The sequence below is a fragment of the Hydra vulgaris genome, chromosome 04, assembly GCF_038396675.1.
Source record: "Hydra vulgaris chromosome 04, alternate assembly HydraT2T_AEP".
In the NCBI taxonomy this organism is placed as follows: Eukaryota; Metazoa; Cnidaria; class Hydrozoa; order Anthoathecata; family Hydridae; genus Hydra; species Hydra vulgaris.
The window spans coordinates 29,331,674-29,475,852 of NC_088923.1; the positions used below are offsets into that span (position 1 = coordinate 29,331,674).

Here is a 144,179-nt window from a genome sequence, read left to right on the forward strand (position 1 = left end):
ACCTACTCAGAAAAGAAAACTACTAACAAATAATGTGGTCTTGCAAAAAAGTTATTATTTTATGTTTTTTTAACAGCTAGCACTGTTTTATATAAATAATGCAAATGTATGCAATCCAAATAATAAAATATTTTTAACAATGTTTTATGCTGCAGTATAAAATACTTAACAAGTTTTATGAAAAATGTTGTTACAGTTTTTACAAGTCTTATTACTTACATTTTTGTTGTATTACTTGAATTTTAAAATTCTTTGTTAACATTTTTCTAAAGTATCATTTATCTTTAGGTACACCGAATGATTGTATATATTTGACTAATATAGCAACTTTTTCATCGCTTGACTAGTCCATGCCAAATCTAATGTTTGCATTGTTATTAATTCTTGAAAGAAGGTCCTTTTCACAATACTTCAGCATGAACGATTGTAAACTTGACTCGCTCATCAAATTTCTTAATCTGTTCAAAATATTTTGAGAACGAACTTTCACAAGCAATTTGTGATCAGGATAATGTCAACACAAATTTTAAGCGAAAAACACATTTGAATACGAAAGCTTATGCAAATTGAACTTTTGAAGAATAAAGTAAAAACAAACGATATATTTTTTGCAAGATTTGCATTTATTTTTGTAGCTGTTCCTGTTGTCTACTGTTGGGATTTGTAAAGACCGTTTCAAGTTCTACAGATTTAGATTGTCAAAATATCTGGATCTGGAAAGTTTTTTGGATCTAAACAAGATAAATCAGCATACAGACTACTACACTCAGAGAATCTCTGTTTTAAACAACTAATTACTTGATCCATTACCGTGTTGTGAACATTGACACGAAATTTATCTTTTGCACTTTCAAGTAGGTGGTTGGCTCTACTTTGCTTAATTCATTGATACTGTTTTGAATCATCTTGTAGGCTTGCAGAATATCCATTCCAGTAGTTTGCAAATAATCAGAAAATGGCGTTGTATACTTAAACACTTTCAAAATTAATTTAGCCGTCAAAATAAATTTAAAACTTGTCAAGGAAACTAAAAGAGCGTTCGCCCTGTAACGGACTTCATTAAATTTGATTGATGTTGAAAAATTATGAAATGTTTGTACTGATTAATCCCGTTAATTCGGACTCAGAAGGAGTTGTTTATTTTCCGACTTAAGAAAAGTCCGAACTAGCAAAAGCTAATAAAATAAAAAATAAGCAAAGCTCTAATAAAAAATAAGCAAAGCTCTTGTTAAGCCGAACTTTTTGAAAATGTTCGACTTATTGAGGTTATTATGTTCGACTTATTGAGATCGATTTATCGAATGTTTGATATATAAATGAATGAATGATTTGATATATAAACATTATGTAAATAAATATAAAACAATATAATCTTATGTGAAATATATATTTTTGTACATATAATTTGTACTGAAACTGATGTTTGTTTCAGTTACTCGCACAATTATTTTTCAAACAGTTTTAGAACATTGAAAACTACTCTTCCAATTTCACCACTACTTCTTCAGTCGTTGGCTTTGTCACCGTTTTATCCGATGTTTCGTTTCCTTCTTCTTCTTGCATATCTTCTTTACCTACCTCAATGATATCTTGAACAATAACTTTATCTGTCATCACTCCTCCCGTAACCGAAACGTCATCATCAGTTGTTAACATATCTTCGTAAATATAAATATTCCGGAACAAGATCCTCATGACGCTGACGTAACTGATCAATTGAATTTTTCAATGCAGGGAAGTATTCTTTATCTTTGTTTGATACTCCTACTCCTTCCTTAAATCCTGCTTTGCGGAAGCAGTTAATAATAGTGGTTTCTGAAACATCATTCCAAGAATGAACAAGCATTTTCATAGCATCAAGTATGGAGATTGAAGGACATTTGTTTTCCGTTATCAATAACATTTATGATCTTGTTAACTAAATTAGTTTGGTACTTAAACTTCAACGATCAAATGACTCCTTGATCCATTGGCTGCAAATATGAAGTTGCGTTTGGGGGGAAAAAGTTGAGTGTGACCGATTTAAGATTTTCAATATTCGGATATTATCAATTACCAATGCTACGTTATCAATCAATTACCAATGCTGCAATTATCAATAACCAATGCTACGTTACGGCTTTCTAATGCAAACTTTCTATCATTTTCTGTAACCCACTCCTCAAATAGTTCATGTTCCAAATTTTTTTACATTCGCATGTATGACGAAAAGATTCTTGACAAAAAAAATTACTGTGACAGGAGAATGGCAACAAGAAACTCTAAAATCTTAGCTCCCCTGTCCATCAGTCCTTAAATAGTTTAGAGGTCATCCAGCTCTTTTTTTGCGCACGGTAACGATTGCTTAACGAAGTTAAGATTAATTAACGAAGTTATTGCTTCTAATTCCATTAAAGCTACGGAGTTTGTTTGGAAGTTTTCTGCACACATGTTAGCTGCAGCAAGCCCAGTTAGCTGTATCCTAAAATTCTAACCTCTACTACATTTCTCACCTTTCAAATGCATACTTTTTTTCGGAAACGCTTTATAAAACAAACCGAACTCATCTCTATTGAATATACCACGCGATTTATAACGAGACAATATTGTCGGCAAAGTTGTTTCCCTCCAAGGAGCGATCATTTCATTAGTAACATCTTGACTCTCAACTATGAAAATTAAGAAAAGCAACTTTAAAATCAGCATAAATTTTATTAGCTATGGTTTAGTACTTTATTGACTTTTCATACAGTGCGTGGTAATAAGCCAAAACGTGGTGTTGACTTTAAACAAATTAAAACAAAAGAATTGGATTGATAATTTATTGGTTTATGGGCGATAGAACAGAAATGAGAGTTCCATGCTTATTATTATTATTTTTTAAACAAACGGCTGAAAAAAAATGTAAATATCAGTGAAAAAATAAAATGATAAAGTACCTGATATTGTTTTAAACGATACTCTGTTTCTTTTATTCCATCTATCTAATGCTATCGGATGCTAGAAAGTTGTCACAGCGAAGTTCTTTTGCAAAATGAAAAGCTTTGACTTTGAAAATGGTTCCAGACACAGAAATGTTTTGGTGTCGGGTGTTTAAAAGCCACATATAACATGCCTTATCCAAATCCTCATTTAAGGAGACACGCATCCGCACTCTTTTCGCAGAAGTTTTATTTTTTTCGACTTCTGAATATACTGTGTTTTTTTTCTTTTAACCATCCAGACAATGTTTGCTTTGAAATGCCATATTTCTTTTATATAGGTACAAATGATTGTCCTTTGTCGAGTTCTTTTACTATTTTGTACTTTTCTGTTATAGTTCTACTTGATAGCTTTCTTTTATTTTTTTTATTTTTTTTTTCTTGAAGTTTTAGCAACCTTCGACATATTTAGTAAATAAAACTTGATCGAAGTATAACCGAATCAACGATATCAGTGAAAATGTTTAGTTCGTTAAATTATGTTTGACGCAAGGGTAACTATTTTAAGTTTTGAATTTTAATTGATATTTTTGAACTTTTAAGGTAATAGTTATTAAAATATAGAATTTAATGGAAGCTTAACTAAATCGTAAGATCTCCGTGAAAATGTTTAGCTATGTTTAATTATATTTGACGCCAAAGTATTTTATTTTTGAACGTTTAAAGTTTGGAATTTTTATTGAAGTTTTAGTTACGAGTTAGCGAATGATCCGACTTAACCAGGGTACGATTTAAGCGGATGATTTCACAGTAAGTTGATAGAGAATATTCAAGGGAAATTGAAATTCCGTCCAACTTAGTTAAAGTCTGACTAATCCAGGGTCCGAGTTAACGATATTCAACTGCAACATGTTAATGTACAAAAAGTCAAAATTTTGTGTTTCTTGATTGAAGGTTTTAATGAAAAGTTTCCGAAAATCTTTGTAAGAGCTCAATATTTCAATTTTCTAAATTCACGCAAAACATTGCAGCGTAGGAGAGAGTGGGGAGGAGTGGGACAGCCTGAAATTTCTAATTTAAAGTGGTGCCTAAATACTGTTATTTAATGTAAACAATTATGTATAATAATAATGTAAACAGCTTCCCTTCAATTTAGCAGAAATTGGTTTGTTTCCCTGCGTGCGCTAAAAGCCCTAATTTTGAAATGTGCCTTAAAAAAGTGTTTACAATGGGGTGGGGACAGAAAAAAAATGTTTATGCTTCGCTTCTTCTCGTTACCATTTGATTATTTTGATTGGTGAAAGTAGGGAGCGAAAACCCGACCCGACTACCCGCGGGTACCCGTAAACGGGTAATTTTAATAACATCAGTCAAGCCTTCGGGTCGGGTATTACCCAATTTAAACTATCCGAATATTACCCGTAGAAGTACTCGAAAATCGGGTAATAAAATTACCCGTAGAAGTACCCAAAAATCGGATATATCGGGTAATGAAATTACCCAATAGTTCGGGTAGAGTAGGGTGGGGTAATATGGGTCTACGGGATAATCTGGGTTTCGTTCATATTTATCTGTTATATTGATAATGGCTTTAGGTATATTATTCTAATTTTTACCACTTAGTTATAACATATTAGGCTAATTAATTTTAAAATGTAACCTAGCTATGCTGTTAGAAACGACACTTTTTTTCAGCTAAAATGCTAGACATCCGTTCTTAAACTTCAGAGAAAATATATTCAAATAAGGCATAAGCGTATGAAAAAAGGTTATTTTGAAAGTTAAATTACTATATTTTAAGGATAGTATACCTTTAAGACACTAACGCACATGGTTTGTTTAAAATTTGAAATATAATCAGGTGGGGTAAAGTGGGTCTATGTATGTAAAATATTATGATATGTAATTATATTATCGATGTTGTTGTTAGTAACATTATAAACCTATTAGTTTCATTAGACCTAAATATTTTCGTGTTAATAATTCTTTAGAACTATTAAACTCTTATGTTTGAATTTTATATCTTTGAATTTTATATTAAGAAACATGTGTATTTATTTGTATGAAACAATACGTTCACCTAGGTCAAGTAAAATATTATATAAGACCTATTTGGTGTTAAAACTTTTTTTTTGTCATATGTTATGATTTATGCTAATTTATTTCACTAATAATTTAACAGATTTTTCATAAATATTACTTTAGAAAGTATTTAAAAAATGCCAATATGTTACAATAAAAAAATAAAACCCAAGTACAATGCTGATAATTTGGAAAGAGCAATTATGTTAGTATGCGAGGAAAAAAAGACAATTTATCATACCGCTAAAAAATGTTCTGTTCGTAAAGAAACCATGAGACGAAGAATAAAACAACAAGAATTTAATGCAAACAAACGCGAAAGTCCAAAAAGTGGAAAAATGGAATTCCTGGGAAAGATTGGATAATTTCTTTTAGGAAGCGTTATGTTGATAAACTTCGATTACGTTAACATGAAATACTTACATTTTCAAGAGCTAAAAGTTTAACACGTAAAATTGTAGATAAATTTTTTACTACTTTATCTGATGTAATTCATATTAATAACATTGTACCAAGTAGTATATACAACCTTGACGAGACTGGGCTCTCCACAAATCACTTAACGAAGAGAGTATTTGTACATCCAAAAAGCAAAAATGCTTATGAACTGGCTGCTTCTTCTGATAAAGCTATGTCCTCTGTGCTGTTCTGTGTGCCTGCAGATGGAAGATATCTTCCACCATTTGTTATTTTTAAGGGAGAAGGCTATCTGTATTCTAAATGGATAGAAAATGAACCATTAGGATGTGCTTTTGGGGCAACAGCAAGTGAATGGATGCAAGACTTTCTATTTGAAAACTAGTATTTTACTTGAATTCTATAATTTTAATTTTTTTCTTTCAACTTTTTTTTTTTCTTCCCCTTTTTTTATTAATGTATTTACACTGAATAGCCTTTGTTGTTCTTGAAGACGGTACAAATGATTCAATAGAAGTAAATACATTCTTCGTTTAGGTATATTGAGCACTTATTACCATTTTTTGACCAAGATCAAAAACCAATACTCTTGCTTTATGATGGTCATGGCAGTTATTTAACATATGGTACCATAAAAGCGGCCATGGACAACCATATTCAAATTATTTGTCTTCCGCCAAATTGCTCACACGCATTACAACCCTTAAATGTGGCTGTCTTCGGACCATTAAAGAATGAGTGGAGAAAAATTTTAAAGCGGTTTGCAAGAGAAACACAACACAAAAATATTAATAAGACAGCTTTTACAGGATTGTTGAAGCAATTGTGTCAGAGGCTCTCTCCAGCAAATGCTATAGCAGGATTTCGTGGTACAGGTATCTCACCAAGTAAAGACAAGATGGAAAGAAGAACAAAAGGTATTGACATTGACATTCTCAATCAACCACCTGAACGTTATAGCCCTAAATCTCCAAGATTACAAACACCAAGATCAGCTATGCAAGAAGCTTTAAGGTCAATCATATGTCCTAATGTAATGTAAAATGTGGAGAACTCCTTACAAATGAGAAAGTCAAACGACGGTTACTTGAGGAACAAAAAGTTAGAGAGGAAAAAAACTAAGTTAAAAAAAAAATGTACAAAAAAAACTATTATCTCTACTGAAGTATCAAAGAAATACCCAAAAAGATCTAAAAACTACTCAAAATAGCATGAATGTTACCATAAAAATTCAGAGATTAGTTACTTTTAATATAACACATTATTAAAACATTATTATTTTTGTTTTAGATTACCATTTTTTACTTTTATTTCTCCGAGGTTTTAATTTTTATATTTGTGCTCTGTATGTATGCACTTTCTTTTTCAATAAATATATTTTATTTATATTTTATTGAAAAAGAATAATAAAATATATGTATGTATGCACTTTCTTTTTCAACAAACTATAAAAAAGGGACGTGCATATAGAATGTATGTCAGGACGTGCATATAGAATGTATGTCAGGACGTGCATATAGAATGTATGTCAGGACGTGCATATAGAATGTCAGGTTTTTAATAAGCAGCAGTATTTTAAACCAGAACTACGAACATTTTATGTTGACCACATTAACCCACTACGTAGGGTAATGTGAGTCTATATAGGCATCTCCAAATAAAGGCTTCCCAGACCTATTGATAGCATTTTAAGTAATAGTTTTTTGTTAAATTTGTTTAGTACGATGTCCAATCATGATTTTAAGACATCTTTTGTCAGAAAGCCGATACCTAAACATTGTTTTTTTTTTAACTCAAAATCAGAAATAGGTAAAAATAGGCTCAGATTACCCCACCCTACCCTAATAAAATTACCCGATAATTCGGGTAATAAAATAACCCGATAATTCGGGTAATAAAATTACCCGATCCTCGAACCGAAATTTTCGCTTAATCGGATATTTTCGTTCATTTTTTTTTTATATTTTTTTATTGCGCTTTTTTAAATTTAACTTTATTTCAATTCTTTTAATACTTTTCTGTTTATTAGTTGCACCCACTTCATGTAAGTAATAATTTTTAGCTAATTAAAAGTTAATACTTACATGGAGTGGGTAGAACTTAGTTTCTCCGCGCAGCGGCCTTGCTCGGCAAGGTTCGTGTTTCGGAGTTAAAGAGTTGAGAGAGGGTTGCACCACGAATAATGACTAAAAAAATAAAAATAAAAATATTAAAAAAAAAAAAAAAATGAGTATCCTCCTCGACTGTAGTGGCCCCCCTCGGGCCTTGGGGAGGTGAATAATCAAAAAAAAAAAAAAAAAAAAAAAAAAAAAAAAAAAAAAAATACTCCATTTGAGTATTAATTCCACCTACTCCATGTAAGTATTAATTCCACCTACTCCATGTAAGTAATAATTTTTAATTAGCTAAAAATTGATACATGAAATAGCTGGAATTAATACTTAATTCTTAACAGTTTTTTTTAAACATTGTGCTATCACCTCTTAAATATAAAAATTTGTAAAAATTTATTTTTTTAAAATTATTTACTGTTTTATTTAATACGCTACTCGCATTTGTTAACCGGTCATCGGAACTACTCGTTCTTCGGAACTACTCGCTAGTCGGAATTTCTCACTAAGGCCAATGACGACAAAGTCACATGCAAAGAGTGTCATAAAGAATTTACAGCAACGCAGGGATGCACAAGTGTTTTGCGCAAACACCTAGAAGGAAAACATGCAGATCTGTTCACAGAATTGGAAAGAAAAGATGCAGATAGAATGAGAGCTAATGACTCTTTTGAGATTAGTTCTGACAATTCTGAATCGCAATCACTAATTGAACCATCTGAACTTCAGCAAACACCCACCAAAAAGCCAAGAGAAGAACCGGAGAAGAGGAAAGCCCAGATTAAAAAGATCTTGGATGAGGATAATATTCATCAAGTAAGGCTGATCACAGACATCACTAGGTTGATGGTAGAAGAGATGAAACCATTTTCAGTAGTGGAAGCTAAAGCATTCATTCGCATGCTCAAAAGTGCTATCTTAGGCCAATACAATGAAATATCAGCACATAGACTGAGTTTTGGACTTTCGGAGGGTCAATGTAGGCAAATGCCCTATGCTTGGATTGCTTACTATGCAGATTCTGGCTATCCCAGCCTCATCTGCTTCTTCTGAAAGAGTGTTTTTAAGAGCAGGGAACATTTGCATTGTAAGGAGAATAAATTTAAGTGCTAGCAAAATGGAGCAGCTAGTGTTCATGAAAGAGAACAGTAAATTACTGGATGAAATTTTAGATTTAAAATGTCCAGGCTACTTTTAATTTTATGCTAATCCTGAAATTGAACTGCTTCAGTACAAATATTCATTTTTTTTTTTAACTTGTAATTCAATGTGATAGATGAATTGAGTTAAATTGTTTTGAATCTTTTTACTTCTTCGGGTATTTCTACGGGTATCAAGTATTGGGTATTCTACGGGTATTTTCTACGGATATTCTTCGAGTATCAAGTATCGGGTAATAAACAATTGGGTATTACCTGATTTAAAAAGAAGTGGGTATTTTATAACTTTTGGGTAATTACACGAATATTTAAATTTGGGTAATACTCAAAACAACTACCTGGATCCGAGTTCGGGTCTCGCGTCCCTAGGTGAAAGCCCATGAACATTTTTATGTCAGTTAGGTAGTTTTATGATTTTACCAGTTTATATTTGATAATTTATGTTAAAATGTTGTTTTAAATTTATTTGTCCCACTTCTACTCACACTTTTCCCACTTTACCTCAATGGCATGGTTTCTCTAAAAGCAAAAATTTATATACTTAATTTTAATCGGCTGGAAACCTAAGGGGTTTGAATCGGTGCCTAAAAAGAAGGTTTATTCGTAAAAACTTGTTTGGTTCAGTTTATACATCAAATAAAAAAGGTGTTGGAATTACCTTAAAATTTACGTGTCCCACTTTTCCCCACTCTCCCATATTTGGAGGAGATATCCTTGGAATTCGTGATTTTATACCCACTAATGAACGTTAATTGATCTGAGGCTTTGCTAAATGCCAGACAAAATGAACAAAACAATATTTGTAATAAGATAGTAATAACACCGCATCAGCGGCACAGCAAATTGGATGGAGATCAGCAATTATTTCTGTTGTTCCTACATCTGCCATATTAGTATTAACAATTAAGTTAGTATTAAAAGATATTGCAAACATGTTCGTAAACTTTTTATATTTCTGGGCATCGTTCTCTAAACGTAATTTCTTTCTTATTCGTTCTTTCTCAGCACCTCCTTTTCGTTTATTCATTTTTCTGTGGGGTAGAGTATGAATGCCGGGTATAAACTAAAATAATTTGAAAATTATACTCAAATTGGTTCACACGCATTAAAATCAATATATTATTTTAAAAGTAGGAAAAAAATAAAGTTTATTTTGTAATAATTAAAGCTAAACAACAATAAGCTTATTTAAGCCAAACCATGAAGCATTGTTAAACAATAACTATTTACCGAGTAATGATAAATAGTATTCAAATTTCGTATACGAAACATTTGCAAAACAGTTAGACAAATAAATCGGGTTGAACCGTAAAGTCAGAAGAAACTAAACTAATTATGTTTGTTTTACATAGTACAACAAACATTATAACCACTTTTCAAAGGCTTTTTTATTATTGACATTAGACAAAGACTTCTTGGGTAAAAAGATAGTATTTACAGTTACAGTATTTACAGTTGGTTTATTGCTAACCTTTTTGTGTTGTGTTTTTGGGTTGCCTAATAATAAATTTCTTAATTAGAAATGAATTAATAAATCTCTAAGTAAGAATTTGCAGTATCTTGCCGGATTTACAAAAAGATATTTAATGTTTCTATATCTAAAATATAGCAACTTGTTTTAAATTCAGAAAAAAATACTATAACACATAATAAAATCCTGGATTTAAGTTCCTTGCTGAAAATATAAACAACGTAACAAATTTTAAGTTTAAGAACGTAACAAACCAGTTAAACGGGAAAGCAAAAGATAAGATTCAAATAAGTAGTAGAGATTTAGTCTAAAAATTTAATATTTATTTCTAGTATCGAGGTATTCAAACATATCTAGTATCGAGGTATTCAAATATATCTAGTATTGAGGTATTCAAGCATATCTAGTATCGAGGTATTCAAGCATATCTAGTATCGAGGTATTCAAAAAAAAGATTACTTTACGTAGAACGAGATTTTTTTGTCATTACTACTTGATAGTTCAAACAGTTGTCAAAAACTTATTTAGCCAACTGTTAAGAGAGTAATCCATTTTGATTTCATTTTAAGGTTACAAACTGCATTTCAAAGTTTTTCTTTTTCAACGCAAACCCGCCATTTTTACTTGTCGTTGGAATAATTATACTTCTAAAACTGTATCACGATTTTAAACAAATTCGTTCTCCCTCTGACTAGTCTAATATACCTCCTTTTTAACGCAATGAGCTTAGTTAGAAGATAGTCAATAAGCCCAGATTTTATAATACACTCCTCCCACCCAGTAAACACACAAACGTCTACTAAACGTCAAAACAACGTTTCAATAAAACGTTTAAATTTAGTCGATTATCCGTTTAGAATGAAATCCAGATTAACGTTTATAACAAACGTCCATAAAACGTCTATATTCAAACGTATTTTAGACGTTTATTATAGGATTGTTATACCTATATAAAGCGTTTAGATTTTGTCTAATTTACGTTTAAATCTAGTCTAATTAACGTATATAAAACGTTTCGATTTAGTCTAAGTAAGCTTATATTAAACCTTTAGATCTTGTTCAATAGTTTCTTTGATTTAGTTAACGTTATTTCAATTTATTTAAGTTTTAAAAATAATATAAATTAAAATTACGCTTTAACTTTTTAACTTTATATAAGCAATAAGAGCTATAGGTCTTGAAATTTATAATTAAGATATAGTTATAAAAGTAAAAGTAATGAAATTGATAAATAAGATATAGTTATAAAAGGTCTTAATTTTTATATTTTTTACAACTATTATAATATGTTTATAAACTTTTATACTATACTACTTATACTATACTTTTATTTTATAAAACTATATAAAAAGTTATAAACTTTTATAAAACGTTTTCATATAGTTGGGATTTAGAGAAAAAATGTTTGTGCACTATACTTGTTTACGTTTCGATAATTAAGAAAATTAACTTTTTGGAGTTGAAATTTTATAATAACGATTTCTATCAAATATTTTTTAAATTTAATCTCATTAGCAAAAAATAAAAGTTTACATTAAGATTAAGTCAAAGATTACTAATAAAATTAGTAAGCTCATAAACAAATATTTTGGATCACTGTTTTCTCTGGTTTATGTATTATCAATAATCTTTCTAGAATACCGTCCACCGCTTGTTCATTATACACCTGTTTTGCAACGACATCTTCTACATTCGTATCCTGATCGTCTGATTTCGTAACCTGATTTGTAACCGCAAAAAACTAGGGTAAAATAGTTAACATTTTAAATATACATTCATAAACCAAAATTGGAATTACAAAGTACTACTTTACATAAAAAGTACTACTTCACATATATTTTTGGCACGACAATTTATAACACATGGTCAACAATACAATATATACTTATTTTAAAAATGCGCATTATCCAGAAACAAAGAACTCAATAACCAAAAACTCAATTAACTATTTAATTGTTACAAGCTACCACAAACTCTTACCACCACTTCTTACAACGAACCGAAGTTAATTTTGTTAATTTAGTAATCTAAGTTAAATAAACAAATTAATGTATTAATATTTCACGCAACAGTTCTTTATGAAAAGACCTAAATGTTTTCTGCCAGTTTCTACGTTTCTTTTTTTTTTATTCGTTTTTTAAAGATACTTGTTTTTGTATTACTTTTCACATTTATTGCATATTTTATCTTGGTATCTTAACGGATAAATTTATTATTGCATATTTTATCTTGGTATCTTAACGGATAAATTTATTATTGCATATTTTATCTTGGTATCTTAACGGATAAATTTATTGAAGAGAAACAAAAAACGAAACAAAACAAAACAAAAAATTTATTGAAGAAAATAAAATGAAGTCGTTGTTGAACAAAGTAAAAAGAAGGTTGAAAGTGCGCACATACACGCAGACGCATGATTTAAAATGAGACTTGATTCCTTTAATTTTTTTGCAACGAATCATTACGCTACATTAACGCGTTATTTATACTTGTATAAATTTTTTAATTTTTAAAACAGTTTTTTTTTTCACTAATGACATTAAATTTTTTTCTCCACGAGTTTGGTTTTAAAATATCTGTTGTTTGATGTCGGGAACGAACATCAAATAGCAAAATAATGGTATTGATGCGAAGAGTTGTTTAACTAGTTTCTAGTCTCAGTGACCTTGTTGGTCAAAGTTGATGTTTTGGAGTTATAGTATTAAGAGGGGGTTGTAACCACAATTAAACTAACCTCCTCGATAGTAGTGGTCTTCTCGGCCTTGGGGCACCTCCCCGAGAAGACCACTAAGTTAACATAAAATTTTAAACATTCATTTTTCAAAAAACAATTTTTGTAATAACTTAATTTTCAACTAAATGCCGCGTAACTATCATAACTTAAAGTTAACCAATCATAATCCACTTTAAAAATTTGACTTTTATATCCTTATCGACAAGAATTGCCAATCATTCAAGTACTTTAATTGATAGTATATTTTCTAATTCAATTCCTAAAGATATTTTTTCCGGTAATCTAACTTTTAGAATATCGGATCATTAGTTTATTTATATTTTAAAAAAACGAAATAAGATATTTAGGAAAGTGGAAGGGTATTAGAACTCTTTTGAATTTACTTTTAGATGATATCTCAGACTCATCTTGTATATCTTTAAACATCACCATTATAGTAATACTATAGTAATACAAGCTGCTTTAAAATTTATACTTTAACAGCCGTTAACAAATGTTTATCTAGTCTAGCTTTAAAAGAATTTACTGTCATTGCAGAAACCACTTCTTCAGGTAAACCATTCCAATGAGGTATCACTTTGTTCGTAAAAAAATTGTTTTGCAAACTCTCTTTCAAATTTCATTGAATGACCTTTTAGACTTAGGGAAGAAGCTTTATGAAGCTCTTTATACCACAATATCTTATCAATCCCAGTTGTTATTTTGAAAAACTCAATAAGATCACCTTTTGTACATCTTGTTTCTAGAGTTGTGAGACCCAACTTTGCCAGTCTTTCAGTATAACTTAGATGTTTTAGTTCAGGTGCGAGCTTTGTTGCTCATCTTTGAATTTTTTATAAGTCATTGATATCGTTTTTATTACCTGGACTCCAGACTGGAACTGCAAATTCCAGGTGTGGTCTAACCAACGATGTGTATGTTGCCTTACCATTTCAGTATTAAGATAAGTAAAGCTTTTTCTTATTAAACATAAGATTCTTTGTGCTTTACTTGTAGCTGCTTGAACCTGACGATTGCATTTCATATCGGATGAAACTATTACACCTAAGTCCAATTCTTTTGTTGTCGTTTTTAGAAGAAAACTTTGATTATTGTGTTTCATAGAGTAGTTATAGTAATTATTTTTTCCTCCAATGTGCACAACACTGCATTTGCTTATGTTAATTTCCATTAACCATACATTTGACCATTCAGTTAACAAATTAATGTTATTTTGCATATTAATTAGATTATTATGTTCTTTTATAACAGATATGATTTTAGTATCATCAGCGTATGGTTTTGTAATTGAGGAGATACATTGGGGAAAATCATTGATATGTAACAGAAAGAGAAGAGAACCCAATACAGAACCCTGTGGCACACCGCTATAAATCTCTCACCAATCTGATACAGCTTCACCCATTACCACTCTTTGTTTTCTCTTTTCTAAAAAAGAATCAATCCAATTTAAAATATTGCCTTTTATTTCATGGTTAGAAATTTTATATATAAGTCGATGGTGAGGCACCTTATCGAATGCCTTTGCAAAATCTAGGAACAATATATCAACTGGATAACCATCTTCAATTTCAGTTGTAATAATATCGAAAGTTTCTAATAGTTTTGTTAGGCACCTTTTATTTTGTACAAATCCATGTTGTTGAGGCGTTAACAGATTGTTTTCTGTTTTATAAATTATCAGCTTTTTTCTAATTATTTTCTCTATTATCTTACTTGGTATCGATGTTAAAGAGATAGGTCTGTAGTTGAGCAGATCTTTCTTGTCTCTTTTTTTAAAAAGTGGTGTAATGTTTGCAGATTTCCATTATTCTGGCAGCTCTCCTGAATGAATCGATTTCTTGAATATTAAAGACAAAGGTTTGGATAATCCTTCTGCACAATGGCTTAGCACATAGGGACTGATGTTATCACAACCAAGTGACTCGTTTTCATTAAGTTCTAATAAATATTTAAGCACAGTATCTTCTTTTAGTTCTTGGTCCCAGTCACACTCAAATAATTGCATTGTTTTATTGATAAAATGTGGTAGATCTTGATTTTCTTTGACAAATACTGATTGGAAACTACAATTTAGTAGATTAGCAATGACTTTTTAATTGGTTATTATTTTATTGTCACTAGTTTTAAGTGCTAGTAGTTTTGTACGTGTTTGATTTTTTCTTTCTGCATATGCATAGAAGAGTTTTGGGTTATGTTTTACATCTTTGGCTAAGTTTATTTCATAATCAAGAGTAGATTTTTTAATTTTTTTTTTATTCATTTTATTAACTAGTTTGTATTCATTATTTAAGTTTGTATTTTTGAAGTTTGTAGCACGCACTCTGCACCATAGACTACATTTTATTCAAATTCGATTCTTGATTTTTTTGCATGGTTTTTTGATAGAACTAGTGGGTTTGAAGTGGTGAGGAGTATATTGTTTGCAAGCTTTTTTATAAATTTTTAAAAAGTATTCATAACATTGGTTTGTATTCATTTTATCAAATATTTCATCCCAATTTACTTTATAAAACATGATATTCGTTTCTTGGTATTTTCCTTTTCGAAAATTAAATCTCTTATTGTTGAACTTTTTCTTACATAAATTGAGTATGTTAATTTCCCATTTTAAGATGGAATGGCTTTTAGTAATTTGACCAAGTGGAGCATCATATTCAATGTTGAATACTAAATCTAGATTGTCACATATTATTAAATCTAATATATTTGTTGGTTTATCAATAGCCATTTAAAAAGTTGGTTAGCTAACTATTTGATGTAAATAACTGTTTTGCAAACTATTAATAAACGCTTTGCTTGTTTGACAGTTTTTTTTTAGCTCGATAGTTCCGTCTTCAATCCAAATAATATTTGGGTAATTAAAAACACTAACGATCATTACATTTAAGTAAATTCCATTCATTAATTCCTTTTTTGCAGATTTTATCAATTCATTAATTGCATTATTTATTAATTCAGTACTGTTTGGTGGTCTGTATATACATCCAACTAATATTTTTGTTTTATGAAGTACAATGCTACACCATATTTGTTCAACTTCTTTATATAAAGTATAACTTCATAAGCAATTATATCATATTTTGTAAAAATTGCAACACCTCCATCTTGTTTATTTGTGCTATTATTATAAAAGCAGTTGTAGTTGTTAATATTAATTAATCGAGTAATTTTTGAACCATGTTTTAGTAATAAGTATGATATCTGGTGAATCGGTCATAATTTTTGTTTCAAACTCTGCTATTTTATTTACTAAAGATGTAGAATTTGTATACCAATACTTAAGATAAATATATTTTCTATTGAATGGGAAAATACTGTCAGATTTGTTTTTATTTACATTTGATAATGAGTTAATTTTTAGCTTCTCACTTTTCTTGACTTTGACAATTGACTCATTTTTAACAATATACCGAAAGGGCTGGTCATTATCACCATTATTTAAACGATCTCTATCTTTTAGAAGCAATTTTCTACTTTCACGTTGTGCAAATGTTAAGTCCCGATTTATATATACTTTATTTTTATATTCAACATTATATTTCAAATTGCTTGCTGACTTTAAAATGTCTGCAACTTTTTCTTTATTATTTAATTCTACTATTACAATACCAGGTTTATCGCTTTTCGATTTTAGGCGGTGGTGTCGTTTAATAAATGATTCATCAATCTTCAAATAATTAAAAAAATTTTTTAGTTGCTCATTTTCATGTTGTATATTTTTTTCAGTTGATTTATTTAATTCATCAAGACCGTGTAGAATCAAATTGTATTCTCTTCTAGATTTTTCTTTATTTTTAGCTGAAATCGCGGTTAGTATTCTTGTTTCTTCTGGTTCAAGAGATTTCTTATGAAATAAGCTACTAAAAAGTGGATTGTTGTTAACTTGAGTGTTTTTAGTAATAATTTGAGCTTGATTATCCTCTAAGAACTTCAATTTGAACTTCTTTGAACGTATCAAATTCTCCTTTTTGAACGTTTACCATATTGATTTACGTACTCAATATTTATTATTTATTTTATTTTCTTGATTACTATCTCTTTTTAATGTATGTAGTTAATTTTCGCTTTTGTTTACTTCTTGTTGTCAAAAACGTCGGCCATCTTTTTTCGCGGCAAGCAACTATCTATGATTAAAATCTTGGAAATTTTCAACTCGTTCCTTTTTTTCAATTCCTGAAGAACAGCAAAAAAGTATTCATTCATCCCATACTGACTTCCATACGTATTTAAAAACACCAAAACCTCAACTCTATTTTCATCCTAATGCCAAAAAATAAAATAATTTATTATTCTTAATTCCTATTCTTTTTTTTAAATAAAGGCTTCTGGTTCAAACAGCATTCCAACCTTTATACTAAAACTTCTTGCTAATAATATTTTTTCAATAATTTCTGAACTATTTAATCTCTCATTAGCTACAGGTATATCCCCTAATATTTTAAAAAATGTATCTGTTAACCCAATACATAAAAAGGACTCAAAACTTGACTGCAATAACTATAGACCAAAATCATTGTTGTCAAATATAAAAAAAATTCCTGAAAAATTAATGTATTCTCATATCTACCACTATTTTGATAGTTCTAAGTATCTCTTTGGCCGCCAGTTTGGATTTCGTTTAAAACTCTCTACTTTCCATGCTCTTATTAGCATTACTGAAATGGTTCGTGGTGCGATTGGTTGTAGTTCTTTTGCTTGTGGAGTCTTTATTGATCTTCAAAAAGCTTTTGATACAATTAAGCAGAAAGGTTTTTAGTAAAAAGTTATATCACTATGGTATACGAAGTATCGCTAATAATTGGTTTTTATTGTATATTCGAAATCGTACTCAGTTTGTTTTGATTAATGGGTTTGAATTCACAAATAAAGTTAATAAGTATGGTGTCCCACCGGGTTCCGTTCTAGGGACTTTACTGTTTTTAATATATATTAATAATTTGCCTCACTCTATAAATAATTCGATTATTCATCATTTTGTTGACGACACTAATCTTCTATTCATTAATAGATCACTCGTGCAACTTTGTAAAAAAGTTAAATCTCATCTCCATTATTTGTGTCATTAATAAAATAGTAACTGTATTTCTCCTAATATCAATAAAGTTGAATTTATTATTTTAACCCTCCAAGAAAGAATTTGATAATGTGAAAATTAGAAATAACGGTAGAAGACTTTTCCCATCTAAATAAATAGAATATCTCAGGGTACTTCTTGACAAAAACCTATCGTGGTACTATCAAGTAATTTGATTAAATAAAAAACTCTAACGTGCCAATAGTTTGTTATCATTAATACGACACTATATTAAATACATCTTTATATTTATTGCTATAAGTTTTGCAAATGTCATATTTAATTTTATTATTGTTATTATTATTTTTATTTTTATTACTATTATTATGTAAAAATACTTTATAACATTAAATACTTTAAATAAATAAAAAAAAAAGTATATATATTTTTGAATATAAAGCATAAAATAACAGCTGCGTACAAACTAAATTTATTCTTCGTAATATTTCGATCTGCTTTTGCACAGATCGTCATCAGACGTAAAATATAAATTTATATTCAAAAATATATATATATTCACGTACAACGAGATATGACATTGAAACATATATATATATATATATATATATATATATATATATATATATATATATATATATATATATATATATATATATATATATATATATATATATATATATATATATATATATATATATATATATATATATATATATATATATATATATATATATATATATATATATATATATATATATATATATATATATATACAGTATCGGACAAAACGAGTGTAACCAAATAATGCTAATTTAGTTTCTCTATATTAAAGTGCTGCATTTTTTCAATTTAGAGAAATAACTATGTAACTGTTAAGAGACTAAGTTCTTCAAGTTTTATTCATCACACTGTTCATTATTTGTACACGAAAATTAATAAATTAATCAAAAGTATTAAAAAAAAGTTGATTTCCTTCTGGACAAAACAAGTGCAACTTGACAAAATATTGACCAAGCTGTATTTCGCTATCAATATTTCGTGGCAAATCCTTTGTTGTCGATCACAGCCTTGCATCTTCGAGGCATAGATTCAATCAGGTGATCAATAAAACTTTGTGGAATCGCTGCCTAGGCCAGTTGATCCTTATTACAAACACCTTCACGATTAATTCTGCGGTTGACGATCTCCCACAGGTTCTCGATAGGGTTGAGATCCGGAGATTGAGCCGGCCAATCCATTACCGATAGGTGGTTGTCTTGAAACCACTGCTTGACTACTTTTGCAGTGTGTTTCGGACCGTTGTCTTGCTGAAAAATCCATTTTTTTGGCATATTCCATTCAGCATGAGGTAACATAACATCTTTCAGGATATTTTTATATATGAAACGGTCCATTATTCCATCGTTTCGATGTATTGGACCTAGACCGTTAGCAGAAAAATACCCTCAGACCATTACATTGTCTCCACCATGCTTCATGGTCTTATGGCAGTAACATAAATCGAGGCGTTTTCCGTCCGGTCGACGTACACGGCAAATGCCATCGCTCCCAATGATGTTGAACTTCGATTCATCACTGAACAGGACAGTTCGCCATTTCTGCACATTCCAGTCAATATAAGATGTAGCAAACAGGAGTCTTTTCTTCTGGTTTTTTAATGAAATCAGCGGTTTCTTTACAGGGTGTCGAGAAAACAATCCGGCTTCAACAGCATGTCGTCTGATTGTTCGGTCCGATACAAGCAGCTCTAATTGCTTTTGTATCTCGACTGATGATATCCAGGGATCCTTCTTGACTGATCTGACGATCATAGAATCCTCTCTAGAAGTGGTGGAACGCGGTCTTCAACCTTTGTTATCTGCTGCCAACTTCCCCGTTGAACGATATTTGGAACATAGTCTTGATATGGTCCATTTTTTCACGCGACATTTATCACAAATACTTTTTTGTGACATTCCATTTACGTAATCGCTAATAATTTTCTTTCTTAGTTCCAATCCAAGACTGTCGGGAGCCATTTTTGCACTTGAAGTCATAAAAATAATAAAAATAAATAATCACGCTTCTCAAGGCTTACCGTGTTACATTTACCTTGTGATGATACACTAATGCTCTGTGGAACACAACGTCTTGGTTGGATGTGGACTGTATTGATGTAATGAAACACTTGTTGTATTTCACTTCTTGTATTGATGTTCTTTGATAAAACTCACTTCGATAAAATGTCTTGATAATACTGACTGATTGACTTCCATATACTGACTGAATAACATGTCGATTTACATGTCTCTTATATAGTAAAATGAACCTGTGTGAACCTGTTCTGGAAGATTCTAGATGCTTATTTTCGATGCTTTTGGAAGCTTCTGGATGCGTCTAGATGCTTTTGAATGTTTCTGGATATTTCTGGATGCTACTGAATGCTTCCAGATGCTTCTTCTGGAAACTTCTGGAAGCTTCTGCATGCAATTCTGCCTGTGTGCTGTCACCTGTCAGCTGATTGCTCATGTCATGGCATGCTATGACTCCAGACTCCTGAACTGTTTGCTGTGGTAGTATAGTTTTGTTTCTTTTAAGACATGTAAAATTAGGAACACTTTTTAGCATTGTTCGATGTTGGTTACAAATGTTTAGTCGAATACTGTTATATGTATATATATATATATATATATATATATATATATATATATATATATATATATATATATATATATATAAATAGTTAAAAAATTAAAAATTAGAGAACGCGGTATTCAGCAAATTCGGAAAATTAGAGAAAAACTTTAATATAGTTAATAAAAACTTTCTTTAATGAATTTTTCTTTAAAATATACATAATCGACATGTCTTTTTACAAAAAAGTTATATAATTCAGGCTACTTATTAGCTTGTCATGTTCTCATTTGTGTATTGACTTCTTGTATGAGTAAACATTTTCCCAATGAATATTAGACAAAAGTCCTAAATTATTATTTAAGAGGTTTCCAAATATTTCTTATCTCAACCAAAGTTAAAAAAAATTGTTTGCCAAAAACGCGAGCAAGCGTTTTGTTTTGCAAAATCAAAACAACGAATAGCAGGTTCAACAAATAACAATTTTTTGTTGAATCTTTGTTTATTTTGTTTCAGCCAAATAGAATTGAATTCAAAAAATAAGTTTTTAAACCTAAAAGTTTTATACAAAGTAGCCTTATTTTGTTTTTAAATAATTGAATATTTTAATTGTCCATTTTTAAAATAAGTCTGGTGAAGTTAAAATTAACTTCATCAGACTGTATAACATGCATTAACAAAGGTTCGGTTTTTCAACTGACTTACACGTAAATACTAACAAATCCAGGATCAGATTTAGGGGGATTTTAAGGGTTTTGAGACCCTAGATTTAGCCAAAAATTTCCTTCTGGTAAAATACAAATATTATTACGACAAAATTATGCATTATCCAAAAATGGTTTAATATGGACTTTTATATGGAGTTTTGTTTTGTCTCTATAATGTCTAAGTATATTTATGCTGATAAATGTACTTATCTATTTTATAAGGTTCTAAGACCCCTCTCCCTCAAAATTGAGATCCCTCTGAAAAAAATACTTAGATCTACCGTTTAACAAATCACCGAATAATTCGTGCTTGTATATATTGTACATGTAATTGTATATATTGTACCTATTATGAACATTATTCGTATATTATTAACATTGGTGCTTAAATTATACTGGTTATTTATTACACTTTTTTTGAATTAAAAGTACTTAATTTAGAGTATATTGATTTACTGAACGAATTATTGAAGATTTATTGAGCGAAGAAAGAAAAGAAAAAATATTCAACTCAACAGCAGCTTACAGAGGTGTGAAAATTATTAGACTCAACTAGGTTTTTTTCAATAAAAATACTTTTTATATTCTAAAAAGAATTTATTGAACAATTTAAAGTTATATTAATACTTTGTATACATGCCTTTAGCCTTTAGTAACTTAGTAACCACGCATAAGCTAGGTGGGTTGTCAACACTGCTGTAAACATAAAGGTGGTCAATCAGCTGTTGTAAGGAGAACTTTTACTGTAAATACATTCATCAATGTACATTCATCAAAATAAAAGCTGAAGGTGAGTTTAATTAAATCATTATGGTTAACCATTAACATATTAATGTTTATTTGCTATAACTTCCATTTTAAATTGTATAAAAAATCTGATTACAAATTGTTTTGTTTTTTTCTACAGATTTTGAGGTTATGGGGAGAACCAAAGATCTTTCACCAAGAAAAGTTGCTGTTACTAAAACAATGCTTGAAGAAAAAACGTATTCACAACGAGAAATAGCTTCAAGACTACAAATTTCACAGAAATCTGTAAGCCGTAACAGCTAGGCTATTAAAAATGGGCAAAATTACAATTCTGCACGACAAGGAAATTGTGGACGCAAGTCCAAAGTGAGCCCGAGAACCCAACGCAAACTTATCCATATGGCTAAAGTGAATAGAAGAGCCACTAGTAAAGACTTAAAAAAGTCCTTGGAGAAGTATGGTGTTGATATTTGCAGTTCTACGAATAGGAGAAGGCTTATTAATGCAGGTCTTCCAGCACGTCGGCCAAGAAAGAAAGCCAAAATAACAAGGGCAATGGCTAAAAAAAGGATTAACTGGGCCCATGAGGTTAAATTTTGCTTTGGAAGTGATTGAAGTAAGGTGAGTAACTTAAACATTTCAATAGTTTTTCTTACACATGCTTCTTTAAACAAAAATTTCTACCCTAACACCAACCAATCCTTGTTCCTTTTTCTTTCACACTTAACCGTCAATTTTTAAGATCTTTTCATTACTCATCTGCCAATTCCGGTCAATACTCAGCTGTGTTATCGCAGTCTGTAATATAATCTAATTACAGGTCTGCTTCTCTGATGAATCCATGTTTTCAATATGTGATGAAAGCAGTCAATATGTGAGGAGATCTTCAAACGAAGAGTTTTTTGAGTTGTGTTGTGTTGTTGTGTTTTGTTGTATTGCTTGTGTTGCTCAGACTTGTGTTTGTCAACTTGTGTTGCTCAGACTGTGAAGCATCCTACCACAGTTATGGTGTGGAGTATTATCTCAGCCAGAGGCACAGGGCCTTTATATATTGTTGAAGGCACAATGAATCAGCACCAGTATAAGAAAGTTTTGGAAACAAGACTGCTGCCCCAATTGAGAGACTGGTTAAGTCAGTGACAAAGTTTTGGACAGAAAACCATATACAAACATTGCCATGGCCAGGAAACAGCCCAGATATAAACCCCATAGAGAATTTATGGCTGGTTGTTAAGAGAAGACTAAAGAAAACCAGCATTAACACAAAAGTTCAATTGATTGAACAACTTATCAAAATATATCACCATGATGAGAAAATAAAAAATAAATGTCCATTTCTTGTAGAAAGCATGCCAAAGCGTTACTTAAGTTACTTAAGGCTAAAGGCATGCATACAAAGTATTAATGTAACTTTAAATTGTTCAATAAATTCTTTTTAGAATATAATTTTTAAAAAGAGAATATCTAAACAACTTTCTTCAAAGTAATAATTTTTCACAGTTTTTACTTTTAATATTGCAATATTTATTTCACACGTCAATGTTTACATCTACCAAATAATCTTCATTAGTAGCTTCTGAATCGTTCATTATTTCATCTTTTAAATTAATAGTTTCTATTGGTTCCGATAATTCTTTAAATTAATAGTTTCTATTGGTTTCTGCATTCAGATGCTTCCTGAGCTAAAATTCCCAACGGAATTGGCGAGATTATCATTATTTCTGCTTCATGTGCAAGAAATTTGTGAACTGTTGACGGTATTTTATACCAATCATACAGGTCTAAATATTGACAGTATACTGTTTTACAGTATAGCTCAAATAACTCTGGATTCAATGTTTGCTGACAACTTATTGCAATTAAGATATTTTTAAACATTTTAATAATTGTCTTATCAATCCCTAATACTTCGCTTAGTTCTTTTGGGTCAGAGAACGCTTTTCCATTTAAAAAAAATCCACTTAAAAAATCCACTAAGAAAGTTCTTCAAACAAGTCATTGCAGTTGGTGTAGTTCCGCAAATACAATAGCACTGTGTTGACGATGTGTTTGTTATAATTGCTAAAACCTTTCCATCAATCATGCACAAAATAAAATTGAAATCAATAATAACAAACTTTTCTTTAACCAATTCAATATTCACTGAATGGAAATCCAAAATTTCATTTTCTGTTTGACATTTTTTTCCTAAAACGACTACGGCAGTTTCTTTGATATAATGAAGTTCAATTGGCCGACAAAATCTTACACTATAAGAGATTAAGTTGGTCCACAAAAAGTCATTTTTTAAATTTGACACACTAATCCTCAAAAGTGTTGTTACAACTGCAAACATGCTTGAATCTTGACTGTCAACAGAATCGGAAAACGCTTGGTTGTTCAAACCCTGCCCATACTGTTTAAAAACAACATATTTTCATTTAGTTTGTTACTGGTATCCAATAAATCCATTATTTCTTTTTGCCTCATTTTTACAACTCTTTCAGTGGTATGATTCATAAGCGCTTGTAAATCTACTTTGACTCTTAAATCACTGACTTCCAAGTGATTATCCTGTGGAACACACAACTTAAGTGCTTTTTCAACTGTTAATAACTGTGAATAAGATGGACATCTTATTTTAGATGCCTGTTGGATTAATTTATAGCCAGATACGCTAAGATCTACGTCAGTTATTATTGCTGCGGGTTCTTCAGCTGCCCTTTTATCGTTGACATTTGTCAACTGAACAAACATATGATGTGAACCTTTATGGTTTTTGATGACATGTGTTAACACATTAAATAAAAAAAATCTTTTTGATTCTATACGTTTCTACGGGCTATAAGTAATGATTTATCAATTGAATCATAATTTGAATTTGTATGCTCTACTGCAATTATCCGACGTTTACTTCTCTTACTCATATTATCAACATCATTTTTTTATTTTATTCAGTCGCCCCAAGAAGACCCTACGGTCTTGTCACATAGCACCGCGGAAGTGCATTCAACCAGGAAGTTCACGCCTCCTTCCTTAACGTGACGCAAATACATTTCCAAGGCTCGTTTCAAACAGGTTTGAAACGAGCCTTGGAAATGTATCTATCTGGATCTTCTGCTTATAAAGCAAGCGCATTTTCTACTTTAGTTGAATATTTGAATATTTGTCGTGGCAGAGCGCTAGCTTTAAAAGCGAGAGGTTCCGGTTCAATCCCCACCACGTCCCTGGTAGTACCGCGCTCAACTTGTTTCTCTGCGCAGCGGCCTTGTTCGACAAGGTTTGTGTTTCGGAGTTATAGAGTTGAGAGATGGTTATAACCACAAGTAGCCTCATCATCTCTAGTGGCCTTATCGGCCTTTGGGAAGAAAAAAAAAAAAAAAGCTAATAATATCTTTAGTTGTAAAATCTGTTGCTATTAATTTTAGTAGAATACATAACTTTTTAACTTTTTAATTTTTTTTTTAATTATGTTAATTTCAAGCATGAAATGTTAATTTTAAGCATACGATATTAAAACATATGCAAATAATTACGTAATTAAATGTCCATTATCAATAATAAACTATAATTTTCAATTGATTATTGAATACAAAGTCTTATGTAGACTTTTGATCAATTATCGCTGGGAAAACAAAAAATTGAAAATTGGCAATAATCCAGGTAGGGCAAACTTAAAATAGAAATTTCTCGCATAGTCGCAGCTAATTTTTTAATTTCTTAAAAATAGGCTCAATTCTACGTTATTTGATAATAGTTTGGTCGATACCTTTTGATACTATATTTTTTGCGAGTTCACGAAAATTGGAAGTTTGAGTCACGAAAGTTAAAACTTTTCAAGTGATTTAAACTTTTTTTTTCGGCTTAAAACATGATGAAAATTAAAAAAGAAAAAAAAAAAATTCTTGAGCATCTAAAGACGTATATAATTTGATACTCTTTAATATAAAAATAAATTGGCAGAATAAAAAAAATATTCACGAAACACTGCAAGAAAAACAAAAAATGTAATTTTTTTGGATAACTTAAATTTGGCAACCAATTTTGACTTTGATGGTCACTATCTTTGGGATTACTACCGCCAGAGTAAAAATATTTTGTATTTTTTTTAATCTGAGTATATTATAGCAGTATGAACTTAGTTTTCAAAAATCTTAGACAACTTTATTTTTGTATTTTGGTCACCCCAAAACACATAGTGCACTGTATCTATTGTAGTTTATAAAATCGCATTTGATAATAATATAAAAAAGTGAATATACAAAGTTAAACACCTAAAATAAGTAGAAAACTCATATATCGCTTCTCTTAGGGGCTGTTTATATGAAGCGGACAAGCCCGGTTAGCTTACTCACTTAAACGAGATCTCACTATGTTTATAGTAACCTATAAAAATGAAACATGTTTACATGACAAACAAGCTAGCCCGGATAACGAGATCTGGCCTAAGTTCAGTTGGATCTCACTCAAATGAGACGATTGTGTAAACACAAACAAGCGAGCCAGCTACATGAATGTAGCTGATTGGATAAAATAAATTTCTTTTATCGAATCATACATTCCCGTTGCTTTTAAAGTAACCAATTAAACAAAAATAAAAATGCGTAATCCAAATTTAATTTCCAATAAAAATATTAGATTTTTTATGATATTTTTTAGGACAGTCTGGTTAACCAGGCAGGCCCGATTCATATAAACAGTCCCTTAGTCGTCCTCAGCCTGCAGCACATAGCTCAAACATATTGCAACTTTTAATACATTTTACGTTGTTTCATTTTTTGTTCAAAAATTATGCAACTTAAGGATTGCATGCATCGCAGTCAATACAAAATCATAGAACACATATAAAATATTTAAGTTAAAAATAATACTCAACACCATATGTGATTTATAAATACAAAAAAACAGTTTTAATTGGTAATATTCCTTTTTTTTTCAAGATAACTTAAAAAGTTTATAGAAAATTTTTAATTGTCATTTCTTCATATCTGATCAGCAAGGATTTTGGTTTACAATGCTTTCGTAAATTGCAACAAAACAAAGCAAAAATAAAACTTAAATGAAATTTATTTTTGAATTAGTCCATTTTGATATTCCTGTATATGTATTTAATAAACTTGAGTGAGGCGAAGAAACTCACAGTGCCCAGCATGAGAAAAAATATATAACATGCAAGTAAAGTGTAGCCGAAAAACTGAACACTCTGTAGAAATCCATACATGTTTGAACGTTTGTAGAAATAAAAGAATGCGTAAGCAAGCACGAATAAACCAGTAGATCTAAAATCAAATAATTTTTATAAAAAATTCATAAATATAATCTCTTTTTTTTTACACAATTATAGTAACGACATCAGCAACTATGTTGTAAAAAAATCAATACTTAGATTACGCGTTTTTTTAATAAGATTTTTATAAGAAACTTGTTTTTAAGAAACTAGTACTAAAAAAATTTTAATACAAAGTTACTTTTCAATAAGACACTTATCAAAGAGTTTGAGAAGTACTTTTTAATTTTTCATATCGCTTCTACTGTTGATGCTATATGAAAAATTAAAAAGTATTCCTTGTTAAAAGTCCTTGTTGATGATCAAGATAACACGAAGAAAGCATTATCTACGTCGTGGAAAACAGTTTAAATGAGTAATTTAATTTGCACGCGAATCGAAAAAGATAGCGAATGAAATATGTATATCGTATTAAGAAACTCTTGAGACTTTTAGTACTAGATTAGGAAAAAACAACTAGTACTAGCCTGGTTTCTTATTTAAAAAAAACACACACACATAAACTTAAACTCCCTTTTTTTATTGCAATGCAATGTTAACTTTTTTTAATTTTATTTTTTGATTGAAATATTAACATCTGACACTTAAACAATACATATAACAATACATAATACATATAACATAAATTATTATTTATTTTATCATTATTTTATTAGGAACACTATATTGTCCACTTCGACATTTTCTTCATTGTTATAATTAGATTTTAAAGTACCCTTAACACCTTAAAAAAACACGTTTTTATAAAAGGTAATGAATGCTTTGTACCGTCGTACAAAACAATCAGACACGATGTTGTCAAATTTCAAGGGTAATTTTTCTTTTCAGCAACATTTACTCCAATCTTGAAACGTAAATATAAAAATACATTGCTTTATTAATGTGAAAAATGCTAAAACAATTAACGTCCGCATTGCAAATTATCGCATTCACAAAAAATTAAGAGTAAAATATAAGTGTAAAATTGTACTAAAAATTATTATGAAGAGTAAAATATATAAGCTATCAATAAAAAAACAAATGTAAAAACGATGTCTATACGTTGTAAACTATGTAATATCGATGCCCGATATAAAAAATAATTTTCAGAAACCAGTATACAGCAAAATTAATAAACGGATTGAGTTTTAATAGTTCCAGTGTAAAAATCTCAAAAGCAATAATGAGCTTGGTATTCTTTTTTAACGACTTTTTGGAAAAGTAAAAAATTAAATTATGAAGATATCGGTATTATTTGAATTTTAACGAAGTAAAAAAAAATCTCTAAATAAAAAAAATGAAATAAAACATTTGACATGTAGTTTTTTTATTTCAATTTAGAACTTAAATACTTATACAATTTTGGCATTCGGCATTGCAATAGAAATTCGCAAAGATGAATGTTACGAAGCATTAATCGATAACAAACCTACTGTTTTAAAAATTATTGACCTGTGGCGTGAAGATAAACAATACTATTTCAAAACTAGACTGTTTCAAAACGCTCAATTCTTAAAAGAGAAATGGAAATACGGAGAAGTATTCTATAATTATTTTATAGCATAAGTAATTCTTTGTTTTGACTACAAGTACAAAGCCAAAGTTTGACCACATACTGATACTTCTTAAAACCAGTGTAATATTGTTATATTTTTAACCAATGTTATATTATATTGAATAACTAGTTAAAAAAAATATCACGTTAGATTTACTAGTTTAAAAAATATCACGTTAGGTTTTAGATTATATAATCTTAATAATGATCTCATAATATTTTAAGACGATTATTTATATAATTACGTATATAAAAACATAAACCAATATAGCTTCCCTTTAACATCATTAACTTCACTTCCGCCATCTAACCTAGAATAATTCATTAGACTTATAAAAAAGTGCACTCAACAAAATTTTTGAAATATTTCTCCAAATACTTCTTTTTTTATCTTTCAGTTCATGGAATAAGAACAAATTTGTTCAAAATCATTTGATTTTTTTTAAATGATAATAGTCTTTAGCACATCATTTCAAAGTTTGCGGTGCCCCGTCGCGTCACCAACTGGTAAGTGAATTTAACGCTTTTTCTAAAAAATTTCAAAATAGTTCTAATTGTGCTTACTATGTGATGGGATCTCAAATTGAAATATGGAATGAAAAAAATATAAATCAGATAAAACATGCATAAAATAGATGAGAATTATATTTATCTGCAAGTAAACTTTTCTTAAATTTTCAAAGATTTCTCTTATAGTTGTTTCTGTTGCATATACCAGTTGTATTTAGAAATAAAGATTTTTGCAGATTTTTCACACAATTTTTTCTTAAATTCCTTATACAAACAAGCATGTTAAAAAATATGATATTATAATAATAATATAAGTATAACATGATTACTTTGTTGAATTTTAAATATTAATTTCAATTAGATGTTTATCACTTACCCAATACGCGACATAATTTGTGGACGATCCCAAAATAAAAACCGTTAAAGATAAAAGAAGAAAACTTATTATTGATAAAGACAACTAATGATTGAAGTATTGGTATAGTGAAGAATCTTTCTACAAATCCGTATAACCATCATCGATACTGATCTGTATCATTTAGCACAAATTATTATATGAAGTAATATGAACTTGCCTAGTTAAGATAGGCAGAACAGCCATGAACTTTAAGGGGAAGAAAAAATCTTGTAGACTCCATTAAAAAACTATATTTTTCTGCTTGGTTTACTATGAAAGTTGAGTATAGTTAGATAGTGAGTAGAGTTATTTACCATCTTAACCGCTTCAACACGTGTAAAAAGATATGCAGATGCTGTTAATCCAACCATAAAATTTGACTATTTCATAATATCTATAATGGAAGGGGGAGGTATGGTTTTATTGGTTTCTAAACCAATAAAACCATACCTCCCCCTTCCATTAAAAAAAAGAGTCTATGTTTAATATAACATAACAACAATAAGATGCAAAGTTTGTGCATTGATCACACTGGTCAATACACTCCTTGTTTTTTTTTTTATTATTATTTATTTTTTACTGTTATTGGGTATTTCTATGGCCCTGAATATGAAAAAAATACAGGGAAATTGGTAACAGCTTTACTTTTTAAAATTGATATTTTGACCACACAATACAAGAAAATTAACACACGTGTTAAAAAACTTCTATTTAATATAATAAAATGATCATTAATAAGATTTCCTTGAATGAAAAACTTTAGGTAGATTATAAAGCAAACTCAAGCAGCAGTCTGCCATCATGTGAGCCTCACCTTCCCTGATAACACTCTTCTATTGTCTGAATATCCTGATGAAATCTTTCATCTTGCTACTCACTAAAATCGCCTAAATTTTGAGGAAATTGGTCTAAATGCAAGTGCAGCTATTGGATTTTTATATTCATGTTGCACCATAGCTATTGCAAGTTTGATAGCATGCACTTAACAAGCTCAACATGGTTGTTACCTATGAAATTACTCCTAACCAAAACAAGAGTTTCAAGCTTTGGGTTCGACAATCATTGATTTGACAAAATTAGGATAGTTCACAAAGTAAAACATCCTATTTTTAGCCATCAAAAAATACTGGCTTTTAACTTTTCTGTACCTTATCCTGGAAGACTTGAAAGAAAATTAAAACATTCGTCACATTTGTCATACACCTTCACAACCTGTTTAAACATGATTTGTTTAATATAAACCAACAGAAATACAGTTTGACTAACGATATCGAAAAAAAAGTTTGAGATATCAAAAGTTTGAGATATCGAGAGGATTTTGGCTCAAACAAGAGCGCAAGGGACCGGAAATAAAGTTCGAGATATCGAGTATATATACACAAAATTTTGAGATATTGAGTAGTCATGGTATATCAAGAGCCAACTGTATGATGCAGTTTTGACAAACTAAAGACAGATTTATAACATTTTTGGTGCCAACTTTCAGCTGGGTCATGACAATTAGTGCCAACTTTCAGCTGGGCCACATCAGCCATGACAAGCAACACCAATAGTGTTGCTTATCATGGCTGTCCCAGAAATAAATAAAACAAGAAAACTTTGTGTACCCCCTCGCTGATATAGTAAAAAGTTTGCAAATCAACACAAATTACCCAGTATGGTCTTGATACATAATTTCATACATACTTTCAATGTGGTTGAATGTGCAATAAGTATGCATCCAAAGTTGTTATAAGGCAAAACACACTTCAAATTTCTTTTGCTGCTGTCTAAAAAAAAATGTCCCTCACTAGGTCGGTAGTTTTTAAACTCATCTGTTGCAAAATACCAACAGCATCTTTACAAAAGACTAAATCTTTCTCTTTATCAATTTAGTTCTTTCGGATTAAATGGTTGAGGTTCTGAAAGGCGAGATTTGTTGTCTAAGTCTTCACCTGTTGTATTTTGTACAGGTTTATAGAGATTTAGATGATCAAAAGATTTAGATGTTCTGGGTTCTACCTTTTTTGATTTTAATTGAGGTTTTTAAAATGATAAGTTAGGATATGACCACATACTTTGATTTCCAGGAATAACTCCATTAATTTTCACAACACAGAAGCATCAGTCATCATGGTGGTTTCAAGGTTCTCACCAAATCATGGGTATTAGAAGCTGTATTGCACCCCTTTTCCATTGGACAATAATCATAGAAATACAATGCATTTCAGGCAAACAGTATGAGGAGAGCTTGGCTCATGTTAATTAAACAATTTTATTTTTAAAGAAAAACTGAAAAAAAAATCTAGGTAAAAATAATAATTTAGGTTATCTACAACTAAAAACAAAAACTGATTGAATCCATATTTAAAAATACAAGTTAAATTGAAACAAAAAAAAATCACAGGAAGCAAACAACATTTTTTGCTTAGTTGATTAGTGGTATACATATTCAACATTTTATTAAACTAAATGTGAATAAAATAATTATACGTTTTATAAACAATTTTTTAATAAATTCCTGTATAGTCAAATTATTTATTGTTTAAATATTTAAAGGTCTAAATAAAATGTAAAATATTATTTTTACTTTAGACTAATCAAATTTTGAACATTTATATCTTTTATTTAAAGTAGTTGTTAAATTTCTTAAAATTTTTCTTCCTTGGATTTGAAATTTTTTTTCTTTTTAAGAATATCTTGTGCTATTTTACTTTTTTTTTAAGTATATAAACATGAGATAATATAAGAATAAGAATATACATCCTGTTTTTGTGTAACTTCGTAGGCTTCTATAATAATTAAACTCAATAAATGTAAATTTTATACCTGTTTTAATTTTTGTTAAATGGTATTTTTTGAACTTGCTTTAACAGGATGAATTTATAGAGCATGACAGTCTAGTTATCTTGAATAGTCATCAACTCCGACAGTGTCTCACACAACAAAAGCTGTCAGGAACACAAATGTTCCAAATAGGGGATGTTATAGTGCGTAGAATTAAAAAAACAAACTACATTGCTTTAAAAAAACCTAGTATTCAAGAATTCCAAAACCCTTCTGCAAACAAAGTTTTAAAGAAATTGTTAGGCCAGAAGTAGGTACATTATATTTTATTGTTTAAAATTAATTTTTTGGAGAGTAATATCACATTTTTTATTTAGATCTGATATTTGTACATGCATAAAAAATCTATCAAAACAAATATCTATAGTAAAAACTAGATTAGGAACAAAACATGAAATCGAACCAGTTCCATCAACTATTAGAACCCTTATTCTACCATATGAAGAATACTGCAAAGCACGAAAAGCAAAACGAGCCCTTGAAGCAGGGATAATATTACCACTTAAAGAAGCCATTGGTTTAAAAGTAATTAATAACACCAGTACGCAAATATTTTTCAGTAGAGAAGAATTTCACAGTATTGTTATTCAAAAGATTTATGCAACAGAAAGAGGTAAAATGATTTAGGGCATATAATTAAAGTTTAAAATTTAAATAAAACATTCAAATTTAAAAAGTTTTTTTTGTTTGTTTTATTAATTTTATTCTTGGTTTGTACCCACCCAGTTAACCATATTATATGGCTCAAAGGTTTTGTCATTACATATTTTGTTGAAAGCTGGCCTGTACTAACACCAAACATACATTTAGTTTTTTTGATCACTTTGATTACCTCAGAACATATCTGAAGAGTTTAAAAGTAGTAAGAATTCACATACCTAAACTATTTTAGTATATTTTTCATATCTCAAATTACACATCAAGATATGAAAAATATATTTGTTTGATTAATTTTACCACTTTACAGTATTGTGATAATTGTTTGCAGTAAATAAATTAGTTTTATTGGAGTTAAAATTTACAAGCCACTGCAAGCCCCAACTTGTTACAGAAGTGAGATTAAATTCAAGATCAGCTGCTTGTTCTGAGCAATCGAAAAGCGAACTTTTATACTCCTGTCTTTTTGTCAAGACAGGAGTATAAAGTTGAGTCATCAGCAAAAAGAGCTACTCTAGATGTAGGGTTGTGAGACAAGCATGCCAAACTTTGTCGAAAACATTAAATATGTCAAGAGCAATAGCCCTAGCCTCTCCGCCTCCATCTTATGCAGGACAAAATCTTTTAGTCACAGCAGTTAGCAAGTCTGCAGTAGAGCAAAGGATTGAAAACCGTATTGATTGTCTGAAAGTAAGTTATTTGACTCAAGATGGGATGTTAGATATTTGTTGATCAAACACTCTAAGACCTTGCTTAACAGAAAGAAGATTGATCAGACGATAGTTGGAGAGATCAGAATGTTCACAGGAGTTTTTGAAAATTGGAACATCAGACGCCATATTCCAGCAGGCAGGAAAACAAGACTTAGTCAAGCACTTATTAAGTAGTTTAGAGAGAATTGACAAGAGTTCTGGAGAACAAAAGACTATGACAGGAATGGTGACTGGACCACAAGCCGTAGAAGAGTTTGAGATATGACTTTAACAAAAGAAGCTGGAGTGATTTGAATGTCAAACAATAAGTTAACCTGTTTAATTAAAATGGAAGAAAGAGAATGGCCATAAAATTCAAGAGTCGAATTTAATGAAAGGTTTTTTGCAAATAGTTCTGTGTTATTGTTGGGCAGCTGCACAAGAAGATGAAAACCAAGGAGTAGAATGAGGCTTGACTTGGAACTCACAAGAAGGAATAAAAGCATTAGCAAACAGCAACAGAGGAGAAATTACTGGAGTATGCATTCTGAGAGAACTGTTAAGTCTATGGGATAAGGGTGGGTTTGATTCAAGATTTCAGTTTACAAAACAAGTAGTGAAGAAGAAGCTTGAGAAATCTTATGAACGCTACAAGAAACTGTGTAGTCTTAGAACCCTTTGGAAATAAAGAAGATCAAAGAAGAGCAATATAAAATAAAAACAGAGAGTTTTATAAAAAAAAGCAAACTGTATTTTTCTTGTTTATAAAACAGACATCTTAAAACTTATTAGAGATGACGAAAAGTAGAGACAAGCAGGCAAAAACGGAAGATATTGAGTTCCTAAAGAGAGCATTCAAAAGTGAAACGGTTAACTGACACTAGGAAAGATAAATCTTATGAAAGAATCATAGGCGGGGAAAAATAAATATTAGATATGATAGAAAGTATGCGTAGAGAAAGAACAACATAAAAAAGAAAAACAAGAAATGTCAAAGAAAAAGTTGTAGATGACATGTAAAGGATAAAAGATTTTGAGAACTATCTTCAAGTGGTGCGAGTACCACTTATACTGACAGTGATTTTGAGTCTTGCCAAAAAAAAAGAAGATTAGTTAAGGTAGACATGGAGCTTTTAATAAATGATGTTCTTGACATCATTCATTGACATATTAGAGTATTATGACCATTGACCAGATCATTGGTTGTAGTGCAAATACAATGGCCTCTAATACTAGAAATTACAATGGGGCAATTAAGTTCCTGTTCCAATTAAGTGGATCATGTGCTTAAAAAACTTGTGTTATGGCAAAATCAAACCTAGCTTGTATTTCAAACAACCAGGTGCTCACCATCAAGCTTTCTTACAATGCAGTTGACTTTAAAGTCCTGCATACTTTTTAAGTCTCCACTTGCGGCCCAAGATCCATCACATGATATGGATGCTTTTAAATAAACTTAAAAAATGATGAGCAATAAGCTATATGTATCCAAGTATGGCTCCCTGGATTATGTGACCAAGTATGGTCTGCCATAGTTGGTACCTGACCTGACGGCTAGTTATTCTTTCAATAGCAAATGGACATTTAGAACTGAAGGAAAGAGATGGACTAGCTCATAAGCTGCTGGGTTTCGATTGTCCACAATCTGATGATTTTGAAAGAGAACAACCTCAACCTTCAACTCATGCAACTCCCATGTCAGTTTTGTCTGAATTTATTACCAAGGAATCCTGGCTGCTCTTCACATACTTAGGTATAACTTTGGCAGTAATCAACACATGGATAAAGGATAACTTTGAAAATGATTCCTACAGACATTTTCAACATCAAGTGGAGAACCTAGCAGTAGTAAATGACAGGGCTGAATACCACATCAAATTTGTGCAAGATTTTATGGCTGAAAGTCATGACGAAGGTCTACTACAGGATACCATCCAAGTTGTGCAAAAAAAAAACACAACAAGGTTAGAAAAGACATTAAAAAAATTGATTTTATGTAATTTATAAAATCAACTGAAAAATTGACATATTTCTATTATTCAATCCTTAAATCAGGAGCACCAAGAGGACAGGGGGTGGGGTGGTGGTAGCAAAAGATACCATGCAACCTCGCATATGAAATAATCTTGTACTGGGACTCCTTGACTCTTAAATTTTTTGGTGGGTCCTAGGACCCAATAAAGATGATTAAAGTGCATTCAAATTTTTTTTAGTCAAAAAAATTTGAATGTATATACATATATTTATATATATATATATATATATATATAAATATATATATATATATATATATATATATATATATATATATATATATATATATTAGGGATATGACTTTTTAATTTTTTTTCAGATAAAATGTTTCCTGTATCATAAATCGATGAACTTTTACCTAAAATCATGAAAAAAGGCCCAAATAGCTTTCTGCAACAAAAAAAGGTCACCCCCAAAATAAAAATTTGATTTACCATTTTTATACATTCATTTTTGACCGATGTTTTAATCTTAAGCTTAATTCTCAGCTTAATTCTATTTATTTCATTATTTTGTTATGAATTTATAAATATAACGCCACACGTTACCATGGCAACGAAACGGCCGTGTGCCGGCAAATACTTGGAATTGTTATGTGATGACGTCATTGTGTTACCACGGTGATATAGACGACTGTAACAGACTGTAGAAGATTATAGAACTTAGTAGAACATTCTGGAAGCTCTAAATAATTATATAAGCGAGCTGCTGTCAGAGCTCAGTGTTGATAATGTGAATAGTTCTATGAAGTACTCTGCGTGTAACTGAGCTAATAAGGAACTACTGTAGCGAACTAAAGACGCTGTAAGTGTACGAAGTATAAGTAGTTGTAGCATTATCGTTAGGATACGGACTGGATTATCGAACTGTTATCAACATTGACTGGATTATCGAACTATAATTGGATTACTATACAGTTAAAGTATTTTATTAATTAAACGACTTTATTAAACGGATATTTACGCTCAGCTATCCGTAAAGTCGTAACAATATTATATGATGTCTCACAAGAAAAGTCATACCACAGTAACAAAGAACAAGAAGACTTGGACTAAAAATTTGGTGAGATTTCAAGAGTCACACAGAAGAAGAGGAAGCGTGGCTGTAGAAGAACATTCACTCGATGAAAAATCCAGAATACCACTTCAATTGCAGATCGTAGGAAGATACCAGTTTCTCGGAGCATATGTTAAAGGAAGAAAAGAACGAATAGACCAAATTTCTAAGGAAATTACAAAATTGTGGGACAATAAACTGAATTTTCCACGTGTGTCTGATCAAGTGATAAGAGCAAAGCTTATGAAGGTGCTGAAGGTCTATGATGAATGTGTCAAGCGTGGAAAATATGATGTTCTCAATGCATTATTTGACATCACGAAAGTGAATGGCCAGTGGTTATCCTCGGAAGATAAACGTCTATACCACCTACAAAAAGAAAGTAAAGGACAGGTGGGGTACTCAACAGGACAAGTGGCAAGTAAAGAAACCATTCACCCTTCCAAGAGAAGGAAAGTCCAGTCTGGAACAGCAATACCTTCCACATCACAAGTCCTGTCTACCACAGACAGTGGTACTGAATCTGAAAACTGCAAAAGTAAGAGTGAAGATGATGAAGACAACGACGGTGATAAAGACGATGATGAGGACACTCAGAAAAAAACTAGAAAGCACTACAAAAGTAAATTTGCTGTAAGTATGGTTACATCAAGTGGAGTTTCCACAAAGAAAGCTGCTAAAATATGCAATGTATTATCACAACAAGGTATTGATATTCCAACTCCAAGTCAATCAGCAATTTACAAGTCCATATTCAAAGAGGCAGGTAAATTAAAAAAAGAAATGATACAACAACTTAAAATGGAACAGTGGTCCTTACACTTTGACGGCAAACGAATAGATGATAAGGAATATCAGGTAGTTGTACTTCAGAATGAAAGAACTGACGTGAAACTTGATGCACTGCGTTTAAAAGATGGCAAAGCTGAAACTGTTGCTGAAAAAATTGCCAAACTTATTGATGAATACAATTTGTGGAATTCAATTAAGATGATCATTACTGATACAACAAACGTCAATACTGGGAAGAGAAATGGAGTTGTTGTGAAGTTGCAACGTATGTTTAAATTAAAGGGTGTCACAATACCACAATTTATCGGTTGTCAGCATCACGTACTAGACAGGATTCTCCGTCTGGTGATGGACAAAGAACTTGGGGGTGATACCAAATCTCCAAACATTGAATACCCATTTGTGTCTGAACTGTTGAATAAGTATGATGAACTGAAGGATAAGTTTGTGAATGGAACTGTAGAAATTCTTGATAAATCAGGGTGGAGAGACGATATGAAGTTTTTGTACCATTTAACAAGAGTGTTTAGGTTCTATGAAGAACAAAGAAACTTCCCTCTGATTCACTTTCAGAACATTCCTAATATGAGCAATGCCAGATGGAACTCAAGAGCCATTCTCGCCATTCTGGCGTTCATTCTTATGCCTGAAGCGAGAAAGAATTTGGAGAAGGTTTGCAGGTTCATTTCATATGAGTGGGCAGAACATTGGTTTAGTAGTCAAAAGTACAATGACAATGACTTCAAGAATTTATCTGATGTATTGAAGCCTTACAAAAAGGCATTGCAGTCATTCAAAAATCACTGGAAGAAAGAGCCATCCGTCATCGACATACCACGAAGTAATCAGATAGCTGAACGTGCAATCAAGGTGATGCAAGACCTGTATGCTTCCTGCAGAAAGAAAGACAAACTGCAACTTCGATTCATTCTAAGTAATAAGCGCTAGACTCTTTATGAGACGTGAGCATCATGTGACCCATGTACTAAACACAGTAGGCCTATAGACACAGACAGTTATGTATATTGTTGTACTAGACGCTTTGATACTGTTAATTTTGTAATACTTGTATAATTATATATCACATAATGTTTTTTGTTATATCACAGTACATGTTGCATAAATAAATAAAATAACAACAGGAGTATGACTCTTACAACATCTTCAGCCTTTAATATTCATTTACTGTACAAAAGTGTACCTATTGAAAATTCGATTTTTTGGTTTTGGGGTGACCTTTTTTCAAAATATGTCAAAATGAAACATCTATTCGTTCTTTTTACATAAAAGTTCATTGAATTACGATACAGGCCTAGTAGGTTGCAAAAAAGTCATATCCCTAATATATATATACTTATATATTATAAAATATAATATAACATAATATAATATAAGAGTTGCAATCAACAGACCTTACTGTCTGGTAATGTCTGATGATCACATAATTTTTTAGTATTCCCTTATTTCATGTAGTGTGTTAGCCTTTATAAAGAAAATAATGTTTACTTTTGTGTGTTTAATACATATTGTTTACTTTTGTGTGCTTAAGGGGGGTGGGAATAAAAGAGAGGAGGTGGGACTATAAAGGAGGGAGGGAATTTTAGTCAAGAAAAGAGCTGGAAAAACATTTTTTTAAATTTTTTTTTAAATATATTAAGATTTGTAGAAACTTTATTCCAATAATATTTACTTAATTTAACTTTTTAAACAAAAGTTTCCATGGTAATCCATACAACAAGAGTGGGTAGGAAACATTTCCAAAATTAATAAATATCTCCTTCCGTGTATTAAACACCTATGAGTACATCAATCTTAGAAAATACTACCCACCTAACTAAGTATTTAATTATGCTATATATGTGTATATGAAAGAAAACTGCATAATATTGTAAAAGAATAAATTAGGCAATTGTATATGTCTTTATTAGATGTCTATTTTAGATATTATGTATATGTCTTTTTTAGATGAGGGCACTAGGCTGTCATAGTATATTCTAGATTTGGACATATGTAAGTTGTGTAAAGATTTTTCCAGACTATTATATATTTGCTAACAAAGGTGTGATTTAAGATACGAAAGATTTGAATAATGGCTGTCATAGTATATTCTAGATTTAGATGTATATAAGTTGTATAGAGATTTTTCTAGACTATTATATCTTTGCTTTCAAAGTTGGTTTATGTCTAAGTTTATTTTGGAAATTATAATTCAGTTTATAACCTTATAACACTCATTCAGATCAAGTAGAGGATTAGCTATCTATACCATTTTCTCTGCTTCATCTTTTAAAAAGCTAAATGGAATGTTAGATGAGTTTATATACCTAAAATTACACATTCTCCTTAAGTAATTCTCAGAACTTTTATCACTTCTTTTCTGACTCTTTAATTTGCTTTTTTTAGTGAACTTTTGAACAACTTAACCATAAATGTATAATTCAGTAACCTTATTTTGTTTCACTCTTTTTCCGCTCCTTTGGTGCGGAAAAAATCAAAAACTGACAACAAAACTAAACCAAAGACCTAAAATGACATCTTTGATAGGATCAGGATACAAATTAATGTTAAACAAGAACACCACTAGCAGAAAACGGAGTGGCTGCAACTACCACCTAGTACCTGAAATCTCATGAATCCCTAAAGAAATCAACCCTATATTTTCTTTCTGTTGTGGACATTACTGATAAAAAAACATCTACTCATGAAAAAACTTTGCTTCAGTAAGTTGAAATGACTTTAAAAAAGGTTTCTTCTCTGCAGTGAAGAGAAAAAGAAAAAATGAAAGAAAGAGTGGAGAAAAAATAGACAATCTAAAATAACAAATTTGTAGTAAATTGGATTGTAATACTATATCAATGATTTAGCATTCATACTTGCACACTTGCTTTTTCATAATACATATTTTCCAATATATACAATTATGAGCATCTTTCTTTAACTAAAACTTTTTCAGATCAACTGTAACTAACTCCTACTTCTACTAATTCTTTTCTGACTGATAACTTTCTATATGCTGATTTCATCAATTCACATAACATGAAACAAGGGAGCACTAAAACAAAAATTTATCCCAAAAATAAGACTTATGTAAAACTCAAAAAACTGCTATTTTTCAATAGTTTTTAGGCATACCAAAGAGAATGAAGATAAAAATACAAAGCAAGATAAGATTGATGATATTATGTACTTACAACATAAAAGTGCTGAGTTAAATGTTTTTTAATATTAAATTATTTATTTATGTATATTCTTTACAATATTCATTATTATGACCTACTTTCAATATTACTACCTACATTCAGTATTATGAGTTACCTACTTTCATCATTCATATACACCATTATTTATTTTTATATTTAACTTGCACTGACACATTTAATTTACACTGATACATTTAACTTACACTGATACATTTAACTTACACTGACATATTTAACTTACACTGAAGCATTTAACTTAGTTTAATTTAATTAACAGTAATCCATTTAAAATATTAAATCATTTTTTACATCAAAAATTTAAAACCTATATTTGTTAGCTGTTACATTTTCTTGTATAACATTATTTATTGTATAAACACTGTAAACCTGTTAGATAATAAATTGAACCAAACTTTATGTGTATTTTTAACCATTATACTTTTTTATACATTATTTTTTTACAATAAACTGAATAATTAAAAAAATATCAAAAAAAAAATTTTTTTGCACCTTGTTTTTTTAAACTATTATAAAATAATAAGTATTCACATACCTTTAATATAATAGTGAAACTTTTTATAATTATGATATAACAGTGAAAAAGTTTTGAAAATCTTGTTACTTAAATATGAAATCTTGTTACATAAATATGAAAATCTTGTTTCTTAAATATGAAAATTAAATTTTAAATTAATGTGTTTATTTCATATATGCTATACTGCTATAAATTATTATTAGGCATTACTTTTAAAAGCTTATGCCAAGTATTGTAACTGGTCTCTGCTTGATAAAACTAGGAACTTTCTACATGAATACATGTATTTAACTTTTGCTAATTAATATAATTTAAAAAACAATAAGATTTGCAATATTTTACTTAATAAAATATTTTTTATACAAAAACTGAAGTTATGAAGAAATAGTAAACTAATCAAACAAGTAATAAAATTTCTTTAAAAAAACAAACTTTTGTGCTATTTTGACTTTTTTACACAATTTACACAAAAAAACTTGATTCATAAAAATAAGTAACCAACCCTGCACTAACAATAGATCTCCACCACCAGCGATAATCCTCAGCAGCAAGTTGAAAATAAGTTAGCGCAATGGATATACTTGCAGTTACACTTATTAACATAATAAATACTACAAGCAAAATTCCATACAATGTATACTGATCTCTTCCCCAAAGAGTAGTAAATATATAGTAAAGTTCCACAGATATTGCACTGTTAATATATACAAATATAAATAAATAAATATATATATATATATATATATATATATATTATATATATATATATATATATATATATATATATATATATATATGTATATATATATATATATATATATATATATATATATATATATATATATATATATATATATATATATATAAATTGGTAGAAAATCGCTTAACAAAAATTTTCATTTAACACTGTTTTTTAACACTATTTTTATATTATAGTATTTATCATACTATATTATATATTATTTTTAACACACCATTCAACACTAAAATATATATGAGTCATTCAGAAGTCAATGTGATTAAATATACATTTTAGTTTTTAAAAGATTTTGTTGTTGGTTGTGCTTTTCTACAACAAAGAGTACTTATTTTTAATGACTTCTGATCATTTTTACCATAACATGTTACAACTAAAATGCGGACAAACTTTGTAGCTTCAATTTATGTCTAACGATGTTTTATAATTTTATAATTCTTTCTATTTTGTTGCAAATATATTCCTCTACAATATACCATAATCTTTTTTTTTCAGAACCTAATTAAACATGTCTAGAAGATTGAAAAATCAAGAGGCACTCCGTAAACGAGTGTATGCTTTTCTGGATTTGCATCCAGAAGAGAACAAAACTTTTGTTGTGAATCATTTTCTCATGGAAAATGTTCCAAAACCAACCATGTACAATATAATGCAACAAAAGGAGATTGATATAGGACCAGAAAGAAAAGTTGAAAGTGGTCGGACTGCAAAAAAAATGCCTAAGAAACAGATTAAGCATCTAAAAAAATTGATTGATAAGAAGGACTGTGTTTCACAGCATAACTTAGCCAAAAGGTTCAATGTTTCTCAGCAGTATATATCCAAAATTATTAACAAAAAGACGAGCATTCGATATCGTAAAAAAACGTAAGTGCCAAATAGAACATTGGTTCAGAAAGTTGCCGCTTAAAACTAAATTTTGAAAAACACTTTTAAAAATGGGTGACTGAATTAAGAAGAACTGTTTTTAGGAATGAATCAAACTACACTGTCCTAAATTGTAAGAATAAAGTAATTGTTTGTAGGCACCACAACAAAAAGAATAATTGTCGCTTTATAGTACCAAGGCTACAAGATAGAGGTCACTTACTTGTTATATGGAGTTGCATCACATATGATGGCCCAGGTTTACATATGTTATACAATGGTCAAATGAATCAACATAGATATATTGACACCCTTGAAAACTATTTAATGCCTACCAAAGACATTTTTTTTGGTAACTGAGTGGATGTTTCAACAAGATAACACTCCATGCCATAAAGCAAAATCTGTAACAGGATGGTTTGAACAAAACAATACCAAAATACTTCAGAAGCCAGCTAGATCACCTGATCTAAATCCAATTGAAAATATTTGAGCTGTGCTGGACCAAAAACTTACTAAAGAACCAGTAACTTCAGCAAATAATTAATCTCTCTTCTTGAATCTAATAACTTACTTTCTGATCATCAATATGGATTTCGATCTTCTTGTTTAAAGCTGATTTGCTAACAGTAACAACCGATAGGTTTTATTGTGCATAAGATAAAGGTGGAGAGGTTAAGGCCATCGCTCTTGACATTTCTAAAGCTTTCGATAGAGTTTGGCATGCTGGTCTTCTCCATTAGCTTTCTTCTTATGGTGTATCTTGTAACATATTTAAGATTATTGAATCCTTCCTTTCTAATCGTAGTATAAAAGTTGTCCTCAATGGACAGCACTCTTCTTCTTATTCTGTAACTTCAGGGGTTCCTCAAGGTTCTATCCTAGGCCCTATACTCTTTTTAATCTACATTAACAATCTTTCTTACTTCGGATTCTATTCTTTATCTCTATAAATCTTAAATCTGGCCTTGCATGAAATACTGTTGCCATATCTGGGGCGGATCTTCTAATGATACCCTTTCTCTTTTAGACAAGGTGCAAGAATGCATTGAAAACATAGGTGGACCTGCTCATGCAGCGAACCTCCAACCATTATCACATCGTCGTAATGTTGTTTCTCTTTCTCTTTTCTACAAATACTACAATGGGCACTGCTCTAAAGAGCTAGCATCTCTTGTGCCATCTACTAATATTCATTCTCGTGTTACTCGTCATTTAATTAAGTCTCATCCTTTTTCTGTGACTGTCCCTAAGTGCTCCAAAAGCTCTTAATTGTCTAGTTTTTTTCCTCGAACATCATTTCTTTGGAATTCGCTTCCCTAATCTTACTTTCCTAATTCATATAATTTGCAATCCTTTAAATTTTCTGTCAATCGTTATCTTACTCTACAATCTTCATCTTTTCTCTTCCAGTAACTTCCAACTTTAATTAGTGGTTGCTTGCAGCCTTGTTGGAAGCAAAGATGTTTAAAAAAAAAAAATGATCTAAGAGAAAATTTAAAATCATCGTTTAACGGTTTAACAGTTGAATATTGTTGTAAACTTTTTGATTCTATAAGAAAAAGATGAGTATTATGCATAAAAAATAAAGGTGGTCACATACCTTATTGAGATTTGGCCTAAAAACCATTTAAAAACTAAGCATGCTAAACTTATGAGCAGCTTTTTTTTTCTTATTTTATATATGATTAACTTCTGACAAAATGAAATAACAGTGTTATTTCATTGTTTTTTTTTTACATATTCTTTATATTCTAAAAAAAAATTTTGTATTTAAAATAACAAAAAACTTTAATTTTAACTTCAACTTTTTAGGTTTAAAAAAAAAAAGTAAATTTAATTTGGCTGCATGCTAAACTTTTAAGCAGCATTGTGTGTGTATATATATATATATATATATATATATATATATATATATATATATATATATATATATATATATATATATATATATATATATATATATATATATATATATATATATATTATATATATATATATATATATATATATATATATATATATATATATATATCAGGGATGCGGAGTCCCAAAAGGACTCCTGCTTTATATCTCTACTTTTTACAAGTCTGTAGTGTCCAGAAGCTCTAAACATGATTGTTGACTTACGATCTGCTATAAGAAAAAAGTTCATGAGATTTAATGACTTGAAACTTATTGTTTTTAAGCACGGAGTCCTGGAGTCCTTACTGCCATTATACCTATGGACTCCGGACTAAAAAAACGATTATTCCTCTAACCTAAAAGTCTTAATTTTTTTCCTATTAGTAGTCCATAAACTTATTTATATTTTTAGAGCTCCTGGATACCAAAAACTAGGATAAAGTATTCTTTTTGTGACTCCGCATCCCTGATATATATATATATATATATATATATATATATATATATATATATATATATATATATATATATATATATATATATATATATATATATATATTCTGCAAGAGTGGCGGCCGTAACATTTGACACTCTTTAAGCTATTAAAAATGAACCCAAAATAAAAGTGACTTGAAACTTTTTAGAAATGTGAAATACTATTATATAATTTAGTATTTAAAAGTCACAGCATTAAAGTCTTCAACTTTTTTCAAAAATTTACTTTACATAGTGTGACGGTCATAACGCTTACTTTTTACCACTTCTGAAGAAAACAATTTTGTCAGACTTGATGCAGCGAAGGGCATGGTAGAAAAAAAAAATCATTTGATGTGTGCATTTAGCACATATTGATGTTATTATATGCTGAGTTCCATAGTTTTTACTTGACGTTTTAAAAACATTTTAATTTTTTTTCCGTTGTGACGCCGTAACTGTGATGGTTGTAACGAAAACTCCAATGCTTAAAAACAACAAATAAAGTGATGCAACCAATGATGTAAAAAAAGTATAAATGATTATTAAAAACTGTTTATATTATGTTTAAAAAATGAACTATAACATTATCAAAGCTCTATGGATATATGATACGATTTTTAACACTACAAAACAGGACTGTAAATAAGTGTCAAAACATGACATGATAACCCTTTCAACATTAAAACCATGCTATATAATGATAAAATGATTTTTTTAAATAACTTTTTTGCTTAAAAGTATTTTTAAAAGTTGAAAAAAAATATTTATGGAGTTTAGTATGCGTTTTCATAACTTTATTGCTTTTTTTTTTTTTTCCTCTTTCTAGCGGAATCACCCATATATATATCCCACCGTCGGGCTTGCTTGATCAAATTGTCAATACAAAGTACAATTGATTGACAAAATACATGTCAATCAATTTTATCTCGTACAAGTTTTTGAGTAATGACTTAATGTTCTGCTTTTTAGTAGCTTTTTTCTTCTTTTATTGTTCTACATCATCAAACATGTTTGAATCATATGAATTGATTTTTATAATTTTGTTCAAACTGATACATTGCGCTCTTGTATGTTGCATCTTAACTTGTATGATGCATCTTAACTTGTATGATGCATCTTAACTTGTATGATGCATCTTATAAGTTTAACGATTTTAAATCTAATAATAAGTAGAACTAAAGTAACTTTTTCAATAAAATATTAATATATATAAAATATATATTTAAATAAAATGTTTTTTTAAATTATTCATTTTTTTTAAACATTTTCATTTTCCATAGTCTTTCAGATCATGAGTTCTGTATTTAATGTAGCAATTTTGTGCAATTTTTGATGTTGCAGCAAAATTTCCTTACATTTTATTTTAAACATTCCAAAAAACTGTATTTAAAAAAGTATTTCTAAAAAATGTTTATATTTTGGTGCGGTTTTGCTTATGTCTTTATATGTCATTTTGTTTCTGTTCATTAATTTTTATTTTCTTATGTACTGATCGATTTAAAAATTTCAACTAAATGTTTTCTAAATGAAATTATAATCAGTTTCTTCAAGCATTACTTTATTTATTATTTAATATATATGTAAAATTTATGAGAGATACTATATTTGAAATTTATGAGAGATACTATATAAAAACTATTATTTGAAAAAATGGCTGCATCCATTAATAAAATCTGTTGTAATCGGGTTAAAGAGTTAGCTGAAAAAAAAGAAGGAAAACTAGGTTATTGCTGCAATCCCTAAGTTTTCTTTATTCAGTTTTTTAATTCAGTTTTTTTAAATTCTTTTAAATTCTTAATAATATATTTCTTTATACAATATTCTATTTTTATTTGTTTTTTCAAATTTATTTGAAATATTTTTTATTTTACTTTTTACTTTTTTGTGATCTTTTATACAGTTTTCAATTGGTTTAATATTTAAGTTTGTTTTCGTTCTATTCATTAACATACCATATAACATCCGAAATAGTATAGGGCATATTTATTACCTTTCTTAATTTATTCAAAATTTGTTAAAATAAACATAGAACAAAATAAAACATAACTAAAATAGCAAGCTTATGATCATAAGTTCATTCATTCAAAAATTAAACTTGTGCGATAATTATTATGAAAATTTTTTTTTACTTTTATTCATTTATCATCAAAAGCAGTTTACTCTTAATTGCCAAAAAACCAAAATTAACTTTACTCTGAATGCAATGTAAAAATCAAACATAGGTGGCCATACAAAAATAACATTTATTTAACAATAAATGGTATATACTTTGTATGTACTCAGCTGTATCTCAAGGATTAAGCCTGTAACCTTGTTCGTATGTCCTAGTCTCATGTTTCTTCAGTAACATATTTTTTCATTAAAAATTTTAAATTAAATTTAAAAGTAATAATAAAATTATAAATGTATTCAAGAATGTACTTATTCTTATTTTAAAATAAACTTGTCAACAATCAAAGGATCCCAAAGTCCCGCAACAACAATCAATATAAAATATTTTGCGTTAAGAAGCAAAAAATAAATGTCTATCAAGCTGTTAATCTGTTTTGGAGATTATTTGGAGAGAAATTTTCATAATCAAATATTTTTAAATAAAAATATATTGCTTTAAATAAATAAAAATGTTTTTAAAATCCAAAAACAGCAAACTTCAGGCATATTACAATTAACATTAATTGCGCCCTTGTATGTTGCATCTTATAAGTTTGATTATGATAAAAAAATTATTTCTGGTAAATACATTTTTAAGTTTGTAGACATAAATTGATATTATTTATTGTTCAATTCAATGGGGATGTATTTTTTTAACTAAAATATCAAATGATACATTGCGCCTTAGAGCATTACTGGTTACAAACATCTTGAATGATAGAGTGAGATTATTTAATCTTGAAAGTTCAAAAGATATAGAGGAATTTCAAAAAAAATCTATTAGATGAAGAAGAAGAGGTGGAGGATTTTGAAGATGAAGATATTACAGATGCAGAAGACACCACAGAGTTTCATCAAGACAATTCAAATACAGAAGAAGAACTTGAAAATATTGATTTTAATGAAACAGAGAAAGGGATGCAAAAAAACTTGATTTGGTCAAATTAAAGGCATTTATAGGTCACTTATTTCTAGCTGGTTTGTATCAGAGTAATAGACAAAGTCTGGAAGATCTATGGGGATCAGATGGGGATGAAGTAGAAAAATTTTGATTAGTAATGAGTATCAAGCGTTTCAAATTTATTGTGCGCTGTCTTCAATTTTATTTCCAAGTAACTCCTAATGAAAGACAAGAAACTAATAAGCTCGCACCAATTCAGGAAATCTTCGAAATGTTTGGAGGAAATTGTTAAAAATGCTATACTTTAGAAGAAAATGTTTGTACTGATGAAAAATTAGAATCATTTCGAGGTAACTGCAATTTTAGACAATACATCACTAACAAATCTGCAAAATAATATGGAATTAAAATTTACGCAATCTATCTATACAACTTAAAAATTTACGCTGGATTGCAGACAGAAGGAATTTATCGGAAAAGCAACAAATCTGCAGATATTGTGTTAAGGCTCATTTACAGATCCAATTGAAATGTCACTGCAGATTGGTTTACAAGTGTTGATCTGATTAAACAATTAAAAAGTAAAGGATTGACCTATGTGGGAATAATTAGAAAAAATAAACGTTAAATTCCGAGAGTTTATTGCAAAGAAAGAAAGAGCTATTAGAACCAGCATTTTTGGGTTCAGTAAAGATGTTAGTATTTTATGTTCCTAAAAAAGGAAAATGTGCATCTAGTTATCATTTTAGCATCTAGTTTACACAAAGATGATTCATTAGATTTTAATACTGAAGACAAACTTAAGCCTTCTGTTATAACATTTTATAACAAAACCAAAGGAGGAGTTGACACAACTGATCATTTATGTGCGTCGTACAACGTTTCAAGAAATGTATGCCGGTGGCCAATGGTAATATTTTTTGCAATGTTAAACATAATTAGCATCAAGGCTCAAATATTATATTTGGAATGCTCAACCTGTTGTTAAAAAAAAAGTTTTCTTAAAGAGATTATCTCATGAATTAGTGATGCCTCAACTTATTTTAAGAAGTGCAGAAAAAAGAGGGTTACCAAAAGAACTCAGTAATAGTTTACATTGTTTTAGAACAATTATATAATTAGCTTTTTAAAATAGTCACTCGAAATTTGTATCAATTTAATCAATGCGCCTCTTTTATTAAATATAGCAATTGTGATGAAATTTTTAATTATTGTAAATATTTGGTACGTGTTCAAAGATTATTTAAGCAATTTATTAAAAAAATTAAAAAAAAAATAATTAAACTGGTGAATTGTTATTGTGTATCAATTTGATAAAATGCGCCTCACGCAGTTACAAAATGATTGCATCCGATGGAGGGATATATTATATATATATTTAATATTAAAATGAAAAAAATACAACTTTTGTTGGTACTCAGAGTTTCATATATTTATATATATATATATATATATATATATATATATATATATATATATATATATATATATTTATATATATATTTAAGGTATTAAAAAATAAAATATTTATATATAAAATATAAAAACTTAAGTAAAAAAAAAAACCTGAATGGTAAAAAACCTCCAACAACCATATAAACAGGAACAGATCGATACCTAATATTATAGTTTTTTTAAAAAAAATTATTATTATTCAACAACAATATATAACAACAATATAAATAATAATATTAATAATATTACTAATAATAATAATAATTTTGAAGCCATAAAACTTTTTTAACAATGGTTTACATGTAAAGATGTTATACATTGTTTTATTTCTATTAGTTGTATTTGATTAACAATACAACAACTGATGCCAATAAAAAAGAAATATCTCAAATACTATCACAAAATGGTCATCCTGTGTTGTCTCTCTCATGATCTTTATGAGATCCTGAAACGAGATATTCTAATATAAAGAGAGAAGCATTGGCTATCTGTATGGTCTACTCACAGAGTCAGACATTTTTTGTTGGGTAGGAAATTTAAATTGATATCAGATCACAGACCATTAGAGTTTACATTTGATTGTAGTAAAGAACTGCCAAAAGTGACCTCTGATAGAATTTTAAGATGGGCCCTGCAAATGAATGCATTTCACTATGATATCAGCTATAAAAAAGAACAAAACATTCCTTATGTTAATGCATTATCGCAATTGTCTTTTCTACCACAAGATGAAGAAAACAGCCAAGAAACTTTTATACACTTAGTGGAGTCAGATATTGTGAACCTTGAGCAGATATTAAAGAAAAAGAAAATGATAGAGTATTGACGACTATTAAAACCAGATTTAGCAAAAATAATTGGAGCAGATGTTCTGTGGGAGAAAGAATTTATAAATCTAACAGGGATAAATTGACTATTCAAAAAGGAATCGTATGTAACTATGATCTTGTTGCACCTCCTAAAACAATAAGGAAGAAGTTCATAAAATCAGTCCATGATGACATACATTGTGGGACAATGCAAACTCAATGTAGATTATGGTTGGAAGGTTGGTGGTCTGACTACTGCTAAGAACTTGAAGAATATGTAAAAAAAAAATTTGAAAAATGTGCAGAGATGAAGGTGAAGAAAGAGAGGACATTACATACATAGCTAAATGAAAATAAACTTTGGTGCAGATTGCATATGGATCATGCCTATGTACAGTGTGTTAGGCTATTTTTTATTCTAGTAGACTCTTTTTCTGGATGGCCTAAAGTTATTAAAGTAAGTAACTGTGAAACTGCCAAAGTGAAGACAGTATTACTAAGTGTCTTTACAAGAAATGGAGTTCCAGAAGTTTTGGTATCAGATAATGCTGCAGAATTTCACGATACCACTTTATATCAGTGGCTAAAGAAAAATAGTTTACTTAAGACCCAACTTTACCATACTCTAATGGAGCAGCTAAAAGAATGTTAGAGACAGTCAAGATGGGTTTGAAAGCTTATTCACCAAATAAAGGTTTATTATGTGGATATTTAAGTAGAATGCTTTTAAGTTAAAGGACAATACCTCATGCAAGAAGATCAAGGAGTTCTTCTGAGACGATGGGCAGTTAAAATCTCCTCTCACTCTGAGCTTTAAAAGTGTATCACCCTTATGATATCGCCAAAAACATTCAAAATATAACATTTTTTAATCTATTGATTTTAAGTCTAAAAAACGTAATTACTTTCACCTAAAAGTAGGTAAATGATTTTTATGTTAAAGATTTAAATAACAGCTACTTGGTATTGTTTCTTTATATTTAACTTGGCATTTTGTTTGACAGGGAATGTGCCTGGGAAAGTACAAAACAATATATATATATATATATATATATATATATATATATATATATATATATATATATATATATATATATAATGGTTTTTTCTTACAACATCAAAAAGACGGGTCCATTAATTTTCATAAAAAGTGTTACACATATATTCTATATATACAGCATTACATAATTAAATTATTACCATGGAACTGATGGCACTTCTCTTGGAATATTTTTTGTTCTACATGGTGCATCAAATCCTCCGGTCCAATTTTTTCCAAATATACCACCAACAATTGTTAATGGAAACCCAACTTAATATTTGAAAATAGTAAGTTATAAAAATTTAAATTATAATCAATATCAATAACAAATATATTTACCTAGAAGCCATATTAAAACAAGCAACAGTACAGTTGTAAAGGGAAGAGCTTGTGTAGATTGATAGTACCAAGCTATTGAGTTTACAATTGACCAAATAGCAAAGAATGGCACTAAAGAAAAAATTTTTAACTTCTTCAATTTTACAAATTTTTAAAATAACTTTCATTTTTTGCAAAAGCCTCATACACAGTGATGATTTAAAATAAACCAAACAATAAATTACATACCTCCAAACAATGAGGCAGTAAGTATAAGATTCCAAGCCCAATTATTTCCATTAATTTGCTTGTACATGCTGTTAGACACATAGCCTGAGATAACTGAAACAAAATGATTGTTTTTTACATATTAGTTTTTACTAATTGGATCATTGACTAAAAAGTCTGTTACTTTCTGCAGAATTCTTTTCTAGAGTTTCTTACTCAACGCAAGAGATTCTAGACTTACACAAAAGACTCTTACTTGACATAAAAGAAACTTTCTTGACATGAGAGATTGCTACTTGGGTTTATCTAATGCATTTTACACTAATCTTTGCTTTTTATTCTGTAACTTAAATAACAAAATATAAACTAAATATAGCTAAAAATTTAAGTACATCCTAAATTGCCAGCATGCAGAACCATTTGAATTTGCTATAACTAGGAGCAATTTTTTTTGCAAGCAATTTCTAAACCTAATATCTAATACAGACACGGTTGTAAGAACACTTTTATAAAAAAAATCAACTATGTAGAAAATCACTATTTAAATTGTTATACAATAATTATCATATTATTCAGAAAAAAACATCTGAAAGTTTTTTAGTATTTGTGTTAATAAGTGCCTGAGTAATAAGAAAAAACTAATAAATAAATTGAAATATTTATTAGCTTTACAAAATAACATTAATACCAGTCATAACTGAAATCAAACAGCAGTATGACAAAGATCAAAGATCTTCAAGATCAACTAAGTAACAACAACAGCAGGCAGTCGTTCTTATCTTGATATAGCAAAGCAAAACATTTATGTTAACCTAGTAGCAACTGAAACAAAAACCAGAGAAGAGGGAGAATCAAATGTAGTAGTTGTAAATGTTAAAGAAATTAAAAGCAATTAAGACTTTGGAAAAGAGTTCTTTGAAGCATTCAAATTAAGAGTCAATAAAGACTCAAATTATAAACTCCACTACCACACCATGCCATCGAACCTTCACCTTCACTACTACCACCATGTTAGTCAAGACTGTTGGTGGCTGTCCTTACCATACCAGGCACAGTTGCTGTCATAAACCCTTACTTGTAAATAACCCCTTAATTGTAAACAACCCCCTAAATTATATACAAGCCACTGTAAGCCCCATAAGCCATACCAGTCATGCCTAAATCATCCAGAATTTTTTGCCATCAAACAAAATCAATAAAAATCTAAAGAAACAACTCTGGGCAAAAAGTCTGCGTTCACTAAATGAAGTCAAATAAGACAAGCCAACAGCCGAGGAAGACTCCAGAATAAAAAGTTTAACATTGGAGTTCTGAAACAAGTCATCAACTCAATTGATTCAGTCAAGCAGAGCTTGACAACACTCGGCTACTCATTTACCCTAATTCATCACAATTTCAACTTTAACCACACAACCGATGAAGTGCATAAAGCTGATGGAGACGCAGCAATAAATGTGCATATATACTAAATATCAATCTCTTTCACATTGTTAAGATAATAGAAAAGTTTAAACACAAAAGATTTGTTTTGAAGAAAGAAAACTTTATACACAAACCATTTGTTTTGAAGAGAGACTACAGAAAATTTCAACATTTATTTTGTCCTAGATTTCCCAGTACAACTTACCTACAAGAGGAATGTAACATTTTAATGAGGACACTGTTTCATAACAAGTTTAATCTTAGGACCACTTTTGTTTCTTATCTTTATAAATGACCTTCCAGACAACATGGTACATCATATAAAGACCTGCACAGAAGACTGTAGGATTTTAGGGGCCATCTAAAAGGAAAATGATACAATCAAATTACTACAAGACAGATCATGAGGTCAAATAATCTGAAAGTGGCTCATGTCATATATGGCAGTCACTCAAATAATTCATCACGCTTTTACTTAATGTTTGACAAAGACAGTAGGGTGCATTGTTAAATAACAACTTTCAAAAATTGCTTTGTAATAGCTCTAAATGTATTCTATAAAATAAAACAACACTGTATTTAATTTTTTTTAATAAAGAATACTTTAAAGTTTCCCAAGACCCTTAAACATTTATAGGGTCCCCAATCATTAAAAAAATAAGTACTACAAAAGTAGGCCAACCTGGTACTCAAAAGAAAAGACATACTTCTAAAGAACTTTTTTTTTAATATTAGATTGTCAATGCAAATTCAACTAAGATTTTTAAAAGCACACTTTGGCACACTTTCAATGCTAGGACACAATGTGTGTCTAAAATTATTTCATCATAGTGGTACCTGTGCTACATTACTTCATTAAACTTCATAACAAAAAAGCCTAGTGAAAAATAAAAAGTCTAAAGTAGAGAAATTGTTCAAATATTGATACGAAACATGTTTCAGTTTTCATTTCAATATATCAATCTCCTTTTTTTTTAAAAAACAAAGCAGTTGCTCCACCTTTAACCAACCCTAATATTTATATCACATAAAAACACTACTATTATTTTTTGAGAACATAAAAATAACACCATTTCATGTTTAGATTACATAAAAATAACACCACTATCATGTTTAGACCACATAAAAATAACACCACAATCATGTTTATATCACATATAAACATCACTACCATGTTTAGATTACATAAAAATAACACCACTATTACATTTAGATCACATACAAATAACACCACTATCATGTTTAGATCAAATAAAAAGCAACAGCATCAAAAATAATTAGGTAAAATAAACAATTTTTAAAAATTGAAATGAAGTTTTCATTTTGTGTTTATATTTTAGTATTGAAGATATATTACTCATAATAAAAATTAAAAGACTATTTTGTGGCAAGTAATTTAACAATGTTAGATGAAAAATATCACAACAGTTTTAACTTAAACCCATTTAAAAATTATTTTACAGTAATGAAATTATGAAATCACCATAAAAGGTTGGGTAGAAATTTGTTTATTGAAAGAATCTAATTGGCTCATTTTTCTGTACTTTAATATAATAGCTACAGAATATAATATCAGCACTGAGAGTTTTGTAAAATTTTGAATAAATTTTCAAGTTATTTTTAATATTTTTTATTTTAAGTATTAGATAAGTATCACATCAAATTTCAAAATTTATTCAGATACCATTTCAAAATTTTATGATTATTTGGAAAATGTTGCTATTGCACAGAGTGCCCAGAATGTTGATTTATATATATATATATATATATATATATATATATATATATATATATATATATATATATATATATATATATATATATATATATATATATATATATATATGTATATATATATCATTACGGTGTATCTGGTAACATCTTTAAGATTATTGAATCCTTTCTTTCCAATCGTAGTATAAGTTGTCCTCGATGGACAGCACTCTTCTTCTTATTCTGTATCTTTAAGGGGTTCCTCAAGGTTCATTTTATCTTTGGCCCTATACTCTTTTTAATTTACATTAACGATCTTCCAGATATTCTCACATCTAAGGTGGCATTGTTTCCTGATGATACTACCATTTATTCTTGTCTTGATAAGGGGGCATTTATATATATATATATATATATATATATATATATATATATATATATATATATATATATATATATATATATATATATATATATATATATATATATATATATATATATATATATATATATATATATATATATACTCCTTGGCCCTATACTCTTTTTAATTTACATTAACAATCTTCCAGATATTCTCACATCTAAGGTGGCATTGTTTCCTGATGATACTACCATTTATTCTTGTCTTGATAAGAAGCCAATACTCTCTGATTGCTTGGAGGGGGCATTTATTTATAATTATATATAAATTTATATATATATATATATATATATATATATATATATATATATTTATATATATATATATATATATACTCCTTGGCCCTATACTCTTTTTAATTTACATTAACGATCTTCCAGATATTCTCACATCTAAGGTGGCATTGTTCCCTGATGATACTACAATTTATTCTTGTCTTGATAAGAAAGATTTATCAAATCTGTTGCAAAATTAGCATCTGCTAATTTTGCAATTTTGCAGATTTGATAAATGGTTTTCAAGAATTTGATAAATAGTTAGCAAACTGTTGCATCTCTTTATCAAGCTCGACACTTTCTTTATCCGAATTCTATTCTCTATCTCTATAAATCTCAATTCCGGCCTTGTATGGAATACTGTTGCCATATCTGGGGCGAATCTTCTAACGATGCCCTTTCTCTTTTAGACAAGGTGCAAGAATGCATTGAAAACATAGTCGAACCTGCTCTAGCAGCCAACCTCCAACCATTATCACATCATCATAATGTTGCTTCTCTTTCTCTTTTCTACAAATACTATAATGGGTACTGCTCTATCCCAATTTCCTTTCTCCAAGTTTCCAATTTAGCCTCAAGTTTATTTTGTTTAAACTTTGAAAAAAATGTCTTTCAATTTGCTTCAAAATTTTCTTGGTGTTTTCTTTTTTTTTCTTAAGCTAGATTATATCTCACTTTGAATGTTTTTAGAACTGGCTTTGATTTTTCCAATGAACTTAACTTGATCATCAAAGTTAGTAAAATTCTTCTCTTTTTATCAATAATATTTTGACACAAGTTATAAAATAGTATTCTTGAATCGCCCATAAAAGTTGATTTTCATAATTACATATCAATTGTTTGTATGTGTTGACCTCGAATATCAACACATACAAACAATTTAAGTTCGAATTTAAATTACTCAATTTCCGGGGGTTAACCGGACTGTGGAATTTTTACACATGAAAATAGAAAGTCTATAATGCATGAAACAATTGAGGTTATTTGCAACCTCCTGTGGCCTTTCTTTCCCCGTCATTTTGTTTTTAATTAAAGAAATATATTTTCACATTTGAGAACTTTTTTAGGTCCAGACTAAACTACACAAAGTACACAAAGTATACAAAGTATGTTTATATTTCAATTTTTCTTTTTTTTTTAAATAATTCAAAATTAAATATCATTTCCAGATCAGAATAGAAAAAAATTTAAATTTTTTTTTCTATTCTGATTTGGAAATGATATTTAATTTTTTTTTTAAGTTTTTAAATGATATTTTTTTTTTTTTAGTTTTTATTGCATAGAACTTCAAAGTTACTATTAAAAAACAGTTAAATATTTTGTTACACTTTTTTCTTAAACTTCAAACAGCTATAAAAATAGTTTGATAAATTAAAAAAATTTTTTTTGCACCATAATATAAATTTAATGTTTAAAATTTAAAAAATAAAAAGTTGGGAAAATGAATTTTTTCATGCTCTGGGCACACTGTGTATTGCAAAGTTTAGATTATTAAAGTTTGTTAGATATTAGATTAGAAAAAACGGATAACAAAATTAAAAAAATAAATAAAAAACAAACAAACAATAATACACAATATATATATGTATATATATATATATATATATATATATATATATATATATATATATATATATATATATATATATATATATATATATATTAAAGTTAATTGCAGCACAATTGAAATTATAAAAACAATATTACAGTTATAAAAGTAATATTACAGTTTAATGCCGCAAAATTAACAATTATTTTTGATTATTTTATATATTAAGAAAGTTATTTCTAAATTAGCAAATCTCTAATTAATAACTTAATTAAAAATGTCATTTACTATACCTCTAGGATACCATATCTCTAACATATCAATATATATTACACATTAAATCTCTGCCATATCACTTTATATATAGTATATTTCTCAAGCATATATTTTTGCTCGTCAACTCCAACACACTGTCACCTTATCTTCAGAATATTTTTATCTCAAAAATGTTTATACAATTCTAGTTCTAATTTTTATAATAATATAGGATATTATTAAAAAAAAACTTTAGAAAATAACATACAGCATGTTAGTGCATAAAGAAGAACAGCAGCGGTGTTCATTGAACCATGCCTATTAGGAACAAAATTGTATACTATATATAAACATTACATTTTAGGTTTATTGCAACATTTTAATGTATGTATATATCTAGATATATACAAACACTCCTAATAAATATAAATATTTTATCTATATCTATTAGGGGTGTTCAAGAAAAAAAAACTTTGCAATTTAAAAAACAAAGCCCTCAAGACTTGAAACAAATATGTTTAAAGTAATTTGCAAAAAATATAAACACCATTGAACCACTATATCTTTGCCCTCAAAGGACATATTTATAAAAAAAAACCTCAAAATGGCTAAAAACAGTTTATTTTAAGGGTCTTGAAGGCAAGACTTACATAAACACTTTTAATAAATTTTTTGGGCATAAATAAATATTATAAATGGTATAAATATTATAAATGGGCCATAAAAAATGTTGTTTTTTTTCTTCCCAAAAATAGTATAATTTACACTTTAAATCAGCTAAAGTTTGGTTATTATGTAGTGCAGCATTTTTATTTAGATATCATAAGAATTACAAATATTCAGATTAAAATTACCCATTTTATGTATGTTTAATATGACTAATATTTTAGATAGAATAAAATATGCTTTTAAGTTATCACTACAATTTTACTTATCAAAAACAATTTATTTGAAGTATTTAACAAGATTTTCTAGAAGTTTCAACTTTCTTCTATAGTTTATTTAACATACTATGTGATTTTGCATATTCATATACATATAAAGATATTGCATATCTTTGTTAAGGAAGAAAGTCTGACATCTTCATCAGTCTAAGCAAGTTTTTCTTGCTTAGACTGATGAAGCTCTTCCAGAAATCCTGAAAACAGAACGAAATTTGTTGACAAAAGTAGTCTGTTCAGTTTTTTATCTTCATTGTTGAAACAATCAACTGTTGCATCATACCGACAGCTCTGTCTGAATGTTCATTGACAGTTAAAAAGCTATTTGCATATTTTTAAAAGACTTTAAACATAGATGTCAGTACTGTAGTGAAAGTAAAAGTCTTTTATTCTTTCTTCAATAAAACCGCTAAACTAAAGAAATAAGGTAAGAAAACTCATCTACCAAAGGTGCTAAATTTAAAGATCTTTAAAGCAACACTGCACTGCTTAATATATTATATATATTAAGGTATTTTATATAATAAATTTTTATGTTGTAAATAGTATAACATGTTTTGTCTTAAATATATATTATATTCCATATGGTCTCTTATAAAACTTGTAAAATTGTAGTGATAACAATAATAGATTTTTTATTCAAAGTAAGTATTAAATATGCAAAAAATGAGCAATTTTAATCTGATTTTGAATATATATATTTGCAAACCTTACTATGAATTTAAATAAAAATTATTGAATTTAATTATTATAAAGGTTTCAAAAGCAATGTCACAATGCATAATAACCAAATAATAGCTGATTTTAAGTGTTAATCGTACTATTTTAGGGGGTAAGGGGGGGGGAAACCATAATATATGAAAAATTATTTGCTTCAAATCTAGAGGGTTTGGTTTTTTAAGTTTCAAAATTTTTTTTTTAAAAGAGTGACCCAAAACTTTTTTTTCAAAAAGTGCACATTGGAACCTCCCATTTTTATCCATCTACTAAAATAAAAATTAGTAAAAACTTAATGTGATTTGAAGCATTTATAGAAGGTACATAAAATTTTTAAACATCAGACAGGTTTCTAATACTACCAAAAAAAAAAATTTTTTTTTGCAAAAGTATATCATGTTGGGTCTCAAAGGAAGCAAAAATTAATAAAAATTTAAATTATCAATTTACTTAATAATTAATTTAATGTTATAACATAAAACCCAGCTAAGTACTAAATAATAATTTATTCATATGATATTTCAGTCTGATTAGAAAATTAAAGGCAATTGACATGCTTTCAGAGCAAAAGAACACTGCAAGGATTGCCACCTTATATTTTATTGTATGCACCCCAAAACAATCCCAATTAATTTCAACTGTTATAAAAGAAAAATTAAAAAATCCCTTAAGATCAAGTATGCACAAAGGAATCATTAAAAAAAAAAATCATAAAATTTCCACAACTTTTGAACAAAGAAAAACATATTAGAGCTGGATTTTAAAAAAACAAATAGCTGGATTTTAAAAAAACAATCATTAGAGTTAGAAGCACCTTACTGATTATGTAAACAAATAATATAAATATCTCTCACATAGATGAAATAAATGAATTTCAACACATGGTCTTCATGTATAATCATTTAAAAAACCTCACACCAAACAACTTTAAAACAAAATTTAAAATAAATCAAAAAATAACTATTCTCTAAGATCTAATGAGAGGTTTACATATACACTACCCCATAAATTATTTAATTTTAAAGAGTACAGTAAGAATAAATATAAAGAATACATCACAACATATTGAGGGCCTAAGATATGGAATAGCTTTAAAAATAACCTTTCCAATATGGTGAAATCAGTAAATTCATTTAAGTTTTATATAAAAAGAGAAATTTTGAAATCAAACAAAAGCTTTGAACTTTGATAAACACACTTTTTTATTAAACTTAATTTTCTATATTATATATATATTTTTTAAGCTAACTTATATTTATAGGAGCTTATTCTAATTACTGTCATTTACTCCACTTATATAACAGAGATTGTTGTTTTTTCCTACTTTAACAGAGTTTTATATATATATATATATATATATATATATATATATATATATATATATATATATATATATATATATATCAAATATATGGTAAAATAATATTAAATTAATAAGTTTTGATATTAAAATTTTGATTTAAAAGATTAATAGTATTGTAATAAATTACACAATTATGATACTTATTATTTTTTTGTGTAAAAAGATTTTTAAATTGTTAACATTAAATTAATAAAAAAACTAACGTAATTTTTAAATTCAAAACAAAAGAAGATAGTTATCAAAATAATAAATGATAGTCACGCTCTTAAACTTTAGAGAAGTTAATTTAACATTAGTGTGATTACTACCACACTAATGATGATTTGATTACTACCACACTATAATACACATTTAAAGTTTGTGCTGAAGACCTAAGGTGTTTTAAAAACATCTTAAGCTACTCTAAATAAATGTTCTGACTGGGTAAGTAACTCTTGTATACGTATTTGTGTTGACTAGGTAAGTAACTCTTATACATGTATTTGTATTAATTGAGTTAGTAACTCTTATATATGTATTTGTGTTGACTGGGTAAGTTCTATTCTCCTAATACTGGCTACTAGAGAATGTCTAAATTCTCCTGATATGTTTTGCTATCTAAATGGATATTATATTGGTATTACAAAGGATGGTTACAAGGTAGAAAAAAGATAATGCCATTTGCTGCTCCCTGAGGAGCACTCTGAAAAATCATCATGATGACTGCTATTTTTGTAAGATTAATTTTACAAAATACAGAAAAGCTGAAGGGAGATAAGCTCTTCGCTATCCAGATATACTATCATACAGCACCTGTCCCACATGATGAAAGCCAACCAGTACCACAACCACAAAATGTAAGTATTCTTCTCACCATACTCTCTAAAAGTCTTACATTTAATTTAATTAAACATGAAGTATTTAATTGAATTTATTTGAAATAATTAATTTGAATTTATTTTTTTATTGAAGTTTCGAATGTTACTGCTATTTATTTCTATGTTTATTTTATATCTCAAGAGTCAGCAGGTAACAGTAGCGAAGATATGGAGGAAGCTTTTCTACCAATAACAATTTTCAGCCTCACTGTCCAAATTAGAATGAACTAGATGATGTAATTAGAGATTTATGTTTTATTAAGTCAGAAACTGAACTTCTTTCATCAAGACTGACAGAAGAGAATCTACTAAGCCAAGACAGCAAGACATGTATGTGTGTACCGCAAAAAAAGCAGTGTTGCTTCACAATGGAAATAAATATCCATCTGTGCCTCTTGCACATTTGGTACATAAAAAAGAAGACTATGATAATCTCAAAGAACTTCTTGACAAAATTAGTTATTTTGAGTACAAGTGGGATGTTTGTGATGATTTAAAGAACCTAGCTTTATTGTATTGCTTGCAAGGGGGATACTCAAAGTACTCATGGTATACAAAGTATTCATCCAAAAAAATTATATCACTGTGTGAGTAATCATATCAAATTAGAATTGGTAAAACAGTTTGTAAAAGCCCTAGATTTTGGAGACAAAGATCAAAGAAGGTATATTAGTTGGAACCCAAATAAATAAAGTTTTATTAGTTGGAACCCAAATAAATAAAGTTTTATTAGTTGGAACCCAAATAAAGAAAGTTTTATTAGTTGGAACCCAAATAAAGAAAGTTTTGAAGAGAAACTCAAAAGAGCTATGACGAAACTAAGTGTTCGTGATGTACTTCTTGGACTTCTAGGAAATCGCCAAAATTTCCTAGATAATTACAAACGACTGGTTATAAAGCTTATTTGAAAAATTCAAGAAACTGGGTTGCAGTATGTCCATAAAGATTCATATGTTGCCATTCACACCTAGATTTCTTCCTCAAAACATGGGTAATGTCAGTGAGGAGCATGGTGTGAGATTTCATTGAGACATTGCAAAAATGGGAAGTAGATATCAAGGATGAAAATTTTTGCTTATATCAAGAAAATATGAACTGGAACATAAATAAAAAATTATTAATATTACATCAAAACAAATGTGATTTTTGAAATCAGTGGCAAATAACACATAAAAAAACATTGAAAAATCTAAGTGGGCAAGACCTTTGTTACATTGTGCAAATCTATAATGACATTTAAATATCTCTATGCAAAATATCTAACCTGTGTACATTGAACATTCCCAATAAAGCCATAATGATTATGCCAAAACATAATGCTAGAAACTGAGAACCATTTCCTTTGTAAAAAATAATACATTAAACAAAATATTTTTTAAATTATTCTTCTTCATTTACTGATTATTGATGGATTATAATAATCACCAATTTATAATATAAAAAAAAATCTCTGATAACCTTAAAGTTAAGATGAAAGTAGATTCTGCTGCTATGAAGGCCAATCAAATACTTGGAATTTTTTAAAAAGTATTTCAGCACAGAGGTTTAAATCTGTGGAAATCTCTTTATATAACCTATATTAGAATTTGCAGTTCAATCATGGTCACCATATCAAGTAGGAGACATCAATATTTTAGAAAACATTTTAGAAATTTTTTTTTTTTAATTGATTTTTGTTCAAAATAGGATTTCAATTAAATGAAATAGATTAAAACAGAATGAAATAAGAGAAATAATAAAATTTATGTTTGAAAAATGTCTATTATTTTTCTCTTAAATGATTAAAATATAGATTTGTAATAAAAAATAATTTTTTTAATTAAATGTTAAACTTTTGATAGCCGAAGTGAAATTTTAAGAACCTTTTTTCAAAACTAAATTTACTATTTCCGGTAAAAAGATATGAGCTAAAAATGTAAAAGGTGCCAAGTTTTATTGCATCAAAAAGTGCTGCGTAAGTGACAACTCGGCTCAACCTCCCCTTTCTTTTCTTCATTTAAATAAAGTTCTTTAAAAAAAAAGAAGAAAATTTAATTTGACTTGTACATATTTAAATACAGTTAATATAATCTATTAAAAATATACTAAAAACTAAAACACATTACCAAGTATAGAACAAAGTAGTGTGCGATTAACAGGAAATCGGAAAACATCTGCATGAATAATTTTCCATCCATAATCATCTTGATCTAAATCATTCATACCTTCTTCATCAGGAAGATTATATCGAGCAAAATCATTTTTCAAAATTCTCATCTAAAATCAAAATAACTAATTGTGAATAGCCATTATATTTACAAATATTTTCATTTAATATATATCATATGTAATTAATTTTATATTTTCATATATAAAATATTTAATAACATATATAATAACTTATTGCAAAACAATAATTGCATTTTATTGTTGTTGTTTTTTTATTTATAAGAATTTAGTTTTTTAAAAGAATTTATTTCTTTATTACTTTACATTTAGATTTCCTGCTCCATCCTAACAGGTTCAATGTTAATTTGAAATTTTAAGTTATGGTTGATGTCTATTATAATGATGCAGTCAACATTAGATAAATTATGATTTCTTTTAAGCTAATTTGAGAACATATCCTTAAACCCTAATCTTCTATGTTTCATTATTGTTCTTCCGTTTTATACAATTGACTGTAAAGTTGTCATAAAAAAGAGTTATCTAAAGTTAGAAAAGCAATAGACTTTATTCCAATTTTACATTAAACAAATTTTGCTACTCGTACTTGTGCCAAAACTAATCTAAAGTTGAACTATTTTTTCACTAGGTTGAGGAATCTAGTTCATTGTCAGGCAAATTTTTTTGCCGATGAAGTTTGCCACATTTGTGAAGAAATTCTCTGCTGTCTGTCTTGTGTACAAACATTTTTTTAGATTAGAAACAAAGCATTTTTATTAAACAATGCTTTTTTGTACCAAGATACATGCCAATTATTATTATTTGTCTACTTATATATAATATAACTATTTAAATTTACTGTATTATATTTATATATATAGATATACATATTTTTTTCAACATCTTTGCTTCCAACAAGGCTGCAAGCAACCACTATTAGAGTTAGAAGTTACTGAAAGAGAAAAGATGAAGTTCATAAAGCAAGATATTGATTAACCAACAACTGAAAAAGATTGCAAATTATATAAATCAGGAAAGCGAGATGAAGAAAGTAAAATCCAAAGAACAGATGTTTGAGGAAAAAAACTATATGAATGAGAGTTTTTGAAGCACTTAGAAATAGTCGCAGAAAAAGGACAAGACTTAATTAAATGATAAGACAAGAATGAATTTTAGTAGATGGCACAAGAGACGATAGTTCTTTAGAGCAGTACCCATTATAGTATTTGTAGACTATGTTTACAATGCATTTTTGCACCTTGTCTAAAAGAGAAACAGCATCATTTGAAGATCCGCCCCAGATATGGCAACAGTATTCTATACAAGGACAGATTTGAGATTTATAGAGATAGAGAATAGAATCCGAAGTAGGAAGTCTTGAGCATGATAAAGAGATGCAACTTTAGCAGATGCAATCTTTTTGCAATTGATTTGATACATGGTTTCCTAATCCTAGAAGATGAAGGGTAGATGACTCAACGAGTACATTCATAAATATAGGAAGATCTAAATTATTGCAATAACAATTGGCTGAAAAAATTGGGTTTTATCTGAATTAAAGTTCACCAGCGACTGTGAACCCCATGCTGTAGTAGAAGTGAGATTCTTTTAAAGCTCAAATGCCCCCTCCAAGCAATCAGAGTGTTGGCTCCTTAACAAGCCAAGATTAAATGGTAGTATCATCAGCGAACAAAGCAAACCTTAGACGTGAGAATATCTGGAAGATCATTAATATTAATTAAAAAGAGTATAGGGCCAAGATTAAAACCTTCAGGAACCCCTGAAGTTACAGGATATGAAGAAGAGTGCTGTTCATCGAGAACAACTTTTATATACGATTGGAAAGGAAGGATTCAATAATCTCAAAGATATTACCTGATACACCATAAGAAGATAAGCTTATGGAGAAGACCAGCATGCCAAACTTTATCAAAAGCTTTAGAAATGTCAAGAGCGATAGCCTTAACCTCTACACCTTTATCTAATGCATGATAAAACCTATCGGCTATTACTGATAGCAAATCAGCTGTAGAACGAGAAGATTAAAATCCATATTGATGATCAGAAAGTAAGTGGTTAGATTCAAGATAAGACATTAAATGTTTCTTAATTAAAGATTTAAAACACTTGCTTATGATAGTAAGAAGTCTAATGGGATGGTAGTTGGACAAGTCAGATTGCTCTCCAGAATTTTTTAAAATAGGGATAACAGATGCCACTTTCCATCATGCTGGAAAACAAGACTCTGATAAGCACTTGTTAAATAGTTTTGAAAGTATAAATGACAGCTTCGGCGAACACTTCTGCAAGACTATAACAGGTGTGCTGTCCTGACCACAGGCTGTAGATGAGTCTAAGCAGGAAATCACTTTAGATACGGAAGCTAAAGTGATACCAATATCAAGCAATAGATCAACCTGGTTCTTGACTATATCAGGTAGAACGCAACTAGTGGAACCAAGAGATGATATTGATGAAAAGTTCATAGTAAGTAACTCAGCTTTGTCTTTACGTGATTTAAAATCTGAACCATACAAGAGAAGTGGAACATACAAGAGAACCATACCAGAGAATCTGAACCATACAAGAACAGATTTGCCCTTATTATTGATAATGTTAAAGATTCTCCAGAAGTCACGAGAGCCTTGATATCAAATACAAGATTTCATGACCTGAGAATAGCGGGCATTGGCATTAGATAAATCTTTCTTACAATGGTTTCTAGCAAAAGTAAACAGACGTCTATTTTCTGAAGAATTGTTTTGATGATAGATATGGGAGTAATGGTTTCAATTGGAAATTGCGGCAGCACAATATGAGGAAACCATGGCGAGGGAACAAATGACTCCATGCCAGCCTGAATCTAAGTTATGAAAGAAGCACATTTGTCAGCAGAAAAAAGAAAGATTTCTACAAAAGGGCCATTACACAGAAAATCACAGAAAAAGTCCCAGTCAGCTTTAAGGTAGTTGTTAGAAGTATATAAGAGCATTCTGATGATGAAGAAAAAGGAGATAATAGTTTTAGAGAGATCAAACCAAGATTAGAAGCGCCTAAAGGTGAGTGTAGAGAAACTGAGCACTGACTAGGATCAGAAACAAGACATAAGTCAAGTAGAGAAGGTAATGTCTGAAAATTCGGGTTGTTTGGAAAGCAAGTTGGAAAGATGACTATTTGAGTCAGAGATTGAGAAAGGCAAAAGTTGTGGGCCTTAATGTCTGCAGAGTCACTGACAATAGAGCCAAGCCATTCAGTTTTTGATGAGCATTAAAGTCACCAACAACAACGATATTGGATGATAGATAAATGAGAGACCGAAAAGAGTGCAGCCATGAGATGAAGGAGAGCGATATAGAACAAAGAGAAAGGTGATTGAGTGAAGTGTTCCAAAACAAAAGCACATAAAAGAATAGTCTGCAGATTTAAACCTAGTTTCCAGACAAATGGGTTATTTACATTTGTAAACTCTTACAAATGTAAATGCCCAGGCCAAGCATGTGACTATTGGAGTCTTTACGAATTAAAGGAAGATAACCTTTAACACTAAGATCACAAGGTTAGACAGCCAAACTCAAATTAGCCTCACAAAGAGCAAGTAGGTCTGGTGAGATTTGCAAGAGATAAGTCTCAACAGAAGAAAAGTTACATCAAAGACAATGAACACTAGTGAATGAAAGCTTAGAGAACTTGGTGATGACAATGGTTTTTTGTGTTTTATAGTTGTTTGTACCTAAGTCATTTTTAAAATTGTTAACGAACTTGACTCAAAGCATAGATCGTACTCAGTTCACTTTAATAGTCTAAGCAATTGCCTCATTACTATTAATAAACCTTAAACCGTAACAAAAGGCTCGAACAGTGACACCATCCATGCACAACATGGCACTGTTAGTACTCTGATATTTTACAGCTGTTGATGGAATCAGTTTCTCTGAAAGCTACCACAGAGTTTGAGAAACCTCACTACTTTCTGGCCTCAGAACCATAAAACTAAATTTTAGAGTTGTACCCTCACTAGGAGATAATAGAATGAGTTGCTTAGTCTTAAAAACAAAGACACAAGTGAAACTAATGCATTGAGTCAAGAAGATCCAGCATTCAGCGTCCTTAACTAGAAACAATGTATTATAAATACATATGTGCAAGCCTAATAGATGAAGAAAGGGTGCAAGGTCTTCTACAAGGCAGTAGCCGGATGCATTTATTATCTGCCTAAGTATTTTTATTGAGGCACCATCTCTAGCCTTTACTGAACCAAGAGCTACCAAAAGTCAGTCATCAAAAATCAACCAAAAGTCGGAGTTGACTTCTTTGCCTAAAAAAGCATATCCTACAAGGCAGCAGGACATGAAGCGGTTGTACTGGGTTACATGTTACCAGTGGCAGGATAACCTGACCTGAAATATATTATATTTACTTAATAATTTTATAATTTATTACCATTTATTTAAAAGACTTTATTTTTAGTTTAAATAAACATAATAACTATATCATAACAATTAACTCATGATATTATTAGATTTCATATGAGTCCACATTTCTCTTTAAAATTGTCCATGATTACTGCCTTTTTGCTTCAAAACTTGACCACCCACAAATTTTATATTTTAAACAAAATGGTAATAAGATTTATTGTAGTTAGAAGTTGATTAAACAATTGTTATTTAAAAAACAAAACAAAACAAAAAAACATAACATTGTAAAATACCAAAAGTATTAACTCATATAAATATGTTTTTAAATTTATTTTTATCACACTGAACTTTGATAACTTTAATATTTCATTAGATAAACTGTATTTTTTTTTGTTTTGTTTTCCTAAAAAATTTTTTCAACTGTTTAATTTACAGCATAAAGAAAGGTAGACCTTTTATATACAGGATAAATGTAAATTCTTTTAACAACAAATGAAAAAGTTAATATTAGTAACTTAAATTATAAAAAGCTTACCAAAATTATCACAACAAACCCAATCAAAAGAAATACCAGAACACATGAATTTAAAATTGATAACCAGTGAATCTAAATGACAGGAAAATTTTTAACTAATAATAACAAGTTGCCCTGAAATAACTTTTTTGAACTGTATTCACTTCTAAATTTAAAACATTGCATGCAGAAAATTCAGGATCAAATAAAATGCATTTCTATGAAAACTAGAGATGTTTTCTTTAAACTAACTAGTCAAATTATGATAACAGACTGTTAAATTTTTATTAAATAAAAAAACTATATATATTAGTTTACTGACAGAATTGCTATTCAGGTTTCCTTACACATTAGCAAATTATTGTAATACATCATACTAAATAATTTTTGAAAAAAAAATTTGGGGAGTGATTTTATTATGGGTTGGGGAAGGTTGAGCAATATTCAGGTAAAAAAAAATTAAAAAATACTCAGTCCACATATTCATGAAAATTTGCTTCTTTCTGAAGATCTTGATAAGTGAGTTCTTTAAAACGATATGAATGAAAACAAAAAGACAGGTTAAGGCAAGGAAAAGAAAAATAACAGATAATGCATCTTTAGAAAAAATAAAAATTTGATTAAAAAACTTCTATATATAAATAATAATACAGGTTCCAATAGAAAACGCTGAAGATGAAGTTTGTAAATCAGTGGAACATGACTTAAATCAAGAAACTTCACCTGAAAATATTAAGGATGTAAATGAAGAATCCTCAGAAGACAACTCCAATAATATTAAAAACTTCCCTATTTATTAACATTGAACAGAATTACATGAATATCTCCAATACATACAAGAAATGCCCGAGCATTTCTTCAATTGGATATATCTCCTGCTGCTATATCTGCAATTGCATTTGCTTTCCTTCAAGACTTGATCGAATCGAATTACTTGACTCAACAAAAATGGCTAATTAAGCATGTGATCCTAAAACAGTTTGGAGAGCCAGACAAGAGGCTATATATAAAACAAGAGTTTTTTTTTAATTATTATCAAAGGCATATTTTTAGATAGAAGAAAAGATCCTACTCTGTTTTGATTGAAGATTCAATTGCTAAAACGTTTTGTCAAAGAGTAGAAAAGCAAAAAAACATGTGTTACTTCTGAAGCAGATGGTCCAGAAGTAACACTTTTCTTTGACCTTCAAAGGGTCTCTTCTACATTTCTCTTCTTGCAAGCTCATCAAATGAAAGTAGAGATTTTGCAGTCAAGATTATTAAAGTTAGAGGATTTGATGCATAGTGATGCAAGAGTAAGAAACCAAAAAAAACCTACACTCAACTTTGATGCTACAACTCTCCTTTAACTCATTGACTGGAGTAATGAACAAATCTTGGTTTTTTAATGAAATATGACAAAAAAAAGATTTAAAAGAATAATAGATTCTCCTATAAATTATAATACAAGTAAAAGAGGTAAAAGAGTAAATTATTACATAGGTAATATAAATTATAATCCATAGGTAAAAGAGTAAATTATTACATAGGTAATATAAATTATAATCCATAGGTAAAAGAGTAAATTATTACATAGGTAATATAAATTATAATACAGAGGTAAAAGAGTAATAGATTCTCCTATAGAAGTACATTGCTATCCTCTTATTTTTACTTTTATTTATTTTTGTTTTGTTATTTATGTTTTCGTTTATAATATATTTATAATATGAGATAAAATTTTAATATAATTTTCTATTTAATTTTTATTTTTTTATTTTATTTATAATTAGTTATATATTCTTATTTTTGGTTAGTGATTTAACATTACTTATTATTCGATTGTTTTACTTAGGTTGTTAGGAAAGTTCGTAGAACTCCCCTATAAAAAAAAAAAAAAGAGTTTTTTTTTATTTTATTTTATCAAATGTTTAAAATAATGTCCATCATTATCTATACAAAGTTGCATCCTTTCAAGCCATTTGTCAGACATTTTTTTATACTCTTCTTTAGGTATACTTTGAAGTAGCTTCGTTATGCAAGTTTTTTGACTTTCAACATCAGTATCGTCATCAAGATTTTTTTTTATCAAGCCGAATAGCCAATAATCAGATGGAGCTAAGTCTGGTGAGCATGGTGGGTGGCAAATTATTGTAATTCCAGATTGGTTTCCACAACTTGTGACAGTTTGAGTCACATGGGGTCGAGTATTACCATGGAGAAATTTGAAATTTTGAGTGCCTGTTTTAGGTCTTAGCTTATTTATTTTGCATATATAAGGTTTCAAACAATTTTTTATATAATATTTGCTAGTAATGGTGTCTCCCTTTTCAACATAACCCAAATGAACAACACCTGTTGTTTTGAAGAAGGTGTAGAACATGTTTTTCGGCTGAAACTTGTTGCATCTTACTATAGTTCTTGGACTTTCACCTTCACCGACCCAACTAGCGTTAGCTGACTTGTGTCCAACTTGTCTCAAATAAAACCACAACTCATCCCCTGTAATAATATCACATAGTCTCCATGGGCCGTTTCTGAAAAGGGCTAAATTTTTCTTACATGCCTCAATTCTATTCTTGCGATTTTGATCGGTTAACTTGTGGGGTATCCAACGTGATGTTAATTTTCTTTTTTTAAGTGCGTTGTGAATGATTTAGTTGATTGTAAAACAATTAATCGATGTCAGGGCTTCATTATATCATGTGTTGCATGCAGATTTTCTTCAATAATGGCTCACACACGTCCAATATTCTCAGCTGTATACGTGGTTTGAGGGTGCCCTGAGAGAGGATCATCTTCGAGACTCTCTCTACCATCTTTAAATAAAGTAGCCCACTTGGCAACTGTACTATATTTTGGAGCTTGGTCACCATGAACTAAAACCAATTTATTGGTTATGGCTTGTGCTGAAACTCCAAGTAGAGCACGGGTTTTAATATATGCTTGATATTCAAATTTTTCCATTTGTAAATTTTTTCTTTTAAATGTATATGATAAAATTTAAATAACTTATTTAATAAACATTAAAAATATTTCAACAAGTACTTAAAATGTTCATAATTAAACATAGTTTAAAATGATATATAAATATTAAATTATTTACTGTCTCATTGTATCTTTATAGATGAAGTTCTATGAACTTCTCTAATGACCTAAGTATTATTAGAATTATTATTTTATATTAGTTTATTCATTAATACTGCTTAATTTACAGCAAATAATATTACTATTATTACTATTATAATTGTTGCTATTATATTTACTATTTATAATATTGTATCATTATTTTTCATTGTTATTTTCATTATTATCTTCTTTTTGTCCTATAAAACATAACAACTTCAACCTTTCTTCTAAATTTGGCAAATTTTCTTCTTTTATCTTTCTCATTACTTTTACTATGACCTTTAATTTTCGGGGACACTGCAACCTATACTTACTTTTTTTGTACCTGCAATGCATGTACAAAAAATTCAATGTGATGTTTGTTTTTGACTCATACAAAATGTAGCAGTCTTTATGATCATGGGTACAATTTAACACAATCAAAACGCTCAACATGACTGTGTGTAAATTGTACTAAAGGTGTCTTCGCTTCAATTAAAATTATTATAACTGATGATTTGCCATTATTAACTAAACTCTTTTGGGATTGAATAAAATCTATACTCAATTTAATAAATTTATTACATCACAAGCTTCAGTTTCTGATGAGGAAAACTGTTCATCTTTTGATTTAGATTGCTAATATTATGACATTAATAAATTTTGTTCTCAAAACATCATAAACTCTATGTCCTTTTTCCATTTAAACATATCCTCTTTGCAAGAGCACTTTGAAGATCTGAACATATTATTATCATTAATTAGTTTGGAAATTAGCATTATTGGAATTACAGAATCAAAGTTAAAGAAAGAAACTTCTTCCACAAACCCTATTATTATTCAAAATTATAATTTTGAGAATACACCAACCAAATCTTTTTTGTGGTGGAACCTTGTTATATTTATCAAAAAACTGATTTTTAAAAGAAGAGATGATTTGATCATATACACACCAAACTATTTAAAATCTATTTTTGTTGAAATAATTTTTCCCAAAAAATCAAATGTTATTGTTGGTTGCATATATAGACACCTTAGCATGGATGTAAACGGCTTTAATAACAAGTGTCTGTTCTTCTTCAAAAAATATCTCCTAAAAATAAGTCTGTCTTCCTACTTAGCAAATTTAACATGGATTTGATACAGTCAAACTCTGACTTTGCAACTTCTGAGTTTTTAAGCGAATCTTTTTGTCGTGGAACCTTGTTATATTTATCAAAAAAACTGATTTATAAAAGGAGAGATGATTAGAACATATACACACCAAACTATTTAGACTATTTGAATTTACTTCTTATAATATTCGCCCATTTATTACGCTACCAAAGAGAGTTACTGACCATTCTGCTACATCCATTGACAATATCTTTTCAAATGTAACCACTAACCAAATTATTTTAGGAAACCTAACAACTATTTATACCACAAGAACTTTAACAATTATAATAAAGACTCATTTAAATATGAATTATTAAAAATTGACTGGAATAACATCATTAATAAAAAAGAATGTTAACTCTAGTTTTGAAGCATTTATTTCTCATACAACATTGTTGCTAGATGTGCCACTCAAAAAAAATTAGTATAAGGAGCTACAAGCGTCAATTCAAGCCATGGATTACTAAAGGAATAATAAAATTCAAATTCGAAATCTTAGTCAAGGGAAAATGTTAATGATTAAAGATTTAAAGAGTAAAAAAATACATTTCAAAAAATTATTTTCAGAAAATGTAAAAAATCTTTGTGAAACCTGGAAAGGCATAAAAAGTCTAAATGTCAAAAATATTAATAATGTACATCCAAATTGCTTCCAAGTTAACGAAACATACATAACTGAACCAACTCTAATCTGCAAAGAATCCAACAACTTTTTCACAAATATAGCTCATAAACTTAATTCTAAAATTCACTCATCTTACATAAGCTATAAAAAGTTTCTTAAGCATTCAAATCTTCATAGTTTACTGATATCTCCAACAAACCATTCTGAAATCTCATCACTTATATCTAAAATGAAATCTAGAAAATCAATAGGTCCTAACAGCATCCCCACAAACATTCCTATTGATTTTAATTCTGAATTTTTTCATATTCTCTCTAAACTATTTAATATCTCCTTAAATGGAATTTCTGATATTTTGAAAATATCTTGTATCATTTCAGTATATAAAAATGGCTCAAAACTCTCATGTACTAACTATAGACTAATTTCAATTCTATCTAACATTAGCAAGCTCCTTGAAAAACTAATGTATTCTAGATTATACTCATTTTTCAGTTCTTTTAACTGTTTAAATGAATTTCGATCAAAACACTCTACTTGCCACACTTTAATAAGTTTAACCGAAAAAAAATTAAAAAGGCACTGAATACTGGTCATTTCGTTGGTGGTGTTTTTATCAACTTACAAAAATCTTTTGATACCGTTAATCATACTATTTTAATTTCTAAACTTGAACATTACGGAATCCGAAAAGTTGTTTGTAATTGGTTTCAATCTTATCTCTCAAATTGGAAGCAATATGTTAGCATTAATGGTTACAAATCAAATAGCAAACACATAATTTGTAGTGTTTCCCAGGGTTCTGTTCTTGGCCTTCTATTGTTTTTGATTTATGTTAATGATCTAAATAACATTGTCAATTATATAGCCATTGAATGTATTACGCAATGACTAGTAGATTATTTATTTTTGACCCATGTTCCCAGGAGGAAAAAATGTACAGCAGTATAGCATTACTTTATTTTCAAAAAGATGTTGAAAAAAAACTATCGATGTGTATTGATAGTTTTCAGCATGTTCAGTTGTTGGTTATATATTATTTTTTATCAGCATTTTACATACATGATTTTCCAGACAATTTTACCTCTAAAGTGATATACTGATGATAAAACCATATAATCCATTCTATTTAAAAACTTTTTAAGATACCTCATTGACATTTCTAGTTTGCAACCATATAAAATAAGGAAATAGCTTCTTTCCTAGATAGCCAATCAGTTAGAATGCAATAGGATGCACTTCAAACCTAGTAAGTGTAAATTAATGTTTGTAAACCACATAAATATCTGTTACAGGTTTATTTTATGGAGCAGACAGATGACTCTTGTGGACTAATAGAAAAAATTATAGTAGAGTGTGATCTAAGTTCAATGCTATTAGATAATCTAAAAGTAAGAGCACAAGTTGAAGTTGCGGCATTCGAGCATCAGCTAAAATTTTGTTATATTTCACAACTTATAGTAAACACCATACATTTGCTAAATAAAACAGCATTGTGAACTTGCAAAGCAAGCCTCATTATGCCTTCAGTAAGAATATTATCATACAGACAGCATTTGAGACAACTAGGATTGATTAGAAAAACATCAAAATTAATTGAAAAATGCGAAGAAAAAAAATTATATTTAGGGGTAAATAATTTTTGTTTTGTTCCTTAAATTCTTTATACTGAACAAATAGTTTATAACCTTTCAGATGGCAAGTATCAAATAGAAAAACATTTTGGTTGTGATGGTTTACCTGACGTAACATAAATTCCATTGCAGATAGGTAAAAATGACCTTTGATAGTAGCTGTTGACTTTTCTTTATTAAGGACAACCAGTAGAAATAAAGATTTATGGTAGCTATATAAGATAGTGATAAGTTAGCAATATTTGTGGACATGAGCTAAATCTGATTAAAAACAATTTATTACAATAAAGACAGTAATTTTGAAATGAAGATTGCTAACTCCTTAGCTACCTTAGCAAAATGTAAGTGTAAAAAGACTTAACTACTTGTATTAAAACATTTTTAAATAGACAATGCTGTTGAGCAACAACATGTGCGCGTATACTAGGGTGTTTCAAAACTTCACTTTTTTTCCTAAACAATATATCTGTCAAAAAGTATATATTTTAGGAATGATAAATTTTAAACATTTAAATTGGTTCTTGGAGCGGGGTTTTTTTTAACTTTCTTCCTGTTGTTTCTAACCACCAGTATTAAGATTTGTCGCAACTTATATCCACTTACAAAGTCCATCTTTTTTTCTCTTCATTCGTTATCATGGTAGTCTTATCAATTATTCTCAAGGTAAGAATGTATAAAGCTTTTTCAGTAAACAGTAATTAGCTTCATGGCAAGCTCCGTGTTAATAGGAACAAAATCCAGATACTTCTCCTTCCAAAAAGAATTCAAAAAGTTTGCACAGTTTTCTGGAATCACTTCTGGCAAATGTCTTAGTAACAAGGACCCTTTTCCTAAACTCCAGAGCTTCTTTAGCAACATGATGTAGGAGTGATCTAGCTTGAAGCGACTCCAACCAAGCGTAACTAGGTCTATCATCTAACCCACCTCCTCATTGACTGAATACTTGGCTATTTGGAGTTTGACATTATTTTTCTGAGGCCCCTCATCCTCTCTCCATTCAAAATCTTCACAAAGTTGGCAATGTCTAACTCTAGCTTATGTTTTCTGCAAACAACAACCAGCAATATGGTATCAGTGTCATCCATATCAGGTGATGTAACACTGACTGCTATTCTTTCTATAGAAACAGTTATGCTTGAATTTGCTTAGTCTGCTTTCTATCAAAATGAATACAGAGCTTCTTTTACCTTCAAATATTTTGCCTGAGATTTTATTTTGTCTTCTAATATCTCAATTTTCCTGAATCTCTTTCTGTGGACTTTACTTCTCGATAGATTAATGTTTTCAAGATTCACACCAGCTTTATTGCATATTACAGTTACTAATGAAGTTTTTGGGCATATACCTACTCTGTATCAAGCAGAAATTGAAGCAATACACAGTCAAACAGATCTTCAGCATTTATACATATCATTATTCTATATGACTGAACTTATCAGGTAAACCTTTATCATCTGAAGAATCTAAACTAACTTCAGATAAATGAAAAAAAGCCTCAAGTTCATTTGATTTTATTACATTTATTGTCATTTTACTGTTACATCTTGCCTCCACCATCCTCCTAAACTAAATCGCTTATTCTTCGCTGACTTCTGGAATGACTGTCCGGCTCTTCTGTAATACACGTTTCTTTTTCCTTTATAATCTAGATAGAACTGATTATTCTCCTCTTAGGTATTCTTAAAACAAAATGGAAAATTTATAATTAGTTACTGCTGTTTTTATGTTTTGCTTCATGGTGCCTCTTTTTTTGAAACTTGGGGATGAGATTGCATAAAACTATAATTCTTATAGTGTATTTATAAAAAAATTGAAATTTATTTGTTTTACCAGGGAGATTTTAGAAACTAAAGAAATCTTAGAATATTTTTGATAGTTGTTAGCTGGTTTGTTGGAAGCTCATTGAATGGGTACTTCAGGAGAACAGCAGCTTCTTGGATTAGTTGACACAGTGTATTTTCTCTTCTCACATTTTTTTATTTTAATTATTTTAAGTACGATTCATTTCAGTTGATACTTTTATTATTAGTTAATGCTAAAAAATTTTTTGAGTGTCACAAAAAAAAAGACTACAAAATGTCTTGTACCAGACCAGCCAACTGATTTTCAACTAGCCTAAAAACATTGGTTTCTAAATTCTCTAGGCAAAATGGGTGAAAACAAAAAAATTTAAAATCTAAAAAATTGTAAAACCTCAAACTTTATTGAAAATTTAAAAAATTGAGATTTTACATATTGCTGAGATTGAAGTCAGAAACTTTTTTTAAGACACGCTAATGTATATAATATATATACTTCCGAAAACAAAAAGATTAAAAAAATAGCAGCTAATAATCAATTTGTTCAAAACAGAAACCCACAATTACCTAATACCCAGTGGGTACAAGATGTGTTTCAGATGTCTAAATATGTATTGATACATTTTTTAGACCTCTAAAATATGTCTTGTGCCACTGGGTAGTGTTTATCCAAAAAATTAGATGTAACATCCTTAACTTCAAGATATTTTGGATAGCATGCTTCCAGAATTCTAAGCATTTTTTTTATTGAAGGTCTCTCTTGGGAAAAGTAGAATAAAAGTAAAAAATGAAGAAACCTCTAATGTTTTAGGAAAAAACCCTCCAGCTTCACTTTTGCTCAATCTTTCTGAATAGGGTAAGCTAAAAGCAAATAAAAAATATTGCAAATATTATGTAATAAAATGAAAGAATAAAAAAAAAAAATTTTAATCATCAAGCAAACATCTGTACAATAAAAATGAATATGGAACATTTCATTTTTTGACTACTAAACTTTTAATGGAAAGGAAAGAAATTTTAATTTTTTCCCTTTTTTATATCATGTAAACCATATTCTTTAAATAAATAGAACAATAAACATACACACATATACCAGGGTTACCACTATTAAAGCTGAGGCTAAAAATAAGGACTTTAAGGAGAATTAAGGATATATTTTCTTAATTTATAAGGAGATTTGGTTGCGAACGCCAATTTTTTCAAGGAAAAAATAAGGAGAATTAAGGAGAAAATGATTACTTTAAAAACAGAATCTTTCTTTTTTCAATAAATATTAAATATAAATAGATAAACTATTATAAATAAAATATAATATATTATATACATATATATATATATATATATATATATATATATATATATATATATATATATATATATATATATATATATATATATATATATATATATATAACATTATTATAAAAGTTCATTTTTCTTTTTAACAAGCTTCTTTTTTTTAACATAAAGCTTTTCAAGAGACTCTAGTTTTTCAAAGGCAGCTTTTTCTAATACATTAGATTTTGATATGTCAGCTTTAATGTCATCTAAATACAAAGAGAATCATTAAACAATGACATTTCATTTATATGAACTAAAAATTTATTCATATTCAAGGCACAAATCTAAAGTTGTCCTTTTTTCAGCACGGAATTCAGTTTCATCAGACAACTTCTTTAAATTCTCAATCATAGATAATGCCTGTCGAATTTCTGTATTGACTATTTCAATATCCTCAATTACTTTTTGTTTTGCTTCCATTTTCTCTGCTTTTTCTGCAGACAGGGCTTTTGATAGTTGATCATCAAAATACCGCTTTCTTGCCTTTTTGCAGCTATCCAACAAATCTTTAGTTATTTCAACTTCATGTGCCATAAACCCATAAAATGTGAGGTAATCTTGGATAGAACATAAAGAGATGATGGTGTCTGTGGACATATTGCCATCAATTAGACTTTTATTGCTGCTGAACCCTCGTTCAACTTGAGCTTGTCCATGTGATAAAATAAGGACAATTTTAAAAATTTGCTGCAGATTTATATACAGCTTTAAATCAGTGTATTTCCACAAAAAGTAGTCCAAACGATCTTTATCTTTATCAAAAGTCAACAATAATTCTTTGTTATTAACAACGACAGTTTTACAAAACCTGGATATTCCTTCGTAGCTAAATCACCAACAGAAGCTCTAATTTTCTTGTAAGTAACAAGTTTCATCAACAGTTTTTCAAAAAAATGTTCACATTTTTCTGGGAATTCAACCATAAATGATGAGGAAATACCCATCAGACAGCTAGCAACCAGAGAAGACAAAGGACTCTTCTCAATGATATTAGTACACATCGAGACAAGGAAATCGCATACTTCCCTCTTGAACTTTTCAATTTGAACTTCAGTAATCTTTCCTTTACTCTTGAGTTGCAGGAGATCATACTTCAATGAAAAGCCAACATCAATCTTGCCGGTTAAAAGCAATTAGATAAATCTATTTTAGACGTTATAGTTTTGGCGTTTGCAAGAAGATCTAATCGAATGAACTTTGCATAAAAGTTGCGTAGTAGTTCTTCAAGTGTCACCACCAGAAAAGGAGTCATGGGCTTATCAATTTCGAAAAGAAACTAAAAGAAAAAAAATAGCAATACTGAAAATAACATTTTGCATTATTTTCTGAAATTTGAAAATAATAAGAAAATAGTTTATTTCTCAAAATATATTAAAGAGAATAATCAGCAATACAATTGCATCAGGAATATAATAAGGAATACCAAGGAATGCATTTAGATTGCCACTAATTTCTTCAAAAAACTTCAAATTTAAAGGAACCCAAACTTTATTTGCTTGAGCACTTAAATGTTGGAAACTGGTGTTTTGCCCTGATTTACCATATTCACGTTGCTTACTCTTTGGTAAAGACTTCCAGTAATCAACAACTAAGACTACTTTTGACCAAACCTGTATTGCTTTCTCGGCAACACTTTGGTTCTCGGCCCACCGAGTGCTACAAAACATGTAAGGGAAACCTGAACTTGTTGCCTCAGCTATTCGTTCATATTCACTTGCTCTTGATGGACTTTCATGAAATATTTGGTACATTGAAGACAATAACTTTTTTATGTTCCAGCCTGTAGCTTTGACACCAGTTTGTAAGGATCTATTTATAGTATGCAAACCACAGGTACCAATGTCAATGAGCGTACTAAATTCATTGGTCTGACATTCTTCATTGAGCATTGTCAAAAACTGTTTATTAACATCAGGGCCATCCATAGATACCTGAAGCATTTTTTCATCATTCAAACCAATCATGCAGGATTTAGACATATTTAAAATATCTGGGGCTGCAGTTTTTCCCATAAATTCTGAAGAATAATATATAGTACAAACGGTATTACTTTCTTCATTTCAATATCGCACATGTAAGTCCATTAGACCTTTCTTTACAACTTTATTGTAAGATTCATCAAAAAGACATACAAAGTTATCCAGCTTGTTAAAATCTCCTGATAGAATTTTTATTAAATATGGGGCAAGACCGTGAATTATTATATAACCAGATTTTGTTCAACCACAGGAAAAGATGTTGGCAATTTTGCTATCTGGAAACATTGATGCAAATTGTTTAGACTTATATAAATGTTTGCTTTGAACAATATCTAAACACCAAATCAACTCTGCCTTCAAAACTGCTTCCTTTTGAAGCATATCTGAAATGTTATATTACTTTGATGAGATAGGCTTCTGTGGTTCTGATTGCACAGTTTCTTTGAACAAAAAAGAGTAACCTTCTTGAGGCAATTGTTCTATGTGCTTTACTCCTCTTGCATGTGCATCAACAGCCTTGATACCTATAGCTGCTACTGAAAACAACTTAGAACAAAATTTGCATCTTGCACGGCTGGGATTTTTATCTTTTTGAAGCCAAGAAGTGTAACTATCATTACTTGACCAAAGTTTTCGGAAACTACTTTTATATTTAGGCATCTAAAGGTAATTTATGAAAAACAAATAATAATCTTTTGTATTCAATCTCAAGTTTGTTGAATATCTATCTAAAATTTTTTCCCTAAAGTATGCATATTTAGCTGTAATTAAAAAAAGGAGTACTAAGACTCTTCCCCTATCGCACAGTGTATACTTACAGTGTGTAAGTACACAGTGTAGAAAAACTAACTAAAATTACAGACAGAAAGTAAAAGAAAAACAAGAACAGCTTAACTTCAATTTTCAAAACTTGACCTAAAATATATGTAACACCACTAGATTAAAAAATATTATATTTAAATTTTTGATTTCCATATACAAAGTGACTGGCCGCTTTGTACATGGAAATCAAAAAAAAAAAAATCTAAACAATCATTTTCAACCCAAAAAATTAAAATTGATTAAACATGTTATTCAAAAAAAAGATTAGCTAAAAGTTAAGGATATATTTCAAATAATATATAAGAACATCAATTTAAAGAAAATTACAGCAAAAGAAACTATTTTATTATTTTGTAGAACCACATTTCTCTTGTAATCATTGATTTACTCACTTTGGCATTGAATTTACAAGACTTGATATCTGATATCGTTGTTTTCTCCTTTAAATATATCGATTGAGGGAAGAAGCCATTATCAATATTCTAAAATTTCAATATATCTATCAAAATTAATTTGACCTTCAAATAATCAATAGCATACAACTCCTGTATAGTTCATGCAGGCCCAAATGCCTACATGTGCTACTACTTTGCTTGGTTCTCTTTAATGTAAAATCAAATATGCATTATTTAACTTTTTTTTCAAATTATTTTTTTGACGATGAGATAGTCCTTGGTTTCAAAGAAAAATAGATTCATAACATGTTTTTTCATAGAATGTCAACCGTGATTTAGAAGTTTCATGCTGTACTTTTTTATAGCTTATTTTGTAACTTTTTTATTATTTCATTTATTTATGTTTTTATTAGTAATATTTCAAACAACAAAAACAAAAATTTAGAGTTAGTAAATGCTGATGAAAATAAAAACAAAATTATAAAAGAAAATTATCAAATAAAGTAACAAGCCTCAACTTTTGACCAACATTAAAAAAAATGAAAATTATAAAGTAGATGTTTTAAAATTATATATAATTAGTAATACAAAGTAAATTTTAAGGAAACAACATGTCAATTAAATAGTAAAGACTTTAGTTATTAATTAGCACTAGTAAAACATTGAAAAAATTAAACAGATTTCAAAATAATTTAAATCAAACAGGTGCTTTAAAAAAAAAAAAAAAGTGGTCTCTCTCTCTCTATATATATTTATATATATATTAGGGTGCATCACAAAACAACAATTTAAAAAAGTTATAATTAAAAGTTAAATTATATATAATTAGTAATACAAAGTAAATTTTAAGGAAACAACATGTCAATTAAATAGTAAAGACTTTAGTTATTAATTAGCACTAATAAAATATTGAAAAAATTAAACAGATTTCAAAATAATTTAAATTAAACAGGTGCTTTAAAAAAAAAAAAAAAGTGGGCTCTCTCTCTATATATATAAATATATATTTATATATATATTAGGGTGCATCACAAAACAACAATTTAAAAAAGTTGATTTTGTCTGACACCTAATTGTGTTCTATATATTAAAAAAACAAATGACTTTCAAAAATTTTAGAATAAGAAATATATTTAGGGGTCCCCCAACACCTTTGAATATTTGACTGGTCAAATATTCTTTAAATATTTAAAAAAATATATAGTTTTTCAAAAGTAGGTCATGTTGGGTCTCAAAGTAAGCAAAATTTTAAAAAAATTTCAAAAATAATCATCATTTAAAAAAATAACATTATCTTATATTTAACTGCTATGAAAACTACAAAAAATGCACCTTTTTCATTTTTCCTTTAAAAATGTCATATTTATTGCAGTAAAACCTAATGTGAATTTTTTTTAATAAAATGATGATTATTTTTGAAATTTTTATAAAATTTCGCCTAATTTGAGACCCAACATGACATTTAGGAACCGGTCAAATATTCAGTATTTTTTTAATATGTAGAACACAATTAGGCGTATTTAAAAGAACTATATCTTGTTTGTATTTAAAAGTTGGTTTTAAAATTAAATATTAAGTATTAAAAAGTAGGTTCAAAAAAAAATCGCAAATTAAAGAAATCTTATAATACCAAAGGTAAATACTTATAATTATTATACTTAGAGTAATGTTTTTACCTGTTTATACTAAATAATTTTTGCTTTGCAACTTTTCGTAGGAACTAATGGATTTACTTAATTTAGTCAGAGGAACTTATGGTTTTACTCAATTCCTGAATGAAAATGATGGGGGCCCACAGCCCCCTCATTTTGAAAACGAGGGGGCCATGGGCTCCCAAATTTTTTCAAAAGGGTTTTATTTCTTTATTTTTTAGCAAAGCCGATTTTTAATAGTAAGTTTTGATATTTTAGGTTTTTTTGGTGCTTTCACCCCCACTAAAAAGTCACACTGTTACCCATGACTCTAAGTGTTATACTTTAATACAGTTTACATTTATAATTAGTCCACGAGAAATGCCAAAAGTAAAGGCTACAATTACACGGATGAAAAGTGAAAAAAATATTGTGGTGGCCCATGTGAATTATTAATAACAGATCCAAGCACTTTTAGACAGGTTATTCAGTACTATTACTACCTTGTTCATATAAATCCAAATGCAGATATCGTATTAGTGACTCAGCAAATAAGTAATAACATAAAATCTATTTGGGCTCAGTAAACCCAAGTTTATAACGGACTAATCTATTAATAGGAAAGTTAAAGATCTTCTCGTACTTGTTAAGGATATTAATCGCAAGCACGGAAAAGCAAGCGCTAAAAGAAATCTTGATGCAAACTTAGACAAACTTTTTGATATTTCTGCATGTTCCTGTTCATTAGATGTGTTTCCCTGTAGTGACAGAAAAGTTTCATGTAATAAAGAAAATTGCATAGAAGAACATATTGTATGCCTTTGCTCTCAAAATAATAAAGTAACTCTTGAAGACAGAGCTTATCTTTGTGATCAGAGGAAAAAAATTGGTCCAAAAAGTGCATATCAACTTTCTTCCGTTGATAGATTTTCTGTCAAAAGGATTTAAAGATTTGATAAAGAACAAAAAAAAATATCTCATAAGCTAGTTGATGAAGATGAATCCCTCATAAAACACGTAAACTTAATTGAAGAAACAAGTGATTTAATCATTACGGAGGTAAATATTTTATAAATACATGAAAAATTTGTAGTAGATGAAACAAAAAGTATTTTATTGTATTAACTTTTTTTAGGATGAAGGTGAATGGAAACCAATAAATAATCCTATTGGAAAATACAACTTGGTTAAACTTCCAAGATTTGCAATGGAACTAGTCAGAAACGAGTGTTCGTCAAACGTAGGTGCAGCCCTTGCAAATGCTTCACTATATGACATAAAATATCTCCTGAAAAATGATGTTGATATAAAAGATACTTTGATTGATAAATGCAAATTAGATAGGGCCAAGTCAAAAGTAAAAATTGTTAGCGAAGATGTGGACTCAGAACAAAAAAAACAGTTAATTTGTCTTGGGGTTGATAGCAAGCTCAATCAGATAATTAAAACAAATAAAGTAATAAACTCACCTCAAGGTGAAGTACTAAAGAAATGCATTAAACCTGAACATCACCTCACATTTACCTATGAAGATAGAGAATCGAGTGGAAATTATTTGACTCATAGGACGATTCCTGTCACTGGTGCTACAGGCTTAGTTCTTGCTACCGAAACGTTCAGTGTTTTACAAGAACATAACAGTTTGGAAAGTATACAAGCTATTCTTCTTGATAATACTGCTACCAATACTGGACCAATAAGTGGCTTAGTTGTAAAACTAGAAGAGTTTTTAAAAAGAAAACTACATCTAATTGAATACGCCTTACATCAAAATGAACTTCCGTTACGAGCTCTTTTTGTGAAACTTGATGGTGACACAACCGGGCCAAGAAGCTTAAGTGGTCTACTTGGCAAATGATGTGCTGAAAATATTCAGGATAGAAATCAAGTTTCGTTTGAATGTATTGAAAACCCAATTGTAGATAAATATATTCCAGAAGAAATACCAACAGAACTTAGTTGCGATCAAAGACTTTTATTTGAATATTGCAAAGGAATAGGTATTGGTAAAGTTTCTGATAAATGGGCTGCCTATAAAACTGGACCGCTTAACCATGCAAGGTAGTTAACACTAGCTACTCGCCTTCTTTGTTTGTATACTAGAGATAATCAACCAACCGTTTCTTTAAAAAAACTTGTATATTTTATTGTTCAGGTTTACGCTCCAGCGTGGTTCGAAATAAAAAAATCTTCAAAATTTCACGAATCCCCACGCCTTATTTTTTCTACTATTACTAGAATAAATAATCTCCCCTTTGATGATGTTAAACATATTGTTAAAAAAAACATTAAAAACAAGCATTGTGTCTAAAACCTGAAAATATTCTTTATGCTATGCTAAAAGATAATGACAGCAATATACGAAACTTTGGTTTTCAAATCTTACTGGCTCTAAGGCAAAGGTATTTTTTTTATAATTAACTAAAATAAGTTTAAAAAAAAAACACATAAAATGTGGTAATTGCCTTTGATTTATATTTATAGAGTAAACAACAAAAGTTTGGAAGTAAATTTGAAGAAAATTCCGGAAATAACTTTAATGCTAATCATTGGTATGAGCTGGTTGACATCATCAATACTAAATTTTTGGAGCCCCCAACAACACAAAATTTTTCAATTGAGCAAATCCAATATATGATTGACAATAAAGTTGAACCTGAAATTCCCGACTTCTATCTCACTCCCAGAGTGTTGAGTGAGCAGTAAAACTTGTGTCGGAAGCATCCCAATATGTCTATGGATTCAAGAATTGACACAGCTGCATTTCAACTAAACTACTTAGCAGGAAGACGCGTAAACCATATGTTTCAAAAGGGCATTATTTCCATTCTTATGATGATATTTTTTAATTAAAAATGTTTTCCTAAATATATATAACCATGTTCAAAATGTTTTAAATTGTAAAAATAATGTTTATTTTGATATTCTTACGTAAATATAAGGATAAAAGTTTCATTTTTTAAATCTTTAAATAGTTAACAAGTTGTTATAAAATTAGCTTAATTGTTATAAATTATTATAAACTTAAATCATTCAGAAATGCAGTTAATTTAAAAAAAAAAAAAAAAATGAACATATTTAAAACGTCAATTTTTGCATATAATGCCTTTAAGGTGTTTTTTCGGATAATCCTACAAATCTTTGAATTTAAATCCGCAAGCGATTCTTCATCCAAAATTTCTCAAATTTTGAGAGTAATCATATTTTAACTGTCTCCAACTACTGCAATATTACTCAATATGCGGAATAAAAATCGACCTACCCTAATATATATATATATATATATATATATATATATATATATATATATATATATATATATATATATATATATATATATATATATATACATATATATATATATAACAATTTATAGAACTATATATAATATATGTATATATAACAATTTATAGAACTATATAATATATATATATATATTTAAACAACTTTAAAAAGTATTCTACACAATAGAGTGTACAAATATATATATATATATATATATATATATATATATATATATATATATATATATATATATATATATATATATATATATATATATATATATATAGGTGTAGGATTTTAAATCCTCAAAGAAGTAACTATTTGCTTCTCTATTGATAAGTATAATCCATATACTTTAATAAAATTTCTTTGAAGATAATGATAGAAAATAAAGAGAAATTAAGGAGAGCAGTTAAATTTGAACTTTTTTAAAGGTTATTTAAGGACTTTTAAGGAGTTCTTTTTTTTATAAGGATTTTAAGGTTTTTAAGGAGGAGTGGGAACCCTTTATACATACAACAAACAATTATGACACAAATCTTAATTTAAAAATTTTTTAAAAAACTCTAATCATATACAAATAAAATTAATAAAAATATATAACAATTTAAAGATGTTTACCTTGTTTCAGTCCATTTAACAGAGTATGTAAATAATACATTTTTAGGATAAACTGTTATTTCATCCAAAAGCTCTGGGGAAGTGCTTGCAGTTGATACATTGGCTGCTATAATCTAAATTCAATAAGCAATATTTAAGTGATTTTAATTAATAGCAATTTTATATAGCAAATATTATCCAAGAGCTATATTGGCAAATTCAATCAAAGTCAAAAGCCTAGCATCAAATAAATATGCCAAATTCAAATACCAGATGATATACAAGGTGTGTTAAAAAAGAAAGATGACTTCAAATTTTTGTATTGGTACACATATCCCAAACATTTGTTTACAGTTTCAATAATATAGCAATTTTAGTTTGTTATTAACGGATAAAAATGCTAGGCATGCTTTGGTGTGCTTGGTGTTTTTCTACTACTAAAAATATGAATCAAAAAATTTTCATCTAATTTTGTGTAAAAAAAAGGATAAACACTTGAAATATTGACAGCAAAATGCAATGAGTCTGCTCTAAGTTAAAAAAAGTGGTACAAGTTCTTCCACAATGGCCAAAGAAAATGCTAATGATGCCAACAACAATTCACAGCACATCAACAACAGATAAAAACTTTAAACCAGTGAGGATAATTGTTTTAAAAAATCATCAAATTGCTAATATGGAGTTGCTAAGGATGTTGACATATTGGTTGGCTCATGCTATACAATTTTTTAAAAATGTTTTGGGCATAAGACATGTGTCAGCAAAGTTTGTTCCAAAGCTTGACAAGAAGTACCATCACATTAGTATTGCTCAGGAGCTGTTGAATGTCGCCAATGATGAGTTTGTTGAATATTACCAATGATGACCTTGATTTGCTCAAAAGGATAATAATCAATAAACTATGGGTATATGTTTATAATGTTGAAACAAAAAAAAAAGATTTTAATTTGAAGGATAAACCATGGGTATATGTTTACAGTTAGAAGGATAAACCATGGGTATATGTTTACAATATTGAAACCAAAAAAAAAGGATATAATTAATAAACCATGGGTATATGTTTACAATTAGAAGGATAAACCATGGCTATATGTTTACAATGTTGAAACCAAAAATAAAGGATAATAATTTAAAGGGGATAACTCAAATAATAAAGAAAAATAAAATTTTTTATAATAAAGTTAGTCCCCTTACTTTTTGATCCCACCATGTATATATTCCATGACGTTTATTATGTTAAACGGTTCTTATATAAGGCAAACGAAAGTCCTTAACTATGGTAAAAGTAACTTACCTAGTACCAATTTAATTTAGTGTAAGAGGATTTAGCAAACCTAAAACGGTAATCCTCCTAGTGCTAGTATCACCATAAAAATCCTCAGTCCTGATCTACAAAAGAGGTTAACACAAGGAAGGGCTGGTAAAAAATTATTACAACTATTTCATAACATCATACTTAAATAAAAAATTGACATTTACTTAATTTTATAAAACTATTAAATTTTAAGTAATGGTAATTTATAAGTAAAGTTTCTGATTATTATTTATTAATTTGTGTTTCTGTTTAGTTTACTTAGTCTTTCTCATTTGTTTGTTTTATCTTTTCTGTTTTTTTTTTATTTTTATTTTTTATTTTTCTGAAAAATAAAAAACAAAAATTTAAAAGTTTTTTGGTTTTGGCTTGCATTTAGCAGTTATTTTTTAATTACTAATGTTTATTTTTAATTTTCTATTATTGATTTGAAAAAATGAATAATAATAAAAATGTGAATAATGAAAATGTAAATGATGAAAAAAAATATGAAGGTATCTAGGATTAAGTTGCTTCTAAATTTCTTTTATCTTCTTCAGTTTCTAACTTTATCTTCTATATTTTGACTTTTTTTGTAGTGGCTGAATTGTTTCAAAGTAAATTACAATTTAGTTGAATTTGCAGTTTCTTATTAAATTCAATATAAATATTTTTAATTTGAATTTAATATACTGTAATTTGATATATTTTAATTGAATTCAAGCACAATGATTGTAATTATTATTTAGTTAACAGAATGATAAATTTGCTAATGATGAAGTTAAAAATTTTATAAATGTTTTTTTATAAATGATGAAGTTAAAAGTTTAAATTTTATAAATGTTTTTATAAGTAGAATAAAAATTTTACTTTTGTCAGTATAAATATGACATAAATTTTCATAAATAAATATAATTTCATAATTAAATATAAATATTCATCATGATAACAGTTATAAAAAGGTAAAAATAAGATAATGTAATAAAAATACATTAATAAAACATAATTATAAAATATACACTAATGAACATGTCATCCAAATTTTTTTGCTTCAGCAGAAAACATTAAATAAATCAAACTAATTTTCTATTCAAAAAAATAATGTAATAAATGTATTCTTTTTTTAAACAGAATTCTGGAAAAAAAAAGGGGAATTCTTGAATCCACTTTTTAACATTAAACTCCACAGTTTCTTTAAATCAGTATCAATCAAGTTTTGTGTTCAGAAAATGTTAAACTAAAATTAAAAAAAGTATTTGTACCTGGTTACCATTATACTGAAAATGAAAGTTAAGGTGTGTCCAAAGAAAAATTTTATGCTTATGTGGTAGAAAACCACCCTCTTCAAGATGACCAATAAAACCTCGAATAGGAAGGTCATCTATAAAAAAAATCAATTTTACACATATCAATACACAGGGTAAACATGCATATATAATAGTATAGAAGATAAATAAGCGAGATAATCTGGTTAATATGATTGGCTGGCATAAAAATTAAATGTTTAATCTTTTTTTTTCTATTTTCTTCGGTTGTATAAAAGCCCATATAAATATTTAATCTGTTAATCTGTTTATGTTAACATTAAACCTAATATTGTTAATAATTTGTGTTATAATTGTTTTTAAATAAAAATAGATCATTAAATTCTTTTGGTGACAATTTGATGTTGTTATTGCAATGTTTATATAATATATTTCTGAAGAAGGTCTTAAATGACTGTAGTAAAAATATATAGTAAAAATATATAGTAAAAATATATAGTAAAAATATATAGTAAAATTATATGTAAAAATTATATAGTAAAAATTCAATTTTACACAAAAAAAACTTGGCATAAAAGTCATCTGAATTTTCATGTAAAGTTTTTCATTTAATTTAAAGTGCAAGTTAATTATGTAACATAATTTGAAAAGTATTTTTAAACATTTTCTTTCTTTTTTTTTACAATTTTTATTCAAATCTATAATACATATTACTATTTTAGCACACATTAAAAAACATTCTGATGTTTAAAAAACATGATGTTTAAAAAAGTTGAATGCTTAAAGATTTATATATTTATAACAGTGTTAATTGTGTTGAAAATAATTTTTCATAAAGAACAACATTAAATTCTGCTAATTATAATAAAAAAAGTTGCATTAAGTTTAATTTAAAAAATACTTAAAATTTTTAAATGTTATGTTGTTAAGTTAACTTATTATATCAACATTTATTGTTTTTACCAGTGTAGCTTTTGGTATCACATTGTTTATCCAGAAAAAAATCCTACAATAACTTTCATTACCAAAAAAAACAATTTTGTGCAATGTTTGTCAGAGTATATCCTAGACTAAATTAAATTTAATCTAGTTACTAGATTAAAAATTTCAACTAGCAACAAGATTTTTTTAATGAGCTACTACTTTTAGCAGCTAATTAAAAATGTACTCAGAGCAGAAGCGAGTTTTTTAACAGCGCATCTGTTAAAAATGTTGTTAACAAAAAATCTCAACTGTTTTTAACTGAAGGAAGACCTTTAAAACTTAAAGTAAAGTAGCGAAAATAATAAAATTAAAATGAAAGAACTGTCTCACATAGGCCAGACCTGTTGAATAATAAAACAATGCATATCAAATATAATGCAGAAACTGCAAACTTTTTACTATATTTACACGACACTGAGTACAAAAAAAAACTGGTACAACTGATAACATTATGACATAAAAAAAAAAATGAAATCAAACATTTTGAAAACAATCAAAGTTGATTAAATCATTGAATTGAGCAATAAAAACAATTAATTTTTTCCTTTAAAAAAAAAAAGTAAATCAAGTATTATTTTGAGGACTATTGTTGAAAAACTAAAAGATTTTAAGTTACGTCTTAAATTTTTTTGTTCATATAAAAGAGAGAAAAATTGAATAAAAATAAAAGTTAGAATAGTACAAATGATTTGTGCTATTTTTATATGACTCGACCAGTGAGAATTCAATTCACCCCTAACCCCAAAAATTTCCATGCTGACATAAAACAGCATAGAATTGTATATGGATAAAAAATTTTGGGGAAATATATGATTAAAATAGCACTCAAGAACAAGACAAAAACTATACATTAAAATATAGATGTAAGAGACATCTAACTTTGTTCTTAAATAATTTAAAAACAACAACGCATTTAGTGTAATTAACCACTAAATTATATATAAATAAAAAAAGTACCTAGTATAAACTCAAAGTAATAAAGATCCTCAATAGCATGCTTGAGTTGTTCAATATCTTTTTCATTCATAGATTTTGTACATACGTTAGCATTCTCTATGTCATCTGAAAAATTATGAAAAAAAAATTTTTTAAATCATAATGATTTTACAAATTCATAATTAATAAATTAGAACATTGACTTTTTATATCTATGTATAAAAGAATTTGAAACTCACGTTTAAATTTTATATCATACATTGAAACTGCCATGCGATCTCCATCTAATACTTCTCCAAGAGTTAAACTTCGATGCTCAACCTTAAAGTTTATTTAAACATGAATAAACTTTATATAAGTGCATAATATATATATAAACAAAACAACATAAACATAACAGGGCTCAATTTAATTTTTTATAAAGTCCCAGACGCGATGTCCGATTGAAACTTGTTTGGGTCGAACAGTGTCTATCAAACTTTTAAAGTACAATTTTTAAGGTTTTACAGAACCAAGTTATGCAATTGAAATCTTTGTTATGTTATTGAGTTTATTTAATGTTAGTCTATTGTATTTTGTTGTATTTTCTTTCCTTATTATTTAGAATATTTCATTGCAGACTTATGTTTTTATTAAAATAGTTTCAATTTAATATTGTATGTTCTTTAAGATAGACTTTTTTTCACGCTGTAACTGACAACGCTTATTATTATTTTTTTCTTTACAATTTGATTCCACCCCAATGATCGTTTAAAATAACCATATTATGTGTAAATTAAATGTTTTAAAATTTTTAGCAGCTGTGTATTTTTTATGATAAATTTAAACATTTGAAACTATTTTTTAATGTCTTTCTAAAAATATTTCAAAAGATTATTTTTTAAGGTTACTTTAAATTAAGAATAAGTTAAATTAAATTTTCCCATGATTTAATTGCTTTATTAATTTTTTGTGTCTGTTTGTTTGTTTCTGTTTGTTTCTATTTTTACAAAGAATGGTTTACAAATTTTTCTTTTAAACTTGACTTACTAATTAAAGCATGAAATGATTAAAAATTATGATTTTAAAAAGACTACCTTATTTTTTTAAACAAATTTTTTTTGCAACTTTTTGAAAAAAATGTTTACACAACTTAAAAATATTATATTTTTTTCTACTCAATAATTTAATTCCACTTTTCAAAAATTTGATGAGTTTTAAAGTAATTTTTTCAAATGCATTATAACTTCTCAAAATTTTAACTCCTAACTTTTTTAGTTTTATTTTAAAGATAATTTACTTTATTTACCTAGATTAAGTTTAGCTTAACGTTTCTTTTTTCAGCGCATTTCTGAAATGATTAAATCATTAAAACGCCTAAACAGTCGTGGTCAAGTTGTAAACAAAAATAAATCATTTGCATGATCAACATTTGATCGCACGCCATTCCTGTCACAGCTTTATTTTGTAGAATTTAATTCCTATCAGTCAAAATGTCTGATTACTTTGTAAATTGATCGGGCAATCTGACGTTTTAGTCGGACGATGTCCAATGTCTGACCGTTAAATTGAACCCTGACATAACAATATAAACACAGCAACATAAACATAACAACACAATCATAACAGCATAAACATAAAAACAAAAATACAGCAACATAACATAACAACACAAACATAATAACATAATCATAACAACATAAACATAACAACATAAACACAGCAACATAAACATCACAACATAAACACAACAACATAAACATAACAACACAAATATAACATAAACACAGCAACATAACAACACAAATATAAAAACATTAACATAACAACATAAACATAACAACATGAACATAACAACATAAACTGTACAAATGTACAAGATTTTACAGTTATACAAAATTAATTAAAAATATAGGCTAATTAAACTGCAATAAATAAAAACTTATGTTAAATATGATAATTTAAAAAGTAAAAAAAAACCTTATCAGGACGACAAATTGGAAGAGAGTAATAATGGTAAGTTTCTTGAGGATTAAAATATGGCCCTACTTTATTGACATACATCAAAACCTAAATAAGAAAAATAAAATTCTTGAGGATTAAAATATGGTCACACTTTATTGACCTACATCAAAGTTAAATAAGAAAAATATAAAAGCCTTGGGCAGAACTGGGTCATGAAAGATATTTTATGTGTACAATTAAAGGCACCTTTTAATTTATAAACCATTTAAACATTCATGACTCATGGTTGATCCTAAATAGTTTTTTTATTAATTTTAATTTGAAAAAAAACTGCCATCCTTTGTGCTCACTGTTACCAGTAGCAATATTAATATTTTTAGAGAAATACAAACATTAGGAAATATTTCTTGCTGACTACCATAAATTTAAACATAAATTCTGGTGATTTTTTTAATTTAATTTCCATGATAACAAAATCTGTAATCGGAATTGAAAAATATAATATTGTTCATAATAGCAAGAAATATTAAAAAACTTAAAAATGACAACTATTGGTTAAAACACAATAAAGTTTGATAGTTTTATCTTATGTTAATTCATTAAATTAATATTGTGGCTACATCCTAGAAAATAATCAATTGCTTTTTGATTTTCATAATCCAGCACAACAGTGCAGAGCCACAATCCAGATTGCAATATTTCTTCTTCCTAAGAAGAGCTTCTTTACCTGTGATAAAGACAATGCACATCCAGATGTGCATGGAATAGTTAGGCTGATTGTTGTATCTCTCAGCAAGTATTTATGAAACTTGCTCCACAAATTCTAAAACCTGAGCTTTAACCAAAAAATTTACTTTTAAAACTAAACTTCTATATTTTTAAAAACTAAATTTCTATATTTTTCAAAACAGAATACAAGTTTATTCAAAAGCTATCAGTATAACCTAATAACCTAAATAGATCTAAAATATAATAGAACCTTAAAAGATTAAACGTCACACAACAAGAACAAGCTATTGCAATTAGGTTCTAAAATTTTGTATAATGATTTTTCAATATGACCCAAAAGATTTTGTTTTCTTGATAATTAATACTATCTTAATTTCTGAAAACAAAAACAAAAATTCCACTCACTTATAATAAATAACTTATTAGTTAATATTAGTATTAACATAGGAAAATAGATAAGCAAATATTTGTAACAGAAGGCTGATTCATCATGTTTAAAATACTTTAATAATTAAATAGTAGGAAAAACTCAAGCAATGAATTTTTGATTTAAGGAAACCCCTAACTAATAACTATTATAATATTTTAATACTGAATTTAATGTTGCTGCCATTACTCATTTGTGAGTGTTAGACACAGAAATAACAGCAGCCATTACGCCCAAATTAATGGCAAGAAAGAGTCACAGCACTTTTTGTATCAGAAAATGTGAACAAAAGTGTTTGCAAATATTTAACTTATGTAAACTTCAAATTATGTAATGTTAAAACATATATCAAGTTTTACAGTTATACTTTTACTTTAAAATTGAATTGCGGCAATACTAACTTAATTTTGATTTATAGCATTTATTTGCCGTTTTCAAAAGTCCTTGCTCTTCCCTTTTTTTTAAAATCTTTTTCAATTTTTTAAAATAAAATAAAAAAACATTTTTGAAGTTCAATAGATATTTTTAAAGTTTTTTCAATAGATATTTTCAATAGATATTTATAAAGTTTTATTTAAAAATTACATTGCGGCTAAATCTCTTTAACTTTGATTACCATTTTTATAAAGTTACTCCATCTTTTGTATTTTAAATAGTGTTAAAAATTGTGTCTTAGTGGCGGAAGTGGTTAGCTTGCTGCGCTTCCGAAGTCGCTTTCTGTCGCTTGTATATTAATTTGTTTAAATCTATTGTAATTTTCTAAAATACAAATTGTTTTTTACACGAGGTTGTGTAAAAAACTGACAAAATGTTCACAAACCATATCACCATCTTCTTCAAAAGGTTTATCATCAAAAAGCCTTTTTCTTTTTCTTGTTCTTTTACATGAATTTAATAATGAATTACAATCTTTTGTGTGTTTAATAATAATGAAAAAATTTTTTAATGTATTTGCAGCAGTTTTATTTGTCTACAGTTTGAGATAGTTATAGTTTGCTAGTACAATTAATTTCAGTTGATACATCATGCCAAACTACATCTGCAACAACTAAATTCATTGAGTAACAGACAATAATATAATATAAAGTAATATAAAAGTAATATAATAGTAATATAAAAGGCATATGAATTTATGTCAGTTTTGTCAGAATTTATGCAAGTTGCGCTTCTGAACACAAACCTTTTTACATTTCTTAATGGATCCATTGTCATGTCCTTGTCTGTGAATATCCATGACAAAATATCAAAAAATTCTAAAAGTCCTAATCTAGTAGTATTTAATACATTTATGAATCCTATGAAACTTTCTTAAATTGCGACACTGATCACCTGGTTATCCACTTGTTTTGCAATGTTAATATAACACACAATAATAGACATTTGCTCTTTGTGACTATTATCTGGTGTAAAATCTACAAAAATGAAAAAATACTTACCTTTTTTAATAATACTTCAATATATTTCATCTTCTGTTACTTTGCTAATTAATTATTTCCTCTGCAATATTCTTTCCAAATGATGTGTTTGATTTAGGATTTTCAACTGTCGTGTTTAAATGTTTTACCATATTTGGATCAAACTTTAAAAGTAAAGTTCTACAATTTTTAAGAATGTATTTTCTGAAAAAAATTGGTTTGATGATCAATGGAATGTCATATTTTCAGAAACCATCATCAAAATTTTTGATAATTCTCTTAATAACCGAGTCCCAATGTTGTACTTCAGTAAGGTACATTTTTCAGTAAGACAATCAATATTTCGAGATGTACTAAGTCTTTTCTTCAAATCTACTCATTTTCCAAATGAATCATATGTGCTCTGCACTGCTTTTAAGACTTTTTAAAGTTAGTATCACATGTCTTTTGTCATTTATTCTAGTTTTCAATAAACTAGAAGTAATGTTACTAAACAATTTACAACAAAAACTAAATACTTTGTCTGATTTATATAAATAAACAAGCCATGATCAATTATATTAATTTCTCCTTCATCTTGTTTTTCACTTTTATACTTTCTTCATTCCGGTTCTCATACTTAATTTCATTGTCTACAGCTGTTTGAAGAAAAATATGAAGAGTTTTCTGCTTTTTAAAAGTTAAGATCAATTTTTTAGAAAAGGTAAGAAAGATAACCCTTATGTTAAGCCAACTGTTACATAATCATCAAGAAAAAAATATTTATAAACATCTATTAAATGTTTAATTTTCAAGTGTTACAGTGTAGTAGACAGTATTTTATTTCTAAGGAGAATTTTAATTTTGCGCATTTTAATTATGTGCTATTTCTAATTTTGCATAATTATTATTTTTTAGCTTTTTTAATTGTTCCTGTGTGCACTGCACATCCTACAAGCCATTTTGGGGATTAAAATATGGTTCCACTTTATTGATATACATCAAAACAAAAAAAAAAAGTTGTCTTGCTACTTTCAACCAGCATCATATCAAGATTCATGGGTTATAAAAAAAAAAAATCTTAATTAAGAGGTAGTTCATATAGATAAAAATCATCCTGCCTGACAGGGATAGAAAAACTACGCTGATCTTGCCTCTTCTTTAAAACTCATACAATTTTAACATTGTGTTCGTATGTAAAATTATTAACCCTTATAGGTGAAATCTTTCCTATGAACTACCAGGATCCCAATTAGGTGGGGTGAAAATTCTTGAGATTTTTCAATTTAATTTGTTTGACTATGTATGTTTTTGAAACTTTAATATTTGTCCTAAAGTTTCAAGACAAAAGTTTTTTTTTCGTTTGTTAATTATAAATTATTTATGATATTTATTTTGAAAAACACAAAATATTATCAAGGTTTTAATATGCATATAGTAAAAATGAAAAGTTATCAAATTATTTATTGTAAATCGAAATAGTTTTTATTAAACTTTCTTTTCTATTATTTAACTTAAAAATTGACAAAAATAATAATTTGTAAACAAACATCACATGAGCTTAAAAACATCCCACTTGAGCGAGGTGTTTTTTTTTCGTATGAACTTGAGCTGAAATTCATTCTGCATATCTGGGATGTTTTTTCTCCATATGATCAGCTTCTAAATTGATCTTGAAGTAGAAAAATTAAAATTTGACATATTTAATTATGATTTGTTTTCTTGCATTCTTCTCTCCTCCATTAATTTAACATAAACTTAGTTGGCCTAGTTCTTATCTGCAATTGTACATTTATCTGTTTGTGGATATACACTTTATTTCTAAGGCATTCTGCCTTGTTTTAACAATTGCATTCTTATTGATTCTTTTTGATTTTCAAAAAAAAATGTTCAGTACAACTTTACCTTACTTTTACAATGCTTAAATATAGTATTTGAGATAAACATTTATGAGTTGCATTTGTAAAATTTTTTAATAGTTCAACAACTTCAAAATATGTATGAGAAAAAGCACAAGAAGAATCATCAGCTAAAGTCTTCATTCATTGATCTTGTTTTTCAAGAGCCATTTAACTGAGCTTTCCAGCCAAGTTTAAAAGAAAGTTTAATATAAGTTTTTATGTGATTAATTGTTAAAAATTTTGATTTAATTTTTCAATGATAACTCAAATTAACTACTTAAGTTATCATTGCAGGATTTAATAAACTACCTAAATTATCATTGTTTTATTGTATCATTATAAAACAACATCAGTAACAACGCTGTTATTGTTGTTATTGCTGTGTGTTCGTTTGCGCAAATTAACTAAAACGTTAGCTTTAAAATAAAAAACAATAATAAAATACCTTTTCACCGCTTTGGTATGAAGCAGTAATCGGAATAACGACAAAAAATATTGAAATCGAAGCAAAAAACATTTTTTATGCTAAATTTTTAGGACATTAATCTAAATAGGCAGGCTAAAAAACTTATTATTTATTAACTTATTAAAAGTATTTACTTTATAGACTCGATTTAAACAGCTACCATTTTTATGTTTACAATTTTATTTTGGTCCGTGATCGCATTATGCGTCACTAACAGTAAATAGGATTTTATGATGGCCTTTATTTTTCGTTCTAATTTAACAGAAATGGCAGTGAAACAATGATTAAATCTACTTTATTCCTTTTTATCATCGACCAAAATTAAAAAGTTTATAAATTGGTATGTTTAATTAATTACAAATGGATAAAAAATTAAAAGTATTCAATTTGTAGAGAAAATAGAGTTAGCCTCATTTACATTATATACAAGAAAATATATAAAATATTTTGTTTTTACGCACATTTAACATTTAGTATTACTTCCTTAAATTTTAATGACTTCAAATATGCGACTTGACATACTAGTCACAAGATTTTGGATAATTTCTATAGATATTTCATTCCAAGCTTCTCCGATTCGAGTTTTCAGTTCCAAGGTGGATTCGAATTGATTAACCATTTTCGTAAACCTTTCTAGAAAGTATTCCTATATTAAATTCGGTTAAGATATATATATATATATATATATATATATATATATATATATATATATATATATATATATATATATATATATATATATATACATATATATATATATATATATATATATATATATATATATATATATATATATATATATATATATATATATATATATATATATATATATATATATATATACATATATATATATATATATATATATATATATATATATATATATATATTTGCGCTGCTGCGATCTCCGCGCCATTAGCAATGATCTACCGCAAGTCTCTCTCCAAAGGCAAAGAACCCAATCTATGGAAACAATTAATTATAACAACAATCTTCTAGACCGGTAGCAGAAGAAAGCGTTCAAACTACAGACCGATATCTTTAACATCAGTGTCATCCAAGATAATGGAGGGCTTCATTCATAAGCAAATCATGAAGCATAACAATGGTCTATTCACAAAAGCTCAATACGGTTTTTTACCTGAGCGGGGCTGGGTGTCTAATCTACTAGAAGCTCGCGACATTCTCACGGACGCAGTACATCATGGCTATGCCATAGACGTGATATACACTGACTTTGCAAAAGTCTTTAACAAAATCCCGCACAAAAGACTTTAGCATAAACTAAGAGCTTACGGTTTATGCGGTTCACTGTTTATGTGGATATCAAACTGGCTGGCAAACTGAAAGCAAAAGGTTGTTGTTGGCACAGCTGAATATGAGTGGAAAGAGGTAACTCGTGGAGTGCCTCAGGGATTGGTGCTAGGACCGTTGCTCTTCATCCTCTACACAAATTACCTACCGGACAACATAGCTCAACACATCAAAATATGTGCTGACGGTAGCAAATATAAAGTATCATCAAAACAAAGGAGGATAAAGCAAGTCTCCAGCTAGACATTGAAAAAGCAGTAGAACGATCCAAAAAGTGGCGAATGCTTTTCAACTGACAAATGCAAATGCATGCACGTAGGTTGCTCCAACAAATTAGTCAACGTCTACACAATGACTGATCAGATAGGAATAAGATAATAACTGGGTACAATTTAGTCAAACGAGATCTAGGTGTTCTTGTTTCAGAAGACTTTAATGTCAAGCATCAAGTTGAAGTAGCGGCTGCAAGAGTAAACCAGGTACTTGGTTGGCTTAAGAAATCTTTCTGAAGCAGAGATCTCATAGTTTGAAAAGTCTTTTACAAATTGTATGTTAGACTACACCTCAAATTTGCCATCCAATTGTAGTCACCACATCTAAAGAGAGACATCAAGGCTCTCGAAAGCATTCAAAAGCGAGCGACAAAGCTAATCACAGACATCAAACATAAATCATATGAAGAAAGGCTTACAATTCTAGGCCTAACCAAACTAGATGATAGACGAGTTAGATTTAATTCAGCAATATAAGATTATGTATGGTATTGAGAAAATTAAATTTGTTGTGCCTCAAGTCTATGCGCAAACTCTTTCCCAGTTTAAACCTTCGTGGCAATAACTTAAGACTTACTATGCCATTAGTCAAAAACTGTGTCGAAAGAGAAAAGTTCTTCACAAACCGCGTAGTCAACGCATATAATGCTTTACCGTCAAGCATTGTTAACTCCTTTTCAACTGACGCATTCAAAAGCCGATTCGACGCACTAACAATAAAAGCATAAACACATGTCCAATATTTGTCAGCATGGAGGTGCCCGGTACTGCACCTCTTCATCAATATATTATAAATATTTTATTCTTCATGGACTAAAATTATTATATATATTATAGACTTCTGAATAAACAAACAAATATATATAATATATATATATATATATACTTTTTTTTTCCCGTTTAGTCTTCATATATATTCTCAATTTGTTCCAAAACAATTTTGATATTACTAAGATGGTGGCAGGGTGTCTACCAGATCATGGAAAACAGGGAAAATTCAGGGATTTCTGACATCAGTATTTAAATGCACAAGGCGTTTCATTACCACCATGTGTACAGAGCCGTCCCAAAGAGATCTTAAAGGAGGAGGAGGGCGACGTACTTGGTTTTTACCAACTAACGACTAAAAAAGAAAGGGAAAAAAATAATTCCTTGTTTAGATCCGACTACAGATACACATTTGCCGATTAAATTTAAATAAAAAGGTTTTCTTAAGGAGGTTAAAACCCTTACGCCTCTACCCCCTCTTCCCCACCTCCGTATCAATACATTTCCATATTAAGTTTATAGTCTTTGGGGCTGGGAGGTCAAGGAAATATTTGCGTGGGGCCAAAAAACTAAAAACTTAACTTTTGATAATCTTTAAACTAAAAATATAACTGATAATAAAACCTTTTCAGAGACAGCGAAACCGTGTTTCCAATTAAACACATCTCCAATTGAAATATTTTTAGTCAAAATGACTCTACAACATCAGATGTGGCCGATATTTTTTCGTTTTCATTTATATTTATACACTACCGTGCAAAAGTCTTTGCTCATTTGTAATATTTCAATAAAGTAACAAAAGTTTGCAAGAAAATTGCGTTTATTTTTAATTGTTTATTCAACAATGAATTAGACAGTAAATACAATACATTTTAGGATGATTTTAAATATATAAAATCAATAAAATGTTAATATACAAAGTTGTAAATGTTAAATTTTATTTTCATCAATATGAGACCCCTTGGAGTGTATAACAGCAGCACATAATCTTGGCATTCGGGCTAATAATTTATTCATGGTTTCCGCTTTTATCTCATTCCAAGCTTTTTGCAAACGTTCCTATAGCATTTGCTGATTAATAAAAGATGTTTCACCTGCTTCTCTGATCTTCCGATCCAGTTCATCCCACAACTTTTCGATGGGTGATAGATCTGGTGATTGAGGAGGCCAAGTCATAATTTTGCAAACTTTTCCCCTTTCCTTTAGTTTCAAATAATTTTTGCATAATCCAGATGCATGTTTTGGATCGTTGTCCTGCTGCATGATGAATCCTTTCCCAATTATACGAATACCAGATGGAATCGCGTGCTTAACCAAAATATTATGGTACATGTGTTTATCCATGGTAGATGTGATTTTAACTAAATCTCCAGTTAACCCATTGCCAAAACATCCCTAAATATTACCACCTCCATGTTTTACAGTACTTTGTATACATTGAGGAAGCACTCTTTCATTAGGTAAACGCCTAACATGCACGCGACGTCGGGTACCAAAAAGTTCGAACCTACTCTCGTCTGTCCATAGAACTTTCTTCCAATCTTCTAATCCCCAATTTTTATGCATTTTTGCCCATTCCAATCTTTTCTTCTTATTTACTGCCCTCAACAAAGGTTTACGTGCAGCAACGCGTCCAATTAAGTTGACTGATCTTAGTCTTCTTTTTACAGTATCAGTTGATACTGGCTTTACCCTTGTTTTGTTGAGTTCTGCTGTTAAAATTGTGGCTGGAATTTTTCTATTTCTTTTGCTGGACACAACAATAAACGTATCTTCTTGCCGTGATGTAACTCTTGGTCTTCCAGAACGTGATCTGTCACTGTTGGAACCAATATCATGCAATCGTTGTAGAGCATATCTCACACCTGATTCGGATATTTTTAACCTGGAAGCAATTTTTCTATATGAATAACCTTCTTCACGTAAAATACATATTTTGCCACAAAGTTCTTCACAATATTCTTTCTTTACTTTCACCATTTCTCAAATTATTTATTAAATTCAAGACATTAAATGCGCACACTAATGCCATTTTCAAGTATAAATATAAACATAAGTCTATTAAAAGCAACCAATTAAAATTACTGAAAACATCCTTACCATGCCGGAAAGTATCATGCTACTGTGAAACCTAAGCTTACAAAAAATATTTTGGTTAAAACTTTTGTGCAGTTTTAAATTTAATAAAGAATACTGAAGAACTTTATATGTATTTTACGTGAAAAAGGTTATTCATATAGAAAAATTTCTGCCATGTTTTTAGCAGCAGAACTCAACAAAACAAAGGTAAACAAAATTATTTGAAACAAAAAGAAAAGGAAAAAGTATGCAAAATTATGATTTGGCCTCATCAACTTTTTATATTAACATTTTATTCTTTTTATATATTTAAAATCATCCTAAAATGTATTGCATTTACTGTTCCTTGCAAATATTACACATGAGCGGAGACTTTTGCACGGTAGTGTATATCCGATATTTACTCGTGGCCGATATTTTTAACGCATATTATAAATACACTACATTCCAGTTGTGTATTAAACCCATTCCTAAAATTATCGAAAAATTCATCATTGGTTCGTTAGAAAGTTGAATATATGAAAGCGCATCCAAGTATTCACATTAAGATTATGATAAGAAGCACAACTTTCATTCCAACATAAAACCGTCAAAAAAGTGGCTTATCGCATTTTTTAATAGCAATGACCAAACAAAGGAAAATGCCCTAGATACGGATGCTTTGGCACATACTAACTGATCTCTCTAAAGCTTTTGATTGCATATCACATGTGTTATTAGTGACTAAATTAGATACTTATGGTTTTAGCCCAAACAGTATAATGTTTATGTATTTCTCCCTAATAAATAGAAAATAGAGAGTAAGAATAAAAGATGAACTTAGTTGTTACCCTGATATGTCATATGGAGTTTCGCAAGATTTAATTCTTGGTCCACTTTTATTTAATAATTTTATATTTAGTTAATTTCTTTTTCTTCCCGACGTTTACATTGCTGGAAATGCAGATGACAATATTCTATATTGTACAAGAAAAGACGTTTGGTAATTACTCATTATCAAATACTTCAATTTTAATTATGGTTTTAAAATATTGTTATGAAAGCAAACGCTAAAAAATATCACCTTATTATTAGCAAACAAAGTAACCTATAAATTACCATTTCAAATTTAACTCTTAAAACATACAAAAATATTAAACATTTTGGAATAAAACTAAATAACAAACTTTTCTTTGAAGTATGTGAGTTCTTTATGAAAATACGCCAGCAAAAAAGGAAATGCACTTTCAAGAATCGCATTGTATCTGTCTTTCGATTAACGGAAACTGATACCTTTTGAATTTAAAACATCAAACTTTTCATACAGCGCACTCATATGTTTATATCATCAAACTTTTCATACAGCCCACTCATATGTTTTACTGTAAGAAGCTAAATAATGTTATAAAGCGGATCCCTGAGATATTTTAGGTGTTTTATATTTTTATTTTAAACATTTTTGAAATCTCTTAATTCAAAAAGACTTTGACTTAAAATATCTCAATTTAAAACCATTAACAATGAAGCTATCAAAATAGCTGTTGCTACCATACATTCTCTTTTGATTCTATTTTCTTTCTCTTTATTTTTTTGTGTGTTAAAAACAATTTAATTTTAATATTAATATTTTTGAAAAAAAAAATTTGCGAAAATTTGACAATTTTAAAGCCATTATGAATGGTTCTAGCAAGCTTGCCTTCATCTCTAGTAATTAAACGGATACATTTTTGAGTAGAGTAAAGCACCTATGTTTCAATAATAAAATTAAAAAAAAGTTTAGAAGATTTGACCTTTTTGGGTTTTTTGGCAAAAAAAAATTTTTTTGGCCCACTGTGCTATGTAATGACTCTTTCGAGAGACTGTGAATCTTGATTTGAAATTCTCATTTTGTAATTCTAAACAATATTTATCTACTGAGATTTTTAAAGTAAGATTTCGTATTGCACCAAAATTTATGAATGTTGTTTTTAATTTTCTTGAAACAAACCAAAAATACAAAAAAACCACGTTTGTAACAACGAAAAACGAAAAACAATATTCGTCAACAAAGTTAGGTTTGGAACATCTGTCTTACTTCGGGTCTAAAATTTAGAAACTAGTTCCAAAGGAATGCAAAATCTCTTCATCTTTAAAGAAATTCAATTAGAAAATTAAAATACAGATAAAAAACTGGATATTAACGCAATGTCCATACAATCTAAGCGTGGTTTTTGTTAAAGAAATTGGATAGATTAATAAATTAAAGTAACATCTTTGTATTTTTGTTAGTTTAATTCATTTTTTTTGCTGTTTGTTTGGAGTAGTGTATTCATTATTTACTTTACATTATATATTTAAAACGATTACTTATTTTGAAGGATAAGTATCAGTTGATTTAAATGAGTTAATTATAGAGCTATCTTAGTATCAACCATATGTGTCAACTATAAAAAAATCACATAGAATTAGATAAAATAATTAAAATGTACCTACTAAATTATATAAAAAAAATAGTAATAATAAAAGGTAAAAGATCCTATATTAATCTGCGTTTTTGCTGTCACAGCACATTGTTAAGGTGGTTATATAGTAAAAACTTTGTGATTTCCATTAAAAAATTAATTTTTATTTTATTAGCTAACTTTTTATAAAATTTAAATGTATTATCAACCATTTATAACATGATATGGCTTTAATAACAAAAAATAGTTAAAAAATTGATTTTATTGATACGAGTTAAGAAATTTACTTAGTTACGCCCATAGCAACCAAACTTTTTATTGATATATTTATCTAAGAGCTAAATTTTAAATAGTTGTTTTTATTATTAGGTTTATATAATTGCAAAACTACATAAAAACCAAAGTTGTACATCTGATAATGCTGTTAGTTAAAATAAGTGTATGAAATTTTAAATTAATATATTGCTTTTAAACTTTGAAGCTTGATTTCTCAATCGTATTTTTTTTTTCTGACTGCGAACAGCAAATAATTCATATTTTTTAACCAGATATGCAATTAACTTTAAAATTTCAGGGTTGTTTCTTTATATATAGAACTGTAATACCTTTCTAGAAAGGTTTTGCTACATAGTTCTAGAGGTAGTTCTAAAATTCTAGAACTAACCTTAAACTTGTTTCCATTTGAATATATTTATATTTTACCAAAAGTTTTTGCATTTAAAATATCCTATAAAATTAGAAGAGCTACCATTTTAAAAATAACTATTATTTAAAGTTTTTCTAGTAAGGTTTTGTTTATTACCCTATAATCCATCAGTGTGGTTTTAGCTTGTATTGTAATTAAAAAGCTGAGAAAATGTAGTTTTCTTTTTAATTGATTTTTCTGCATTTAATGCTAAATCAGCATAAAAAAGGTAAATAAACTTTTATTTCAGCATTTTAAATTAAGCATAGTTTAGCCTTGCTTCTAATTTTGGTATGCAGAAAAAGTTAGAGCTCAAAAAATTTTTTTTTTTGACTGTATAATCATTTTAAACCCACTTCACTACACAAATTTTTAACGTCTAAAATGAATCAAACTTAAATTCTTATTTTTTGTGCATGTATCTCATAAGAATAGCCTGACCAGGAGTTAGTTTTTTTAAAAACATGATCCAAAATTTATATTCACATAATTTACTCCCCCCCCCCCTTTCCCCTGCTTTTCTCTGATTTGCTATTATCTCGTGTGGTCCGACACTTATTAGGCTATTAATGACGCTTAGTTTTTAAAAATATGACAAAAATTAAAATGTTATTAAGAAGTGTGTTAAAAAACTGGTTCCTTATTGGAATTGTTGTCTTTATTTTTGTGGCCCACCAGATGCCATGGATCGGAGTGAACAATGGGCCACTGTATCCACAGTTTACAATTAAATATCTAGCTGTAATTGTTATATTTTTTAATAGCGGATTGTCTTTAAGACCCGATGATCTAAGTTCTGCATTCTTCAATTGCAAAATACATTTGTTGATTCAACTATTTACCTTTTTTTTTATACCAGTATTTATGTATTTAATTGTTGAGTTTTTAAAATCAATAACAAACGTAAACGAGTATCTTCTACGAGGGATTCTTGTTGTCAGCTGCATGCCACCTCCAGTTTCATCAGCAGTTATTATCACAAAGTCTATTGGAGGAAATGAAGCAAGTGCTGTATTCAATTCTGCACTTGGAAGTTTTCTTGGTATATTTATAACTCCTGTAACTCTCTTTGGATTTGTAGGAGTTTCTGGGTCAATTCCCATAATGCAAATTGTTACACAGCTAACTATTACTGTTGTTATTCCTCTTATACTTGGTCAAGTGGTTAGAGGTTATGTTAAAAGTTGGCTTGAAAGAAAAAAGCCCCCTTTGAGTGGAATTGGAAGTTTTATGTTGCTGCTTATTATTTTTGGAGCATTTTGTGACACATTTTCAAGTAATATGGAAGGACTTGGCTTTTCAGATCTATTATTTGTGATAATGTTCATTTTAGCTATGCAGTTATTATTGCTTCGTGTGATATTTGTTTTAAGCACAAAGTTGAGTTTTTCAAAAGAAGATGTTGTTGCTGTTATGTTTTGTTCAACTCATAAATCTTTAACGCTTGGAATTCCTATTTTAAAAATAGTCTATATGAATGATCCTTTCCTTCCATTTCTTTGCATACCGCTTTTGATTTATCATCCATGTCAAATTTTATTAGGAGGTTTTTTAGTTCCTCATGTTAAAAGTTGGCTATATGGAAAAAGACGTAGTTTTGCACGTGGTGTTTAATTCTATAAAGTTTTTATAGCTGATATTGAAAGTTTGTTTGAAATTTAATTTATTTATATTGTTTGGCAAGTGAACAAACTAGTTGCAATTTTTTTATCCCGATTTAGTCTGCTGTATTAGTTAAGCAGCCTTGTCTGTCAAGATTTATTTTTTGGACTTTATTTATTGAATGAATTTTTAAGTTTGAAATTATAAATAAACAAAAAGCAATGTTTTATCAAAAATAAACATTAAATTTACTTTTTCATTCACTTTAATTCCTTGTCAAGTAGCCCAGCTAAATAGAGTTATGTTGATATAGGATTTGTTATGGTTTTGACCAGGGTTGCTTAGGATCTGAGTTGTTTGGCCTTGGCCTCGGCCGTGCCTTAAGGCCAAAAGTTAAGGCCTTGGCCTTGAAACTTTTGGCCTTGGCCTTGATTGTTTTGGCCTTGACCTTAAAAAAAGTATATTTTCTTTTTGACTTCGTTGAATTCTGCCCATAACCTTGGTCTAATTTCACAAAATGTAGTTTTATTGTCACAGCAATACTTACAGTTTTATTAATAATTGGCCTTAACATAAGGCAAAAATTTAAGTCTTTGGTCTTGAAAATGTTTATGTAGGCCTTGGCCTTGAAACTCTTATTTTTGGCCTTGGCTTTGTAACATGTGGCCTTGTACTTGTCCTTGTAACTTTTGGCCTAGGCCTTGTAACATGTGGCCTTGACCTTGGCCTTGCTATTTTTGGCCTTGTTAACAAATCTGCTTAGCATAACTTTTTTTCATCAATTTATGTCTTTATTTTATTTAATTAAACAAATCCTTAATTAATCCACCTGACAGGTTAGACCATTATGCAAGAGCACACATTAGACCATTATGCAATACCACAGGTTAGACCATTATGCAAAAGCAGTTCAGTTTTAAAAAATTGTCAGCTTATTTATTTTTGACTTTTTAAAGTTCTGTTTGAATTCTTAAAATTTAAAAAACTAAAAATGTAAACATTTTTGATTTGTTTAAATTTTAAGTGCTCTAAATGCATTTTTTAATATAAAATTATTTTAAAATAAAAAATTTATCCCATGTTTAAGTAGTTTTAATTGTTTTAGTCCTAGGTAATTTCTTTCTTAAAAGATTGTTAAAAATTTAGAATTCAAAATATTGAGAATGAAAATATGAAATTTAAATGTACAAAGCACTACACATAGCGATACACAATTTTCCAAAATCAAATGGGACAAAAAAAGAGCTTGTTCCGCGCATCAGGTAAAAAGCATCAAAGAAAAATGTCTAAAATGTTTTTGTGTTTTTGCAAACTTTTAACAAATATAAATAATTGTTTAAAAAGCTTTAAATAATTATTCAATTTCAATTAGGTTTCAATAAACTGTTTAAAAATCTTAAATGGTAAATTTTATTTTAAAAAAATCAATAACACCGTTTTTACTGAGAGAAAAAAACAAATCGTTTCTTCAGCTTTAACGTTTTTCTGTAGGGTTTTCGATTCGACCAAAATTTTTTTTGCATACCTTAAACAAACAAAAGAATCCCATTAATATAAAAAATTTTTTTGTCACCCGATGAAAAACAAGCTAGCGATTTTTTTCCCCCTCATATTATTGTTTCTTTTTGTCTTTAAAAACGTCTTAAAATATTTAATTTTTAGTATTGGATTTAATATATATTTATGATAACTGAACTTAAAAAATTATGATTTTATACGACAAAGGGTAAAGTAGCCTGGGGTGCTCAAAGTAGCCTATTATTGGGATGCTTAGTTAAATAGGTAAAAAGTGTAAACAAATTTTAATTTTGGAGAAATGAAACAAACAAGAGTATAATTTGTGTTTTTTAAGAAAATTATTTGTGGCAGAATTCACATATGAAATTGTTATCAACAGAACACAGAAAATAAGCCCATCTTTGACATATTAGACACATTAGCCATGACTTACCATTTTGATCATCCGAAAATATTCTTTAACAATAAAAACATTTAACTAATTTACTAGCATTTACCCCAGTTTTTTCATCGCTGGAGCTATCATTTAAAATTTCGCTAGATTCTTCTTTTTGAAATCTCTTTGTAGTTCTGCTCCTTTATTTTTTTTCGTTTTTCAGTTTGTTCTTTTTTGTTTCCTAATTTCACAAAATGTGGTCAACACAATTGTTACCTACAATTTTGTTAATAATTAGCCTTAACGTAATGCAAAAAGTTAAATCTTAGGCTTGCCCCCCCCCCCCCCTTGTCGACGGCTCTGTGTTAGGAAGTTTATTTTATTTTTTAAATCTTCTTAATATAGATATATTAACCCAGTAATTGTTCAAACTAAATTCATGCTAAAAACGATTTTATTCGTTTACGGATTTATAAACTCTGGGGTTATAGATCCATTGAGTTTTAACTCGACTGTTGTTGTTTTAACGAATTAGAAGAGAAATTTAGAGTAAAAAATTTCAAGAAAAATTCAATATCATTCAAATTATTATAACTGCGATATACAATATAACAAATTGAATTACTAGGCATAAATTGGAATAAAACTAAAAATTATAATTAATTTAAAAAAACTCCTAAGATGAACAAGAAATTAAAATATCTCCAAGTTAGCCACTAGTTCCAAAGTTTATTTACAATAAAAAGTAAAAATAAAGTTACTTTATATCAACTACTAAGTTTACTACAAAAACGTTTTTTGTTGCTCATTTTAAGCACATTTTTTTCCCGTCATTTAAAGTTTCACTTTTGAAGTTCCATTTAAGAACAACAAAACATTTTAATGTTTTGTTGTAGTATGGCTTCTCTTTAATTTTTCAATTTGTTGACATTGAATGTTTGAAGTACAACTTTAAGAACAAAATGTAAAAGTTACATATTAAATATCACAGATCGCAAATAATACAACAGAATATATGATTGTTCAAAAAAAAATCTTTGAATGTTTCTGCTTTAGCCTTTCAACCAAACATAAAGGACTATCAAATGAAGATTCGTATGCTTTGCTAAAACTATTTTGATATAAAGGTGTTTGCACTGATTGGCGAACTCCTTCTAAAGACGGTAAGTTATCTTTATTTGAAAAATCTGATTCAATATTACTTGTGGTCTCATCTACATAAAATAGTAGAGAATCGCCTAAATTCGAAAAATTCATTGAGGTGTTAACATGAAAAACAGGTGTACTCATGTTAGAACAAACGGGAGTTTTGTTTAGATCATTTTTAAAATGGATCACTCTTTCAGGAGTATAAACATTTTCTGTGAAAATTGAATTATTTTTTTTTGAATAGTCATTAACACCATCATTGTCATCAAAAGTCTTCATAGGAAACTTTAAATTACGTACGAACTCTATTCCAAGATTCACGTTATTCATGTATTGGATACTTTCAAAGTCATTAGGTAAATCGATAAAAACATTGTCCCCTTTTTTTATCGAAAATATATCGATATGTTTCGTTATAAGCCAATCCAAATCATCATTTTCTCCAGTCGAATTTGCTTTAAAAGAACTATTAAAACAATAATTATCTGGGGAATATAGGTAGGTATTGGGATTGCTCTGTTTAGCTGATGTTTTATCAATAGATATAACGTCATTGTTTGTAGTTATTCTTGGTAAATCACAAATGAATTCTTGATCCGTTTGATTTATAGACAGTTCTAGCATTTGCGCATTTAGGACAATATTATCATTAAGATTCACTATAAAATCTGTTTCATTACTTTGAGGTATTTTTCTCGTTCGACATTTTTTTCCTAAAAAAAACAAACAAAAAGAAAACCAAAAATAAATACCTTATAAATGAAAGTAATAACAAAAACTTACTTATTATAAGTTCATGCTCGGCAGAATTTCTGACAAGTGGCCAACAAAATTACCCTTAGTTGTTAAGTAGTCAGAACTCAACATATTACAATTTTTATTTCTAAATATTTGTGGTTCACTTTTAATCTCCTGTTTTGTGTTGACTCGGTTTTCTAAAATTTTACCAAGTTATTATTAACGGTCAACTTGAAATTTCTTTAATTAACAAGAAAATAGACATAAAAATCATGAATCAGACACAGACCAATGGCCGTTATGGCTAAGACCGTACTCCGACTAAGACCGTAAAATTATCAACAAAAAAAAATAAATATACTACTCATACACATTTTTGAAAAAAACAATCATTGCACTCATCGTAGTTAGGGCAAAATTAGCAAAATTTATATCAAAAATTTTTATAAAAAATCTCATCTTTGACAATTTATAATTTAGGTTTTAAATGAAATAAAATAAATGAAATTTTTTTTTTGCACTTTATACACTTCTGCTTATTTTTTAAAAAATTTATTAAAGATATTTTTTTGTTTTTAATTAATTTAAAACTTAAATAAAGTCTTTTTTTGAACTTCTTTGGGACTGCTCAGACAGTATGCTTCATAATATTTTAAATAAAACAAAAAAAATGTCCTTCACATTTGGACATGATTACCAATCAAAAGAGCATGAACTTTTCAAAGTGTTAAATTCCATAAATTTCCTTAAAAACATTATTTCATTCGTTTTTTAAAAACTAATTCGTTTGAAAACATTTTAATTTATTTTGTTTTTTAAATATTTTTTTTATTTAAAGTTAAAAGGTTCTCTACTTAATAAAAATTAAAAAAAAAAGAAGGTAGTTGTAGCTCTTTTTCTTCTATTCAACATTCTATTTTTTAAATGTCTTTTAGAGGAACATTCTATTTTTTAAATGTCTTTTAGAGAAACATTCTATTTTTTAAATGTCTTTTAGAGGAACATTCTATTTTTTAAATGTCTTTTAGAGAAACATTCTATTTTTTAAATGTCTTTTAAAGGAACATTCTATTTTTTAAATGTCTTTTAGAGGAACATTCTATTTTTTAAATGTCTTTTAGAGGAACATTCTATTTTTTAAATGTCTTTTAGAGGAACATTCTATTTTTTAAGTGTCTTTTAGAGAAACATTCTATTTTTTAAATGTCTTTTAAAGGAACATTCTATTTTTTAAATGTCTTTTAGAGGAACATTCTATTTTTTAAATGTCTTTTAGAGGAACATTCTATTTTTTAAATGTCTTTTAGAGAAACATTCTATTTTTTAAATGTCTTTTAGAGGAACATTCTATTTTTTTAATGTCTTTTAGAGGAACATTCTATTTTTTAAATGTCTTTTAGAGGAACATTCTATTTTTTAAATGTCTTTTAGAGGAACATTCTATTTTTTAACATTTTAGAAAGGAACATTAAATTTTTTACATTTTAGAGGAACATTCTATTTTTGAAACGCCTTTGCAATAATTACCGAAATTCCAGCACCAAGCAAAGTCCTCACTTAAAAATAGCAAAAAGTGTAGAAGAACCACTGAAGTTACAAGAAATGAGGAAGAGTACTTTAAATCGAGGACAACTTTTATACTACAATTGGCAAGGAAGGATTCAACAATCTTAAAAATTATACCTGATACCATAAGAAGTAAGATTATGGAAAAGACCAGCATGTTTTGAGGTGAGGTGACAAAATCTGAACTATGCAAGAGAGGTGGAATAAAAGAATTGCTCTTAGTATTGATACTGTTAAAGATTCTCCATAAATCACAAGAGTGTAATTTTTGAGATAAAATACGAGATTTTATGACCTGAGAATAGCGGGCTTCGGCATTAGACAAAACCTTTTTACAATGGTTTCTAGCAATAGTAAACAGACGTCTGTTTTCTGGAAAATTGTTTTGCTGATAGATATGGAAGTAATAGTTTCAATTAGAAATTGCAGCATCACAATTTGAGGAAAACCATGTAGAAGAGTGAGGCTTGACTTGGAATTGTCAAGAGGGAATAAAAGATTCTAAGCCAGCCTGAATCCAAAAAGATATGTAAGAAGCACATTTGTCAGCAGGAAGAAGAAAGATTTCTGCAAAAAGGCCATCATGAAGAAAACCACAGAAAGAGTCCCAGTCAGCTTTAAGGTAGTTGTAAGTGATACGATGATAGGGGGATTCTGATGATGAAGAAGAATGAGAAAATAGTTTTAGAGAGATTAAACCGTGATCAGAAGCACCTATAGGTGAATGTGGAAAAACTGAGCACCAACTAGGATCAGAAACAAGACATAGGTCGAGTAAAGAAGGTAAATGATTCAGATTGTCTGGAAAATTGATTAATTGTGCTAGAGATTGAGAAGGGCAAAAGTTGTGGGCCTTATCGCCTGCAGAGTCACTTTCACTAAAGCCAAGCCATTTAGTCTGATGAATATTAAAGTCACCAACAACAACGATATTGGCTGAAGGATAAAGAGAGAGGGCATGGTCAATTTGATCAGAAATAACGTCGAAAAGAGTGCAGTCTTAAGATGAAGGAGAGTGATATAGAACAAAGAGAAAGGCGATAGAGTGAAGTGGTGCTAAATGAAAGCACATAAAAGGTGGATTCAAATCTAGTTTCTTGACAAATGGGTGAATTCTTACAAATGTAAATGCCCAGGCCAAGCATTGGAGTCTTTACTAATTAAAGGAAGATAACCATTAACACTATGATCACAGGATGAGACAGCCGAACTCAAATTAGTCTCACTAAGAGCAAGTAGGTCTGGTGAACTTTGCATGAGATAAGAATCAACAGAAGAAAAGTTACTTCGAAGACCACGAATATTAGTGATTGATAGGTTTAGAGAACTTGGTGATGACGATAGTTTTTTGTACTTAAGTCATTTTTAAAATTGTAAAATTTTTAATTTGCAATTACGCGGTTTTTTAAAAATCATTAAATCAAATTAAATTAAGTTTATTGTTTCCTCAATTAAATTATTGCGTTTTGTTATAAGCTGACCTTAATTTTGTCAAATTAGATATCATAGAATAGTTGAGTGCAATTTTTTAATGTAATCTATATAGCCAAATTACGTAATTTGGCTATATAGATTCCTGCAGTGGCCAAAACAGTTCCTATTTTTATTTTTTATTTCTATTTTTTAGTTTTATTCAATAAATGCTCTCAAATAAATAATAAAATATAGATTTTTTAAAATGTGAAAAATTAAACTCGGCGACATAGTTGGTTTTTACGTATCCGATTTAGAAAAATATTTTGTTGAATAGAAGATAACAAGTTAGTGTTAAATAGAAGATAACAAGTTATAATAAAATATGTATCAGAATTGAACTGAAGAATTAGTTGCTTATGCAATAAAAACAAATGTGTTAAATTACAAAACTAGACTCATTAAAGAACTCTTGGAGATAAATTTAATGCTTCCAAGAATACAAGATTCTTACCAACTCAATACAGATATGATTACGGATTTTGTACCCTTAACTAAAAGAAATCTTGGTAATACAGTATTTAGGTATTTTTTCTTAGTTTTGAGCTTTATGAAAACTTTATTTAATTAAAAATAAATATCACAAATTAGATCTAGGTGTTAGACCTATGTTAATTTCTAATTAAATAATATAAATTATTTAATTTAAATTCATTTATTGCGATTTAACTAATTATTGCCACATTTTACAACAGATTCCTATTCTAGATAATGTGTATGAAATTGAATTATTAAACATACAAATAATCTATAAAAGTGATTTAGTTTTTTAATAAGAAATTATGGTAATATTGGTAAAAAAAATTATAATTATATAATTTTTTTTTAGTTATTAATAGAGTAAAACCGGGTCAAACCACACACCATATCATTCCGCACACTGATCGAAATTATCAAATAAAAACAAAATGGATATGGCTATGAAAAAAATAAAAATAGATTTAAATACAGAACCATCTCCTCTATTCGAATTGATAAAATTATATCCCACACACCATATCATTCCACACACCGTATCAATAAAATTATATAACCACACACCATATCATTCTGCACACTTATCGAAATTATCAAGTAAAAACAAAATATCCAACTACATACTAATTACCATCTTTCTCAACTACACCAGCTTCAAGTTTTGATAAGTATCAAGCATGTGTTGAGCGTTGCAAAAAAAGTACTGAGAAACACAAGTACCAGCAGCCAAACAATTAAATGTTGCAAAATGTAAAAAGTGTAGTGTAGATTTATACACAGAAATGTTGCAATGCGTTGTAGTTGGAACTAAATTTTTTTGTTGCAAAAAATGTAAAAACTTAAATATAGTTTCTTAAATATAAGTTGTGTTAAAAAAAAAAATAAAAAAAAGTTAAAATTTAAAAAATTCAATGTTTTCTCAAGTGAGCGGTTTAATCAGAATGTTGCCTAAAACCGCACAATTTTTTTTTCTTTACATTTAATACTTTTGATAACAATAATACTTTTTTTAATACTTTTTTTTAACATATATTTATATTATCTTATGTAGTTTTTTATTACCTATCTAATAAAATAAAAAAGTTAATTAATTTTTATTGATAAGTGTGCGGTTTGACCTGGTTTTATTTGGGTCTTTACTCTATCACATTTCAGAGATTATTACTAATTACATTTCATTATACTTTAATATTTTTCTCAGGAATTTTTCTCATATCTACTCAAGAAGGAAATTGTCTCTACAGCTCAGTATATTTGATTTTAAATGACAGTAGGCATACTTCAAAATTTCTAAGATTACTGACATCAATTGAATTATTTGAAAACATAAATTTTTACACAAGATATGATTATTTTTGGAGTTATTTTAATTAACATAGATCTGAATATTCTCAGCTTACTAATTTGTTTTTTATCACTGTTTTGTTTAAAGGTTCTGACAGTTTTTCAACAACTAATGATAATTTGATTTCTGAACATCTTTTAAAAGAAACGTATTTAACTTGCTTTGATAAAACATTTTCATTTTTCAGAAAAAGAAAACAACGTTGTTGACGTTAGTTTATTAAATACAAATCAATTAGCACCTTATTCAAATTACGATGTTTCATCATATCATCTACATGGGGAAAAATTAAAATCAGGAATAAATGACAATGAACTGTTATCTCGAATAAGCCTGGGTTCTAGATAAATGTTACCAATTTCCTTTAACAGGTAAGGCAGAAAAAGACATTTTTGCTGAAATGGTTAGATGATTTTTCTTGGCTGTTACTCTAAAATTAAAGATGGCGCATATTGTCTTATATGTACACTTTTTGGTACAAATTTACCAAACAATTATGCATTATGTAAATTGTTTAAAGAACCATTCAATACCTGACGTAATGCTGTGAAAACTTTTAAAGATCATGAGAAAACTGTTGACAGATGATTACACACCAAGTCCATGCATTGTTATAATATACTTTTATCTAGAGATAAAAATAACACTTTTCCTATTTTGAATTATTGAAGTTTCTCTAGATATTTATAGGAAACAGCGTATAGAAGCAAACAGCTCGCATCAATTCTTAAGACTATAATATTTTTGAGTCGAAATGATATGCCTCTGCAAGTTCTTAGAGTGATAGAAAATATCGAGGAGAAATTGGAAAATCTTCAAAAATTACAGGGCTGGGTAATCTTATTGAGCTTTTAAACTTTAGAGTTGATGCAGGTGATTCAAATCTAAAGGAGCATCTCTTTGCCCCCAAAAATTCCACATATATTTCAAAGATCATTCAAAATGAGTTAATTGAGTGTTGTGGAAATGCAATTGAAAAATTTTTATTAAATGATATTAAAAAAAGTACTTCTCCATTATTGCAGAAAAGGCTTCAGACTGTGCAACAATAGAACAACTTTCTATTGTCATATGTTGACTTGAGCGGTATTAATAAGGAAGTTTTTTACGCTTTTTTTTAATGCAAAACAGGAACAGGTGGTTTAAACATAGCTACCAACATTCTTGAAACTTTAAAATAATTTGATTTAGATATAAGCAAATGCAGAAGCCAGTCTTATGATGGATCTGCTTTAATGTCAGGTAAATACAAAGGTGTTTCATCTCTTATAAAAAATGTTAATTCTAAGGCATTATTTGTCCACTGTACCTCACATAAACTTAATTTTAGTTGTTGGGAAAAGTTGCCAAATCCAGCAAGTAAAAAATTTGCTTGAGCAAGTTAAAGACATCTTATTTTTAACTTTTCTCCTAAAAGAAGTAATTACTTAAAAGATTACCTCCTTCCTGGTCAAAGAAGAAGGTATTTTTATGGTACTTTTATGGAATTTCTGTCACCCTTAAAACTTTATACATATACATACATACATACATACATACATACATACATATATATATATATATATATGCATATATATATATGCATATATATATACATATATATATATATATATATATATATATATATATATATATATATATATATATATATATATATATATATATATATATATATATATATATATATATATATATATATATATATATATATATATATATATATATATATATATAAAGAATGAAACAATATTGTCTAAAGTTGGATATAATATATATGAAAACATGAAAATAAAGTTGCATTTTGTTGTCTCTATTAATGATATGTAAAAGAAATGTAATAAAAATTTGATTTAGTTTTGCCAACTTTAACTTGAATTTTACTATATTAGGTCAAAATGATGCTATTTTACAACAGTTGTATAATTGCAGGATAAAAGCATTAAGATTTAGGTTTTTTGATGATTCATGTTAATAATATTTTATTAATAGTATACAGAACTTTGGAAAAGTTTAGAGCACCCTACGAAATATAAGACAAAAAGCTGTTAGTGTTGTTTGTTGACTTCCGATAACATGATCCTGTACTTCATTATAAGATATATACTTGTATATATTACATTTAAATTACGTTGTTTGTTTTTTTGTTTTAGTTTAATTAGTTAAAATTGAAAATAAAAATGGCTTCTGTTAAAACAAGAAGTGAAACTGAACATGGTTTACTTGGACAACCTAGACCATTCCAAACAAATCAACTGCCAACTTCTGCTGATGTTTTCAAAGCATATGACTATTTATTAAAAAATAACAATTGCGCAAGTGTTACTGAAAGATCAACAGTTATAGCTAATGAAATTAAAGCACTGTACAACAAAGCAAATATTCCTACCATTGCAGTCAGCAGCTTAGTTATTCGCATAAAGAGACTAATTAACAAAGTACATGAGCTTGGTAAATACTCTGATCGCAAGAAGTCCTCTGCAACATTTAAATCAAGTTTACAGATGTTAGACCAACTATTCGATATTTTTCTGTGTAAGTGTTTTAATAAAGGTGTTCGAGAAAGGTCAGCTTGTTCATGTCCACTGCCAAAAAAAATTCCAACACTTGAATGGGAGTTCTGGATAGATCAAAAAACGGTACGGAAGATGGTAATAGGAAAAGTAGACAAAGAAGAAACAATTAAGCTGCAGAAGAGAGAAAAAAGACAGATAAGAAAATAAAGTTTGATAAAGACATTGATCCAAATGAAACATATTGCAGTGATAATGAACAGTCAAAGCCAGATGAAGAATTTTTGCCAATTGAGATGTCAGATGGTAAAGTGATGTCAAGTTATGAAGTGATGTCAAATGATAATGAGATGTCAAGTGATGAAGAGATGAAGATTTACAATACTAAACAATATCCTGAGTTGTGTAAGGCCATGGATAGGTGTAAAATCAGTAACAGGGATGCTTGCCTAATAGCAAATGCTGTACTAAAAGATTTAGATCTTATAACACCAGAGAATGCTATTGATCCAGCAAAACTTCGTCGTCAGAGAAATATGTGGAGGAAAAAAGAAGTTAAGAAGCATGCTGCTGAAGTCCAAAAAATACTTTGCATTGGATTTGATGGAAAGCAGGATATCACTTCCGTTAAAACAAGTGGTGTCCAACGAAATTTCAAAGAAGAACATTATGTGATGGTGTCATTTCCGCAAAACAAATATGTCAATCATGTCACGCCACAAAGTAGTAAAGCTGTTGATATTGCACAAGAGATATTATTGAGCATCAACAACATCAAATCATCAGACACTTTAACAGCAGTTGTTTGCGATGGTTCTGTGAATAACACAAGTCAACATAATGGAGTAATCAGAAAATTAGAAGAAGGTCTTGGGAGAACATTGCAATGGTTGGTCTGCTTGTTACATGCAAATGAACTACCTTTTAGAAAATATATCTCTGTTGTGGATGGTGGACGTTCAACAGGTCCAGCTACTTCAACAGGTAAAATAGACATTGCACTTGATTTTGATCCAAAAGATTTAGATATTGTGAACTTTAAACATATACCTGGTAAAGTTGAGGATGTAAGTGTTGATGTCAAGAAAGATTTAAGCTCTGATCAGATATACCTTCTAAAAGCTTGCTTAGCTGTTCAGCAGGGATACACTGCTTGTGATCAAATATTGTTCCTCCAGACTGCTATGCCAGGAAATCTGAACCATGCAAGGTGGCTAACAAAGGCAAATTGTATTTTACGTGCGTCAATTATTTTATTCAAAATAATTGACGCACGAGCTACATCACAAAGTAGCAAGATACAAGTCTTTGATAAATCAAGCATCAAGCTTGATCCGGAAGCTTCATCATTCATAAAAATGATTGACTGGTCTGTTGCTATTGCAACACCACCACCGCTTTTATCAACTGTTTCTAATGATGATCTTGAACATTTCCAGTTCCACGTTGATGTCTTGAGTGGTATTCCATGCCATTCTCAGGCAGTTGAACGTACTATTAAAGACATCTCAGCAACAACTATTAAAGTTTTCAGGCACAAATCACGACATGGAATGATTTTGCAGTGTCGTAAATCTCGAGCAGAATTACCGAAAATTGACTCTGAAACAAATTGCTGTTATGTGTTGCCTACTACACTCTGATTATTTCTCCTTTAACAACTACTTGCATTTTTAAATTTAATGTAACAAGATGTCGAGTAATGGAATATAGCATTAAACCACGTGTATTTACATTATACGATTATACAGTAATTTTAATTCCCAAAGTTGCGGATCCAAGACACGCTTCAATTTTATTTCAAAAGGAGTTTTTTTCATAAGTAGACTGTAATGCAACATTTTAGTAATGTTTCACAGTCCTAACTTAACATTTACATCATAATGACCCACCCTAATATATATATATATATATATATATATATATATATATATATATATATATATATATATATATATATATATATATATATATATATATATATATATATATATATATCTAATATATATATATATATATATATATATATATATATATATATATATATATATATATATATATATATATATATATATATATATATATATATATATATATATATATATATATATATATATATATATATATATATATATATATATATATATATATATATATATATATATATAGGGTGCAGAAAAAGTTCCCCTACAAAAATATAAACAGCAAAAACAGTAAAAGTTCCTGTACAAGACGAGAAACAAATTACACTTAAATTTAAAACAAAATAGTACTAAAAAAATACTAAAAGAATACGAAGGAATACAAAAGAATACTAAAAACACACTATATACTTTTCATCATACTTTTGATGAAAAGTATATAGTTTCATACTTTTGTACAGGAACTTTTTCCGCACCCTATATATATATATATATATATATATATATATATATATATATACATATATATATACATATATATATACATATATATATATATATATATATATATGTAAATTATGTTAGTGTATTTTAAAAATAGAGTGCTCAATGTTCTTAAAGAACAGAGCAATATTAAATTAGTAAAAAACACTTATCCAACTTTTTTCTTGAACTTGAAGTTTTACTATTGCTGGATCATCAGTAAAATAAAACTAGACAAAATTAATAACTCTAATCGGAAAAAATTAGGTTTACATCAGTGGAAAAATACCACTGATGTTATAGATTGGTTTTCTAAAATTAACAATAAAAATGAATGCACATTTATACAATTTGATATTATTGATTTTTACCTCTCAATTACAGCAGAAATTTTAGATAAAACAATAGAATTTAGAAATTACTGAGAACACTATCCGTATAATTAAGCACTGCAGAAAAACTTTACTCTATTTTAATAAGGAAACATGGAAGAAAAAAACCACACACGAATGCTTTGATGTAACAATGGGAAGTTACGACGGAGCAGAAATTTCCGAATTTGTAGGTTTATATATTTTAAATAGCTAAAAGAATCCAAATTATTCAATTAGGTCTTTATGGCGACAAATCAGGGCCACAACTCGATAAAACTAGAAAAGATATTATTAAAGTTTTTAAAAACATTGGCTTCCAAATTGAAATAAACATAAATTTAAAAATAGTGAATTTTCTTGATGTCACATTTAACCTCTCAGAAAGTTCCTATAAGCCCTACAAAAAGCCTAATGGTGAGCCTAAAGCCTAATTATTGTATATTAATGTGAATTCGAACCATCCCCTTCAAATTCTAAAACAAATTCCAATTTCAATTAACAATAGGCTAAATGAAAACTCTTCTAATGAAAATATTTTAACTCCTCTATCAAAAATAAGTAAAAATATTTTTACTTATTTTTGATAAAATACTATTCAGAAATACATCAAAATATTTTCTACAGAAAAAAGATTAAAAAATACTCATATAGTCATGTTAAGCTTAAAAATTGTGACATTTTCGTAAATATATATTTAAAAACAGTTTTTACTTTATCAGAGCAATTGAAATATTTAAAATGATAACAACAAACCTTTTAGTTTATTATCTTTTTTGGCTTTTAAAAACTGGTTAACCATGTCTGGTAAGACTTTTAAAAAGCTCTAAAACAGAATTTTAATAAAATTTTATGTAAAGTTTTTTTAAACATTTAAAAACATAGTAAAATGCATTGATATCATAAATTTTTTCTCCACATGATTCTATTAGTAAAATTTATAAACTTTGTTTGCAATAACTTTTAAAATTTTAAATTATAAAAAAAAAAACTCTTTTCCCTACTTACTAATGCCATTATTACTGTGTATGTAATTTATCATATAATTTATAATGTAATTTACCAGTTAAAAATAAGCAGAAGTGAGTATTAACTGCAGTATTAGAGTAGTCTCACTTTTTTTTTTTAATTTTAACCAGGATTTTTTTTATCTGTGATGACATTTGATCTAAAAAACCTAAATACCAAAAAAATATTGTTCAGTTTTAAAAAATTAAACTTCTAATTATGGAAGTGGAAGGTATGTACTATATTTTTAAATAAAATTATTTTAAATTTCTGGTGTTATTGTGGATAATATAGAGCGCTTTTGTGATGGCCTATTTGAGTTTTAATTTTGACATAAAATTATAAGACAATAATATTTTTGTTAACAAGTATGTCTTGTTGATTTAAAATTTTTTTACAAGCAATAATTATAGGCTGTTAACAATCAGATACTTTTGTAAAATTATCCGCCAATGTCCGCCACCTTTTGTTTTAACGCTTTGAAAATAGTGTGTAAACCATTGTGTAATATCTTACACAATCTCGTAAAAAGTACTAAAACAATTATAAAATAAATTCTTGAGGTTTTAAAATGTTTTATACAAACTTAACTAAACTATGTAAACAAATCTTAAATAGATAATATATTAAACTATAAAATCTCAAACAAATATATAATAGGGGTGTTCAAAAATTAGGTCATGGAAAAATTTTCACTAATTGATAGGCAATTTATTGCAGACTATAATAAAGAAATGAAAAACTGTTTTTCGTTTTTTTTTTAAATAATTTTTTTTCCTCGCGCTGGCCTGGTACTGGTTGCAACCGATCAACCAATGAAATCTAGGTTTTTCTGGCGGTGGGTCTTCTGATGAAGATAGAACTCTGATTTTTTTTAAGTTATGTTTACATAATTTATAGAAACAGGAAGGCAGGAAGGGGGGGGGGGAGCAAGCCAATCTCAGTCAATATCTGAAAAAGAAAGGTGTAGGGAGGGGCAGGGGAGGGGGGAGGAAGATACCTTTCTCAACACTTTTTGGTTATTTCAATTTATTTATATTTTCTTATTATTAGAAATAACTAATAAGGATTCAAAGGGATTTAGCAGTATTAGCAAGAAAACAGAAACATGTTTAACAAGAAAAAATATGGTTACATCATTAATAATGATGCATTCGTGTTTTTTCTGGTTAAACACATTTCTATTTTCTTGTTAATAATAATAATAAAATCTTGAAGTCATGAAATAATTAAAAATAGATAAGATTTCTTTAGTAATAATAGAAGATTTGTAGAGAGTTGTAAGTTTTTTATTGCAAAGAGTTGTAAGTTTTAGTTGAAAGAATTTTAATATAAAAAGCAAAATTTTTTTCTTTGAGTTAGCTACTTTGTAATTTTTTTTTTATAGTTGTTATAGTATTTTTAAAAACTTTTTTGAATCAAATGGGAATTATGTAAGATATTTAATGTAAATCATTTAAATTATTAATAGAATTAAAAAATGAGAACAAGAAAGAGAGAATTAGAGCTGGAACAACCACTACCACTGTTGACAGTGGTTGTTCCAGCTCTCACAAGCCCAAAAAAAGCCGATCATAACAACAAAGAAATTGTAATTTTATTATATCTACTAACATAACTTGCTTTACTTTTTATAGAACTAATTTGGGCAAGAGCTGACCACAAGACACTTATTAAAGCTATCAAGATGGATAAGTTTATATTCAAGGAAGACAAAGCAAATGAGATTGTTTTCATCATAGATCAGATAACAGATCCCAAGATGTGTATCAAAGATCTGGGCAAAGCCAGAGCTGACTATTCAAAGCAAAAAGAAAAGACAGATCTGGAAAGAGTGACTAATAGAATACCTTCTAGTGTAGATGCTCAGGATTAAGTACTTAATACTTCAAATTCATCTGACACTCTCAGTTCAAGTAGCAGTGAATATCAGCCTAGTCCTGCCAAAAAAAAAACACATCAAATTCTCAATCTCAACATACTGACATTAGCAAAGACACCATACATAACACAATGAAAACAGCTCTGGGAGTCAACATAATCACTGCTACTCTAACAAAGTTGATTATTAAAGGGGGCGATAATCCAGATAAGCTGCCTCTTTCATATTTAAGTGTATATAGAATGAAAAATAAGTTACTTGATAAACATTTTGTAAAGTTAAATTTTTTTTGCAGTATCACATCAACCACAAGGATGGCAAGCTTGAATTACATTTTGATGACGAAATTATTAAAGGATTTAATACCTGAGCACTGTGACAAAGTGAAGGACAGAATCTGTGTACTTGTAAGTTTTGATGGCAAAAATTGTCTGCTAGGTGCAGCAGGCACCTGAGCACTGTGACAAAGCGAAGGACAGAATCTGTGTACTTGTAAGTTTTGATGGCAAAAATTGTCTGCTAGGTACACCAGACATTATATGGCACTGGTCTAAACCAGTTTAATGCAATTAGTGACCTTTTGGAGGAGATAGACATAGCCAACAATGTACACTCTATATGCTTTAATAATACCAGCAGCAATACTGGCAAACTGTGTGAAACTATATACAGGTGAATAAAAATAAGAATATATTTTTAAAATCTTATTACTAACTTTGTTGTTTGAATTTTTAAAGTACTATAGCAATTATGTAAGACTACAGAAATATTGATCATGACTTAACTGCGGTAAGTATAAAATGAAAGAACGCTATGTTCTTTTAAGACTGAGATCTGACCTTGGCAAACCCTTACTGATGTTGGCCTGCTGTCACCACGTAGAAGAGGTCCATATCAATCATTTCAAAAAGGCTATTGGTTGCAAAGCCACTTTCGGTTCTGAAAATCCTCTTTTTAAATTCCTTCATAAATAATGGCATTCCATTGAAACTAAAATTTGCTGCTGAATAGGTTTGAATGGAAATCTGTTTGTGCAACTTGGCTAGAAACTCAAGCCATTGAAGCAAAGAACCAACTTATGGAGATAGTAAAAACCAAAGCTTTTAAAAACACAGGTTAGTTTAAATGATTCAATCACTGAACAAGAAAAGGAGATGTTCACCAAAAAGCTCTACAACATACCCATACCAAATGACTAAGACATGGATAGACATAACAATAAAGGTTTCTTACCTGAAACAAAAGACATATCTGTACTTGATGAATCGGTTGATTTCATCACTGCTGATTAATGGCTAATTTGAGATTTTAGGCCATGACAAAACAAAGTCCAAATGGATGATTTATCCAGCTAGCTCTTGGAATATCGATTTTGATTATTTGGAGATCGTAAGTCAAAAACTTGGCTGTCCTTAATGATTGTAGCAAGAGGGCTGTAAAGCTGGTTAAGGAAACAGTATGTCAAGATAAGTCAGAGCATAAGCTGCAAAAGCTGCTTAAATTCAAAAACAACTAGACCGTGTTTTCCTCAAAGACTAAAGCTGCCTACTGCAAATAAGCTGAGCAGAAAACATCAGCTAAACTTTTACAAGAGTTCCCTGTCATAGAAGATGTAAATGTATTCAGCTTCTGTGAAATGGATACTGAATCAAATAGCAGCACTGATTTGTTTCCTGTTTGGTGATCATGAGACTGCTAATGACAGCTAATCAATTATTTTTTGTTGATTTTTGTAATTTTTGTTGAACACATTTTTAACATTGTTTGCTTTTTATTTAAAAGAAATTGACCGGGGCAGACTCCCCCTCCTCCTATTTTTTTTAGGCGGTTAATCAAAATACCCTGCTGATTATTTTGTTTCTATAAATTATTTAAGCATACATAAAACATTAGAGTTCTATCTTCATCAGAAGACCCACTGCCAGAAAAACCTGGATTTTATTGATTGATTGGTTGCAACCGGTAAAAAGTGTAAACAATAGTTACAGGTCTGGCGCAAAACATGAAAATGAATCTACAATGATAATTTTTGTTTTTTAAATAACATAAACATCCATTTGTTAAAATAGTATCCAGTTTTTTTATTTTTTTCCCGGTATATTTTGCAATTTATAAAATTTTATGAGTCCAGCGCAAGGTAAAAAAATAATAATGTAGAAGAAGCGACGAAGAAAAGTCAAACATCCTTCAAAGAAAAATTAGGGCTTCAAGTAGATATGTCTAAAGCAGGGTTCGGAAATAATGACGGCAATACGACAAGAAGATGGCAATACAGCAATACGACAATAAGACAAAAGCAATAAAATGTTACCCACAAAAATATACAGAACATGAAGTGAAGCATATAAGATACTCTTTGAATTATAATAAAACGCGAAAATTGTGTGGGTGAAACAAAAAAAAAAAGCTGAGTAAGAATATGAGATAATATAGCTTAAAAATTCCTTGATACAAGTAATAATATGAAAACCAGTGGATAAACAATACATCAAAAAATAATGTAGTAAAACTAAACAAATATATATATATATATATATATATATATTTATATATATATATATATATACATACATACATACGTATACATACATAAAACCTAAAATCAAAACTCAAGCACACATGATTACCACATATATACAATATACATATCTATATACACATTCCAACCACATACTATCTATTAAATAAAAATAATATCTAAATAAGGATGAGTTCAAACAAAGATAGTTTATCTATAAAAGACCAAAAAGCATGCAAAACGGTGTAAAAGGCTGTTTGTGCATATGGGTGTATAGGTGCTCGGTAGAGTATTGTGTTGATAGTGATCAGTATAAAAGATATACTTATAAACTACACTGAGCCAACCCAGTCATACTCCAGAAAAACATGATGGATTTAACCCTGGATTTATAACTGACTTCTGATTTTAAAACTAACCCAAGTGTATTCCAAAGATAAACATCTTTTTTCGCGGTGACAGCAATTGTGTTTGGAAAATAGTATTTGATGACCCTAACACTAACCCTTACAAACTAGGCCCAATATTATTTAAAAACTTTATCATATAAATTTGCACAATAGTCACAACAAGAATATCACCAAAACAAAAACTTACAAAAAAAAATATTGACTGTAAAATAAAAAGTATGCATACAGCAAGACCTAAACATGGAAAAAAAAAATGCTAATTTATAAACATAATTTGTGTAGTGGTTAAGTAACTATATATCAATAATGCCAATTATTACTGACGTTTTGATGAGGATCATCACTAATTACTAGTTTATCATGCCAGATAAATGTCATCGCCACTTATGCTTTACCCCACAATTTATGGCTTTTCCATAAATATTTTCATACTATTTAATCTGTGCAATCCACTCTACTGCAGTAATAAAGTCATAAAAAACACTCTCCATTTCCTGTAACCTCTGATGTAACACAAGTTCCATTTATGGTCACATATTTCTTGACTACATTGATAATCTTCCTGAAAACTTTTAAAATGACTCTAGATACTAATGATAAAATCATATACCGTAAAATCACCTAAGTTCAGTCACTTAAGGTTGAACAATTATTTATCATGCATGAATAAAAAATTTTCAATTTTTTTTCCTGAAACTGAAATTGCTATTGTAAAAATAAAAAAATGAAAAATAAAAACTGGTACTCAATATTTAATTTAAATGAAAACATCTACTTTGACTGAACTTTTAGTACCATCTCATAAGTTCGGCCGCTATACAAATACTAATAACATATCACAAACTTAACATCAAAAATAATGAAAATTAATTTTAAAATGTTGTTTTATTGTAAAATTATAATATAAATTCAGATAATACCAGTAACTAAGAAGGGTGTTGCCCCAAGCTCAAAAAAAAAAGTCTTTTGGGCCACCAAAGAAAACAAGAAGGAGCACATAAAAAAAGCCCTTTTTAAATATAAGTAGTAGTTTTTTTAATTTTTATTGTAATTAGTCAACTATTTTATTACTTTGGCCATTATCACATTTGCTACGCCACTCGTAAAAAAAATTAAAAATATTTTTTTCAATTAATTTAAAAAGGTTTTTTTAATTAATAAAAAAAACACTACTTTGCTTTAAATTAGCTTTGCATGTTTATTGGCAATTCTTGCACGTAACGTTGACCATAGTAGAACAGCAAGATCCACAGAACCAATCGTCACAGGATTCGCAACGCATCCATAATTGTCGTGGAGATGTTATTTCATCTCCAAAAAAAATGTCACAAGCTTAATATTTTTTAGAACTCAAAGAACTGTCAGTTATTTTGAAATTATGAACAAATTTGTTATTCAAATAAAATACCATGGTTGGTATCCATCATAAAAATGTAAAAATTTATTGGTAAATTTACTGGTCAAGTTACCGGTAAATTTTACATTTGCAATGCTTATCAACATTTCACAATATAATTGTCTCCTTCGTTGTTTATCTGTGAATGACCGAAGTTAGACTATTTCAAATTATCACCAATCTTAATAAAAAAAGTAGTTAATTTTCAAAAATTAATAATTTTTTTTGTAAATGTAATTAGTTTGGTGATTCTTAATAATACAAAGATTAAATATAATCATTTATTTTAATAATTTGCTTATTTTAGACTTTAATAGTATGCATTTTTTCAAACTGTTGTTTTTCTAAAGAATTATGTCAGCAGATTGCATTTAAACGTTATTTTTTTATTTTATAGATTCATATTTACGAACTAATTGCAAATATTATTTGAGAAAAAAAAATTTGTAAGATTTGAGTTTTGCATGCTTTTTTTATATTTTTTCTTAAATGACTGAAGTTACATGGTGGCAATTTTACGGTACTCCATTCTTGATAAAAAAAACCATGTTTTAATTATCATGTTTTATCAAGAATGTTGCTTAATCTCTTCTTTGATGTGTGACATGATTGACTGATTCTTTGTGACAGCTTGAGTTGTTATTACTAATTTATTTGATTATTTGACTTGAAATTCACCAACAGTGAATTTCAAAATTTTAATAATTATTGCAATAATGTTTTAATAAATATTGATGAATGCCAACATGCTTGCTGAGTCTTCTAACTTATATCTTCTTGGATTATCTGTCATTATTGACTTCTCATGGAAACTGTATATCCAATCCATGGCAAAAATTCAAATTCAAATTTCTATAATTCAAAAGAGTATTTAAATCAATAATTTTCTTTAGTCCTTTCATTTAATTTTTAGAATTGAACTCCTATAATTAAAAAACTCTTGTAATTTAAGCATATTTTGAGATCCATTGAGGATTATATGAGTTTAACTATACTATGGCAGTCTTTGTGCTCATCATTTTTTAACTCTTGTCTCCATTCCCTGCCTTTATAGTCCTTGTTTTAAGTATTGTTCTCATATTTGGAACAAAGATAAAAAGCTTGTTATTAATAATAAACTTTCATAATGATCTGTCATATTTACTCAAAGTGAGAATTCTTTAATACATTTTTTCAAATGTTGGTTGATAGTAATAATACTTTGAAACAGTTGGAGTGTTATGTACAACTAGTAATAATACTTTGAAACAGTTGTAGTGTACAAATATAATTTATAAATGATTGTTGTTTTTTTTAAACAACTTGTAATATATTAATTAAATATTGTTGTTTTAAACTACAACTTAACAAAAATTTTAATAAAAACTACAATTGTAAGCATAAATCAAACAAAAATTAAAAAAAAATTAAATGTTAAAAAACAAAACTTATAATAAAAACTACAACTTATAAGCATATTTATTTGAGTTAGTGTAACAATTTAAAATATTTAGTCACAACTATACTATGAATTAATTTAAAATATTTAGTTACAACTATATTATGAATAAAAGTTATTGATTTGTCTATTTAATTTATTTTTTAATTTTATATTTTATGTATTTTATATTCAGTTATATTGACAAATATATTATATTATTACATATATAATAAATAAAATATGTACATCTTTTAAATAAATAAAATATCTTTTAATTATTATAAAAACTAAAAATTAAAAATATTTTTACAAAATAGTAACTACAAAAATATTATACAATAAAAAAGTTTATTCTCCATATTATGAGCAATTTTAAAACATTTTTATTATTGTTATTTTTTATTTTGAATCAAATTCAGTTAGTTAAAATAATCTTTTACTTTTTGATAGACTACAAATATATTTTACCATTTTTAATAGACAATTTCCTTATTCAAAAGTGAAAATTAAAATTAAAAAAACCAGGCAGATGCTAGCCAAAACAAAAAACTTAAAAAAATTGGTTGCATTGTTCTGTTATATTATATTTCAAAATAAAGGAAGTTTTTAAAAACATTTAGGATCGAAATGTGAAGTTTATATTGTCAAAATACAATAATAATAAAGTCCAGAATTTCATCTAAATATGATGAACTTCATTTAATGTTTTTTATCAAAAAAAATTTTAAAAATACAGAAGTTTGTTTACAAATATTACCAAAGTAATTAATGCACCAAAGTTTTTTAAAGTAAAAGCTTTTTTTAGAGAACATTGATAAGTTAGGCTAGAGTGCTACTTCTATTTATATTTTTAAATTCTTTTTAAACTTCCTTTAGTTTGACGCATAACAACAGAACAAAACAAACAGAACAATTTTTCAGTTTTTTGTTTTGTTTTGGCTAGCTGTCTGGTTATAAGTTTTTTGAATTTTTATTTTAAAAAAGAAAAAATATAGAATAAAAATGGTAAAATAGATTTCAGTAGTTTATCAGATTATTAACAATATACTGAATATGTATCATAATGCTAACAATATACTGTCAACTTTGATATTAGTAACAATACTGCAGTTAATTTTAGGTAATAAACAATGCTTACCAGAGTTAATGTTTCATTATAATTACAATAATTAGTTAAAAAAAGCATTCAGGGGCTTTTTTTTTCAACTAGTTATAGTTTATAAACTTTACAAATTCATAAGGCTGTTATAGCTGATTTCATAAGTTATCTCTCTGTAAAAAAATCCAACCTTGCATTGTTAAGCTAATTAAAGAAAAAACTAGTTGTATTGTATGCTAGAATAACTAACCCACAGGCAAAAGCTAGGAGAAGTTAACTCTGACTTAAATTACGCCTCCTTGGGGCTCTTGATGGAGTAAAGACTAGAGATAAAATCATGATAAAAATACTCATCATGGGCAGATGTTAACTGTATCTGACTACTGTCTTGTAGAAGGCAAAGACTTTATGAAAAAGCAGAAAAGTTCTGCTGACCAGCCTTGCACCCCAACTCAATTTATTAAAGTGACAGATGTTTTGTTAGGTTAGGATTTCCAGCCTAGGATTGTTTACTGCCTAGAATGACGAACGCTATATATTCTTGCTCTACTAATGGGGTTTTGCTAATATCTACTAATGGGCTTTACTAATGGGTTTTTGTTTGTGCCACTTTGTTAGCAGCTATGCAAATTTTTATGTTATCTCTTAATGAAAGTAGAGCTTTAAAACTCAGTTTATTTATTTTAAATCCAGCTGGTAGTAAGGATTCCCAATCTCTGTGGTAGATCTCAGAGAAGCTTACTCCATCAACAGCTATAAAATATTAGAATATTAAAAGTGCCATGTTGCACATAGATTGGATCTGTGTTAGTGCTATTGGTGTGCGCTGTTAAGACTAAATAAAGAGTCCTTTGTTACAACTTTGAATTAATTTGCAAGATTAATTGATTTATGCACATAAAACAAAAAGGCTTGGCTCTGACATCACTGACTCTGCTTGCACTAAAACTCATACCTTTTGCATTTCTTAATCTTTTAGTCAGATAGTTTACTTTATGACTCATTTTATAAACAAATCTAATCATTTACCTTCGCTACTTAATTTGTGTTTTATTTCTGACCCTAGCTTGTGCTTAGCTTCTTCTTGTACACTTTTAGGTGATTCAGATTATGCTATGATCTCTCTAAAACTTTTATCTTGTACTTCTTCTTCAGACTCAAACTATCATTACATGTCACAAAGTAAATCACAAAAAGAATCCTGACTGGGATTCTTTTTGTGATTTACTTTGTGACATCCTTAGGCTGATGTCTTTCATCCCTCAACTGATAACTGCACCCCTTATGTAATTTCTATGTGGTAGTGGTGTAGTAGTAGAGCACTCGCTTCATAAACAAGAAGTTACGAGTTTAATCCCCTCCACATCCTTGGTAGTACCCTGAAGCTTTTATTCCTTCTTGTCTGTTCCAAGTCAAGCTTCATTCTACTCCATGGTTTTCACCTTTTTGTGTAGGTGCTATATCTAATTGTAATCATTTTTTTCATCTTTTTCAAAATACTACTCTCTTGAGAACAAAAGGCTATTTACTATTGGAAGAAACCGATGTAAAAAGGTGTTGTCTGATGCTATGCTCTATTATTCTCAGTTCACTAAATCTATTATCTTATCTAAAAAGTTAGGCTCTAGAGACTATTGTAATATCTTCAACAGCATCATTAATGAGGGTAGCTCTAACATTTCATCTCTTATTTATGGGACTAATCTTATTACCTCTCCCAAAAAGAAGGCAGAACTATTTGCAAAGAACTCTTCTTCTAATTCGACTCTTGAATTTCATGGCCATTCTCTTCCTTCCACTCCAATTAAGCAGCTTAACCCATTGTTAGACATTTAAATCACTCTAGCTTCCGTTGCTAAAATCATATCTCAAATAAACTCTTTTATGGTTTGTGGTCCAGACAACATTCCTGTCATAGTCTTACAAAATTGTTCTCCAGAGCACTTTTCAATTCTCTCTAAACTATATAATGAATGCTTAATTGAGTCTTGTTTTCCTGCCTGCTGGAAAATGGCATTTGTTGTTTTATTATTCAAAAACTCCTGTGAACATCCTGAATTATTGTCTGATCAGTCTTCTTTCTGTTATTAGCAAGGACTTTGAGTCTTTGATCAACAAATTTCCCACATTTCTTCTCCAGTCAAATAACTGTTAGACAATCAATATGGTTATTGATCCTCTCACTATTGAACTGACTTGCTAAATGCTGTGACTGAAAGATTATATGGTGCATTAGATGGAGGCGGAGAAGCTAGGGCTATTGCTCTTAACATATCTAAAGCTTTTGACAATACGGTATACTGGTTTTCTTTATAAGTTATAGTTTGGTATACTGGTTTTCTTTATAAGGTTTTTTCATATGATGTATCTGGGAAAATTTTTGAGATTATCGAATCATTTCTTTCTAACCACTTTATTAAAGTAATCAACTTGTAAAGTTGCATCTCTTTCTATTTTCTACAAATACTATCACGGTAAGGGATTGCATCTCGAAATTCAAAATTTGAGAATTCCGGAATTTGTTTTGATAATATAGTTTCGAATTCCGAAAGTTTTTCAGCGAATTCCGAAGATAAAATCTATTCTCGTGCTCTCTTCAACTTTTAAATTGTGTTTTTGTTTCTGTACATATAAATATTCTACAAGAAGAAATAAAGAAAACGATTGTAAATTACAGTTATCCTGCAAAATACAAGTAGACATAAAAAAAATATTCCTAAATTACAGTTAACGGTTTCATGTCTTCATTTCATATCCACGTGTAATAATTTGTTGAGATTTGCTTATTGCGTTAATGCGTTATTATGTTGTTGCAGTTAACATTTTCATGTCTTCATTTCATGTCCATATGTAATAATTTTAATATTTGGTATAAACTCATGTTCTAATACTTTACAACTTTCAACAGTGTTTGCTTATTGGAGTGCACTGTGTATTGAATTATTTGGATCAATATTTTTTAAATAGGTAAGCAAATAATAGCAGAAATAACAGCAGTTTTAATTTAACAACATTATTTGATAACTATTTAATTTTAATTTTGTTTTGTTTAACAAGTTAAATTGTTATCAACAATACATTCTAATATGTCTTCAAAGGAAAGTTATTCGGAATACACAAAGCTATGTAAAAATCAATATTCTGTTTGGATTCATTTTTTAAGAGGATCAAAAAAATTAACAGCAAATTGTAAAATATGTTATGAAATAGTAAAAACCATTGGCTCAACGACAATACCGCAGCACACGCATTTAAGAAAAATGCACAATACTAATGTATTAAAACGGGATGTCGTGCAGAAAGCAGTGCATCAAAAATGACGATTACAAACATTTTATTCAACAAAAAAGATGAATCACTTTCTGCAATTGTATCAAGAATGTGTGCCTTAGATAATATGCCATTAAAAGTTTTCTGTACGTGTATTGATTTGAGAAATTTGTTTTTGGCTAGAGGCGCTCAAGATTATGTATTACCAAAATCACCTAACTCGATTCGCAAAATGGTTTTGAAATACGCGCAAAAAATGCAGGCTAAACTGATGCGGGGTTTTATAAATTTAAAAAAATTATGATTAAGATTTAGCTTAACTCTAGATGAATGGACATCTTCAAGAAACCGATATTATTTAAATGTGAATGTCCATGGCAAGAAACAGTTTTGGAATTTAGGTTTAGTACCTGTTGAAGGACGTTTTCCTGCAGAGAAATGCATTACGGCTCTGAAAAACACATTGCAAGACAACAATCTAAATATCGATAAAGATTTTATGTCCATAACAACTGATGGGGCAGCTGTGATGCAAAAAATTGGATGGCTTTTGCCATGTAAACAGCAGTTGTGCTTCGCACATGCGATTTATTTAGCTGTAATTGATGTCATGTATATTCGAATACAACTGAATAGGTGGCTCACACATACAAAAAATGTTAGTGTAGAAGATCAAGTAAATTACTTTGATGAATTGGATAAGTAATACATTGAAGATGAAAATGTTGGCTTGATTGAACAAACTTATAATGAAGCTGAACTTGTTGAGACTAAAGAACTAAATATTTACACAACTTTGGAAAAAGTGAGATTCACATATCTTTCACTAGACCATTGAAAAAAACAGTAACCAAAGTTATTGTAAACTTTGCACAAAGATTGATATTTAACACTAACATGAAAACTTCCTCAGACGAGCATTCAGAAGCTGACGATGTGATAGAAGTGATGCTGGAAAAACAAACTAAGCCCTTAACATTAATATAAAAGTTCGAGAACAAAATTCAATTGAATATAGTGTCCAACATAACATCCAACTCAACTCAACAAATAATAAATAGGAGCTTAATTTCAAAAATTAAATCTGAAATGAAATTCTTTGTAGAGAACAGCGTTCATGGCAAAATATTAGTCTGTCTACTCACATTTGATTTTGATTCCGCCATCGAGCGTGGAGTCTGAGCAAACCTTCTCAATTGCTGGTAACTTTTGTACGAAAGTTCGAACGAGACTCGGAGACATAGCTTTAAGTGATCTCTGCTTCCTCAAGGCATATTTTAGGCAAATAAAACAATAATTTTATATTTGTTATTATTAAATGATATACCACATTAGAATGTTTCTGTACTAATTGAATTTGGCATAATTTTATGTTCCATTTTTATTTTTAAAGAAAGTATTTTTTATGCAATAAATAACAATGAATTATCTCAAATAAGTTATTTTATTATTTTGACATAAATAAATTTAATTTCTCCGAATTCCGATTTTTTTTATTTTCGTCAAAATTTGCATTACCTAATCACAGTCACTGCTCAAAGGAGCTATAATATCTAGTTCCATCAACTACAACTCATTCTTACTTGACTCGTCATTCAGCAAAGTCTTATTCTTTTCTTCATGCTCTAGAAACCTTTATTCGTCTAGTTTTTTTCCATGCAAAACTTCAAACTAGAGTTAATATTGGCTTTAACATACTCGACTAGTCGAAAGTGGTATTCAGTCGACTTTGAAAAATCAAATAGTCAATTTAATCGACTATGGATCCATAATAATCTACTAAAAGTCGATTTAGTTGAGTAAAAATCTTAAAAGCATTATATCTTTTCATTCAATTTAACTTTTCTATCTGTATTTTTGTTTGTTCATTAAATAACAATAGTATGTACTATTACCTAGTTTTTTGTTTATTCTCTTAAAGTTTAATTCAAAGCATGTTAGTATTATTTATACCTAATTAACCATTCAATTATGTATTTCATTAATATATTTTTTTCTTTTGTTTACTCGATGGTTTTCATAAATACTTTCATAAAGGGCCGCTCTAAGCTGGCTCGGAGGTCTGAGATCTAAATTATGAAGCTTCAAAATCTAAATGTCATCTATACAATCACTTTGTAAGTATGATGTAATGACTTTTTGATATATAACAAGTGTCTAAATTGTTATTAAATCAGGGAAGCATAGAGACTTTTATTCCTTGTTGTTATATTCAAGTCAAGCATCATTCTACCCCATGTTTTTCACCATTTTATGCACCTGTTATATCTAATCATAATCATTTCTTTTCACAAGAGCAACTGTCTTGAAAACATCTTTTTATTATTGCGAGAAATCAATTTCTGATTGTATTTAAAGCTAGGTTCAAGAGTTACATTAAGTAAATTTATGTAATAAAAGTTAGGTTCTAGAGACTTTTTGAAAATCTTTAGCAGCATTCATTAACAAAGACAACTCTAATATTTCATCTTCAATGAACTCACCTCTATCAAAAGCTGAAAGGGCCACTACAATCAAGGTTTTTTTTCCTCCTTATTGTGGTTAACAACTTCATCTCAACTCTAAAATTCCAGAACAAAAGCTGCAGCATAAAGAAACAAGTTAACCTTATTACTTCTCCTAAGGAAGACAGGTCATTTTTGTTAATAACTTTTCCACTAATTCATCTAATGATTAAATTCTTTCTATCATCTCAGAGAAACAGATTATTTCACTGTTATACATCCAAATCGCTCCTCTTTTCATTGATAGTTATTTCATTATTAAACTCTCATTCTGCTTGTGGTCCAGACAACATTTCCTGTCACAGTAAAATTAAAGTCTTATTACTGTCACAGTGAAATTAAATTGATCTCAGGAACTTTTTTCAATACTCTCTAAACTATTTAAAAAATGGAATCTTGCTTTCCTGCCTGCTGGAAAATATCATCTGTGGTTCCAATTTTTAAAAACTCTGGAGAATACTCTGACTCCTGTTGTTGCTGTTGTTATTGAGTGTTTATTTTTTGCTGCTGTTATTTAAAAACTTTGGCATATATATAATTCTGACATATATAAAATTCGCAGAATGGTCACACACGAGCAATGAACGCCTGAGGAAAGAAATAAAGTACATTAGAATAAAAATTATTTTTTGAAAAAAGGAGAACTTTTCAGATTTTACGTAAGTCTCCATTATAGTTCCAAATGTGTAAAAGTAACCATAAAACTTGATTTTTTGTTGTAAGAAAGTAGTGTTTTTTTTTACTTACTTTTTTTGTAAACTTTTATAAGAAAAAAAACGGGTTCAAGCTTATAGATTTTTTTATTTATTTAGTTTGTAATAAGTTTTTATTAAATTTTTTCCAGACCACCCCCAGCTTATTAGGATCTTCGCCCATTGAATAATTTTAAAGAAAGTAAAAGTTTGAATGTAAAATCTTTTTTCGTATAAAAAAAAAGTCTCCTCTTTAATTTGTGTTAAACAAATTAAAGAGGAGACTTGAAGAGATTTAAAAAAAAAAAAGAATACAAAAGCGTGACAATCACTTAATTTTGAGAAATATATCAATTTGCTTTAATATTTATATGGCAATACTGGAGAATACTTTTGTAAGACTGTATATTTTTTTCCCTTTATTTATTTTTTCATATATTTTGAAAATATGGCAATATACAATAACAATCTTTCACAATTTATCCCTTTTTTATTAGCAAGGTCTTTGAGTCTTTGTTTAACAAATTCTCACATCCCAACTTGAATCTTTAATTAACAAACCTCAAACAAATATCTTGAGTCTTACAACTTACTCTCTGGAAATCGCATTTCAATCCTTTATAATTATACACTACTTGTTAACAGTTATAATAGAAAAAGGTTCTTTTGTGCATTAGATCGAGGTGGCTAGGAAAAGACTATTGGGCTTGAAATATCAAAAACTTTTGATAAAGTCTAACATGCTAGTGACACCCTTCGTCTTTTCCAGTAACTTATGGGGTACCACAAAATTCATTTTTTGGTCCTGCATTGTTTCTCTATATTAATGATCATTTGACAATCTTACATCTAAGTGTGGTTCTACTTGCTGATGACAAAACTATATACTTGTTGCTGATGAAACAACTATATACTTGTATATAGTTGTGTCATTAACAAATAGATCATTACACTAAATTTATATATTACTCTTGACAAAAATTTGTCACTTTTTGATTACTTAGAATAGACAAACTTGAATCTCTATTCTGTGACAGCTTGGGTCTTGCAGCGACTTGTAAGTTTTAGGCCAAATAAAACTCTGTATATATATTATATACTGTTTGCAGTAAATAAGTGAAAAAAAATTTTATTTACTAATTTACTGCAAACAAATATCGCAATATTGTCAACATTCCTATATTGATAAATAGCAACACTCTCAATGAGTACTCTACTTTACATCTCAGATTATCATTCACTATCGACCATATATACAACCCATTGCAATGCTAGCATCGGCTAAGGTTGCTTCACTTTATTATGCTCAACATTTTCATTCTCCTAATTCCATTCTTTACAGAGACAAATCTCTGATTTGTTTTTGTATTGTTAGAAGAACATCATTAGTAGAACCAGCCCAAATATAACAATATTTGGGCTGGTTCTTCTAATGATGCTCTACCTTGTCTAGACAATGTTTGAAAAATATTTTAAATGCAGTTGAACATGATCTAGCTGCCAAGTATGAGACTCTGTTTCATCGTTTTAAAATTCTATCCTTTTCTCTTTTCTACAAACACAATCATGGTCACTGCTCAAAGAAGCTATTATCTCAAACTATCAACCAAAATTTAATCTCATGTCACTTGTCATTCAGTAAAGTTGCATCCTTTTTCCCTTCCTGCTCTAAAAATTTTTATTCATCTAGTTTTTTTCTTTGCACATCAATGCTTTGAAATTTTCTCCCTTCATGTTTTCTTGACTCATACAATTAACAGTTTTCTAAGTCTTCTGCCAAGCTTTTTTTTGCTCTTTGACAGTATTCTTTGTTTTCTAGTAACTATCATCTCATGACTAAAGTAGTGCTTGTTCATAAGCGAGTAATTTCAAGTTTAACCCCCATTGACTCTTTGATAGTGCTGCATCTAACTTGTTTCTACTTGCAGTGGACTTGTTCGCCAAGATTCACGACATTCTATAATTTTTGAAGGATGATAATATTCAAAATTTATTTTAAGGATTACTAGTTTTAAGTTGGGAGCAGAGAAATAAAGAAATCTTTAAGAAATAAAAATAAGAAATAAAGAAATTAAAAAGAAAAAAAGACAAAAACTGTAAATTATCGGAGTCAAGAAACCATAAAGATTTTGAAGTATTTTTGATATTTGAGGTATTTTGATATTTGAGGAAAAACACAAGATGAAAAAAAGTTTTTTATGGAACAGTTACAATAATATAAGAAGGAACAGCTATAATAAAAGTATACAACTATGTTGAAGAACAAGTCAAAATGAATTAAATTTTGGTATGTGGAACAAGATATGATAGCTTTAACAGAAACCATGGTAGCAATAGTAGAAAAAAGAAATGTAACTTTGCAACAACATGCCAGAGACTCAACCTTTATAACATAGTTATAACTATGTTATAAAGGTAATGATGTTTATGTTTTTTAACATAAACATCATTAGAAAATGCACGATAATTATAAAAATATTTGTTTCCATGAGTAGTAGTAAAAGTATAAGTTTTAGTTATATGCGAACAAAATGCTAGTTATAGGTGAACAAAAAGCAATGAAACTAAAATATATTTATTTAAACTGAAATTCATGATTGTATTATTAGCATATAGTACTTAAGAGGTAAGACTGTCAATAAAATCAATAATATAGATTTGAAACTATATGAGACCAAGGATGTAACCTTGTAATACTCTTATCAAAAATGAAGAATTTAAATCAAGGACAACAATCTTTTTTATTTCTAATAGCCATAGTTATACTGTGATTAGTAAAGAAAGATTTTGAACATTTTCTCAAATATAGAGATTTTATAAGATATCATGTTTTGCTGCATCCATTAAGCACGCTACTACAATTAATCTATTATTATAATATAATACTACAATTAACTTATTATTATATAATAAGTTAATTGTAAATTAAATATATTATTAATAAATATAAATTAAATTATTATTAATAAGAAAGTATTGGATTGAAATATTGTAGTCAGAAAGTATTGAATTAAAAAATTATTAGAAAGACTTAAAGAAAGATGAGATATTAGAATTTCTTTTAGTTAAAAATTAAAAAATGCTAATTTGAACTCAAAAATCTTGCTGATAATAATGAAAAGAATTAGAAACTTTTGACCAGAGGGATCTCCTGAATTTTTAAAAATAGGAATCACAGATGCTATTTTTACAGCAATTCAGTTAAGCACATGTTAACTAGTTTTCAGAGTTTTGCAATAGTGTAACATGAATGCAAAGATGTAAAAGCTAAACTTAAATTAGTCTCACTAAGTCCATGTAAGTGAGTTTTGCAAGAAATCCTCTGGAGTATTTTAAAATACATTATTCAAGGCAACATTCTGGAATTTTTGGTGGGTTATCAAATTGGCCATACAACTTATAAAATCCTCTACAAAAAATGATGTTACTTTTGGCATAATCCAATGAAACCAAGATAAGTATTGGTCATCATTATGACCTGATAAAAACACTTGTTTCTTGATGCAATACTTTTAGATTTTGATTAACTGCAAGACCACTGGAGACAAAGTACTGTTTGTACTTTATCTGAAATGCACAACCAGACAAGTATTTTTTGGTAGAACTTTGCAGAATGTTTATATTCTACCTTGGCAGGAGTTTATTCAATGTTATAACCATATCTCTGTCATTTTACAGCAGTATCATTTTTTATTTTATAGCAATTGATGATTGTCTATTTTTTTACAAGAAAGAAAAAAATTTTGGAAAGCCTGCAATTGGAAAACTTGATTACAGCAATCAAACATTGTTTTGAGGCACTTATTTTTTTTTTTTTGGCATTTCTGGCAACACAATCACTTCCTTTAAATTGTATAACCGAAACCATTTTTAGCTAGATTATGTTAGAGACAGTTTATAAATAAATACTTTTGAATTTTTTTGCTTTTATCTTTTTGTTTTGATGCCATTTTTTTTTTCAGAAATATGCAATTTTTTTACACAGTTCAACATAAATAATTTGTTATAAAATAATAGGTAGAAACAATAAAATTTGTATTACTTTTTTCCTTTTTAAACTGGTCTTTTATTGAACGAAAGAATTTTATATTGAATCTATTTTTTTTGTAAATAGAATCAGTTTATCAGGAAAAATATTGTCATGCAAGACTTGAACAATTTCTTTCCATAAAAAAAATTTAATAAAATTGAAAAATATAAAACTATCAGTATGCAATGAAAATAACAAACCGATTTATTTTCAAGAGTAAAAAATGAATCGGGGTAATTATTCCAATCAGAACATTCAGTTCTTGTATCCAAATTAACATTAACACAAATAGATGAATCTTTTTTCCATTCAACTTTAACATATGAAATTCCATTGATAATATGTTCTTTTACAATGCTAAAAAGAAATTGTCAAAAAATCAATAAATAGGTGAAAATTTTGTGTTTTATTTTTAAAACGTAGCAATATTTAAACTAATTTCAAGATTAAGTTGTAGATTATCTTTATACTTAATAATTGACAACAATGGTAATTGACAATTTTGAATATTCTAAATTTAAAAGATTATAAGATTATATCAACCTGTTGATAAGATAATTTTAATATTTATTAATAAAGAACAACTTTAATATTTATTAATAATATTTGATAGCAACTTTATAAACACAACAATAAATACAACAAATAAAGTTGGAGGTTGTACAGATTTAAAAATTAGGAGTTCTAATTAACCAATGCACCACATATATATATATACATTATGTTGAAGATAAAAGGTAGATAAGTGTTTTTACTAATTTATTATTACTCTGTTCTTTAAGAACATTGAGCACTCTATTTGTAGATTACACTACCATAATTTATATATATATATATATATATATATATATATATATATATATATATATATATATATATAAATTATAAAGTGAACATTGTATTTGAACAAATGTTCAAATACAATGTTCACTTGCTACTAACTACAAAAATGTTCACTGTATTTGTATTTATTCAAATACATATCTTCGTGTAAATTTCCTGGACACTTTTAATATTAAAATATTTTCTGTAAAGTGATTGGCATTTTTTAACTAAGATTAAGGCATACCAAACTTTGTTTTTAGTTTTAATTTAGCATGGAAGGTTGTTGTTCATCCATGGAGAATGAATTTTTTTTATTGATTTGATAGATTTTTTTCTTAAAAAATGCATTCACAAAATTTTTTATATTAGTTTCGAAAATATTAAATAGCATTTGTTGATTGATTTACTGGAAAATAAATCTTTCTGATCCACAGTTTGAATGGATACAAACATATTGTGCAAATTCATGTAACTAATGATAGATAAAACATAATCTGACAAATATAATAAATCTATATTAATAAATCTTTAACACCTAATACCTATTGTTAACATTACAAAAAACATGAATAAAACTCTCTATGCCAAAAGCTCAAAATCTGTTTAAATAAAATAAATATTTTAACTTTCGCCTGTAAAACAATCTGCAGCGCAGGTACCTTACCTGTAGTAGATTCATGGATTTGCACTATCCCCGATGATATGGATATTTATACAGACATACATATAGTACAGACATATTTCCCTCAATCATAGTTATTATTAATATTCTGTAAAATCATTTACTAGATAGTAATTTCTTAAAGTAGTTAATAGCCGAGTTAAAAATAAAAAAGTTGAGCCGACAAAATCACTTTAACTGGTTTTAAGTTTATAAGGAAATTAAAAGAAATGCATCTACAATGAAAAGATATACCATACAATTTTCTGCATAAAATGTCTCATCCTCCTCCAACAGATAATCTGGAGAGATGATTATAGGCTACTGGTAGGTTTGTTTCATTAAATTTTTTATTTTTCAACATCAATGATATATATGCATTGAACATACATTGCAATTTATGTCTTACTAGACTTCTTTCTAATTCCTGAAGAAAAAAAAAGAAGCATATAGCTAAGTTTATTAGCTGTTTCTGTCCACATGCATGGTTTAAATGGGAGGAACCTAATTGAACAATGGGGTTCCTCCCTTATTTTGATTGGATTTTAATGCAGTTTTGATTTGAAAAAGAAAAGGAAAAAAAAGAAATTAAATCAAAACTGCATTAAAGCCCAAGATGTTTGAAACATACATATCCTTTAAGTTTTTTCCTTTTATTATCCTTTCATTCAAAAATGAGAAAAAATTAGGTAGCTGAGGAAGGACCCCAGTTATGGACACC

At 28.5% G+C, this 144,179-nt stretch overlaps 5 protein-coding genes across 6 annotated transcripts in view; 3 read left to right on the plus strand and 2 right to left on the minus strand.

The window, feature by feature from the left end:
* Window positions 1-26,796: 26,796 nt before the first annotated feature.
* LOC100210364 (transmembrane 9 superfamily member 1) lies at window positions 26,797-98,954 on the minus strand. Its single transcript, XM_065796004.1, has 17 exons — window positions 98,655-98,954; window positions 93,774-93,863; window positions 92,054-92,135; window positions 91,836-91,940; window positions 89,892-90,010; window positions 87,360-87,472; window positions 78,083-78,146; window positions 69,004-69,075; window positions 64,014-64,164; window positions 63,173-63,248; window positions 58,299-58,348; window positions 52,414-52,506; window positions 52,186-52,296; window positions 52,005-52,116; window positions 50,107-50,157; window positions 41,985-42,176; window positions 26,797-27,241 (listed from the first exon to the last, which is right to left on the minus strand). The coding sequence occupies exons 1-17, from the start codon at window positions 98,724-98,726 to the stop codon at window positions 27,040-27,042; spliced, it is 1,755 nt and encodes a 584-aa protein (XP_065652076.1). The 5' UTR covers window positions 98,727-98,954; the 3' UTR covers window positions 26,797-27,039.
* On the plus strand, window positions 28,388-41,633 carry LOC136079736 (uncharacterized). 2 transcript variants are annotated; one of them, XM_065796005.1, is made up of 5 exons: window positions 28,388-28,476; window positions 28,570-28,767; window positions 32,546-32,766; window positions 32,834-33,129; window positions 40,867-41,633. In XM_065796005.1, the coding sequence occupies exons 1-5, from the start codon at window positions 28,465-28,467 to the stop codon at window positions 40,968-40,970; spliced, it is 831 nt and encodes a 276-aa protein (XP_065652077.1). In that variant the 5' UTR covers window positions 28,388-28,464; the 3' UTR covers window positions 40,971-41,633. The 2 variants fall into 2 exon arrangements, with proteins under 2 accessions (XP_065652077.1, XP_065652078.1); XM_065796006.1 differs by having other exon boundaries at window positions 40,874-41,065.
* On the plus strand, window positions 84,074-86,408 carry LOC136079737 (uncharacterized). Its single transcript, XM_065796007.1, has 3 exons — window positions 84,074-84,512; window positions 84,589-85,855; window positions 85,938-86,408. The coding sequence occupies exon 2, from the start codon at window positions 84,661-84,663 to the stop codon at window positions 85,309-85,311; it is 651 nt and encodes a 216-aa protein (XP_065652079.1). The 5' UTR covers window positions 84,074-84,512; window positions 84,589-84,660; the 3' UTR covers window positions 85,312-85,855; window positions 85,938-86,408.
* A 7,816-nt stretch (window positions 98,955-106,770) lies between the features above and the next one.
* Window positions 106,771-108,074, plus strand: LOC100205659 (sodium/bile acid cotransporter 7). Its single transcript, XM_065796009.1, has one exon. The coding sequence runs from the start codon at window positions 106,805-106,807 to the stop codon at window positions 107,825-107,827; it is 1,023 nt and encodes a 340-aa protein (XP_065652081.1). The 5' UTR covers window positions 106,771-106,804; the 3' UTR covers window positions 107,828-108,074.
* A 2,192-nt stretch (window positions 108,075-110,266) lies between these two features.
* Window positions 110,267-144,179, minus strand: part of LOC100215220 (flap endonuclease GEN homolog 1) — a 91,905-nt gene continuing 57,992 nt past the window's right edge. Inside the window, exons 7-9 of the mRNA XM_065796008.1 lie at window positions 142,173-142,329; window positions 122,500-122,569; window positions 110,267-111,571 (exon numbers count right to left, since the gene is read on the minus strand). Coding sequence (XP_065652080.1) covers window positions 110,733-111,571; window positions 122,500-122,569; window positions 142,173-142,329 — 1,066 coding nt within the window. The 3' untranslated portion in view covers window positions 110,267-110,732. The remainder of the gene's footprint in view (window positions 111,572-122,499; window positions 122,570-142,172; window positions 142,330-144,179) is intronic.

Bases quoted from the DNA above. Each gene is read 5' to 3' on its own strand.
- LOC100210364 (XM_065796004.1), bottom strand. From the start codon at position 98,726: ATGTTTTTTGCTTCGATTTCAATATTTTTTGTCGTTATTCCGATTACT. The intron at 90,011-91,835 runs GTACTTTTTTTA...TTTTTTTTATAG, and splicing joins TTACTTTGAGTTTATACTAG to ATGACCTTCCTATTCGAGGT. The intron at 87,473-89,891 runs GTACAAATACTT...TATTGAATTTAG, and splicing joins TTCAGTATAATGGTAACCAG to ATTATAGCAGCCAATGTATC.
- LOC136079736 (XM_065796005.1), top strand. The intron at 28,768-32,545 runs GTATTCTATAAT...TTGCTTTAACAG, and splicing joins AGAAATGGAAATACGGAGAA to GATGAATTTATAGAGCATGA. The intron at 33,130-40,866 runs GTAAAATGATTT...ATTTTTCAATAG, and splicing joins GATTTATGCAACAGAAAGAG to TTTTTAGGCATACCAAAGAG.
- LOC136079737 (XM_065796007.1), top strand. From the start codon at position 84,661: ATGGAACTAGTCAGAAACGAGTGTTCGTCAAACGTAGGTGCAGCCCTT.
- LOC100205659 (XM_065796009.1), top strand. From the start codon at position 106,805: ATGACAAAAATTAAAATGTTATTAAGAAGTGTGTTAAAAAACTGGTTC.